Source organism: Arvicanthis niloticus, chromosome 29, assembly GCF_011762505.2.
Source record: "Arvicanthis niloticus isolate mArvNil1 chromosome 29, mArvNil1.pat.X, whole genome shotgun sequence".
In the NCBI taxonomy this organism is placed as follows: domain Eukaryota; kingdom Metazoa; phylum Chordata; class Mammalia; order Rodentia; family Muridae; genus Arvicanthis; species Arvicanthis niloticus.
Window position 1 is genome coordinate 4,368,024 of NC_133437.1, and position 144,179 is coordinate 4,512,202.

Genomic DNA, 144,179 nt, shown 5'->3' on the forward strand with positions numbered 1-144,179 from the left:
CCTGTACACTCAGAACAAACCTGAGACTTCAGTGTGGGTAAACCTGCCGGCCGTGACAATCCAGGCTCAATCAGCAAATATATAAAATTCTTACTTTCTTGGGTTTCGGCTGCTAGGCTGCACTCCCCTCCGGCGGTGGCCTCCTGGAATTATAGGAGTTCTATTTCTTCCCTGGGAGACATTCGAGGGGAGTTTTAGTTGGAAGTTTGTTTCTGCTGAGTTACTTTGGATCCTGGACCAGTGAGTAAGCAGCCAGAACCAAGAGGCTCTGAGTGAAGTGCAGATTGAGACATATCCAGTTTCTTCTAACAGGATCATTTCATGTGGGAGGTTGGACACAAAGTTTGCGCTCGTGACTAGCATTCCAGTGAGAGACGTGCATATTTTAAAACAACAAAGCGGGCTGGATAGAAGGCTCAGGGGAGGGGGAAGCTGGAAAGAAGTTACTAAGTGACAAACATCTGTCAACATGGGATAATTTGTATACTCCAGTGCAAAGCTATCTGGCCAGCTCTGTAAATTTCAAGGAACAGAATGTGGGATAGTATGGTGGAGATACATATTTGTCTCTGGGAGATCTAGTTTTAAAAAACAGACCCCACCCCATAAGTAAAAGGACAATTAAGACTGCACAAGTGAGTATAATTTTACAATTGTGTTTTCCTGAGTTAATATCAAGTTAGAGTCTATGGGACTGTTAAAAAATATACTTTACCTTAAAACAATGGGGAGGGAATATGAAATAATAAGTGAGGTGTCTAGGATAGCAAACGGAGCAGAAGAAAGGAGAGAAACAAAGCGGCCCATGTGCTGGGTCCCAGCAATCTGTAGCCAGCAAACTGTAAAGCTCAGGTTTCCACATGTGTGGGAGCCAAACACATCAATATTCATCCTTCTCCTGGTCAACAAGGAGGAATGGAAAAGCATTTCCAGGAGATTTTCTCTTTCATTTAAACCTGGACTTTAAACAAGGGTGTTACATGTTTAGAGAGAAAAGCAACAACAACAACAAATGGAGTTATTAAAAGCAGACTGAAAGATGTTGAAAATGCTGATAGGCCTCTCTCTCAACACACACACACACACACACTGAAGCTCTTAACAGTCACATAGAAGTTCAGGCTTGAGCTTCTACTGAGAAATCTTTTTCTCTTCCCTCTTCCAGATCTGAAGACAAAAGGAGAAAGGGCCTGGTGGTGAGAGGGACATCTCTGTTAGTTGTCAGCACAGGTCCATGGGTTACGAATGCTAATGAGCCTCTTGGCCAGCTCAAGACTTGGTACTTGCTTTCTCACACACTGATGCTCACACACACTGGGGTCCTGCAAGCTGGCTGACAGGCACACAGACAGAGCATCCTGCCCAACCCTTGTCTCTCTCGCCTTTTTCCTCTGAGCCCAGAGATCGATCGCTGACCCCATCATTAGGCCAAAGCTTTATTTATCTGGCTGTGCAATGATATTATCAGCTTTAAATGTTATATACAGCAAATGTCTTCCTAAATCAACACAATAGGTTAGCTTGCAGAGACTAGCTTGGTCTGTCTTAAAGAAAGCCCTAGATTCACTCTCTCTCTCTCTCTCTCTCTCTCTCTCTCTCTCTCTCTCTCTCACACACACACACACACACACACACTTTCCCTCTTCTCTTTCCTTCTCCACAATTGGAGGTATTTTATAGTCTAGACTTGGGGATTTGATCTCCTGCTTTCAGCTGGTTAGAAGAGACCTTAACAGTTTGGAAGACACATAGACATCATTATTTAGCTATCACTGAGATTCCCATCAGGGGTTCTCTTGTCAGCAGGATCCGACTGCCTAGATCCACTCTATTCTACATGATCCGGATTTCTCAAATTCGGATAGAAGTGAAAGCAAGGGGTGGAGATTCTTATGTGCAACCTTCCACCGTGTTAATTGTTTTCTTTCCTCTCAATTACATTCATAAACCTATTTTCTGCATTGCATGTTAGTTCTTTGTGCTTCAAAATTGAAACCACGTGCAGTCTTTTCCCCTCAACACACACAATAAATGCATTGCCCCCTCCCCCAACCCATCACGCTACTATTTACATCTTGGTTACTGTGCGATCGGCCCCAGAAGAAAAAAAAAAATTGGCCAATTGGAACCAGGTGAGGCTTTGTCAAAGTATCTTTCAAATCCAAATCTCTGGCCCCAATCTCCAAAAAGGATTCCACGTTGTACTCCCTATCCTCCACCTACCTCTGTCCCTTGCTCAGTTTGTTGAAGCTTTCATGGGGAGAGTTAGCAGGGAAAACTTCCCGAAGAGAAAGGCTACCCAGCAACTTTGGGTCTGATCCACCCACTGCCCACTCCACCCCTCACTCTCCAGCCAGTTGGTGTCAGCAGCAGTCACCGCTGTTATTCTCTGGTCCAAGATCTTGGGAACAACAGAACCGGAGCCCCGAGCTGCTGGCTGCTCCCTGGGGAAAGGGTCTTCACAAGCAAAGAAGTCCGACGATAAACAAACAAATAAACAAGCTCCGACTAGGGAGGGGGAGTCGGAAAAATGGATTCCCTGACAAGAAGAGATAATAAATGAGAGGCGCTTTCAGATAGATATCTCAGACGTGAAATCGCGCCCAGCTGGTTGTGTAAGCAAACAAATAGTTTCATGTTAGGAACTCTCAACTTGTGGCTTGATGAATAGAACACGACAGAGGTAAATGGGTCTTTAACTCATTTAGGAATACGACTCTTTGGCTTCCCAAGGAAAAAGCCCAGTGATGCCACGGACCCCGAACAGAGGCCCTTTAACAAGAGTTTTATTGGTTCCCACTTCTGTCCCCCTTCCTCTCTCCACATGCTTCTTGTGATCTTCTATTTGCAGGACAATCAGGTGATTTGTTCTCAGGAACAGGGAGCTGCCCAAATATGAGTCAGACGGTAGGAAATATAAGGGCTGCCCATACAAGAACATTTTCAAAAATAAACTTTTTTGTTCACTACCCTAAAGAGCTTGTGTTGCAGCTCCCCAACGTTCCTAACAGCAAGTCTGGTCAGTGAAGCCTCGGGAACCATACTCGAGACCTTGAGGCTCTGTTAAGGAGGGGCGGAGTTCTAGAGGAGCAAGGTGAACGTGAAAGGACCCACATCTCCGTTTCTGGGTTTTCTTCCACTCAGTCTGGTCCCAAGTTAGAAATGGTGTAGGAAGAATAGAGTGTCAAAGGTCATATCTTCCCATTCTGCCTTGTCCTATGGGCTGTAAAGGCACGGCCTGGTTTCCCTACAGATTTCTCAGAAAGTAACTTTCAGATATTTTCAGCTAAGGTAGTTTAAACCTACTTCAAAGTCACCCAAGTTTTCTGGTGCCCAGTTTGGATTTTAAAAAGAGTGGTGGTAATTTCAATTTCAACAAAGAAATCACTTTACAAGGGTTGCCCAAGTTTCCACTGATTCTGGGGAATCCATGTTTTTCTACACTCTGTTAGGTAGTCTCCATTTTCCCAATTTTTGGAGGTAGGAGCTGGTATTTCTCCAGAATGACCTCCGGACTCACACCCTGCTTCGATGGCTCCCCCTGGCGCCTAGCATGAAAGTATCTCAATATCGTGCGCCCTCCAGCTGGCCACCCAGGCAGAAAAGGTTTCCACCTGCTCCACCTAAGCCTCCTGTTCAGGCCCAGGACCACAGAAATTACCTGAGCCCGAGAAAGCATAAAAAGAACGCAACTTAGAGAATTTGGGTAGTCTGGAGCCGGTTCTCAGCACCGAAAGCCCTTTATGCACCCACTGAGGCCAGGCAGGAAGCCTAGGACGCTTCCCTGTTGTAGGGGGCAGAGGGTGCTTCTCGGTTGTTAGTAGGCTTCACCAACAGCTTAGGGGCTGCACTCTTGGTTCCTCAACATTTCCTCAGGGTGATCGGATTTGTGTGTGAGTGTGTGCAGTTTCTGTGCCCTGTGCTCTGAAATGGAATGTCGGCAGGTTCAAGCAGCTTAGCGTGGGTGCGCACTGACCTGACCCCTAAGTCGCGTGGTGTCCTAGTCTATCTTAGTAAGGAGACCTAGATCTCTGATTCCAGAAATACGAAATTTTCTCGGTGCATATTGCAGGTAGTTGGGGGTGAGAGAATACTGCCCGGAATCCCCAGTGGGCACGCAACTATCCCTGGCTCCTCTTCTACTCATCTCTGGGTTTCCTGGCAGCTGGTAGTGACTCTGGAGAGGCCTGCTTATTTTCACATTTGGATTGGCTGGGAGGTTGGGCCCAACATTACAAAAGTCTCTGGGATTCTCGGATCACAAGCACTCTCCAGACCACAGGCAGCAAAAGTCAAATGATCCCTTACATCCCTGGAAACCTGAGGAAATAAGCGAACCCGTGCTATTTTCTAGAACCCTTTTCTACACTAGGCGGCTTGGGCCTCCATATTGAAATTAATTGAAACACACATTTCAGAACTAAGAAAAATGTTTATCTGTTTTCGTCAAAGGGATCACATTGTAATGAATATATTTTCATCTCATTTCCAGAAGGCAGGACAGATCGGTGAACTCTCCTGGCAGCTCGGCTCCCCTCCCCCCCCCTCCCCCCCCCCCCCCCCCCCCCCCCCGCCCTAGCGGCAGCCCACCCTTGAACTCACACTCTGCCACTGGCCAGTACAAGAGAGTTCCCAATACTTCCTAGGAGGCCTCTGTGTTAAACACGACTACTTCTCTGTCCCCTCTGCCTCCGGTCTCTAGACTGTAGGACAGTGAATTAAGGCTCAGTCTCACTTAAGTGCGCAGTTTACCTAGTCGCCTAGTGGCCTGGTTTGAAGACCATGGACCTGCAGCGGGCATCCCACACCATAGATACCTTGCCTATTCAGATTACTCAAAATGTCAAGCAGGTGGGGCTTGCTTAAGAATTTTGGGAACCTGAAAACTTTCAGACAGCGAAGTGAAAGCGCAAGATTATGGATGGTGCCTAAAAGTGAGCTCTTCCCTCATCTACTCCTGTCTGGGCCAGGGGCTGGAGATGCCTGTGTAAGAGGGGTTTATTTTTAAAGATCTGGCTTTATTAATATGTCAAGGAAAGCTCCCTTGACAGTATGTGTTTTCACAGCTATAGCTCAGATTCTATAAAACATTCATACTCTGAAAGCTGTCGCAGAGCGTGCCCTTCACCTCAACGCATGCCCAGCTAGATGCCTCAAAGAGAGGTATCTGTCTTCCAAGGGCCCCTAGGGCCCATATGGCATTTCAGAGAAGAACCCAATCCAGCTTAGCTTTTTGACACCTAGTCCTAGTTTCTGAGTTCAGCTTCTAAATACCATAAAGAGTGTGTTGGGGGGGCCCTTCTGTTCACCTCCCCAGCTCCAGGTCCTACTGGGAAGCCCCTTGACAAGAGCCTGAGGGGACAAACCAACCACAGGTGGGTAGATCTCCAGGGACTCAGAAGAGAAGCAAAGTCAAAATTCATGGTGCTGATGTCTCAGTTCTTGCCCAGAGGCAGAAAGAAGCAAGACCTAATGCTGACAGCCAGTGGCTGCCCAATCCATCCAGATTCAAAAGCTGTGAGTTGCCCTACTCACCCCACCCCACAAAAGCCTACCATGAATCCTTTGCAAACCCTTTCCAGCTCAGAAACTTTCCCACTGCAGTTAGTCTAGGTGAGCTGACACTGGGTCACTGCAGCAAGTGGTGAGGCCCATGTGCCTGGAAATTGTGCTTCAAAGGCAATCCAGCCTCCCCTACTACCCCCACCCCCACGCCTGCCTCTGACTCAGGGCTGTCCTCAGAGAGAAATTAAAACGACTTCTGTCTGCTAGCAAGACCCAGCCTTCCCCTCCTACCCCATCACGAACACACACACACACACACACACACACACACACACACACACACACAGAGCCTGGCCTTTCCTTCAGGTTTACAAAAGCAATGCAGTGGTTGGCCTAAGAAACAGATGCGGCCAACTTAGTACTGGACCTTAAAAGTCTCCTCTCCCTTTCAACAATCCAGATTCTAACAACACTCAGCCATCTACAAATCACCCAGGAGCTTCGCTTACTCTGAGGGTATAGTCCAAGCAACCAGACACATGGGTTTTGCTAAATTCTTTTATTTTTGTTTAAATTTTCACTTCAATTTTAATTCTTGAAGAACAGCCTCAACAACATATATCGCACTCATTATAAGAAGCAAAGGGTTATATCAAAAATTATTAGTATAGAATCACAGGAAATCTGGTTTGGAACCAGAAAAAAATACAAAACAGATATAGATACATAGACACAGGACAATTTTTTATAATTATTTGGAAAATGTTATTTCCCCCTAATTCTTGTTCATTTTTTGTTTATGCGCATACAATGTTTAAATTTTACAAAAAATGAAAATAAAGACTAGTATTTTACAAAATGAATAACAATGTTCAGTGTGTGTTTCTACATAGGATTCAGTCCACTCCCATATGAGTAGTTTTCTGTACAGAATATATCCACACCCATCCACAATAAATCCTGGTGGTCTCCATCAGAGTCCTTCTATTTTATTAAATTTCTCATGGTCCTCTCTTCCAAATCTTTTTTTTTTTTTTCATTTTCTCACCAGACACGAGATCCTTTTTCTTTCCTTTCCAATGTACTTACAGCTCAGATCCTAAATGGGTCTTTTTTTCCTCCTGGTTTGCAGCTCAGGTTGCATTCCTGCAGAGTGGGCTGCTTCTGTCCCCAGCCCTCCTCCCCTTTGCCTGGCCTGCTTGGTCATCATACCAGCATCCCCAAAGGCTTTTGAGTCCTTGGTCAGGGAGAATCCTCTTAGTCTCTAAGGAGTCAGGGGGCAGGGGCAGGTGGGAAACACCCAAGGTCTAGGAGCACTGGATGGACATGTAAGGCCAGTTGAAACTGCTCCCTGACAGCAACATATCTCGAATGAGAGTTTCGATGGGGGTTTTACCTACCAAACGGACGAAGAAGAGCTGCTCGATGACAGAGGAGGACACTGTGCGAAGAGAGGGTAATCGCAGCAGCAGTTTGCCAAAGCGGCTGGGCTGGTTGGGGTACTGGCTCCTCACATACTCCTCCAGTGCACACTGCGATTTCTCCTGCAGGCTTTCGATGTGGGCAGCATCCGACAGGCCACAAGCATCTGCCAGAGCAGCCACCGGAGGGAGAAATAGGAGAGGGGACAGACTGTTAGGTGAGTGAGCAGTAACAGCATACAAACCATTAATGTTTTGAGGAGAAAAGGAAAAAGAAATAGAAGAAAAGGAAAAGAACCCCTTCCCTCCTTGCCTCTTTGCCATCCTCTTTCCCATCCCCTATACAAATAAGAGTAAATCCAAGCCTCACCATGCCTGGGAGAACAGAAGAGAGACACACATGCACACTGAGGGACAACCTGGCCATAGCTTTGTTTTCCCTCTTTCACCTTTGGATTAAATAATGCATGATGGTGAATCCATGTTTGCTGTGTATTGCAACCTGTTCTCTCCTGCAGGGGAGCATATTTCTGGTTGTGCTCATTAAAAGAAAAGCATTTGCCCCTTTCCCTCCTGATTTTGGAGTGCTTAGAACCCCTGAAGAAGCATACAGCCTTGGAAACAGTTTTTAAAGGCTTCTTGGAGTCAACCCCCCAAACCCAAATGACCCCAACCAGTAAGCTCAAGGAGAACCTAGATTGTGAAGTGAATACACGTGATGGGGGGTAAGGGATCACAGCTAGCAGAACCAAGAATCAGATCAAACCTGTGCTATACCAATATAGGATTTGAGATCAACTATATATGCAGGACAGAGTCCTGCAACAAATCCTCAGTGAGAGTGGACACTTCTATCTTCCTTAGATCAAGTAATTGAAAATTGGTCACATCTCTGTAAGCTGTATAATAAGCAGGAGGAATACGGTTCAGTTACTCCAGGCTGCAGAAAGAAAACATCTTCAGCATCAGACACAAAGCGAGGCTAGAGGCAGTTGATGCTTCTGAACTGGGGTGTATGCAATTAGGAGGGATGTGGGGGAAGAGAGTTTTCCTATAGCAGGGACCAAGGGAGAAGTGGATAAGGCACTTCATACAATGATGGCAACTGAAAACCTTTGTGGTTATTTCAAACCAATCAAAGCTCTTTTGGGTCACCTAAAAATATTTCAAGACAGCAGATTATCCTATATCCACGAACCAGGGCCAAGCAAAGGGAGACGAACGTGGAATCAGAGAAACAGGGACGCTTCCCCCTCATTTCCTATGTTAGTTCTTAATGCAAACAAAACATACTTTAAAAACAGGAAAATCACAGAGGAACCCTTAGCCAGTCAGGAGGTTGGCTAGAGATCAAGGACAGCATTTGCTAATATATAGATCTGGGGAGGAATTTGTGTATGACAACACCTGTAACAGAACACTGTACAATGGGGAAGCGTGACCCTAAGAAAACAACAAATTATTCAAAGCAAAATCCATGTCTGCTCTTTCCATGTTGTGTATCGGTTCAAGAACTAGACTTCACAAAGCACCCTGCCACCTTCATCTACAAGGGTATGGCCTGAAGCAAATATTTAAATAAAACTGGTGATAATTCAAGAACTTCTGAGGCAAGTCTCCTTTGACCTCAGGTCCAGACTGGGTTCCTCTCAGATGTCTAATTACTCCATCCGGCTGGTGCAGTGCATCCATACTAGTCTGAGCTGGGACGCCAGGGAGGTTATTATGGCCAGCAAGGCCAGGACAGAAACACCTTGAGGCTTTAGTGCATAGAGAGGGGACTCTCAGGTCAGCCCTTGGGCCTGCTTTCTAGCATAGCCTTGCTTAATGACCGTCACACAGACTTATGTGCGATGTATTTACATATATCTTGCGTTGCATACACTTTTCGGTCCCTCACGCCATAGGATAGTCTCAGCCACAGACAACACAATATGAGAAAGACCCATTGATACGCCAACAGATTTTCCCTTAAATATCTTTATGACATCTCCTTAAATCAGTAAAACATCAGGGTCCCTGGAGTACAGTCACTTCCTCATTTCCTAAGCAACTCCAAGGAGAAGCTTAGACAGGTACACTTGGGTCCTACACTGGCTACTCTCAGGTCCTTTCACCTTTGAAATGGAATGCTTGGGGGTGAGGCTGCCTGTCTGGTATCAGTGGCCTATACCCAGTGGTCTTTATCATCCCAGTCACCTATTCCCATGGCCTTTATCATAAGTCCTAGTTCAGTCCACCTTCACACACTGCATAATCATTCACCCCTGCAGCAGGATTCTCCCATCTGTAGACAGGCATGAGTGTTTGAATCAATTGGTGGGTTTGTGATGGCAAAGAGAGGTGAGCGAAGGGTGTAATTCAGTACACATTTGCCCCCGTGAATTAAACTCCAGATAAGAAAAGGAAACAGAACATACAAAACCCATGTCTAACTTTTTATATGGTATTGTCAACGTAGGAACCCTTATTATTTCTTCTACAGTATAAGGAAAGAAATTATGTAAATAAATAACCGTTACTGCTCAGGCCCTCCCGGCTTAGCCTTTGTAGTGCAGAGAATGTATTTCATGTTGTGCATTCAGAAGAGTTTAGTGTTCAGGAAATATAGATGTAATCAGCTGCCATAACTAGAAATCAAAGTTATTATTGTGCACAAAATGGATTTATTGTATTTATGTTAACTAGATGGCTCTTTTCAGAGTCAGTCTCATTTATTTGAAGGAATATTTAGGTGTATGAATTAAAGAATTTTTTTCAAAGTAAGTTCAGGTCATGACCTAGTCTCTGGATGCTGTCCAGAATATTAAGGATTAAACACACCATCCGGAGGCCAAATGTGAAAACCACCACGGGGGACCCTCATGCCAGCTTCAAATACTTAGCTAGGGCAAGCCATATTGGACAATATGTCTAAAACTGTCTTTTCCATCACTCAAAGTTTGCTTAAAAGTTGGATGACTTAGGGAAGGCTTCCCATGAATTCCCTTCTTCCCATGAATTCCCTTCTGGCTAGCAATCAAAACAAGTTTAGTCAAAAGTGGAAATGTGCTGTATGAAAGGGGGTGGGTGAAAGGGGGGTGAATTACTACTGACAGGTCCATTTCCATTTTCAGATATTCTGTCTGCTATTTTCCAACAAAATAATGTTATTGTTCATGTCTCAGCATCCCTTGCACCTTGAAGACTTGGTTCAAAAAACTCCTTTGGAAAACTTTTTTTTTTTTTTTTAAATGAAGGGACTTTTCACAGAAATGTTTTAGGATGGAAAGTTTAAAAGTGAAACGTGCATCTAGGGGCATAAGGAAAAAAGAAGAGAGACCTTTGCTGAGAAAACCTCTGTCCAGCTCCACATCACACACTTCTGCTTTAAGACACTTCACTGGGTGAGATTTTACAACCCGAGCTTCTCCATACTGGCTCCCTTCCTGATGGATTTGGCTAAAGGGATGGGTAGGAGAGCGCCAGCCAGTCCTGGGCCTGCCAGAGTCAAAGGATCCTGCTCACTGCTTCCCAGGCTCTTTGTCACTTTTGAAAAACACATTTCCATCAAGAAGACTTATTAAGATAAAATGCATTCAAAGCCAGAGGAAGCTATTCAATAAATCTTCCATTTGTTTTAAGTTTTGCACTTTATCCCCTTGCAAAGAATGACTCCCTCTCACACTAGCAGACCTGCATTTGCACTGAAAGTAAAAGGGAGGGGCAAGTCCAAGGCTCTGGCCACCTTGCATACAAATGAGCTGCTCTTGTCTAAATAAATTATCTACTGTTCAGATCGATATTAATACTACATTTGCTACATTACAATATTGTGCAAATTTTAGAGTCATTTTAAAACAATGTAAATATGCTTCTCCAGGCATGGAAGTCGAGAAATCTTATAGATTATCCCATTGCATACTGTTCAAGAAGGCCTTGGAAAAAAGAGTTTTTCCATCTCTTCTCAAGAGTGGTTTTAACTGGGCTTTTGGAGGGCCTGATTCTAGGATAGATTTATTAAAATGGGTTATTTGTTCTCCGAACCGAGGAGTTAAAAACAATAGTGTCAACAAACGGTGGTAAAAATGCAGCTAACCTTACTTACAGTGGGCAGAGCCCAAGATCCACCTAAGCAGCTTTGCCCAAGCAGAGTTCTTTCTGGCTTTGTTTGTATTTCCCGGTACCTGCTGTCCCTGGTGTGTATATATTTCCCTCTTGTAGGTCCCAATAATAAAAAGCGGATAGTGTTCTCACAGGCTTAGACCAGAGCCCTTCACAGGCAACGTTAATGCACTTTCCTGGAAGTTAATTTGAACCATCTATCATAAGAAAGATTGTTAACATGCATGCTACCACCGCCTACCCTTAATTTGATATTTTTTTAGGCATCCGTTTAAATTTCCAATGTTTGTGTGTTTGCATAGCTATGAAATTTATCTCCCGGCTCAGAGCCCTCTCATGCTTGCGGGTTTTACAGTATTGCTTTTGTTTTTTTATCTTTCTTGTTTAGATCGAATCCGTTTTTTACGACCCTCAATAACCCCAGGAACTGCAAACATGAATGGTTTCCGATAAGGGAAAATCAGGCAGCAATAAAGCGGGATTATTTATGATTTATTTGTGCGTATTCTTCCCTCTGCCGCCTCTGTCTGTGTCTCTCTGTCGGGAAACTCACCCAAGGAGAGTGCCACACAGACTAAGAAGCCACCTTCCCACGTTCTCTTCTTCCTTCCTTATCGTTCCTCCCCCAGAAACACTGAGCTCTTGTACACACACACACACACACACACACACACACACACACACACACACGCACGCACAAGCACCCGCACACACAGATAGCTCACACACAGGAGACAGACGATCCACAGTGCCCTGCCTCCCCAGACACACAGTCGCCTCACTCTCTCCGGGCTCGCTGGGTCCAGGCCATCCACAAGGCCAGACCGCTGGCCTCACCCGCGCCTCCTCCGCTCCAGCACCGCTACGCTTCCAAGATGGCAGCAGCGCGGCCGGCGACATCCGCGTACCCGGGCTGCAGACCCTGGGCAGGCCCAAGGTGGCTCGAGCGCCCAGCCTCACAGCGACAGCCGCGGCGCGGGAGCTGCAGGAAGGCAGGCACCCGCTGCACGGTGCCCGCGCTAGCTTCCCGCACAGCCTGCCCTCCCCGCGATCGCGCATCCTCACCTGACGTGAACAGCACGATGGCTTTGAGGCAGCTGTACTCCGCAGAGTCGACGTGCAGCGCCTTGAGCTTCTCCACCTGTTCCTGAAAGATGCGGATGTGGTCCATGAAGGCCACGACGCGGTCCGCGGACATGGGCGAGGCGTGCAGGCCGGCTGCGGCCAGCAGCGGCGCCACGTGCAGGGGCATGGAGCACTGGGCCGCGTTGAGCACGAACAGCTCGCTCCAGGTGAGGCGTAGCAGGGAGACCTGGTCGGTGATCTGCAGATCCGGGAAGAACGGGATGTTGCGGGCCCACTCGACGGCGCTGAAGAGGAGGCGGGCGGCCAGCTCGCAGATGTTCTCGATGCCCATGATGTTGTTGGGCTGCATGCACTGGCTGCCATAACGAGACGTGGGGTAGGGTTCTGCACGCAGCAGTAGCGAGATGTAGCCGGACAGGTAGCAGTGGCCATTGAGGGGATCCCCGTTTGTGAGTGCGTACTGGCCTGGATTGGGCTGTGTTGGAGGCATTCTTCCTCGCTGAACCGCTGATAAAAAGAAAGAGAGAAAAGAGGCAATGTGCATCCAGGGGGGCTTGTGAACATCGCCGAGCCGCAGCGCGCACCCAACGCAATGTAGTTCTTTCCTGCAGCCACTCGCTCCCGAAGCATCTTCTCCTGTTGGTTCTTACTCACAGATCACACTGCCAGGAGATCTGGGGTGAACTCATGTACCTTCACCGGCTCCATGTGTCCATCCATAGTCTGCATCCCTGGCTATTTCAGCCAGGGAAGAACTAGGCCTGACTGCAAGGCCCTAGCTCAGGATGGCTAAGAAAGTACCACCCAACCTCCCAGCTACTAAGAAGCAACACAGAGATAAATGAAAACCCATTTATCCTTTCAGAATGATATGAATCAAAGTTTTTTTTTTTAAAGTGAAACCCGAGAAAGGCTGTGGTACCAGCCACAAACCTGAGAGCACTCCTCACTTGCAAACAAGCAGCAAGTGTATAAAATGATCCCATAATCTCTAAAGTGCTACAGAATAATCTTTAAAAGAGATACAAGTTACATATCTTACTGACCACTTACAAGTTTGGACCACGAGCAAGCATCACACACACCTCCTCCCATCTTCCCTCCTCCTGATTGCCCCACACAAAGTTCTCACTATTAAGAGTAACAGAAAATTTAAAAAATTTCAAGAAAAAGTTGAACTTACAGTAGCCAAACATTATTGAAAAAAGTAGAAACTCTAATTAATGTCTGTCCTGTTCGATGCCACTGCAACCTGAAGCCAGCTTTGCCCAGTGAATGCACGAGCTTGCAACTGCAAAAACACTGGATTCATTAACCATCTGAATGCAAAACGTAAGCATGCTTTGAGTTCTTAAAGCTGACCAAAGAGGTTTTTTTTTTTTTTATGTGTATGTTTTACTTCAACAGTGCCAGCATTTTCAATTGCCATGTAAACAAAGACAACTCTAGGGAAAGGTAGGGCTACTGAGCTGCCACCCCCCAACAAATTAGTAGATATAGGTCCGTGTCCACAGGACTGGCCTATCTCAGGCTCTGCACTAGTTTCTTAGGTTCTATTTCCAACAAGAGTTCCAGTGCAGTTTATGCTCTTGAAATGCAATGGTTAGAATACTTTTTCTAATTATAGTTTTGAACTTGGCAGTTATTTTTCAATTAAATGAGAGCACAATTCAAAGTTTTTTTGTTTTTTGGTTTTTTTTTTGTTTTTTTAAAGATGCCTGAAGAATCTCCCTGGAGCTAGAAATGAAGTCGTCATATTTGCCTTCTCCTTGAGATCTGAAGGAATTCAATTTCTTTTCTTGTGGTATATAAAATATAATTTTGAAGTCAATTACAAGAAGAAGTAATCTACATTCTTCGAAATTGACTGGTTCACTAATTTGACTATAAGATCTCTTTAATGATTGTCAGGAGATAAACTTTAACTATAAACCGCTGAATATATTTGTAAGGAAAGTGCTCCATCTCATGCCACATGAACATGAAGCATATCCAAATTCAACATCAAAAGTTGTGTTTAATAAAAAAACAAATCCCACACATCGATTAAATGATGCAGAAGCTCATGCCAGCTGCAGCCAAATCAGAAGGATCGGTAAATGCCGTTGTAAATTGTAATTTGTATGCAGTATTTAAGCAGAGGGTGGAGTTTGATGAAGAATTAAAACGAGTATCAAGCTTTAAAAAATGACACTACTATGAAAGCAGGGTTCAGTCACAAACTTTCCTTTCAAAGTATAGGGGTGAAGACAAGGCCACAGCTCGGGAGGAGGCGGCCCTAGATCCCTGAAGAGGAGAGGGAGCCAGTGAACAGGCCAGAAGCCCCCCTTCCTCCCTAATTAGACCTACAAGTGCAATAAATCTCACTCTTCTTTTTCCAAGCTAAGCTTCCTAAAGGATGGTGGCAGCGATGAATCTATGGTTTAGACTCCTCCAGCCCCATTCCTCTCCCACTATAAATAAAAGGTACGACGAGGCGGAGGAGCAAGTGGAATGGGAAAAAGAAAACAAAAAAACAAAAAACAAAAACACACACAGAGAGAAACGGTTTTCTGAGGAAAACCAGCACCCCTCCCAAGTTCATGCCAGTACAGCCCCAAGCATCCTCACACACAAGCGGGAGCGAGACACACACGGAGCACATCCAACAGAGGAAGGGAGGGATTTTTAAGCCACAGCTCACGATCCCAGGGACACAATCTTGAGCAGGCAGCGGGCGGGGTGGAGGAGCCGGGGAGAGGAGCGCAGGCCGGGAGGGGGAGGCAGCGGCAGCGAGCTGGGAGGGGGGGGGACGCTGGGGGAGGAAAGCAGCGAGGATTGGGAAGCCCGGACCGGCTGGGACCACAGGAGCCCCATCCCTCCAGCCACAGACACCCAGGCGAGAGAGAAAGAAAGAGCAGGGGGGCGGGCGAAGCGCAGGGAGAGAAGCAGAGAAGAAATATTCACCTTCCCGCCTCATGCCCACTTTGAGGCACTTCTTGAGGCGGCAGTATTGGCACTGGTTGCGGTGGTGCTGGTCGATGGGACAGTTCCTGTTGGCACGGCATGTGTAAGTTAAGTTCCTGCGGACGCTCCTCTTGAAGAAACTTTTGCAGCCCTCGCAGGTGAATTGGCCGTAGTGCTTGCCGCTCGACTTGTCCCCGCACACCACGCACTCGATGTGCTGCTGGCTCTGGCCCGAACCGGGCGGGCCCTGGCCCTTGTCCCCCGCCGTGCCGGGGGTGGCGGGCGCTCCGGGCTGGCCCGGGGTCTGCGGCGTGTGCGGCGCGCCGGAGCCCGCCTGCTGCTGCTCGCCGCCGCCGCCGCCGCGGGCTGCCTGCGCTGCGGGGTTGGGGCCGCCGGGGTTGCCCCCGGCCACGTCGTCCTGCGGATCTCGCCAGCTGCTAACTACCATTGCCATATCTTTGGGCCCGGGGAGCGCTGGGGGGAGCCGAGCTGCTCGCCGAGGGCCGCGGGGCGCGCGGGCGCGCTGGGAGGGGAAGGGGAAGGGGAAGGGGGGAGGGGGAGGGGGCGGGGGGCCCACCGGGCGCCCCGGGGTCGCCGGAGCCGAGCCCGAGCCGGGCACCGGCCTCTGCCTGCGCCGCCGCCGCCGCCGCCGCCGTTACTGCCTCGGCCGCCCCGCTGCTGCTGCGCGCCCGCCCGCCCTGCTGGCGTTTTGTTGTGGTTCCTGCTGTTTTCTTTCTCTCTTTTTTGCAGCCCCCCCAGGCTCTCAGGCTCCCCCCCCAACACCCCTGCTCCCCTCGCCCGCTCCCCCCCGCGCTCCGTTCCTGGGGGGGCCGCGCTCTCTCTCCCCCCTCCCCACCCCCCGGCGAGCGAGCTCCCTTCTCTCGCTTTTTTCTTCTTCCCCAAGTTGCAAAATCAGAAATGGCACAGGCGGCAGCCGGGAGCGGCGCGGGGCGCAGCGCCGGGGGCGGCGGGCATGGGCCACGGCGCGCGCACACACTCGCCCTCCGCCTCGCCCGCACCCCCGCGCACACACACTCGCACACACACTCGCTCACCCGCGCCGGGCGCCCGCCCGCCCGCCCGCCCGCCGGCCGCTGGGGCTACGCGCAGCGCGCGGGCTGAGCCGACATAGAGGAAGCGGCGAGGGCGGCGGCGGCGGCGGAGGAGGAGGTCGCGGCTGCAGGCGCCGCTGGAGGAGCAGCCTCGGCCGCCGCTGCGAGCGCCGCTGGAGGAGCCGGGGCCCGGGCGGGAGTCCGAGCCGGAGTCGGGGCCGCAGCCCGAGCGCGAGTCGAGGCCGAGGCTGCCCGCGTCGCCGCTGCTGTCCCGGCGGGAGCCCTCGCCCGGATTCAAGAGTGCGGGGAGCTGGGAGAGTCGAGCAGGATGCGGGGCGAAGCTGCCGGCGACGATCAGGGCGCTCGGGTGTCGGGGGGCCAGGTCCAGGGCCGGACGCAGCCAGCCATTCAGGAAGGCAGAGCTGGAGAGCGGGAGGCAGCCGGCGAGGAAGATCACACACTTTGCTCTTTTTGTTGTGCGGGTGGCGCCGGGTTCTCTCTGCCTTCTTCTTTCGGGAGGTGACGGAAGGGGGAGAAAAATACGAGATAATTCACGCCAGCGACGAATTCACAGCGAAATAGGAAAAAAATAAAAATCAGAAGAAAATACTTGAGAAAAAAAGGAAAAAGAGAAAGCGAGAGAGACATCCAAAGTAGGTCGAATAAATAATCCTCTTCTTTTCCCCTTTCTTGCTTCTTCTGCTTCTTCTGCTATAACACACAGAGCTAGTTAAAAAACCCTGGAGATCGCCCAAAAATGTTCTTTTTTTAGTATTTTAAATAAGTGCTCTTCAGCCGGGAACCAACACCCTCCCTCCAAAAAAAAAAAATCATACATATATATATATATATAAAATAACGATAAGAAGAATACTGAGGGGGTGCCTCCTCCTCCTTTTTTTTCAAGTTTAGTCTTCTCTCTTCTAGAGGAAGGGAGTGAAAGAGAAAAGGAGGAGGGAGAGAAAGAGGAAGGGCGACAACTAGTAGAATATGTAAGAAAAAGAAAGGGGAGAGATAGGGCAATAGGAGAGTGGGTGAGAGAAAGGAGAGGAGAGAGAGAGGGGCGAAAGAGAAGAGAGGTGAGGAGGGAGGAGAGAAGAGGAGAGGAGAGGAGAGGAGAGGAGAGGAGAGGAGAGGAGAGGAGAGGAGAGGAGAGGAGAGGAGAGGAGAGGAGAGGAGAGGAGAGGGACCAAAAAATTGAATGCGTTTAAACGGGAGGACACTCAGAGCAATGTTTCCGAAAGGGGGATCTGCGCGAATGTCTGTATATAGTGAACTTTGACACTACTATTGAAACTGACACGTTTCTATGGAGATCGCTGCCTTATATGGAGCTCGTGTCAAGGAGCCAAGAGAAGGGCTGCTGGCAACTGATAATCAAAGGCGACTGACTGGTCAGAGCCCTGAATGGGGGGGAGAGAAAATGGGAGGCTAAGGTTAGCCAAGCCTCCTGCACGCCATTGGTTGGAAAGTCCTTTTCCCCTCCCCCCCAGCTACCTACAGCCTGGGATGTCGAGGGGAGGAGGAGAGAAAGTGAGGGAGGGGTGTGCTTCTGACAAGCGTAATTTACATTGAGATCGCCCTGCGCTGCTATTTACTCTGAGACCTGATTAGTATGGGTCGTGTATGGTCACACACACACACACACACACACACACACACACACGAGGGGGAAGGGATGATGAAGGGAGAACGCTTTGCGATGGAAAAAACGAGGAGAAAGAAATTACTGTATATCTTCTGAAAAGTTTTTAAAATTAGATTTTATGAGCGTAAGGAGTGTCACTGAAAACGTTAAGAAAAAAATTAATGAGGATAAAACTCCACCATTTTAATGATTTGCGAAGTATACTTGGTTTAGAATCTTAGTTCACATTCAATATAATCTTAGTCTGGATCCCGCTCTTTTATATAATTAAGAAAAGCCTCCTCATTTAAAAATCTGAAGTATATCATAGTTTCGGAGGCGTAATTACGACAAAGCACACGCATGAAATTGCAGCTACTGCCACAAATTCGATCCGAATCGATGATTCCTATTCATCCCAAAGATGATCTTAAAATAAACTTTCCAATCAATCCTGTTTTTCCTTCTTCATCATTCTTATCCCCAGGATGCTCCAACTCCAAACAATGCTTCAATAATTATTAATAAAGCATTAGTAACTCCTCATATTGTCGTGGGGCGGCTGTTAGTGCTGACAAGTCAGTCACAGGAAAAGAGCAAACGAACGAGAAGACAGGGAAGAGGGAGAGGGGCGAAGGGGGGGAACGAGAAGTGGGAAAGGGAGGGGGAGGAGGACGGAGGAGGAGTGGGAGGAGGAGGAAGAGACAGTCTCTCGCTCGCTGTGGTGTGTGTGTGTGTGTGTGTGTGTGTGTGTGTTGGGGAGTGTGTGGCTGAGACCCCATTCCCGAAGGTGATTGGTCGCAAAAGGAGGGGCAGGCAGGAGGAGCGGGTCCCGCCGCAGGGCTTACAGGAATCGCTAGGTCCGCCTGCCACCTAGCGGACGGGAGCCGCTCCCAGGCGGCACGCAGCCCAGTGCCTCCTCCCTTCCCCACTGGCAGCCAGAGCTTTTTCTCCAAACGAAGACAGCACTTTGAAAATTCTTTCAATGGATTTTTTTTTCCTTGAAAGATCGTACTGGGGAGAACGATACTTCTATTAGTTACATATTCTCCAATCCCACACTCGCACCCCCCTCGTTTTAAGAATGCTCCCCTAGGCAGGCTCAGGCAGGCACAGAGCGGCAGAGTGACAAAGCCGCGGCTGCCACCACCCGGAGTGGGAGTGGGAGTCCCTCTTACCAGCCCTCGACTAGGGAGAGCGTAAAAGTTTGTCTCTGCTCAAGCGTTCCGAGCGCCCCCAGGTAAAGGTGGAAATGGCCAAGCTGTATAGAAAGAGGTGGGGTTTGGCTTTTAATACTGGTTCCCACTTTAAACCTCACTAGTAAGGGCTTTAGAAAGAGCTGAGTCTTTGGGGCACGCTTTGCGCTTCGTGGTCTCTGGGACCTACCACTTAGTGACCAGTGATATATATATATTTTTTTTAAAGAGCAGAATAAAGACTTTCTTATGTGTGCCTCACAGCCCTTCTATTTGGAATAATGGAGACTACATTCTGCGTGCTGCGGCCCATTGTACGCCGCTGATGGAGAGGCGGGACACGGGGTGGCAGGGGCTCCTGGCCTTAGCCTCTCAGCCCTAATATTCCTGATCAAGTCTCTCGGTTTTTTTAAAGGTGAAATTGATATGATTTTCTTTTAAAGAAAGGAGGAAGGAAGGAAGGAAGGAAGGAAGGAAGGAAGGAAGGAAGGAAGAGGGAGAGAGCGCGCGCGCTGTTTATATAGAAATTCTAAAATTTACTTCCCAAACAATCAGAGACAGGGAGTCGTGAGCAGCGGAACGCAGCAGAGAAAGGAAGGCTAGGGTCGGGAAGAGTAGCAAAACAGTGGGAGAGGAAGCAAAAAGCAAGCGTCCGGGAACCGGAGGCCTACCGGGTGCGAGGTCTGCCCGCTTAGTCTCCCTCGGACTCTGGACTTTACACCGTGGGCACCAGAAGTGAGACTCGGCCAAGCCCTACCATACCAGGCAAGTAACGCAAAGATAATCGTTTCTTTGGAACTTGGGGTCTGTAAGCTTCGATAACGTGGCTAGGCAGAAAGGCAATCTGTTACTCGGCCTCTGCAGCCTAGAAAAGCAGTCAAGGCAGCCCAGGTAGGACCGGAAGAACTTTCGTCCAGGCCTGGTCGGGAACTACCACCGCCCATCCTTGTTGCTGCTTCCTTGGAGGTGAGGATCCCTGCCAGCCCATCAGTCCAAACCTCAAACAGGTCCTCTCACTAACCTCCCCCACCGGGAGCGAGCGGGAAACGCTACGTGGGCAGGGGACCCGAGACTGCATCAAGTTTAGCATCCGCGCGGCCAGCCCGCAGCTTGCGGAGCTGGCGACGCGGTGGAGCCCGCTGGCCTGGGCACCTGTGTCTAGCTGCGCTGCAGACAGGACTTCGCGAGCCAAGCTCTGTCGCCAGCTTAATGTCTCCGCGAGTAAAATAAGGCAATCGATGGCTGCCCGTTTGATGTGGGCGATACTGTCAGCGGATTAAAAGGGACATCAGCAGTTCTCCCAAGCATAGAACCCTCGGTGGCCGCGGAGAGCTGTGAGGTAGTAGAGCCAGATTCCACAAGCTGGGCTAGGCGGGCTGGGGGCGGGGAGGGGGTCGCCTCCCAGGAGTGGGAACCGAGGTTGTGTGTGTGAAAGGAAGAGCTTCAATTAAAACCAACAGGGGCGCTCACGACCCCCCCTCCCCCGCTCCGGGCAGGGGCGCGCGTTTGCGTCAGAGGGCGCGCAGGGCGGGCTCGCTAGGAGTGGGTGGGGGTGGGGAACGGACACCCGGGACCGCGCTCGGGGGCTGGGTGGGCTCTTGAATGAGTCAGCCTTGCCTGGAAGGGCTAGTCGGGGGTCAAGTCCTGCAACAAAGCTTCAGGGCCAGCCGAGACTCAGCGGGAGAGATGGCGCCCATCCATCCTTACTCTGGCCTCTCCTTCCCGCTTTCCTACCCCGCCCCAAGCTTCCAAACTTGCAAAAAGGCCTCTGGGACTTAGATTGACCCCCAGAGTGGAGGAAGTCGGCCTCTCCAGGCCGTGGACGAAGCTGCCGGCTGCTCTGAACAGAGATTGCAATTCTCAGTCTTAGCTCTAGGAGCAGGGACAGGATGCTGTTTGTTGGTGCTGCTCACAGCAGGGGAAGCGTCAGGCTTTCCGAAAGGGGAACTGGTTGAGCTCTTTTGAGTCAAGTGTCCCCAGTCTCTTGTGATGGGGGTAGCATGAAGCAGAGACTTTTTGAAGAGGGCCTTACCCACCTATGGGACTCGGTCTACTCAGGACTCTACCTCCTGGGATTCTGTGCTCCTCAGAGCAATTGCACACCCACATGTGTTCACTGTCCTGCCTCTATCAAAATGGCTTCCCTAGAGGTCCAGAGGTCAGCTTAAGTATTGGGAAGCTCTGGCTTTGTTTCTTAAGGCTGTGGTTTGTCACCAGCTATACTCCCTCCTCGCTGGCCCTACTATCTGTTGTTGGATAGGTCACCTAAGAGAAAACGCTCGGATTTTTTCAAGGGCACCAGAGTTCTCAAGCTGAAATTCCACACACGCTCAGCTGCTGAAATAGAAAAAGCAGTTGCAATTCCCACCCTTTCCTCTTCTGCTCTCTTTTCCGCGTTTCTTCCCTTCTCCCTATCCACTCAGTTGGCCCCACACCAACCAGAGCCCTGGGAAAGTTAAATTGAGTTTGAAAGTGGTTACTGGACCAGACCGGCACCCACTGTGGCCTTTGCCTAGCACTGTATGAGTCTTGCCAGTGCCAGTGGAGAGCAGGGGCATGGTGCTTTGCTTTCTCCAGGGACAGGTAGGTCTGGGGATCCAAAGGGCCCCAGAGAAGACATGGATCTATAGCCTTCTTTTTGTAATTTTCTTCTATTTTCCTAGTTCCCACAGACCTGTTCAACACACGGGGCCCAGTGCAAATAAGAAAGTGCCCTGGGCTTGGGTGGAGGAATTATGCTGTGATTTTACTATATTCCTTTTGAGCGTCCAGCATCATGGTTGGTTGTTAATCACCTTTTTAAAAAGCTTGCCATACAACACTTAATCCCTCAGACAGGCATCTGGTAAATAGCTGGTGGGAGAAGGGAGACTCTGAGGGGAGGGCAGTCTGTGGCTGCCCATATGGTAGAAACTGGTGATCCAAGCCCCAGAGTCTGAATCTAAATGGTCTCTTTACCCCATTTACATAGCTTTTTAATACAATTTTTAACTAGGTAGGAAGGAGGCTAGTATTCTTCACTAATCCTTTGGTCTCTTTCACATTCGTAGTTTGCTTTACAGAAAGACAACAGATCATGCATTTTAGGTTATTGTTAAGTCACACTGAAAAAAAAAGTAGCTTTGTAAAGACATTTCATAGATCTAGTTCAAGAGCCAATGAGACCTACCAATGGCCACATGCATATAGAAAATTCTCTGCTACACCACTTCTGTACCCTTAAGTCGTTCAAACAGTATTATTCTGTTTAGAGAAACCACAGGACAGAAATAACTCCCTTCTCAAGCTCATGTGGAGTGATGAACAAGCTTGCAAACTCTTCGAGAAAGGTCAGTTCTTCTGATCTTGATACAGGCTTTTCCCAGGGAGCTTGTCTTAAAGGTATCAAAACAATTAGTCTCCCTTGGCATGAGATTAAAGCCAGGGAGAATACAGTTAAAGAAGATGTATTTAACATGAGAGTGAACAGATCTTGGAGGGAAACAGTGAAGAGGTACAGGATTGCCAACCTAATGTTTTAACAAAAAAAAAAAAAAGAAAGAAAGAAAGAAAGAAAGGAAGAAAGAAAGAAAGAAAGGAAGGAAGGAAGGAAAAAGAGCCCCAGGCTATATCCTAAATCTCTCCCCAATTCCCAAGATTGAATTCAGTCAGCATGATAGTCACCCAATTGTAAAAAGTGTGACTGTGTCAGCATGAAGGCCAGCGTGGAAAGGCCAGCCTAGGATGTGGGCTTCTGTTGGCCTGAGTAGGCCACCTACCTGCCCATAGGGTTTAATGAGCCCTGGAACTAGCAGGCTTTCATACCCACTGTTACTCTGGTAACAGCTTCCATACCCACTGTTACTTCGGTAGTCTAGGCTTTTCTTCTTTGTCACCTTTGAGTAAAGCAAGCTCAGAGATAAGAACTTCACCTTAGCATTTTTGTTGTCTAACTCACACCAAGAGATTTATAAAACACTTTTTGGAAAAGGTAAGAGAGACACCTCCATTGTTCCTGGGCTTCAAGTTAGAGGGCCCAGGATTAACAACGTTGTGGGGAGGGGGATTTCAGGAGAACAAGGCAAGAGCTGACCTTTAGATACAAACTGAGAGGAAAAGTGACAGCCATTTCAAGTACATCAATGAAGCCAGAGGCAAAAATTTACCTTTTATAAAAAACAAGTCTTGACTATGTAAGATCATTTGCTTAAAAAAAAAAAATAAAAGGTTGCTTTTTTTTAATGTTACAGTCCGTATTCTTTTATTTTTTAAATGCTTGTCTTAACTGAAGAATAACTGCATGGCTATTTTTTGCAGAGAAAATGGGTTGGTTTAGATGAAAAGTTGAAGTTTTGAAATGAGTTTGAAGGTTGTTAGACTCTCCTGACAATATAATCAACTGTGCTATATAATCATTCCCCCTAATACTCACCTGTCAGAGCACCTGCTTCTCTTACTACGTGATTAGCCCATCAGAAGTAAAGCTGAGTTGGACATTTTACTGACTAAAATGCTTGACTATGTTTAAATCTCTAATGCCATTTTCTTCACTGACTATGATACAGACTAGTGAGTAGGGAAAAGCCCAGGAAATCTAGTAACTGCAGTCACATTGCAATTGTATTTACCTACCAGAAAGTGGATCAAAATAGTAAAGCTAGTATTTCCTTCTAAACTGTCAGTAGAAAGACATGTTTATTACAGTGTCCTCCATCTTTGAGGGGGAGGAGGGTTCAGGAAAAGTTTAAATGAAAAGTGATAAATACAGTCCACCTCTGATATAAACCATACAGAAAAGTAAGAAATTTTGCCCTATGTTAGGATATGCATATTTTATTTACCCAGTTCAGAGGTAGAAAATCCATGTGGCCCATCCACAGAGGAGTTAATAAAGTATTCCAAATGCATGACCTAACAAAACTCAGGGTAGTTCTATGTTTTATTGTTAACCCTTTGCATGAAGTCTTCTGCAGCTGAAAGGAGAAAGCAAAGGGCTTTTGTGTTAGTTGATCCTAGGCTATTCTGGGGCTCAGGTTGGTGTGAAAGGGATGAGGAGGTCACTTGAAATCTCCTTTTATCTACTCTTATTTTCTCTCTGGATCAGCAACTTTGAATAGGCGTCATCTAATCGCTCTTAATGGAAAGGAACTATGAGAGCAAGAAAAATGCCTTTGCTCCAGAAGCGAATCCACGCCTGTGGACAGCTAGCTGAGCTCACACAGACCTGCATCTCTGCACATATGAGCTTAGGGTACACGAGGGGCCAAATGCACATTACACGAGAATGTGTCTCATACACTGAGAGGATTCTGCTGCTGTTTGTGTATGTACACACACGCACATTTTCATTAGAGACCACATCCAGTGATACTTTTGGCTGGCCCTCTCTTACGCTTTTTTTTTTTTTTTTTTTTTTTTACTCAATTTCTGGCCACATTTAAGTATTATAAAAACACAAGTCCGTGAGAACTCAATTGTCAGCCTTTTTAAAAAGTCATCTTATTTCCTTTTTGTTTTCAAGCAGAAGTCCTCTGATAGAAGGATTTCTCCTCAGAGTGTGCCTGCTATAACAGCTGGGGTGCAGTGGAAGCAAGCAAGCTTTACTTTCAATTTCTCTTGCTTCAAATCCGATTAGACAAAACACAAGAAATAAGTGGGAAACAGGAGCTCAACTTCAAGTTGTTTAAAACTTTCTTCTCCTTTGCATTTATATCTCTGAATCCTTGAAGCTGATAATTGTTTACAAATTATTTTGAAATTAGACATATTTTAGTAAAACTCAGGCTGACTCAAATAGGACTCAGTGTGTCTTCCCTTTGGTTTGCACACTTATTTTAAAAAGAAATATGAATAGCTATCCAGAAAAGGACATTTGATTTCTAGGACTAAAGCAATGGTCTTTCCCCCTCCTTGGGAAGCACCCCCCTTCATGTTCTTCTAAGCAGAGTTCTAAGCCGGGGACACTGCTATAAATTCCTTTATGGGAAGACTCCGTTACCAGGGCTACAGGTTCTCATGTCAACCTGCCAGCCTCTCTGCTCCCTGATACAGATACCCTCCGCTGTAGAGGCTGGGAGCTCCTGCCGCCCTTCTGCTGCCAGCCTGCTGAGATTGCAGCTCAAAAGTTAGAGGCTGGGGGGGAGGGGGGACAGATTAACCTCTCTTTAACGCCTCTCTTTCCCGCCCAGGATTTTGAGCCCCAACTGATATATTTCCTCGGGTTTTCTGATGAATAGAAGCACAGGAGCAGCCCTGTCCACTAAAGATTAAATGAAGTAGAAGAATCTTAGCGGTGGATACTTGGAAGTACTGGTGGGGTGTCAAACCAGCGTTTAACACATTGTTTCCACTCAATGTGCATACATTCTGACCGATTTGGTTTAACTTTAGAAAAGAAGGAAGAAAAAGATCTAGCAAGAAAAAAGAGTGAAAGGGAAAATGACAAAGAAAAGAAAGTTATAACTTATGAAGAAATCCCACTTTCCAGGAGGAAGTAGCTTTATGCTCAGAGCGGCAGTAGCCAGGCTAGCTGACCTTTCTAGCCCTTTCTTTCCTGGAGTCACGTTGGGAATTAGACGGTGCTTCCTCCTGAGCTCTTCTTGGGTGGGTGTTGTTTGACTTACATTTATCTCTTAGGGACAGTAGGGGTGGTCCTGGGTGGATTCAGAACTCAGTTGCTTCCTCTGCATTTTGATTTAAAAATTTTAATGGAGGTTTTGGTAGCACAGACTGACGGTTTCCTCTTACCACTGCTCTGGAGAAGAAGCAAAGGGTTTTCTCTGTAGGTATTCGGCTTGACGTGACACTGACCTCAAGGTTCCGACTGGATGGGGCACCCCCACACCCTGGCCCCCAAATATCACCTGGTTACTCCCACCTGCTCCTTTACTTCCTGGGTCCAGTCCAGAGGGGGGCAAAAGGCAAGTCCCTTTGTGGCAAAGGCTTGTCCATGCAAATTCAACATTGAATAAATTAACCTCAAATCAGCAAGTTTGGGTGTAGTAGTTTAGCAGGACTAATTGCAGACAATGTAGCTGAAATGACTTTTCCAATTAGCTGCTGGTTGGAGTTTAGTTGGAGGAACTGTCAGCTCCACCGATGGGTAATTGCTTTATTGCTCACAAAACTATCATCTATTTAGAACATATGTGCTAATTACTCTGGATGGGCGTCGACAAAGAGACCATAAATCTAATAGCACTTTAAAAAGTCTATAGTGCTTGTAAGTAACCCTAGTCCCTTCACGCTCTGACCGGGCCTAGGTTAGTGTGGTAGATGATTCCGGAAGGCTCAGGTTGGACTGGAGACACCAACCAGGTGCTCTGGTCAAACTGCATGCGGAGAGCAAGCGTCCTCTGCTTGCACCCCGTGTGAAGGAGATAAATCACTATCATCAAAACCAGACTTCCCGCCCCCTTAACCGCACATCTTTTAAGTTTTTTTTTTTTTTCGTAAAAGATTAGTTTAGAAATCTTTTAATTGGATTATGTTGGGAAATTAATCTCCTTTAGCCTTGGCTTAATTTATTGTGGATGGTGTCAGGAAGGAAACCTTGTAACTGCAGTAAGGGCCAGGTCCCTTTGTTTCTTTCCTTAGCGCTCCAAGGTCTCCCAGCTGCGGGAGACAGTGGTGACTTAAAGTGTCTGGACGGAGAAAGGGTGGAAAGACACATCTGGGTGGAAGGCCACAGGAGTCCCAAGTCTCCTTTATCTTAAACGCACCTTTCTGTTCCGGATTCTGTAGCTCCAAATCCCCAATCCCCACTACACCGCGCTTTGATCTACAAGATATTCGGGGTTTTCGGGGGACCTGCTATCCAGGAAGCAGGTTGGAGATGCTGGAGGAGGGAGCGGAGTAGGAGACTGCCAGGCACACTCGCTCCTTTGCCTTCTCCATCGCAATCTCCTCCTTCTGCATCCCCAGCTGGGAGCCAGCTTTTAACAGACATTCTCCACCTCTCTGAGAAAAATGAAAAAAGAGGGGAGAAAAATAACTTGGTCAGCTAGCTTTCGGCGTCGTCCTCCACTCAACTCCGTAGACACTTCTTGACGAGCACAGACCTTGAAACGGACTAGGATCCATTCCTAGCACCCGTGCATTGTTTAGGCTACGACCTCCGGTTCAGCCTCCTTGCTGAGCTCGGGAAGCCGGGTCCAGCGTGGCTGGGGCGGTAGCGGGAAGCGGAGGTAGAGTAAGGCTGGTCGTGCCTCAGCGGGAGATAACAACATCTGCCTGAAACGGGATACCTACTTTTGCAGCTCAATTTAGCTCTTAATAGCAGTCCTCTGAGGTGTGCTTAATTGATGGGGATAAAGGCGTAATGACTTGACAGGGAGACGCCAATGATCCTTTAATATACTTTTAAAAGAACAACAACCACTCCAAACACCCGCGGGTCCTCGCTCGGTAGGGAGTGTGTGGGAGGGGGAAGGGAGGGTATGAGGCTGGGAAAGTGCGCTGGGGCTGGTCCTACCTGGAAGCGCCGGTGTGCCCCGGCTCTCGGGAGCCAGCCGGCGCTCCGGTCAGCCTGGACTTGTGTTTTCCTGTAGCTGCTGGGAGGGAATGGCAGCCTAGTAAGCCTAGTAAGGTTGTCAAGTGTGGCAGGTTTGACTGGCAGTGAGGAAGGTAGAGATCGGGAGATGCTGTTCCTTGCTAGGCTCTGGATTGTCTCACGTCTGCCCGGCCCTGCAGGTCCGGACATCCTCCGGTCGAATGCCAAAGAAAGGGTCGAGTGTGGATGCTCTGCGGGACCTCACAAAGTTCTGTGGTTCAGAGAACCTTAGGAGGTCTCGGACGCAGGCACCAAGAAGCACGCGCCCTGTGAGAGGGCATGCGCGCGCAAACCGCCCCCAAATGCAGAGTTGGGGCACAGCAGCCCTGAGCACGTGGCAGTGTCTAGGCCCAGGGTGCCCAGAACCCCGAGGCCGGCCACACAAGAGTTTACTTGCTCTGGAGGCAGGTCCCGAAGCCGAGTCAAAGTAAACCTTGAGCAGCTTCGGCTTAGGACCTTGGCTCAACCACTCTCTCCTCCGCAGCTTCCCTTTCTTTGGCCTAATTTCCCTTTGCGTAGTTCTCTAGGGTTAAAGGAATGTTTCCTAGGCTCAGATTGAGTTAGGTTCACACCAGCTCCGTAAGGAAAGGGAGTGGTTAATCGGGTCTCCTTTTCTGTTTGCAAGGGGAACCATCCCAGGATATGGGCAGCATTGACTTTAGCTGGTTTGTGCACGCCTCTTGTTGCACCCGTTGGAGAGGAATAACCTTAATGCTCCAGGGTTCGCTCACTCTGCACGCAGAAGAGGAAATCACTCTGCAATCACTCCTCAAATTGGATTGCTGTAAGAGATCGCAGGTGTTTAGGCCTTAGCTATTGTCTACCTTAAGCACACACAACAGGGACCAAAGAATGTTACGAAACTGATTTTTCCTAAGTCCTCTTGTGGAGGAAGTATATGTTGCGGGGATAGGGAATCTCCAAGGTCAAGAATTTGAAGACCTGCGATTAAGAACTCTAACTTCAGGTGTGTGTTTTCTCGGTGTGGTCGCACTCTGTCCAACGTCACCTAGAGTGGTTCCGCCCTGTGTGGCTCTCAATAAAATCAAGATTCACTGTAGCTTGGCGTTGAGCTTGGGACTCCTCTGCAGCCGCAGGCTTGGAAGTATGGTGAGCTGTTTCCTAGGACCTAGCATGGTCCTTAGGCTCTTGGAGTTCAAGGCCCCAAGCCTAGGTTCATGGTCTGGCTGATGCCTTTTACTTCCCCCGCCCCCCATGAAGCTGAGGAGGGGTGGGTTCTTGCTGAAGAACTGCTCTGACCAGAGTATCCAGGCCTCTCAAAGGCCCAATGTTCTTTGGGAGGCCCTGACCTGCCTGTGAAGCACCTTTGTCCACGGGGGGGGGGGGGGGGGGGGCGGGAGGGGGGAGGCGCGGATGGGGTGGGATTGAAGGAGGTGGAGGCTCCTTCCCATCACAGCCAAGAGTCCTTACTCTCCTGTGTCACCTCATTCCTCAAAAGGCAGGCCCTTGGACCGAATTATTCAGTCTGGGGACTAAGCTTTCCCTTCCAGGCCTGGGGAACTGTTGTCTCAAATTCCGCTTCGCCAAGAGCTGCTTCTGCAAGCGAAGTCCTCATCCCGCCTCTGTCACAGGGTCATCACTCAGCGCTGGGTGCGAGTGCTGCGTCAGGCACAACCGGAGTCCCCTGCCAGAGATCCGCGAGCTAGGATGCCGCGGGGCATTAACAGGCCATAGTCTTGGTGGCACTGAAGGCCACCGACGGGTTAGCCCTTGCAGTGACAAAGTCCACAGCTTGCGCAGAAGTATTGTGGAAGGAACCGTGGGAGGGGGTGGCGCACGGTCCCCAAACCCGGTGAGGGTGCTTGGGTTCCAGCTAAGCGCCTGGGAATGGGCCCCAAGGGAGTGTGAGCTGCCCAGTCTGAGCTCCCTCATATTTAAAGATCCGCCGTAGGCTGAAACTGCTTTTGCGAGTCATTGCCTGTGCGTTGGACAGAGCTTGGGGGCGTCGCAGTTCCTGAGGGCTGCCTGGAGCTGCAACATGCCTGTCTATGGTGTTGGAAGGGAGGAAAAACCGGTATGAGGGCACGGTTGCAGAACCTCAAAGCAGAATTTTTATTTTAAAGAAGATCCTGGGTTTAAGAAGCTGAAGAGCTAGTGGAAGTTAACGATGGCCTTCTATTTTTAATATCGATTCTCTCCCACCCCGCTCTGTGTGTGGTAGTGCGCATGCCTGGATTGTGTAGAGGTCAGAGAACAACTTTCAGAATTCAGTTCTTCTTCCGGGTTCGAACTCAGGTAGACAGGCTTGGTGGCGAATGTCTTTTTGTCAGCCGAACTATCTTGTAAGCTCCTTCTACACATTAAAGCAACTATCTGAAAATTCGAGTCGACATAGACAAAATTGCAGCATAGTTCATAACATACCAAATCTTAAGAGTATTTCCAGAAGTTGCTTTATAATCTCTCAGTTTAGGAAGATAATCTGTACTGGACACCAATACATTGAATAGCGTCTGCCTCCAGACAGGGATGGGATCGAGGAACAACAGAAATACCATCACCTTCCAACCAAAGTGTTGGAAGGCCTGACTGCAGGAGAACTGGTGTTCCAGATGTTGTACTAGAGGGACTGCAAGTGTGAGCAGGTAATATGGAGAGAGTGACATTGTTAACAAAAATCCATCTAATTAACAATGACTTCATTTGATTGGAAGGATGAAGAAGCCTTTTTAAATCAATCCAGATTTACAGGCCTAAGCACAGCCAATTTATGAATATGGAGCCCAACTGGGGTCTGCTTTCTTTCAAAGATGTCATCTCAGAGGTAATAGCATAGGTGAAGTCATTTGGTTACACTGTGAAAACTTTTATAGGGCCTTCCTTGGGAATTTAATTCAGTGCTTCTTCATTTTATTAGGAACAGACCGACTCCATCAACTGGGCTCTCCCTGTTTAGAGGCGAGACTGCTTGAAGCAATTAGGTTTACAATTAGCATACTTTTAGTGACCCCAGCCACAGCATCACCAACGCTCCCTGACATTAGCCATTTCTTCAAAGTCAGGGAAAACCTGGGCCACAATATGCTCCCCAGGCATCCAGGCTGGGGAACTAAGCATACAAACAGGGTATTCATCACCCAGTACCCAAGAGCCCAGGTGTTTGCTTCAGAACCTGGTGGGTTTTGGCCAAGTCTCTGATCCTGACTTTACTTTAAAAACCTTTCCTTTGATTCTATTTTGTCAGAACTGCCTTTAAAAGAAAAATGAATTTTTCCCATTGTGTTCAGTCCTTCGTGTGCTTAGTAGTGTGCTGTAGAAAATGTTAGGACCTAGGGAAGGGAGGGCACTGACTACTTAAAAATTCTGTTAGGTGACAGCATTCAGGTGTGTGTGTGTGTGTGTGTGTGTGTGTCTTAAAACAGATTCAGGAGAGTGATTTAGGAGGATCAAGAGTTTGGAGTCAGCTTTGGTCCATAGTGAGTTCAAGGCCAGACTGGACAGCTCTGTTAGGAAGACAAAACCCAACAGTATGAGGAGAGGCTAGAAGGTAAGAGTGGGCCAATTCTTCCCCTCAGTTTTAAAGGGACCTCTGCCACATCACATTGCAGCTTTCACTGCCAGGCCTGTCAGTTGGGAGGTAGCATGTTTAGGAACATAAACTATCCGGAGTTCGAAGCAGCTGGAAAAGAACCGTTTTGGCTTTTGCCACTGCCACGAGTGGTTAGACACAGGTGCACATTGCTCCCTTCCCCGCTCGCCCATCCCTTACCACACATCTCTCTGTAAGATTTCACTAGATTAAATTGTTGACAGTTCATCAGTATCAGCAACAATGCAATTCCCCTAACCTTATTAAATCAATAAATACTAGATTCATGCATTGAATTAAAAATGCATCAGCATGGCCAGGAATTGTGATCATATGGCTACAGACCTTGGGATTGAAGATGCCACTCAAAAACGGAATGGGAGTTAACCTTTATTTAATCTGATGAAGTATTTCAGCATCCTAGGAGCCTTAGAGATGTTTAAATTTATTTTTATTTCTTTAGTTCCTTGAAATCCCACTAACTCTTCATGCATAACCTCAGAAATTATGACTGCCTGAAACAGCAGTACTGTTCCGTGATGTCATTACTTCTCTTTAGGACACATTAGCTAAGTAATACTCTAGCGCATAGATTTATACATAAAACATGTAATCTTAGATCATATGTTTTTGTTTGTTTGTTTTGGGGTGCTGCATATCAAATTTAAGGTTTCATGCATACTAATCTAGCAGTCTGACACCAAGTATATCCCCAGTGCATGCTTTTTGTATAACTAAATATACGGAGTGTGAATGTATCAGTATACACTGACTGTAACAATTTTGTTTAAAAAAGCCACATTTATCTATCAGCACTGTTGATGATTATAAACAAAATAATTATATATCACTTTAAAATGCTATTTATTTACACAATATGGTTTGCCTGGTGAAATCCATACTATAAAGAAGTGATTAAAAATTTCAACTCTTTAAACTTTACATAGCACTTAAAAATTACATATAACCTTAACATTGCATCTGATGCATAAAGAAACACCTCACATGGGTTTACTGGGAAGTATTATATAAGTTGTACATTTGCATGTAGATTTACAGTTAAACCCAACTAAGAATAGGATACTTCTAACATGTGGAAGCTAGATGGAAAAGACAAGATTACCTGTCAGATACTCTACCATACTAATTAACAAGGCAAATGATTAAAACATGTATTCCCTTCAGTGTAGGCTAGAATATTTGGTACCAAATTCTAAAGATATAGTCATGACTCAGGTTCATCACACTGTGGAAGAAAAATATTTATTTGACAAAACAGGCAATCACCTGAAATCTATCCTCTTTAAGTAAACTGATTCTCAGTGTTTTCCCAGTGTTGGTGTAGTTGTTGTCTGTGATGTCCCCGAGGGCTCTTTCTGCTGCTCTCTGATTTGGTATAGAAAGCAGCTCTGAATGATGGATTACTGTGTCATTGCAGCCAGCAAAGGATTAATTTGTTTCATTGATTTCTCTTTAGGCAGATTGCCAGAATTTGCTGCTTCCCACCTTTCCTCAAGACTTGTAGAAGTAATAGACAGTAATAGTCTAAGACAAATCAGCTCCTTCTTGTAAAATAGAACAAGGAAACCAAGATCCTAAGAAAGCTGTGGAAAATATTTTTATTGGCATAGAGAGAAGAGCAATTAATAAGATACTTTATTGGCTTTAGAAATACTTTTAATTGGAAAAATTCTGGAACTGATGGCATCTAAAAGAACATGTATATTGTAAGTAAACACTTATGTTTATTCTAGAAATATTTTATAATTTGTAGTTCACCTGTTTAGCTAAGGGAAGGATGTATATTACCTATGTGATTGGCAATTGCTTTTCTTTCTCTGCCAGATTTAGAAATTAAGAAAACATATTACATAATTTTTTTCATAGGACGTTTTGGGTAGAGTTATTTGATCCAAAAATATTTTGGAAACTTTGGACATTGACAGCTGTATTAGAACACAGAAATACAATATTTAAAGAAAAAACATTTTCTGATTTAAAAGGTAGTATCTCCTCATAAAAGAATTTGTAAAAATTAAAATGACATTTTTGTGTGTTTTTCTAACCTACTTTCCTCCAAGAATTTAAATATGATTAAATTATTATTAAAGTCATTTATATTGACTTGCTGTTTTAACACATGCACTGCAATTAATTGTTGCTTTACTTTTGGAGAAATGGAATTTCTAATTTTTTATTACACAGTTGAGAATTTAAAACAAATCTTTATTCACATAAAGATTTATTCATATAAATCTTTATTTCCACACAATATATTATCAGAGAAAAGTAACAATTCACACTGAAGGTTCAGACTGTAAACCTTTGGCACTGATTGCCATGTAATTTTCCAGAAAAGTTCTCCCCATTATACCAGCACCCTGAAAAGAAGGTCTCTGTAAATGCAGCTTTCTAGTTTATGAGCCAAGATGGCAGGACAACTTCCTTTTCCTTGTGTTCTGAAAGCAGTGGTAGCTAGTGTTTTGCATACACTTAGTGTCTCAGAAGTACTTTTCCATTTGCAAATGTGAAATAGGGAGGCTGGTTATACAAATCTATTTATTTTCTTTCTGTATTGCTGAAAATCATATTGATTTAGTGATCTCAAGTTATACTTTTATGCGATTAGTTGTATAGTAAAAACTAATATTGTCATGCGCTAATGTCTTTCCCCCTCAATTGTGCTGAGGTGGTAGCTCACGCTGCACCAGCAAGTTTACACTTTCCTGTGTGCTGCTGAGAGGAAAAGGGAACATCTGTTTCCATTCCATATCTGCATCATAATGACAATTAAGGAGCCATTATGGTAGTATACAGTCAATATATTCTGTTGAATGATCTATACTTTCTTGTTTGAAAATTTCAGCTATATCAGAGGCACTTGGGTTTTACAGGTAGGTTCCAGGTAGAAGCTTACAGGACCTGTGCTTTCTTTAAGGTAAATCATTGCAGTTGTGACCTTCTTTAATAAAAACAACTGACATAAGACTTTCAGATGTGACCCTCACATGTTTCTCAGGCATTTGTTTAGAGTACAAATCACTGGGTATCATCTGTCTCACTATTCTTATGGATTTATCAAGCTAGCTCTATAGCTTATTTTGCCTTTTGTCCTTTTGAAAGCTTTTTGTTTTTACTATAATGGAAGAACAGAGATTAATAAAGCATATTTTATACTCAGGGAACATGATAATAACTACACCAAAAATGTAATACTAAAGGCAGAACCCACGTTCTTGCACACGCTGGGCACGTGCTTAGTGAACATCTCTACCCACAATATTTACCTTTTAAGCTCAACAGGAGAATGCTTGAAACCACACATAACTATTTCCATTGGTCTTTAAAACTCCAGAGAAATGTTTTCATTTATTTTAGGTTTTGGTTACAGATGCTTTGGTGGTTACATGAAAGATGATTAAAAAGTATTTCATAAAAAATGATTGACTGTACATGTATGATTACAGGTGTGTATATTCATTTACTTTAAAGTTGCTTGAAAAATAAAACATTTCCAATAAAATTGAAGCCCTCTGGAATATGTTTTCATATGTCTCCTATTGACATGATTTTTGTCTTAGGTTTGGTGATTATTATCTATTTGCCTTAAAAATTATAGTCTAAAATGTGACATCAGTGATTTGTACTTAAATAAGTAAATTAAAAATGTTGGATGTGTGACTGCTATTAGAATGTCTAATCACCTCTGACCAGACATTTTTCTGCTTTACCATCTTTCTCCAGGAGGTTGGTTTCTGATATTATTGTAGCCATATGTAAAAACCAGAAATAGTCATATGTCCTCCATATTAAGCAAAGTGAAAAAAAAAAAAAGTAAAGATAGAGCCTAGTGAGGTTAGCTAGCTTGACTAGGAACATATATACAGTAAGTCAAAGCAAGAGCCAAGCTCAGGAACCCATTTCCGACTCTGTGGTATGATGGTAACATGCTTCTCAAGGAGAAGGAAGGTATAGAAAGAGAGGCATGTCAGGGGCCAGAGTAGAAAGTTTTTTTCCTCAATTATTTAATACATCTGTAGGGAAAAAAAAAAAACAGTGAGATTATGTCAGCCTAAAAGCTTCATAAAGAAGGAAAAGACTGGCCGCCTTTAATCCCAGCACTTGGGAGGCAGAGACAGGCGGATTTCTGGGTTCGGGGCCAGCCTGGTCCAGCCAAAGGCTATACAGAGAAACCCTGTCTCGAAAAACCAAAAAAAAAAAAAAAAAAAAAAAAGGAAAAGACTGTGTGTCTCCCAGAGCCTTTTGTATTTTTCAGAAAACTTTCCTGGAAAGATTGATAGTTTACATACTAAGATAGTTTCTGCTACTCTCTTCACTCTCAATTAATCTTCTGACTTCTTTAATGTAATTCCACCAGGAAAACAGGGACTGTTGCAACTATCTTTCCACATGTGTATCTAGTTTTTGATACATTCTTTCAGTCAGGGCTCTAATTACTTTGTTTTTTTTTTTTTTTTTTAGAGCTTGTTCTATGTTTTACCTTAGAAATGTCTTTTTTTTTTTTTTTTTTTTTTTTTTTTTTTTTTTTTTTAAAGAGCTTTTGGTTTTTCTTATTTAGTGCAAAAGCAGGAGAGTGGAAACAGCACACATGAAGTAGTTTGCAGATGCTATTAATGCCTCTGGACAAAATGTAGCCAGGTAGATCCACATGTACAGAGGTTCTCTTTTAGACTTTTACTCTAGCAAATTCAGATCATCCTTAGTTGAGAAGACTAAGCCTGATTCATGATGTTCACACAGGGCCATGCTCCTCTTGTGAACAAAACAACACTTAAACTCACCTTTTCTCAGCTCTGTTTCTTTAAGATCAAATATATGGCTCAATAAACTGTTTGCTTCCTTCTGTATGGACATATACTTGGAAACTTATAAAACTATTAATAATACTCTTTAAAAATAATGTTTTTATTTATTCCTGGAGAATTCTTTTGCTTCATCAGGTTGTCATTACACATTTTTACAGAAATACATGAGTTACAATAAAAGTTGGGTATGATTTCCCACTCTTAATTAATTAATTAAAATTTAAAAATTTAAAATTAATTAATTAATTTACAATCCAGCCCTTGCACCCTTCCAGGTTCCCCCTCCCACAATTCCCCACCCCATTCCTCCTACCCCCTGCACCCTCTTCACGGGAGAGGATTCTCCATCACCACCAGGCCTTTCCCACCCTGGGGCCTCAAGTCTCTCAAGGACTCCGAGTATCTTTTCCCACTGAGGCCAGACCAGGCAGTCCTATTTGTAATAGAAGTTGGAAACAACCCAGATATCACACAACAGAAAAATGGATACAGAAAGTGTGGTACTTCTCCATGTACTACTCAGCTATTAAAAATGACTTCATGAATTTTGCAGGCAAATGGATGGAACTAGAAAATATCATCCTGAGTGAGGTAACCCAGACCCAAAACGTACATGGTGTGTATTTGCAAATAAATGAATATTAGCCAAAAAGTACAGAATACCTAGAATACAGCCCACAGAATTTAAGAACTTTAACAAGCAGATAGGCCAAATGAGATGCTTCAATCCCACTTAGTAGGGGGAAGAAAATAATCATGGGAGGCAGAGGGAGGGAGGGATTTGGATAGCAGACAGAAGAGGGGAGAAGGGGGACAGGATCAGGTGCAGGGTTGGGGATAGTGGGAACAGGAGAGAAGCCCAGAGGGCCAGCAGAAAGAATGGAAATATGCAGCATCAGAAGGTGGGAGGTAGGGAGACCTTCTAGAAAGTATCAGAGACCTGGGAGGTGACTCTCAGGACTCGGGGTGATCTTAGATGAAGTGTCCAGCAGGGGAGAAGGGAAACGTGAAGAGTCCACCTCCAGTAGACAGACCCAGAAGTGTTTCTGTCTAAAAGAACTGCAGGGACAAAAATGGAGAAGAGACCAAAGGAAAGGCTGTCCAGTGACTGGCCCAACTACTGATCCATTTCATGAGGAGTGGGGCACGAAGGCCTGACACAATTACTGATGTTAGGGTGTGCTTACAGACAGGAGCCTAGCATGGCTGTCCTGAGAGGCCCAACTAGCAGCTGACTGAGACATATGCATTGGACTGCAGTTAGCAAACTCCTATGGTTGAATTAGGGGAAGGATAGAAGAAGCAGATAAGGGGGATGACCAGGAGTCATCACTAGTCTCACCCAGACCTCTGGGAACTCCAGACACTGAGCCACCAACCAGGCAGCATACACAAACTAGTCTGAGGCCCTCAACACACATATTTTGTGGGTGGTTTAGTGTCCCAGTCCCAGCACTGGGAGCCTTGCCTGGTTACAGAAGACGGGCTGCCTCAGGTTACATATCCCCCATTACCAGGAGTCCCTTGGCTAGGGTCACTCTTACAGATTCCAGAAAGTTTCCACACTAATATCCACATCACCTCTGAAATGCCCTCCAGTTCCGTCGTTTCTCCCTACACTCTGTATCCTCCTCTGTATCTGACTACTGCGGGCCTGCCTTGGAGTGTAAGTGGTAGACTTTGTAAGTGGTAGACTTTTTTTTTTCTTTCCCAGAAGTTATGCAAATAGCTTCTTGGTTGGGGGTGGGATTTTGTGCACACCTCTTCTCTACATGTGCTAGTCTTATGCAGCCTATCATGGTCTCTGTGGGTTCATATGTTCATATGTGCTCTGTCTTATCTGGAAAACCATGTTTGTTTGTTTCTTTCTTTTCTTTCTTTTTTTCTTTCTTTTTTTTTGGTTTTTCGAGACAGGGTTTCTCTGTAGCCCTGGCTGTCCTGGAGCTCACTCTGTAGACCAGGCTAGCCTCGAACTCAGAAATCCACCTGCCTCTGCCTCCCAAGTGCTGGGATTAAAGGTGTGCGCCACCACCGCCCGGCTGAAAACCATGTTTCTTTGGAGCCGTATATCACCTCTGGCTCTTAAACTCCCCCCACCCTCTCATGCGCGTAGACCCCTTACCTTGAGGACAGAGGTGTGGTATAGACGTTTCATTTATGGCTGAATATTCCAGTGCCTTCTTCTCCGCACCTTTTCCAGTTGTGAGTTCCCGTGTTAATTACCATCTGCCAAAAGAAGAAGCTTCTACGATAAGAGTTGGGGAACGCAGTGACCTTTAGGTACAACAATATGTCTTTAAGATCCATGTTATTGCTGTTAGCAGGATAAGTGTATGTTTTCCCCATTAATTGTGTTCTTTAGGGTGCTATAAGTATTTTCATAAAGTAAATAAAAATTTCAAATTTTTTATTTACTTGTTTGTTTAATCTTTCTTTTGAAGCATTATCTCAGTTAGAAGTGGAGTCTGGCCTTTCCTGCCTCACCCTCCAAGAGTTGGGATTATAGGCGGGGGCCACAGTGTCTGGCATATGATAAATATATTATGATAATCAAACTAGGCAGCATACCTATCTTTGAATATATTAGATCAAATCATCTTTTCAGGGTGGGGCTGAAGAGATGGTTCAGTGATTAAGAGTACTGTCTGCTCTCCCAGAAGATTGCATCCTCACTGCCCACAAAATGCCACACAACTGGCATAACTCCAGTTCCAGGGGACCTGGTTCTGTCTTCTGACCTTTGGACCACACATACATATGCTGCACAAATATACTTGCAGGCGAAAATCCGCAACATGAGATAAGAATAAATCTTAAAACATTATTTTATAGGTTCAGTAGATTCTGGTAGAAAAAAAACCCTCATATTAGGCTGGGGAGTTGGACTCTCAGAGTTTATGGTCTTTCTATCTAGGCACGCCCTTGGTCAAGGTTACTATATACATTTTATCTCATCTGCAAAGACTTTGGGGGGGTTATATAATTGAGAAAATTTTTAAAAATTAAAAAAAATCTAACTGCAATTTTTTGTGAATATTTGTAATGTAAGAAAATTTATATACTGGTTTAATTTTCCTTATGTTGTTCCAAAGGGTAGAAAAACCTCAAAAACTGTGGTACTCTTTGCCACATGTATTTTTTTTTTCTTTTCAGGATTTCTTAACACTTCTATGATATTTTTTATTTTATTAACTCCTATAATCTCAACAGCATATTTGTGTACACCTTATATTTATTTCTTAGTGACTTAATTTTTGTCCAAGTTGAAATGTATTTTCAATTTAGATATATATTTTTCTATTGATCCAGTCTGTGGGTAAAATGGTTAGAATTTTATTCAATAAATGCTAGATTTGTATATTGTAAAATTTTCTGTATGTTTTGATTTGAATTTTTACTCTCTTTAGGATCTTCTTTGATATTTAGAATATTAATTTTTAGCTTACTATTTTTGAGGTATAATTATCAATACATTTATATTTTGTTTTAATTAAAGTATACTGAGTTGATAAAAACATAGTTCTTACCCCCCAGAAAAGTAGTAATGATCCTGCATTTTACCCAAAATTTAATAGATTATTTTTTTTATTAAAATGTTCAAATGGTTTTATTAATATTACTATATTAACAAAAAAGTACATTTCATTTTCTTTCTGTTTCAGGTTTTTTTGTTTTTTCTTTTTTTTAAAATGGTATGGGCTGTAATCTCCCTAGGTCATTGAGGATGACTTGAACATTTGAACAGCCTGCCTGATACCATTAACTAGGTCAAGACTTCATGAATAGATAGGTCATAGGTCTTATGGGAGAATCAAATGCTATTATTTTGTTAAATGCAAGTAGTACTGAATGGAGTCCCAGTGACTTGTCATACCGATGGGTATGACACTGCATCTCTCAACAGTTAATGGAGCAGGCTCTCTTGGCAGTAGATGTGGTGAGTAGACCCACAGCCAGTCAACATGCAGAGGGTAAGAGAGCATGGAGCGGTGAGGTCTGCATGGAATATTCACACCCCTCCCTGTCCAGAAGGCTAAGCGGTTATCTCAGAGCTGGTAGTTACCTACATACAAGAGCTCACAGTGGCTGGGACTGCATGTACGAAACTTGCACAAGATTAAGCCAGTTAAAATCCCAGTGTGGATGATGGAGGGACTCGTGGAGTCCACCCTTAGCTGTGGAGGTATTGGCATTGGATATCCAATTGAAGAAGAATCAGTTTCCTTCGAGGATATAGACTCTGAAAGGCTGCTCATATTTCAGTACCCATGAAGGCAGCACTAAATCAGTGGGTAATAAAAATAAAATGAGCATTTGACACTGAAAGTGGAGAGTAGGGAGAGCAGGATGAGGAGGGGATTGGAGGCAGGATGTGATCCAAATGCAGTGCATGTATGCGTGAATACTAAATAAACATTTTTGTAAAGGATTGCAATCATATGCCATTATATCTACCTTGATGTGTACCTAAAAAAATTAGATTACAGTTTGGGGACAATGAAAATCATAGCATTCATACAATGAATCCTCAGTATATATATGACATTTGCTGTCTTCATATTAGCTTTACATTTTTCTCAACATTAAAATATTTTGTTCACGTCAGTTTAATTATTTTTGATAAATAAAAATGTTATGTAATGGTAATTTTCTGAAAAGAGGCCCTCGTGTTGTTTAGGTTAGTAAAAAATTGGTTCCCGTTTTTCTAAAGTGTGATAACAGCTTATTTAATTTAAAGTTAGGGCACACTAAGTACAAAGTACGACTGGCATTTACAAATATTTAGAAAATCACTCCGTCTGATTTTAAACACACGTGAGCCTTGAGACTCATGTGAAACTTTTATAGATTTATTTTTTTAGCTAATTTAGTTTTTTAAAATAATATTTTAAAATAATTAATATTTAGCTATCTTGAAAGAATTGGGCTTTTCACCAGCCAAGGAGCATACATGGGCTGGTCCGTGGCCCCAGGGAACATGTGGAGCAGGGGACTGATTCAGTTAATCCTGTGAAAACATGATATCCCAGGAAGATGCTGCAGAGGGTGAGGTGGGGGTGTGTGGACCGGTGGAGGAGCACCCTCTCAGAGGCAGATAGGGGAGATGGGGTGAAGAACTCTAGAAGGGAGGACCAGGAAGAGGGGCAACTTTTGGAATGTAAATAAATGAAATGATTTAATAATAATAAAAAAATGGCTAGGATGTGGAGAAAAAGGAACACTTCTCCATTGTGGTGAAACTGCAAGCTGGTACAGCCACTCTGGAAATCAGTCTGGGTGGTTCCTCAGAAAATTGGAACTAGTTTTACCTAAAGACTCAGTTATACCACTCCTGGGCATATACCCAAAAGATGCTCCAACATATAACAAGGACACATGCTCACTATGTTCATAGCAGCCTTGTTTATAATAGCCAGAAGTTGGAAACAACCCAGATGTTACTCAACAGAAGAATGGATACAGAAAATGTGGTACATTTACACAAAGGAGTACTACTCAGCTATTAAAAACAATAACTTCATAAATTTTGCAGGCAAATGGATGGAACTTGAAAATATTATACTGAGTGAGGTAACCCAAACACAAAATAGCACACATAGTATGTACTCACTGATAAGTGGATATTAGCCCAGAAGCTCAGAATACCCAAGATTCAACTCACAGACCATATGAAGCTCAAGAAGAAGGAAGACCAAAGTGTGGATGCTTCTACTTAGAAGGAGATGTTCTACTTAGGAGGAGGAACAAAATAATCATGGGAGATAGAGGGAGGGAGAGACCTAGGAGAGAGAAAGGAGGGGGAAGGAAAAGGGGGACAGGATCAGGTATTGGAAGGGATAGGAGAGAAGGACAGAAGGTCAGGAAATGGAACAGAAATATGTAGCAATAGGGGATGGAGAACTGGAGGTAGCCACTAGAAAGTCCCAGATGCCAGGGAAGCAAGAGGCTCCCAGGACCCAGCTAGAATGACATCAGCTGAAATACCCAACAAAGGGGAGAGAGAACCTGTAGAGACCATCTACAGTAGATAGGCAGGGCCCCCAGTTGAGGGCTGGGGCACCCAATCAACTAAAAAAATTTTAACCCAGGATTTTTCATATCTAAAGAAAATGCAGGGACAAAAAATGGAGCGGAGGCCATTCAGAGACTACCCCACCTAGGGATCCAACTCATAGGCAGACACCAAACCCAGACACTATTGCTGATGCCAAGAAGTGCTTGCTGACAAGAGCCTGGTATAGTAGTCATCCCCTGAGAGGATCTGCCAGCACCTGACTAAAACAGATGCAGATACTCAACAGCCAACCGTTGGACTAAGCCCAAGAACCCCAATGGAAGAGTTAGGGAAGGACTGAAGGAGATGAAGGGGACTGCAACCTCATAGGAAGAACAACAAAATCAACTAACTAGACCACCCAGAATTCCCAGGGACTAAACCACCAACCAAAGAGCACACAGAAAGGGACCCATGGCTTCAGCTGCATATGTAGCAGAGGATGGCCTTGTCGGACATCAATGGGAGGAGAGGCCCTTGGTCCTATGGAGGCTCGATGCCCCAGTGTAAGGGAATGCTAGGGAAATGAGGCAGGATGGGTGGGTGGAGGAGCACCCTCATAGAAGCAGAGAGTGGATGGGATGAGAGTTTTCGGAGGGGAAACTGGGAAGGGGAACAACATTTGAAATGTAAATAAATAAAATAACCAAAAAAAAAAAAAAAAAAAACCGACATCAAAAGAAAAGAATTGGGCTTTTGTTTCACTTTCCATTAAATTTATCTAAGTGTACATAGCTGTCTTAGATTTTAAAGGGCTGACAAAAAGGACAACACTATCCCTGTAACAATTGCAGCCTTTCTCAGCCGGTGTTATTTTTCTTTTTGAAAACTGTAGATAAATGAATATAGTGGAACATCATTAGGAATTCTTTCACTGAATCTTTTTGAAAGGCCTCCTCCAGCAGCAGATGGGAATGGATGCAACGACTCACAGCCAGACACGATGTGGAAAAAGTCTAAACTGGAGGTCTCCATTGGGTTCCTTTGCTCAGAGCCTGGTGCACCCAGTGTAAGAGGGGGAAGAAAGGTTGTAAGAGTGAGAGGGATGGAGGGCACCTGGAGACCAAGGCTTACTGGCTCATATACGTGCACAGAGACTGAGAAGGCAAGTGTGTAGCCCTCGTAGGTCTACATAAGGTCCTCTGCATATGTGCTATGGTTGTTAGCTTGGTGCTTTTTGTGAGACTCCTAACAGTGGAGCAGGCCTATCTCTGACTCTTTTGCCTGATTTCTAGAATCTTTCCCTCCTACTGGGTTGCCTTGTCCAGCCTCCACATGAGGCTTTGTCTTGTTTTATTGTATCTTGTTTTTTTCCAGGAAGCCTTGTTGTGAGGCTATGTTGTTGAAGTGGTTTTTAAAAAACTAGTTCTCACTATGTAGCCCACCATGGCCTTGGGTTCGACAATCCTCCTGCCACAGACTACAGATTTCTTAGATTATAGATATGAATATATATATAGTATCGTTTGTTTGTTGTCTCCTGGAGACTTACTCTTTTCTGAAGGGAAACAGGAAGAGTGAATCTCATGGAAAGGGGAGGTAGGGAGCTGGAAATTGCAGAGGGAGGGGAAATGTGTGGTAGAGCTGTATTGTATGAGAGAACAGTCTATTTTCAGTAGAAAAGAAAAATCAGACAAAATGTAAGATATAGATATCTTTCAAAGTTTTGTGATTTGCTGTAGAAGAATAAAAATTTGTGTTTTGACAAGTGTACTTTTATGACATCACAAGATTTACTTGGATTTGACTATTTTTTTGTGGGTTTTTTTTTTGAGTATTTCTAAAACTAAAATTTTGATTTGTCTTTTTATGTACATTGGTGTTTTGCTTGCCTGCATGTTTGTATGAGGGTGTTGAATCCCTGGAACAGGTGTTACAGACAGTTACAAGATGCCTTGTGCATGCTGGGGATTGAACCTGGGTCCACTGGAACAGCAGCCAGTACTCTTACCTGATGAGTTATCTTGCCAGGCCCCTGAATTGTCTTTTAAGATTAGCTATTATTGTTGTTGTTGCAGTGTTGTAGACCCACTGCACATAGTGTGTGTGGGGGGCTGTGTATACTAGTTAAGTACCCTGCCATTTTGAGCTATAATTACAATCATTGTTGGTTTTTGAGACATATATATATATATATATATATATATATATATATATATATATATATTTAAGACTCATGTTTATAGAGACACATGGACACATCAGTATATCTGGTAGATGTTTACAGTTTATTTAACCGTATTACATGTTCTGGTGCCATTTTGATTTGTAAAGGTAGCAGATTGATCTGGCTAACCTTGGTGATCTGGTAGAATAGAAATGGTATGTGAAGCTCTGAAAGCAATATCAAACAATGCATGTGATAAAGCAATATCAAACAATGCGTGTGATAAAGCCCGAAGTCACTAAGTGATTCTGTTTCAGTTTTAAGATTAAACTTGATGTGTTTTGGGAAATAATTTAAAAATTGTGAAAACCTTGTATAGTTTTACTGAGGAACTAGACAAAGACAATATTTTTATATTGTATGCACTATCAATACTACATATATGTTTCTATAATCTCAGGAATCTGGAGTCTGAGGCAGGAGGATTATTGAAGCCAAGGCATGGTGTGTTACATAGTGAGAACTAGTTTAACAAAAAACTTCGACGACATAGTCTCACAACAGGGCTTCCTGGTAGGCTTATCTACATCCCTGGGTTTGATTCACAAAACCACAAAACCCACTACCAGTTCCCTCCACCTTAATTTATTAATTTTCCTGTTCTATAAATAAAGCACTGTTGTATAATCATTGTCCAATCATTTCACGTCAGGCATATTTCATATACTCTTTAATTCATTTTAATGTAAAATTCCTATTTTACTGGTAAAACATTTAAACTTGGGGGAGAAGGGTGGCTGAGATTGAGAGCATGAACCCCTCTTGCAGAGGAACAGAGTTTGGTTTTCAGTGTTCACAAAGGGTGCTTGACAACCACCTGTAACTTAAACTCTAGGGAATCCAATGTCCTTTCCTGTCACCCATAGGCACCTGCCCTCAAGCACATCCTCCCTCATATACACTTAATTAAAAATAAATCTTAGAAAAAGAAGCTGAGGCTTAGACATTAATCTGCTATGTTGAAGACATAGCAATTGATAGAAAAAGGATATCGGATAAACTATGAATCAGTGTGGAGCCTCTTTCTGATGTCAAGTACTTTATTATGTTACCTTTTAATAATGCACAAATCTACATAACTACTTGTATGAAGCAAAGGAGAGTCTATATAACGTAACATTCCTCGTCTATTGGGATAGAATTGGTCTATAGTATAATATTATTCTCTAACATTTGATTAAGTGACATTATCTGTATAAGAGGTACTATATAGCATAGAAGCGAAATTATGTAAAGATATAGAGCATTTGTCAGCAAGCTGGCTTAGATATTAAACAGTGTTTACTGTTAGACTGAGTGGAAAAATAAGTTTTTTTATTTTAAAAACAATATTATTATATTAATATTATTTTATAGTATTATTTTTATAATTTATTTACCTTCGTCTCCCCCCAACACAATATTTTTTATTAATGACTTGGAGATTTAAAACAATGTACTCTAATCAAACTTGCTTCCTATTCTTCCCAGGTTCATTGTCCCACCAATGTACCCCACCCTCACAAAAAAAAAAAAAGACAAAAAAAAAAGAAGAAAATCTGCATTAAATCTAATTTGTGTTGGCAATATATCCATTGGAGCATGGTCAAACTTCCTTGGCCAGCCGTTTAAAGAAAACTGAGTCTCTCCCCCCCCCCGCCCCCCGTCCCTCCCCCACCTGTACAACAGAAGCCATCGACTGTGGAGAGTTACACTTCAGCATCTTCACAACAACTCTTCAGGACTCTGTTCAATAGCTTCATGTCCTTTTTGTTTTATTGTTTTTAGGTTTGTTTCTTCTTTTAAAAAATTAATCATTTTTTTAATATTCTAAATGATATCTCCCTTCCAAGTTTCCCCTCCACAACACCCCCATTCTATGCCCCTCCCCTTTGCCTCTCCGAGGGTGCTTCTCTACCTACTCACCCTCTCCTGCCTCACTGCTCTAGTGTCCCCTTATGCTGTGTCATCAAGCCTGCACAGGACCAAGAACTGTGAGAACAAAATTTGAAAGCAGCATTGTAACAATAACAAAAATTCATGGTCAGCAAAGACCACCAACAATTTGTTAAATATAGTCATAATAAAAATATTAAGCCCCTGCAGGGGCAGGGTGACAAAAAATAAAGGCATACAAGGGCATGCCCAGACAAGTCCAAACAAGCCCAAGTGAGTAATGGGCTATCTGGTGTTTACTTTTCTCTCCCTCCCTTTTCTGGGAGGTCCGAGTTTCTGCAAGTTCTGCCAGTTCTGCAAGTTGCTGATGTTTGAAATATCCAATCATATGTAACCACGCCAAATTTTCCTGCTCTCCCCAACCCCTACCGATAAATATCCCAAGTTCCCTGGGTCCAGGGCGCGCGGAACCTCTATCTCCTGTGTGAGATATGTTCCAGCCCGAGGGCCCTCGTCATTAAACCTCCTCTGCAATTGCATCAAGAAGGTCTCTCGTGTGTCCTTGGGGCGTGCAGGTCCGGACTTGGGTGAGGGTCCCCTTGCGGGGGTGTCTTACAGAGGGTCCCCTTGCGGGGGGGTCTTACAGAACCTCTGCTCCCATTGATGCCAGATAAGGCCATCCTCTGCTACATATGTATCGGGAATCCTGGTGTAGAGTGAAAAATTATAAAGGCCATTTTATGAAATATGTGTAGATTTTTCGCCTTACAGAACTCGGAACTGAAAATAAGATTTCAGGCCCTCACATTCCAGGTGAAGGACACTTGCTGGATTACATTCCCCAAGCCTCGCCCAAGGCAGGAAGGCATTCCTGACTACAGATAAAGATGCTGCCACCTAGGTGGGTCTATAGCCGGAAGATAGTTCATCTGAAATAGTTGGTAAATGGCAGGATAGGACACAATAGCATGGCAAAAACCACATTTTTGAGAAGAATGAGTGTGCAGAACGATTTCCACATGACTCTAGATCATTTGGGCTAGATTCTCTGAAATGTTCCACTGTTCTTGGTTACCCCTCCCTTGGTCTTCCCAGTGCTATGTTCAAAATTTGTAAAACAACCAATCATGTGTAAGTGCGCGAAAATGCCTTCCTTCCCACACCTCATGCTATAAAAGACCCTTTAACCCACCACTCGGGGCCAAAACCCTGCTCTTGGAGCTAAAGAGCTTGTCGTTTTGACTGCCGGCTCTTTCCCTAATAAACCTCTGCTGATTGCATCCAGGTATGGTTTCTTGTGATCTTTGGGTGGTCACGATTTCCGGAGGCTTGAGGAAGGTCTCCCGAGTATGGGGGTCTTCATTGGCTCCCTCCATGTGTACTCTTTGGTTGGTGGTTTAGTCTCTGGGAGCTCTGGGTGGTCCAGTTAGTCGATATTACTCTTCCTATGGGGTTGCAATCCCCTTCGGCTCCTTAGGCCTTACTTCTTCCACTGGGATCCCCGCTCAGTCTAATGGTTGGCTGTATCTCCACCTGTTTTAGTCAGGTGCTGGAAAAGCCTCTCAGCCATACCAGGATCCTGTCAGCATAGCTTCATGTCTTGACTGTTTCTTTTGTGGGGGGCGGGGGTAGGGTGGCTGAGGGGGGGTGGGGGGTTGGCACAGAAGTCTTCAATGTCTCTCATTCTTAGTTATGAGTCTGCAGACATTCTTAATCCCTGCAAATTTCTTCCCTCCCCATAGCAGCTGGTGGTAGCCCAGGTCATAGACATCAACATGGGTTCCTTCTACAGATCATGGTAGTCTTTTCAGGAGACTTAATCCAGAAAATGTGAATCATTCTTTATCTTGGATACCTGTTGTTGCTCAGAGTCGGTGGTTGTGTGGTTTGGCCGCATTTCCAGGGGGCAGGGCTTGTGCAAGCTCCAGGCTGCTACACAGTACCCTGCACAGTACCTTGCCAGTGGTGCTGGCCGTCCTGCTGGGCACAAGACCATGAGACCATCTCCTGTGGTGTGTTTGTAGCCCACAGACAAGCCTACAACAATACCCCGATCCCCTACCGGGTTCTAACAATGCAAACAGCTGCAGCTGGGCCTGCGGGGACAGGGGACAAGGTAATCCTGGTGGTGGCTCAAGCCTCCAGGCAGCCAAGGGACGGCCCTATTTACAAGGTCCTTGTACCTGTTGCATCCACTGGCCCTTTCCCTCTGCTCCTCTCTGCCACCAGCCCCACTCAGTTGCACCGCTTGTTTTTTAATCCTAAGGTTTTAATTTTTTCCTATAACTTGACCTTCAGGGAGTAAAAGAATAGTTTTTCCTGAAACGTATATTATGTTTCTCATGCTGCTAAAGTCACACATACCAGATGACCTAAACAACAGAGATAATTTTTGTTCTCTGTTCTGAAGGCTAGCAGCACAGTCAGGGTGTCAGCAGGTCGGCCCATGCTCAGGCTGTGAGGGAGAACCTGTTCTTTGATGTGTTCCTTCCTGGAGGCTGTTTGGCAATCTTTGGTGTGCTACTTTGGTCTCTGCCTTCATCTTCATATGCTTTCTCTTTATGCACATTTGTTTCTGTGTCCATGTTTCCTTGTTTATAAGCATGTAAGCTATATTGGGCCAGAATCTATTCTAATGACTTCATTTGATTTTGATTATTTGTAAAAACTCTGTTTTCAGATAAGGTCACATTCACAGGAACTAGTGGCTAGGACATCACCTGTGAGGATAAAATGTAGCCCAGTAACAATAGATAATATTTCTGAGGTAGTATATCTGGAAGTTCTTTAATAGTGGTTTTATATATAAGTTTGAAGTTTATCAAAATGTTGGGGCAATTATGAGTGTATGTCAATAGATGAGTCATGTATAAATATTTGTTTTTGAGACAGGACTTGTTTATTTTTACAAAAGATATACATAGTTTAAAGGAAGATTTTCCATCTGGACTGACAATTCTTCCAAGAGCCATAGACTCACCAAAGCCCTAACACCAGGTATGAGAATTCATTTTTGAATTCTTGGCTACTGTTGTCCAAGAGACTTCCAAAACATTTTGGGTTATTTCTGTTGTCCTTGGTTAACCCCAAAGGCAGAAAGTAAGTCCCCATTGCTGAAGACATCAAGCATTTCAGACACAGGACCAGAGGATTCAAGTTGTATGCAACCTGAAATTCTCTTTCCTGAGGACTAGCTTGAGTAGTATCAGAAGGTGCCAAACATGCTTCCAAAGGAGGGAAGAACCAACAGTCCTGTCCAGACCCAGCGGTGCGTCCTGTGCACTATGACCATAATGGCACGAACACCCTAAGTGTACAGTAGTGATACACAAACTATAACAATGACCATAATGGCACGAATCCCCTAAGGGTGCAGTAGTGACACACATACCTTCTTGGTGAGCAGCAGCTCTCTGATTGGATTTAAGACCCACTCAGCAAGAGGGAAACCTAAGCAGCTATCCAGAGCTAGTGAAGTCATGGGTCTGGGAGGAGAATCCTCAACTGCCATTTTACTAAACCAGCATTATCACTAACTGCTTTATAAATATTTGTCCTTTTACCACAGATAAGTGTAGGTCTCAGCCCTCATCAAGGAAATGAATGTCTCTTTGTGACAGATGGAGATCATTACAGAAAGCACAAGTAATCAAAATACAGAGTTGTGGCACTTAGGTCCAGTGGGTACATCTACCATACAACTCCTGCATTTCTTATTTCCACTATATTCTAACCAGCAAAGCACGGCACAGCTCTAATACTCAGAGTTAGGCATTATTAGTATTTCTGAATCATCATATAATACTGGTTAAGTTCTTGACATATTTTTCATTGACGATTATGTCACACACAGTTTTCTAAAATAAGTGAGATTCCATAGTATTCTAAATACATATCTGAATATGAGATCCATTGGGTAATTAGCTCGATGGTCACTGGGGATGAGTTGGGTTACTGTATTTGCAAGCATCAGTTGGCAGAATCAGCCTTGTCTTGTGTGACTGAAGCCTTTGTCACCACTCTAGTCCCTCCTATGTTCAGGCTCTTGCCGAGATGTTTTTAATGCTCACATTGCTCTCCTGGCTTAACTTCTTGATGAGGAAAGCATTCTAGCTTTTTAGTCTGTTGAGCATTTCTGCAATCCTCATGTCTTTCTCATCCCATCTTCTACATTCCACAAAGCTACCTGATGTTTTCAGAACACTGTGTAGTCCTTTCACTGCTTCACCTTCACCCATTCCTTCACCAAGAAGGCCTTTTGTCTTACTTATTTCTCTTTCCAGCTAGTTTGTCCTTCCTTCCTTCCTTCCTTCCTTCCTCCCTCCCTTCCTCCCTCCCTCCCACCCTCTCTCTTTCCTACCCTCCTTCCCTCCCTCACTTCCTCTCTTCCTTTGTTCCTTCTTTCCTCCCTCACTTCCCTCCCTCCCTCCCTCCCTCCTTCCCTCCCTCCCTTCCTTTGTTCCTTCCTTCCTCCCTCACTTCCCTCCCTTCCTTCCTTCCTTCCTTCCTTCCTTCCTTTCAACTTTTTATTGGTTCTTCATGAATTTCACATCATGCATCCCAGTTCTGCTCATCTCCCCTTCCTGTACCTGCCCTCTATCTACCCTTAAAACCTGTCCACCAACAGAGAAAAGAAATCTTGTTGTGGAAGCTGTAGTGTGTCACCCTTTTGCCTGGACTTCTTTGTTTGCAAATGCTCATTGCAATGACTCCTTGGTCTGGTATGAGGTCTCTGGCGTCTGCCATCAACACTGGAACCTCACTGGGACTCTTCTTGCATTCCCTGTTGTTGCCCTGTGTCATAGAGATTCTGTAGTTTAGGATCTGTAGGACCATCCTGTTCACAGCTCCAGAAGTTCACTGATGCGGTAGATGTTGGGGTGGGCCAATTCAAAGCCCTGGATTTGGGTTTGAGAGGTAGCTAAGCTTGTTAGCCTGCCAGCTGTCTTGAACATACCACACCAAGGTGAGCTCTCCTGCCGTATCCTGGCTGGCCTACTCAATGTTGCAGTCAACAAGGGGCAGTGCTAGCTCTTCAGCTTTCATGCACTCAGGGTTAGCTCATCTACACCCACACTGTCAGGGCCAGCTCTATGTGCTGCTTAGGTGAGGTGCTGGGCCTGTTCTTCCAAGTGCTGTCGCAGGCTCGGCTCACCTTTAACCCTGGCAATAAGGGCTAACTCTATCTTGTTGCCCAGGTAAGATGCAGGACCTGTTCTCCTGCTCTCATGATCCCAGGACCAGCTCTCCTGCTTGCTGTACGTGGCAAGGGGTGAGGGTTGTGGAGGGCATCTCTCCTTCACCCATGCCACTACATGACAGACAAGTTGTGGGGCTCATTCTCCAGACTGCTACAGTAGGTGAGGGGCAGGGCCAGCTCTCCTGCCTGCTGTAGGTGGCAAGGGGCATGAGGGGAAGATATCTCCCTTGCCCATGTCACTGCATAGCAGACAACTGGTGGAGCCAGCTTTCTTGCTCTCCTCACACCAGGGTCAGCTCTACTGTGCTATCCAGGCAAGGTTCAGGACCTGCGCTCCTGCGTGTCAACAAGATCTTTCTTAATATTCATCTCAAATAATATTCTTCTCCTGAAGCATTTATCATAAACCAGACTTCTTTCTTTTAGTGTCTGTAGTATGATATATAAAACATATTTTAGAACTGATTGTAGGATAATATAGAGGCCAGTTTTTATATTTTTCATTTCTCCTAGACTTTCATTTTACCACACTAAAAAATAACATGTTTAATTTATCATTAAAGAATTTCATACATACATGTATATAATGTATTTTGATAATATAGACTTTTGTTCAGTGCTCAGACAGATATTGTAGAAATTGGAAATCAAAATGAAAAACCATCTTCAGAGTTTGTAGCCTTATAGAGAAGGCGCAGTTTCCGTGATTTGAAGGATGATGGAGGGGCATTATGAAGACTTTGTTGATAAACAGAATATGCCCAAAATACGTTTAAACATGCAATTATGACTGACAATGTTTTTACAGTATGTTAAAGCTAACAGAGTTTATTTGTTTCCAGGTGGCCATGGAATGGCGTCACAGGTTGCTGCAGATGGTTTCAATAGTCCTGTTGGATGCTCTTCATCTGTGCCTGCAAGAGGAACCCCAGGCTTTATATATGGCCATGCTATGATCTAGTGTGATGCTCTGCCTTCCCACTGCACTCTACTTGCTCTAGCTGAGGAGCTTGGCTACAGCTTAGCCTTTAATTTTTGTAAGTAGCTACACATAGCTGCGAGAAAATTATTTCGATGTCTAAAAAACAATTTTACTGATTTCTAGCCATTTTAAAAGAGTTGTAGGCTCTCCTAAGGGTCACAGGCTTTTTTTGATCAAAGGTTTGTCTTTCTAATGTTCTCCTACGTGATTACATTATAAAGTACATAGAATTATACTGGCTCACTACAAATGCCAACTATTTCAAACGTTTCAGAACATATACATTCAGTCCCCATGACAGCATATTCTACTTCATTAGTGACTAATGGCAGAAATTTGGGATTTGTTCATCTGATCTTTAAAATTTTTTTTCTGAAAGAATTGTTTCAATAATATTGATGCCGCTACTGTCATGAAACTGCATAGCTTAGGCACCACTGTGCTCCCAGGACTGTTATTTTGAGTTATATTTGTTAGCTGCTTCTGAAGAATTTCTAACGGTTTCACTTAAATATATTATTCGTTTTATAATACAGAGGCATGACACTAATTCTACTCATAATGTTTTTTAGTAATGTCTACTTCTCTCCTCAACCCTCATGAACTAGAAAGCAGAAAAATTCTATTTCAAGAATTGGTAGAAGCACTTTATTACACAACTTCTCTACTAGGGGGAAGTACAGTAGATGACAATTAAAGTATTTTTTTTCTGCATGAAAAGTGGAAATATTTTCCAGAATTCTGGGAAATGTCAAAGTAATTTTGGCTGTAGTCATATTGCATTTAATGCTATTGAGAATATTGCTAACATTAACAAAAATATTCTGTAATTTCCCCAGTTACTGCTACTGGTGACGAGGAATGTGAAGTTGGCATGTGTCCATGCTTTGAGCGTCACCATTAGACACATCTGATTCTTACGTGTCAGAAACAATCTTTCCTTTCAAGACAGCTGAGAAAATTTTCAGTTGGGGTTAGAGGCTAGGGTTGATTATTCTATATTTGCATCAGTGATATCTTAGAGTATAACAAAGGTACCAGAGTAAACACAAGTGTAAAATTTCATGTACAAGACAATTTTTAAACATTTCTGTGATTTTTTAAAAAAGTTTATCAGGATATAGTGGTTTGGAATCAAAGGCAAGTTTTATTCCATATTAATCATTTTATGTTTTTTTTTTTTCCTGTGACATTGGCAACATTCACTTTGCAGATGTTAAGCTGTTGTTGAGGAAGGAGCTTTGGCGATAGAAGTAACGAAGCAGCAGGTCCATTTCCACTGTTGAAGGCAGCTGGAAACTCATCTCTATGGATAGTAAGTGTCATCTCATGAATGGGAGATGCTATGAAGACCACGCTGTTCAATGGGACCCTATTGGGATGTTGAAGTATAATGCTTCATTGGTTGAGTGTAAGCAATCAAAATAAGAGTGAAAAAAAAAAAAGACCCGGGGGGGTGGGCAGATGCTCACTATTTGTGGCATAAACTTGAAGACCCCACAGGAAAGTCAGATGTAGTCATGTGCCTCTGACAACAATTCTGATATTGATTGGGGGCTTACTCGTCAGTGACTAGCCAAAATCGTGGGCTTCGTGTGCTGAGAGAATCACCTATCTCAAAAAATAAGGTGAAAGGGGCTGGAGAGGTGGTAAAGTAGTTAAGAGCACGAAGCTCTCAGAGGAGAACATGGGTTCAACTCCCAGCACCCACATAACAGCCAACAACAGTCAGTAACTCCAGTCTCAGTGGATCTAATGCCTTCTTATGCCCTCAGTGAACACTGCACATATATTGTGCATAGACAAGCAAACAATGAGACACATAAAATAATGAAATCTCAAAATATTTAAAAAAGATAATGTGGAGGGTGATTGTAGCCTGATATTAATTTTTAGACTTTGCAAAATGAGTTACACACACACACACACACACACACTCACACACACACTATACATACACAAGCACACACATTTGAAAAAATGCTATTGTTTAAAATTTTTTAGATAACTTGTCTCAGTATTTTTATTACTGATTTTATTATAATATTTATGTTGAGTCTACAGTAAATCTTTATGCTGGAACTAGACTTCAGGATTATTATAAGATAAATTTAATCTATAAATATGAGTTCATAGTAATTAGAATAATTCTTTTATGGCTATGGTAATAAACTATCATTATCTTCTTAGGTCTAATGTAAGATTCAAACTCTGACCCACCACCTCCAAGTTCCTTCTTAAAAGTGCTGTATTAAACTGCATGAAGTTATTTTCTTTCTTTCTTTCTTTCTTTCTTTCTTTCTTTCTTTCTTTCTTTCTTTCTTTCTGTCAAATTTTTTTTTGTACAGTTTTGGTTGTCCTGGAACTTGTTCTGTAGACCAGGCTGGCCTTGAACTCAGAGACCCACCTGCTTTTGCTTGGATTAAAAGTGTGCCACCAATGACTAGCTTACAGTAACCTTTTATGTAAACAAAGTGGGACAGTTTCTGTCCTGAAGCCCAGTCTAAACAGTCAAAATGATTGACTTTACCATCAAAAGCTTTCTAGCCAAAACTTTTGCTTTTGTGACTTTATATGGATGTAGCTTCTGATGTTCTCTTAGCACATTAGATTCTATATTTAGAGTTTTACTTTTATACAGTCATGTGAATAAATCTCATGAATCTACATATAAATCTCATGAATATCTATATACTACCTAAATAGGAGCTGAATATATATGCATGTATATACATTTACTTTATTGTATATTATATATAAATAAATAAGTTTGTGCTTGCTCAGGCTGCTCTCCAATTCAGGATCCTCTGCTTCAATCTGTATACCACAGAAATTATGGGCATATATCACTAAATCCTTTTTTTTTAAATTTTCTTTTGTTTTTCTAAGATTATAATATTTTCATAATTTCTCCCTTCTCAACACTCCTGTATAACCATTCTTCTTACTTTTCTAATTCATGGTCTCTTTTTCTATTAATTGTTGTTTTACACAGACACAGAATAGACACATACACACATGTATGAATGAGTGTATAAACATATATATATGTATACATATATACATGTATACATACATACACATATATACACACATATATGTATACACAAACACACACACACACACACACACACACACATATATATATATATATATATATATATATATATATATATATATATAGAGAGAGAGAGAGAGAGAGAGAGAGAGAGAGGAGAGAAAGAGACAGAGCTTCTTTATATAGCTCTCGCTGTCCTGGACTCACTCTATAGTCTAGGCTGACTTCAAACTCACAGATATGTCTGCATCTGCCTCCCAAGTGCTGGGATTAGAAGTGTGTGCCACCACTGCCTAGCTATCCATATTCTCCAATACATAAATACAACCAGCTCAGTCTGTATAGTGTTATTTGTGTGTATATTTTTATTGCTGACCATGAAATGACAATGGTAATAGATAACCAGCTGGTGTCCTCTCCATGCCCCTGTGGTTTTCTCTCTTCTATTTAGCACATGTACTGTTGTTTTATTCAGCTCATATTTAGGTATTCATGTTGATGAGATTTTATGAGTATTGATTCTGACATCACTAGGAGATACAATCACACAGCAAACTTCCTGATCTTCTGACACTTTAGACTCTCTCTTCCACAATGATCCCTGAGCCTTAGGTGGGGAACTGTTCTGTAGATGTATTCACTGAGACTGGATTTTACAGCTCTGCATTTGATTCATTGTGGGTTTCTGTAGTGATCTTCATCTGTTGAAAAGAGAGGCTTCCTTGATGAGGGGCGAGGACTACACTTATCTGTGGGTATAAAAAATATTTAAATGTAAGTAGAGATTATGCTGGTGAAGTAAAGTGGTAATTGTAAGTCCTCCTCCAGAACCCATGACTTCACTAGCTGTGGGTAGTTGGCTAAGTTTCAAGTATCAGGCATGGTTTCCTTTGTGGTGAGTGGGTTTTAAAGTCCAGTTAAAAAGCTGTTGGTTACCAACAATGTCTGCATGGCATTACTGCATCCATAGGGTTATTGTTTCATGCTGATTATTTTTGTGGCGCATAGCCATCAAAGCTGGATATGGAGAAGACTGTTGTTTTCAGGTTAGTTTCTGCCTGGAATTCGTGAAGTAGAGTCTTTATGGTACTTCCTTGGAATATTTAGGAATATCTTGAATGTCTGTCCTATTCTTTAAAGAGTAGAACTGGTAATTCTCAAGTTTTCTACAGGCTGACACTAGGCTTCTGAAAAATATATTTAAGTATTAGACAAGTCATCTAAAATAGTAGTTAATTGTTGTCAGGCAGATATATCATGAAATATAAAATTTTTGACCATTATCTTAGTTAAGGTTACTATTTTCCTGATGAAACACCATGACCAAAAGCAACTTAGGGAGGGAAGGTTATATTTGGCTTACAATTTCAAACCCATAATCTATCACTGAAGAAATCTCGTACAGGAACTCAAACAGGGTAGGAATCTGGAGGCAGGAGTTGATGCAGAAGCCATGGAGGGATGCTGCTTATTGGCTTGCTCCCCCTGGCTTTCTCAGTCTACTTTTTTATAGATCTTAGAATCACCACCAGTACAAGGGTGGCCCCACCCACAATGAGCTGAACTTTTCCACATCAATCACTAACTAAGAAAATGCTCTACAGACTTGTCTATAGCCCAGTCATGGAAGTAGTTCTCAGTTGGGATTTCTTCCTCTCAGATAACTCTAGTCTGTGTCAAGTGACATAAAATTAGCCAGCATAATCATTGTCAATGAAAAATTGGAAACCTGTGTTTCTGTAAGATTTATTTTATTTTTTATTTTATTTTATTTGTGGCTGTAAAGATTGACTCCTGGGACTTGCACATGATAGGATAGTGTTCTACCTGAGATATGGCCTCAGATGTCTGTGATTTAATGGCATTAACCAAAATACCCAACAGTGGGGAGATAGAACCTGAAGAGACTACCTCCAGTAGATAAACACAGCTTTCAGTGGAGGAATGGTTCTACTCATTCATCTCAACAATTTTAATCCAGAATTGTTCTTGTCTAAAAAAAATGCAGGGACAAAAAAATAGAGTAGAGAATGAAGGAAAAGTCATCCAGGGACCATCCCACCTTGGGATCTATCCTACCTGCAGATGCCAAACATTATTGCTGATGCCAAGAAGTGCTTGCAGATAGGAGCCTGGTATGGCTGTCCTCTGAGGGGATCTGCCAGCACCTGACTAAGGCAGATGCAGATACTCACAGTCAACCGCTGGACTGAGTCCGGCGACCCCAATGGAAGAGTTAGGGAAAGGACTGAAGAAGCTGAAGGGGACTGCAACCCCATGGAAGAACAATATCAACTAACTGGACCCCTCAGAGCTCCCACTTAGGTTTAGGTGGGCCTAAACCACCAACCAAAGTGTATACATCAGTGGGTCCTTGGTCTCCCACTACATGTGTAGCAGAGGAGTGCCTTATCTGGCATCAATGAGAAGGGAGGCGCTTGGTCCTTTGGAGGCTTGTTGCCCCAGAGAAGGAGAATGCTGGAAGAGTAAGGCAAGAGTAGAAGGGTTGGGGAGCACCCTCTTAGAGGCAAAGGGGAGAAGGGATGGGGTGGGAGATTTGTAGAGGGGAGACTGGGAGGGAGGACATTTGAAGTGTAAATAAATAAAATAATTTAAAAAATAGTTTTATGGCCTTTATTGTTCATAAAATTTATAGATTTCATCCCTTGTAGTCTTTAGTGGTCTTCTGTTATCAGGGCACTGCAAATTGCTCCAGTCTCGCTCGTGACGGCCTTTTCTTTTCTCATCCAAGGCATGGGTAGTCCTTGCATTCTTAGCGAACTCACTGGCTCTTGGTCATGTGACAATGGCCATCTATTTTGCACTCTTGTTTTCAGTCATATTTTTGTTTTGACCATGTGATAGTTCACTTGGCTCATCTTGTAAGTAGCAGCTTTCCACGTGAGATCCAATTTCCTTGGTGAATAGCTTCTATCACTGAGTTTTTCCACTTCAGGGCTATGTTGTAGAAATCGTAACTTATTGTTCTTAGTTGTTTGCCTCTTGGTTGCTATATTAGACTTTTTAAAAGGGTAAGTACAAAAGTTACCTGTTTGATGGCATTTCCAGTTTTGGTGTGATCCATGACACAGGCTGTCTAACAGATACTGAATTAAAGGATGGTTATTCTTTCTAAGAAAGAGAAGGCAACCTCTCAGTTGCTGTGATAAAGGCTGTACATGACGTTCGATGTGAAATGGGAATGTACTTTTCAGTGAGTATTTAGTTGCGCCAAAAGTTGTGCTTGAACCTCAAAAGGCCACCAAGGAACTAACTATGATGTAATTGCATTAGGGTCTTTTTATTACAAGCTCGAGCTTGGGCTCTCTTCCAACCCTGACACAGCAGGACAGTAAGATGGAGCAGCCCCCGAGCCCTCATCAGGATAAGGTTTTATAGGGAATGCCAAGCAAACAAGGGGGTTTAAGATAACAGGTGGGTGCTTTGAAGCAAAACCATGAACAATCACAAACTATCTGAAAGTACCTCTGAAACAATCAGACTAGTCTTTGATTGACTTGCTAGAATGTAGCTAGGGAGTAACTCTGGGGTATGGGCCAAGGAGAGGTCATGGGGTCTTTCCTGGTACTTGTGTGCAGCCTGGGTTCAGCTATAGGTCAAGTTTCTTTTAAGATTGAGGCTGGTCCCAAGATGGAGTAGGTTTGGCCTCTCAGTCCCTCCTTTATCTGATAACTAGAAGGCCCAATCATGGGACTTCCTGAAGCTCATAGGCTTTATTATAGAGGGACTGGCAGTGGCTTTTCATTATCATAAACTGAATAGTCTCAAGTCTGTATATATTAGCATCTATTGTTTGTCTCAGTCTATCATAATGTTTGCTTTGTGATGTCAGGGAGGTTATCTCAGTATCAGGGCTAACTATATTTAATCTCATGAAAAAAGCTAGTAACAGGGCTATGTCTTTATGACTCAGTTAATTTAGGCCTGGATGTATTGGTGACCTGGAAGGACTGGACCATCATATTTTACACGGGGGCAGGGTTGTCATCACTAAAGTCCCCATGACATCTCTGGGGCTTCGGTAGGGGCCTCATCAATGGGAAACAGGAGGGAGCCATGAGGCTAGGCTTCTCCCTGATGGTCTGGGTCGTCTTCAACTACAAATGAGTCTGTGATTCGAGTGTTTGTGTGGTGGATCTACAATGCAATCTTGTTGATGTTTAGGGAGGTGGGCGTGGTCAAGATGATGACATAGGGACCATTGTAACAAGGCTCTAATGATCTCTGGCAGTGTCTCCCTATTAGAATCCAGTCTCGGGGCCAGCAATTCTGGAGGGGCACCTGTTTGACAGAGAGTATGAAGTTTAGACCAAACATGTTCCTGCAATTGGTGGTCCTCAAACTCAGCGATGACCTCTACCTGTATGTTAAGAACAATGGGGGTAGGGTGGGATAGTATCCCGAACATGATTTAAAAGGGGTGAGTCCCGTTTGGTAAGGGCAGTTTCATATCCGGTAGAGAGCAAGGGGAAGGAGAGTTACCCAGTCATGACCAGTCTCTTAAGTCAATTTAGTTAAGGACTCTTCTAGGGTTTTCTTTATCATTTAACCTGTCCTGAACTCTGGGGTCCATATGTACAATAAAGTTTTTAATTAATCTCTAGAATATTGGCTAGTCTCTGACTTACCTGGGACACAAAAGCTGGTCCATTGTCTGACCCTACCATCTGGGAAAGTTCATACCTTGGCAGTGTGTCCTCTAAGAGCTTCTTTGTCACAGTGGATATAGTTTCATGCTTGGTGGGAAAAGCTGCAGTCCAACCTGAGAAAGTATCTATAAATACCACGTTTTCCAAGGTCTCACTACAATCCTATTTTGGAGAGTCGCTCCATAGAATTTATAATTTTGAACAACTATTTGTGATAGAAAAATGACCTACAAAATCAAGTAGTTAATTTTACAACAGATTTTAGATTTTTAAAGTTCATAGACCTTAATACTATTATTTTCCTGAAGAAGGTCTCCACATGCTTGGGTGTTAGCAGTTCAAATTTAGAAAGGATATTTCTGCTTGGAAATTATGAAAACAGAAATTAAAGTATGTCCCATTTGTTATATGAAAATTTTTACTTGCTTTAAAGGTATCATCCTGATGTCATGAAGTCTTGATTAAAATTATTATTATGTCTAAAACTACTAAACTGATACATTTTACATGATTCAATAGGCTTACATTTAAAAATACCCATTTATCATATTACTTTGTTAGTAATATGTAAAGATTTCCATTGGTTTTGTACTTTGTTTTATTATTGCACAAATGTATATCAAAAATGGTTAAATATTCTTTTTGGCATATGGTTATATCATACTTTTGACTGAAAAAAGAATGTTCAGTAAATATATTAACTTGATGCAATAGGAAGCTTAAGGCCTCTGATATAAACTTTATTTTACTGACTGACTTATTTATTTTAGGATATACAGAAACAACTTATCAGATATACAGAATTGAAATAGACTTGTCTGAATTGCCCATCAACTAAATAATTTAAAATAAATGGGGAAATGTTTTGGAAATACAATTTTCCTTGTTTGAGCAATGATCACTATGACTTAATTTTATAGGAAAATATTATATACTTTGGCCATTCAAATTGTGTATCATTTTGCCTAATAAATAATGAAAAACTTCTGAATAAATATGTGTGATCTAATTTGTGCTGCTAAGAAACAGTGATCAAAAATGGCAATAAAAGACATAATGAAATACAATACTAAAAGGAAAATTCTGAGGTGCCTGCTTGGCTCATTATTCATTCAATTTCTGGCAACCTTTGTGATTACAAATCACTTGACTGACTAACTAGACATTCTCAATGTGAATTATGAATCAGATTAATTTTTCCTGGTTGATTGTTGACACATGCTATAACTTCTATTTTATGATGTATCAAATTTTCAAACATAAGTTATACCATCAAATCTTTAAGAAAAAATAAACTGACTTCAAAAAATGAAGCTCACTTTTGAAAATTTTAACAACAGTATAATTTCTGCTTCTGTATTGTAAAGTTGATTCATGGTGATGAATTTATATTTTTCATATTTGAAAAATATGTGTTTGCAATTTCTATAAACTGATATTAGTTTTATATGCACTAGGGCATTTGCCTGTATTCAGGCTATAAATATAAATTGTTTTCCTTTCTATAATCAAAGAAAATACTCAGAGAGAAACTGGGCTTTAAAAAAAGAGTTTTGCTAAGGGAAGTGTAGTTTCTCTAAATGTAGTTGCATAATTTGCAAAGAGGCCACGACACTGCGGTGTTAAGGGGAGGTAATATTTTGGTGGTGGTTGACAGGAACACTTTCTGAATAGAGCAAAGATGCCCAGGGATCTGAATCTTGAGTTTTTCTATTTGTAAAACTGATAAGAGTCAAATCCACTTTCAAGTACATCTGTATTAATGTGACTATTAACAGTTCTTTATGCTTAAGTATGTTGGCAGGTGAGTGTCAGAAATGTTCTTGACAGCTATTGCATCTTGTTTAATTCCATCCATCCAAACAATCAAACAGAAATAGTTCATGAGCTCTTTCTAGTTGAGCAAAAATGTATTTAGGGATGAGGATGTAATTCAGTCAGAGGGTACTTCCTTACAATGAGTGAAGCCATGGATTCAGAACATGATTTTGGTGTTATGCATAGCTATAGAGATAGATTAATCATCCATTTTATGTTTATGTTATTTTCTTTATAGTGTGAGCCAGAGAATGGGTATCATCTTCTCACGTGTGGATCCAGTTTTTCCTTTTAACCATTTTTTATTGGATATTTTATTATTTATTCTTTTTTGCATTTTAAATGTTATCCTCTTTCCGGGTTTCCCCTCGGGAACCTCCCATCCCATCCCTCCTCCTCCTGCTTCTATGAGGGTGCTCACCCACCCTCCTACCCAATCCCACCTCCCCACCCTGACATTCCCCTATAATGGGGCATTGAGCCTTCCAAGGACCAAGGGCCTCTCCTCCCATTGATGTCCAACAAGGCTATCCTCTGCAACATATGCCGCTGAAGGCATGGGTCCCTCTATGTGTACTCTTTGGTGATTACATTCCTGGGAGCTCTGGGGGAGGGGGTCTGGTTGTTGATATTGTTGTTCTTCCTATGGGTTACGAACCCCTTCAGCTCCTTCAGTCCTTTCTCTAACTCCTTCATTGGGGACCCCGTGCTCAGTCCAGGTTGGCTGCAAGTATCTGTCTCTGTATTTGTCAGGCTCTGGCAGAGCCTCTAGAAGACAGCTATATCAGGCTCCTGTCAGCAAGCACTTCTTGGCATCCACAATAGTGTCTGGGTTTGGTGTCTGTATATGGGATGGATCTCCAAGTGTGACAATCTTTGGAAGGCTTTCCCTTCAGTCTCTACTTCACATTTGTTTCCGTATTTCTTCCTTTTGAGTATTTTGTTCCCCCTTCTAAGAGGCACTGAAGCACCCACACTTTGGTCTTCTTTCTTCTTGAGCTTCATGTGGTCTGTAAATTGTATTTTGGGTATTCTGAGCTTTTGGGCTAATATCCACTTATCAGTGAGTACATACCATGTGTATTCTTTTGTGACTGGGTTACCTCACTCAGGTTGATATTTTCTAATTCTATCCATTTGCCTAAGAATTTCATGAAGTCTTTTTTTTTTTTTTTAAATAGCTGAATAGTACTCCATTGTGTACCACATTTTTGTATCCATTCTTCTGTTGAAGGACATCTGGGTTCTATCCAGCTTCTGGCTATTATAAATAAGGCTGCTATGAACATAGTGGAACAGGTGACCTTGTTATATGTTGGAGCATTTTTTGGTTATATGCCCAGGAGTGGTACAGCTGGGTCCTCAGGTAATGCTATGTCCAATTTTCTGAGGAACTGCCAGACTGATTTTCAGAGTGGTTGTACCAGCTTGCAATCCCACCAACAATAGAGGAGTGTTTCTCTTTCTCCACATCCTCACCAGCATTTTCTATTACCTGAGTTTTTGATCTTAGCCGTTCTGACTTGTGTGAGGTGGAATCTCAGGGCTGTTTTGATTTGGATTACTCTGATGACTAAGGATGTTGAACATTTTTTTAGGTGCTTTTCAACCATTTGAGTTTCCTCAGTTGATAATTCTTTGTTTAGCTCTGTACCCCATTTTTAAAGAGGGTTATTTGGTTGTCTGGAGTGTATTTTCTTGAGTTCTTTGCATTGGATATTAGCCCTCTATCAGATGTAGGATTGGTAAAGATCTTTTCCCAATCTGTTGGTTGCCATTTTGTCCTATTGACAGTGTCCTTTGCCTTACAGAAGCCTTGCAATTTTATGAGGCCCCATTTGTTAATTCTTGATCTTAGAGCATGAGCCATTGGTGTTCTGCTCAGGAACTTTCCCCCTGTGCCCATGTGTTCGAGGCTCTTTCCTAGTTTCTCTTCTATTAGTTTTAGTGTGAAGGGTGTCATTTTCCTAATTTCTTTCTCAGACTGTTTATCCTTTGAGTAGAGGAAGGCTACTGATTTGTTTGAGTTGATTTTATATCTTACCACTTTGCTGAAGTTGTTTATCAGGTTTAGGTGTTCTCTGGTGGAAGTTTTGGCATCACTTAAGTATAGTATCATATCATCTTCAAATAGTGAAATTTTGACTTCTCTTTTTCCAATTTGTATCCCTTTGACCTCATTTTGTTGCCTAATTGCTCTGGCTAGGACTTCCAGTACGATATTGAATAGGTAGGGTGAGAGTGGGCAGCCTTGTCTAGTCCCTGATTTTAGTGAAATTGCTTCAAGTTTCTCTCCATTTAGTTTGATGTTGGCTACTAGTTTGATGTATATTGCTTTTACTATGTTTAGGTATGGGCCTTGAATTCCTGATCTTTCCAAGACTTTTACCATGAAGAGTTGTTGAATTTTGTCAAATGCTTTCTCAGCATCTAATGAGATGATCATGTAGTTTTTTGCTTTGAGTTTGTTTATATATTGGATTACATTAATGGGTTTCTGTATATTGAACTGTCCCTGCATTCCTGGGATAAAGCATACTTGATCATGATTTTTTGATGTATTCTTTTTTTTAAATTTATTTTTATATTTTATTTACATTTCAGATGTCATCCCCTTTCCCCATTTCCCCTCCCTAGAAAACCCATATCCCATGCCCCCTTTTTCTTTTTGCTTTTATACATTTTTAAAAATGTTAATCAAAGGCTTTATAAGTTTGGCAATGCTCAATCAGAAGTGTAACCCAATACCCAACCTAGATATATAAACTATCTTTGACTGGTGGAGATATGTGAACATCTGCCTCTATGCCCCCCCTTCTCTTTCTCTCTCTTTCTCTCATCACCTAGCTTCACCCTTCCTGTTAAAATAAATTTTTTTCTCTCAAAATGCAATTAGAGCATAATTATTCCTAATTGTACCAGTGAGGTACAAGATAGTCCTACCAAATGTTGGAACATCAATCTTCAGCCTTCTGGCCCAGAATCATCTGACAGACCTTAGTGATGCAGAATTATTAAGGGCTGATTACTCTGTCTAGGCAGATATAATCAGTCGACTATTCTGCAAGTGTGTCCTTTTCTGGACAGTAATTTGTCTGTAGATGGAAAGAGGCAATTCTTGCCTAGTGGCTGTCACTGCACAACTGGAGTAACTCCAAGGATGCTCAATTTCTTCTTAGAATCCATGACAGGAAGCTGTCAGGAGCAGACAGGTCTCTAATCAAAATGAACATTAATATAGAAATATTTGTAGCGTCAATTTTATGGACTTCTGATGTTTTGAAAACCAACTATCCATGTCAGGTAACCTGGACTGTTGTCTGTTAACTCCTCTCAGCTATTTCTAAATAAAATATGGAAAACACCCTAACAATAAACTCAAAGCCCTGAATTTGCTAAAGTCCCTTAACTCATAGGTTAACTTTCCCAAATCAGTTAAAAAAGTTAAAGAAGGACTGGGTCTAAGCCTTCTATTCCTAAATGTGTTATACAGGCACTTGATGTGTTCTTGAACACATCATTCTAGTTTGCTAGAATTTTAATTGAGTATTTTTGCATCGATATTCATAAGAAAGATTGGTCTGAACTTCTCTTTCTTTGTTGGCTCTTTGTGTGGTTTAGGTATAAGCGTAATTGTGGCTTCATGGAACAAATTGGGTAGTGTTCCTTCTGTTTCTATTTTGTGGAATAACTTGAAGAGAATTAGTATTGAGTCTTCTTTGAAGGTCAGATAGAATTCTGCACCAAAATCATCTGGTCCTGGGCTTTTCTTGGTGGGGAGACTTTTAATGACTGCTGCTATTTCTTTATGGGTTATAGGATTGTTTAGATGGTTTATCTGATCCTGATTTAACTTTGGTACCTGGTATCTGTCTAGAAAATTGTTTATTTCATCCAGATTTTTCAGTTTTGTTGAGTATAGGCTTTTGTAGTAGGAACTAATGAGTTTTTTTAAATTTCTGTTGTTATGTCTTTCTTTTCAGTTCTAGTTTTATTAATTTGGATACTGTCTCTGTGCCCTCTGGTTAGTCTGGTTAAGGGTTTATCTATCTTGTTGATTTTCTTAAAGAACTAGGATTTGCTTTTGTTTATTCTTTGTATAGTTCTTTTTGTTTCTACTTGGTTGATTTCAGCCCTGAGTTTGATTATTTCCTGCTCTCTACTCCTCTTGGGTGTATTTGCTTTCTTTTCTAGAGATTTCAGGTGTGTTGCCAAGGTGCTAGTGTATGCCCTCTCCAGTTTCATTTTTGTAGGCACTTAGAGCTGTGAGTTTTCCTCTTAGCACTGCTTTCATTGTGTATCATAAGTTTTGGTATGATATGCCTTTATTTTCATTAAATTATAAGAAGTCTTTAATTTCTTTCTTTATTTCTTCCCTGACCAAGTTATCACTGAGTAGAGTGTTTTTTAGTTCCCACCTGTATGTGGGCTTTTCAGTCTTTTTGTTGTTCTTGAAGACCAGGCTTAGTTCCTGGTGATCTGATAGGATGCATGGGATTATTTCAATCTTCTTGTAACTGTTGAAGTCTATTTTGTGACCACTTATATGTTCAGTTTTGGAGAAGGTACCAAGAGGTGCTCAGAAGGAGTTATATTCTTTTGTTTTAGGATAAAATGTTCTATAGATATCTGTTAAATCCATTTGGTTTATAACTTCTTTTAGTTTCACTGTGCCTCTGTTTATTTTCTGTTTCCATGATCTGGCCATTGCTGAGAGTGGGATGTTGATGTCTCCCACCATTATTGTGTGAGGTGCAATGTGTCCTTTGAGCTTTAGTAAAGTTTCTTTTTTAAAAAAATAGTTTTTAAAAGATTTTATTTATTTTATATATATGGTGAGTACACTGTAGCTGTCTTCAGACACTCCAGAAGAGGTCTTGAGAATGGCATTGGAACCCATTACAGATTGTTGTGAGCCACCATGTGGTTGCTGGGAATTGAACTCAGGACCTTCAGAAGAGCAGTCAGTGCTCTTAATTGCTGAGCCATCTTTCCAGCCCCTTTAGTAAAGTTTCTTTTACAAATGTGGGTACGCTTGCGTTTGGAGCATAGATGTTCAGAATTGAGAGTTCATTTTGGTTGATATTTTCCTTTGATGAGTATGAAGTGTTCTTTCTCATCTTTTTTGATAACTTTGGGTTGAAAGTCAATTTTATTCAATATTAGAATGGTTACTTCAGCTTGTTTCTTGGGACAATTTTTTTGGAAAATTGTTTTTCATTCTTTTACTCTAAGGTAGTGTCTGTCTTTGTCACTGAGGTGCATTTCTTGTATGCAGCTAAATGCTTTGTCCTGTTTATCCTATACATTAGTCTATGTATTTTTATTGGGTAATTGAGTCTATTGATGTTGAGATATTAAGGAAATATGATTGTTGCTTCCTGTTATTTTTATTGTTAGAGGTGGAATTATGCTTGTGAGGCTATCTTTTTTTGTGTTTGTTGAAAGAAAACTACTTTGATTTTTCTAAGGTATAATTTCCCTCCTTGTGTTGGAGTTTTCCCTCTATTATTTTTTGTAGGACTGGATTTGTGGAAAGATATCATGTACATTTGGTTTTGTCATGGAATATCTTGGTTTCTCCATCTATGGTAATTGAGATTTTTTGCTGGGTATAGTAGTCTGGGCTGGCATTTGTGTTCTCTTAGGGTTGGTATTACATCTGTCCAGGATCTTTAGGCTTTTAGAGTCTCTGATGTGAAGTCTGGTGCAATTCTGATAGGTCTGCCTTTATATATTCCTTGATCTTTTCCCCTTACTGCTCTTAATATTCTTTCCTTGTTTTGTGCATTTGGTGTTTTGATTATTATGTGACAGGAGGAATTTCTTTTCTGGTTCAGTCTATTTGGAGTTTTGTAGGCTTCTTTTATGTTCATGGCATCTCTTTCTTTAGGTTAGTGGAGTTTCCTTCTATATAATCTTATTGAAGATGTTTATTGGCCCTTTAGTTTGGGAATCTTTTCTCTCTTCTATACCTATTATCCTTAGATTTGGTCTTTGGTCCTAGATTTCTTGGATGTTTTGCATTAGGAGAATTTTGCATTTTGCATTTTCTTTGACAGTTGTGTCAAAATTTTCTATGGTATCTTCTGCACCTGAGATTCTCTCTTCTATCTCTTGTAGTCTGTTGGTGATGCTTGCATCTATGACTCCTGATCTCTTTCCTAGGTTTTCTATCTCCAGGGTTGTCTCCCTTTGTGGTTTCTTTATTGTTTTTATTTCCCTTTTTAGATCCTAGATGTGAGTCTGTGGTCTTAAGTCAGCACTCCTAGGGAGACTAGCTTTCTCCTGAGTGGGATTTGGGTGGGGAGGGCTTTGGGATAGCCTTAGCTCTTGGGTGAAGATGGAGACCAGAATGATCCTGTCCCCAGCTGCTCTGCTGTTCCTGTGCCCTCTGTGTTCTTAGAGGGTCCTGCTTTGGACAGTTCTTGGAGCAAAAGTGGTGTTCTCACCTCTGGACTTAGGAGTAGTGCACTCCTGGGTGACCAGTTCTCTCCTGGCAGGATTTGGGTGTGGAGGGCCTTAGGTCTGGAACAGCCTTAGGTTCAGGGTGCAGATTAAGACTGGAATCCTTTTTAACCATTTGAAGGCTGTCCTTTCCCAGTGAAATTCTCAGCGCATTTGTTGACTATAAATGTAACAATTTATTTCTGTGCTTTCAAGTCTGCTTCAATGATTTATATGTGTCTTCCTGCCAATATTGCATTATGTTAATAGCTAAAGTTTATAATAGGATCATTTAATTTTTTTTTTGATAGGGTCTCATTGTGTAGGAGTGGCTGGCTTGGAGTTGTTCTTCTGCTCCTCCTTCTTTTCATCTTTCTCTTCCTCCTCCTCCTCCTCTTCTTCCTTCTCCTCCTCCTCTTCCTCCTTTTCCTCTTCTTGTTTCTTCTTTCTAATGTTGGACTCAAATGCAGGGCCTCGGGCTATTGAATGGTGCCCTGAATTGTTTCCTATGCATTCTACTTACTTTGAAATCTGTGTTTTTTACTGATAGTTAACTTTTCCTCAATTTTGCTGCTTGATGTAAACAAAAAAGTATAGTGTAGCTTTAAGATACTTACATTTGGGCCCTGTAGATATTTGTTGTCTGTTCATGAGAATGTAACCACTTTATTGTGGTGTTTATTTCAATTTTGAATGTTTGCTTCTGTAAGGTCAGTATAGGTGTCGCTCTACATACACTTTAAAACAATAGTTAATTTTTTGTGTATGTGTCTGTGTTTGAGTGTGTATGTGTGTACCATGTGTATGCAGTTTTAGAGGATGTCAGAGAGTATTTAATTTCCTGGAACTGGTGTTACAGAAGATTTTGAGCTACGATATTTGTGCTGGGAATCAACCTGGTCATCAGTAAGAGCAGTGACACTCTTAACACTTGAGCCATCTCTCCAGCCGCTCTAGATACATTTTAAACAAATTTTCTTGGCTATAATAGCACAATAGAATGAATCTGTACACCTTTAGTCCTACCATTCAGGAGGCAGAGAGAGGAGGATTTCTGAGTTAAAGGCAGCCTAGTCTACATAGCAAACTCCAAGAGAACCAGGGTTACTTACATAGAAAGACTCTATTCCAAAACCACCACCACCACCACCACCACCACCACCACCACCACCACCACCACCGCCAAGTAATCTTGGCTTCCTTTTGCCCCGTCCCCTTCTTTTGCTGTTTTGTTCTCTTCTGCTTCCATTAGATAGATGACCATAGCAAGAAGGTCCTTGTCCAATGCAGGTCTCCACCTAATTTGTCCCAACTCCACACTTGTAAGAAATAAGCTTCTTTTCTTTAAAAATTACCCAGTCTGTGATGTTCTATTTTTTTTTTTTACGACATGAAAGGGTCTAAAACAATCATTTTCCTGTCCTGATACACAATTCTGAAAGTCCTTTCAACAACAAACCGAATTTCTTTATTTATTGACAGACAGTACATCAGCTGATGTGACAGCAACATGAACAGCACAACTATGACAAGACTCCTTCAGGGCCAGAAGTCAATGAAGAAGATTCACCCAGATTCTAGGTGAATCTTGATTCAAAGATGGTTAAGAAGTCTGTACGTTACCATTGGTAATGGATGTGGATTTGAATACTTCTTCCTGTACCCTTTCTGGAACTGAGAAGCCCTGTACATTAGATTTTCTCACCCTTCTCTGCTTGATGGTCTTGGACTGTTTATTGCAGAGTTTGACTGCATAATTCTTCACTTCATTTATTCTATCTCTGGGTTAAATCTGCTGCTAAAGAAAAATGTTGACTTCTAAAATTTCAGAGATTGTATTTTTCATGTCTAGAAATTTCATTTGGATCATTTTCAAATTGCCTTCTCACTTTTATAGTTTTCTGTCCTTGTGCAGCATTTAAAATGATAGTAAGCATCACTTTATATGATAATGCTAATATTTTTGTCTCTTTTGATTGTTTTTCATATATGACAGTTTTTAATCCCTGCTGCTCTGTGTCTTTGGAAGCCTACCCCTCATAGCCCTTGCAACAATATCTGATGAGTTTTGAAGGCTGATAGTAAAGATGCCTGGTTTTGGAAAGGTTTTTACTGGCACTTGGATTAGCCAGCATCCTAGCTTAGCATTCTCTGGTCACTTTGATGATGAGAACCTGGCCAGCAAATTCCCATAAGTGGGAAGACAAACGTCACTTTCCTTGCCCTCTCTCTCTTAAACATTTCTTCTGTTTGTGTACATCAGAATAGCCTTTATTAAAACTTATGGGAGTCTCTTTCTCTCGGGCCCGTGGCGCCGGCAAGTGTCGTGGTCTTCGTACTGCCCGGAAGCTCCGCAGTCACCGACAGGACCAGAAGTGGCATGACAAACAGTACAAGAAAGCTCACTTGGGCACAGCCCTCAAGGCCAATCCATTTGGGGTTGCCTCTCATGCAAAGGGAATTGTGCTAGAAAAAGTAGGGGTTGAAGCCAAGCAGCCAAATTCTGCCACCAGGAAGTGCGTCAGGGTGCAGCTCATTAAGAACGTCAAGAAGATCACAGCATCCGTGCCCAATGATGGCTGCTTGAACGTCATGGAGGAAAATGATGAAGTTCTGGTTGCTGGATTTGGTCGCAAAGGTCATGCTGTAGGTGACATTCCTGGAGTCCGCTTTAAGGTGGTTAAAGTAGCCATTGTGTCTCTTTTGGCTCTATACAAAGGCAAGAAGGAAAGACCAAGATCATAAAATTTGACAATGGAAACACAGTAATAAATATTCATATTCAAAAAAAAACCCCTAAACCCCCAAAAGCCTTATGGGAATAGGTATAGGGTGTGGGACAGGCTTCAGGCTAGTTCTAAGGCTTAAATTTCATCTATTAGTTACTATTATTATAATTTGCACATGAATATATCTATATCTATATCTATATCTATATCTATATCTATATCTATATCTATATCTATATCTATATCTATATCTATATCTATATCTATATCGATATCGATATCGATATCGATATCGATATCGATATCTATATCTATCTATCTATCTATCTATCTATATGGGGGGATAAAGGCAGGCACACAACAGTGCATGTGCGTACAATAGTGTGTGCACGCACATGCAGTCAGAAGACCATCTTGTGGGATTGTTTCTTTCGTTCCATTTTTTACCTCAGAAATCAGAGTGGAACCCGTTTCCTCATCTGTTATTTGGCCTTTTTAAGTCCAGCTTAATTCAACGAGTATTTCCTTTTTGATTTTTTTCATTTTAGGTGAGCGTTGATTTCTAAAGCCCTGTACTCCCTGTGTCAGGATTGAGGCTTAAAGTTGCCAATGGGTAAATGAATTTAAGGAAAAAACAAGGTCTATATATTTGGTGTTCTGTTTATTAGAGAAGTGAAGAATTTGTTGTTGTTGTTTTTACCTTCCTGTGTCTGCTTCTTACCTTTGGGGGATGGGGGTGGGGGATAGGGGATGGGTGGTCAGGCCTATTGCTCCCTGGGCAGGGCTGGAGGGAAGAAACATTAGCTAGAACCAGTTTCACCCCTACTCTGGAGAGGTAAGGGTTGGGGGCATAGGTCTAGGAAGGGAGCTAAGATATGCAGTCCCAGGGCAGGAGGGGATCCTGTGAATCTCAGGATGAGATTTCTGGGGTTTGGACTGGACTGGACTGGCCTGGACCCAACTCTTGCTCCAGGACTGCTCCTCCTAGTCCCTCAGCTCCCCAGCCTCACAGGTTTTGTTGTTTCACCAAGAATTTTAATCACAGTTGCTCATTTTCTTGAAAGTTCACTTCTTTAAGTGATTATATTTTAAAGAAATTGTTCATTTTCAGATATCAGGGCGTGTGCTTGTCTGATATACTAAAGGTTCTACCTCCATCACCATACAAATGAAATTAGCATGGTTTTAGGAGAATAGATGCAAACTAGTGAGTTTACACTTCTCCAGGGGCATTTGATAATGTCTAAAAAACTTTCTAGACGTTAGAACTGGGGTGAGAAATCCACTGTTATTTAGTTGGGAAAAGACTAATTACACCAACCATGCTCTGCACTCAGTTATCCACAGTGAAACAATTATTTACCTCCGAATCTTAATCATGTCCAGGTCTAAGTAAGCCAAGCTCCATTTCAAACATAACAGTTTAGAAAGAGAGCTTATAATTTCAAAATTTGGAAGGGTTAATGAATTATCACACTTTTACAAATTTTATTTTATGCTAAGTAATTTAAATTAAAATACTTTATTCACACTACAGAAGATTTCCTAAGCAATTTTTTTTTTTGTCTTCATGAACATTACTAATAAGGTCACATTTTTTTCCATGTAATATGTTTTATTCTGATGCTTATTAGCAGAGCTAGGGTGAGAGGAGTGACATGTTAGGTTTATGCGCCAAATTTATAGTGAACAAATGTCAAAATTTTAAGCATAGACAAAATTACAAACATGCTTTGCTATGTGAGAACCTGAGGCAAAGAGAAATCTCAGTAATATTGCTTATTTAAAGTTTTAATATTTTAATACATCATAGATTTTGCCTTGATTTTGACTGACTAAAATACCACAATAAAATATTTATGTGTGAACTGAGTGTGGTGGCTCTAACCTTAGACCTTGGGAGGCTGAGGCATGAGGGTTGCTGTGAGTTCAAGGCTCACCTGGAATCCAGAGTGTGGTCCTATCTGAAAAGCCCCACCAGTGTTTGGGTGTGATGGTTGCTGTTTGTGTTTCTGTTGCTATGATAAGCTCAGTGACCAGAGCAACTTGGGGAAGAAAAGAGGTTCATTTCAGCTTAGAGGTTACAGTTCATCATGAAGGGAGGTCAGGGCAAGGACTCAAGGAATGAGCTTGGAGCAGAGGCATGGAAGAGTGCTGCTTACTGGCTCGATCCTCATGGCTTGCACATCTTGCATTTTTGTACAAAGTAGGACCACCTGCCTAGTGGTGGCACTACTCTCAGTGGGCTGGACACTCTCACTTCAATCATTCCTCAGGAAAACATCTTACAAAATTTCCTATAAGGAATCTGGTGGGAAAATATTCTTAAGTGAGGTTCCCTCTTCCAAGATGACTCTAGCATTAGTCAAGCTGACAAGACAAAACCCCACCAGGATACATGGCAACCTTTATAGGTTTACTGTGAGGTGAAAGTCTTATTTCTCTCATTGCAGTCCTGGCCCTGCTTCTGAGTGAGCTTTTCTGTTAGAGTAGTTCAGATAGGATGAGGAGATTAGGGAAGACCCAAGAATTATTTCTAGTGGAGAATAGGTGCTAGACCTAGTATCTTATTATAGGGTTAGAGAAAAGTTTGAGAGACAATCGTGTTCAAGTTTAATTACATTTAGTTTGAGTACAAATCCTTGTTCAGGGGGCCCAAGGTAAACTGAGAAGGCCTCAATAGGAAACTATCCATATCAATAAAAAAACTCTGTTGGCAATTCTAGCTGGAGAGGGCAAGGTATGTATAAAACAATCAACCAGTGTCATTAGAGAAGAAACATTGCCACCAGGATTAAGACCATTTATATCAGGATCAGAGTTATGATTTTCATTGACAAAGAACAAAAAATCATGGCTTTACTCATGCCGTGGAGGAGAAAAGGGTTATGAGAACGCCTTCGTTTTGACTGAGGTGCATAAACAGCAAGGGAAACCTCAGAAACCTCTTGGAAGCTTTTTGTCTCTCAGGAGGGGTGGGGCTTAGGAGGCAGGAAAGATACTGATGAGCGTTTATCATCCGCATCTCTCAAGTTCCTTCACATCAGCACTCTGAGTAAGTAAACACAGCTGAGCATGCACTGAGGTAGTTTTGGTATTTCCTACCTGGAATGCTCCCTTTGAAGATGGACTCCGGAACCCAGTTACAAAGGTAGGGCAGATCCTGGAGGAGGAGGGTAAAGACATTGCTGGGCTCTCATGTGGGGCAAAGGAAACCCAAGAGAGGGAGTGAAACAAATGCTAATGTTAGAACATATTTTCAATTTCTATTGGTCTAGAAGTATGAGTGTCATCAAGAGTACCCATGTGTGCAACGCAGAGTAGAAGCTCTTCCTGTGCGGTGTTCCCAGATGGTTTCTGCTTCAGAATCTCTCAGTTCTAATAGACTCATAACATTTTTATTATAATTTTCATTGAGCAAAAAAAAAAAAGGTATGTTTTCTTAAGTCTAAATTTTTTTGAAAGAAAACAATTCTTTTGGTTTGCATATTTCTAGAATAAGTTTGTGTTTTAGACTCTAGCACTTTACTGAAATTATAAAAGGTCACTTTTGAAGTAAGGCTGAAAAAATTGTATTAAAACTACCACTATGTGCACTATGAAGAAACACCAAGAGATTCAAAGTAATTTTTTAGTGTCGGAATGTGAAAGAAGTAAGTAGATACTGGCAACCAGATAGTATTTCATGAGAAGCCGCCCCCTCGAGTCTTTGGTGAAACATTAGAGCCACCGTAGAGTATGAGTGTCTTTGCAATGTGCTCTGGAAATGCAAAGAAAGAAATGAAAAGATCCATATGCAACGTAATGGAGAACAGGCTTCCGCACTCCTCTGGAGGTGATGCTCCCTTTGTCTGAGACATGAGTGTGATTGCTTCCTCAGGACACCTGCACCCCATAATCACAAACATTATTCTTGCATAGTCATTACACAAGAGACTGTGCCAGTATAGTTTTAAAACATTCAGAATAAACTGGACACGTAGAAATTTATTGTTACTGACCTCCTTGAATGCATTTATTATGAAGCATGTCCTAGGAACCAGTGATCTTGTTTATTTATTTATTTATTCTATTCATGACAGCCTTGCTAAAAAAAAACTCACAGGTTTTATGGTCTGCCTATGAATATGTTGCTTTATTTTGTATCTGTATCCTTTTATTCTTTTTTGTCAAGGAGGATTTATCCTATTGTATAATAATATTGTTTTAAAGTTTCAGATTGTCATGGTTATTACAGATTATTAAATATTCTCTGTTAATCTATTATAAAAAGGAGATTTTTCTTAGCATCTTTCTCTCTTTTAATTTTTTGTTTAAACTATTTTTGTGAAAATAAAGTTTTTTATACAGTATATTTTGATCACAGTTTCTCTTCTCTCATCTCCTCCCAGACCCGTCCTTGTTTTTCAACAGTTTAGTGCCACATCTTCTTTCTTTGTCTCTTAATAAAATGAACAAATGAGTGAAAAGACAAGCAAGAGTAAAACAAACCAACAGAACAAAGAATTTGTGAAACACACACACATATATACATAGACTCATACACACATGTCTGCATGCATACACATACATACACACACACTCAGACATAAGCAAACAGACTCACACATAGATACAGATACACACATACATAGATACATATACACACAGACTCACACATAGACTGACAATGAGAGAGACACATACACCATAAAAATACAAAATCAGAAAACGTATTATGCAAGTAAAAATCCAGTAAAGTAAAAAATGGCCAATCTCTAAAAGTATTGTTGAGTTGGCCATCTTCTTTTGGGCATGGGATCTGCCCTTAACTGTGGTGTATACCTATTAAGACTCCACAGAGAAAACGGATTTTTTTTTCTTTGTGAGTGGTTGTTAACTGGGAATACTTTCTGAGTTAGGGATGGGGTCTTATGCTTAGCTCCCTTCTCAGCACTTGTATCTCATCTAGTTTGGACTTCTGCAGGTCCTGGGAATGCTGCCGCAAGTCTCTTGTGAGTTTGTATGTGCTTTGGTCCTATTGAGTCTGTAGGGCATTTCTTTGGTGTCTTCCATCCACGCTGGCTCTTAAGATCTTTTTCCCTCTTCCTTGAGCTCTGAGGGGAGGGGTTTGATAAAGGCATCCCATTTAGGACTAAGTGTTGCAAGGTCTCTCATTCCCTGCACATTGTCCATTTGTGAATCTCTATATTAGTTCTCATCCACTGCCACAGGAAGATTCTCCAATGATGGGCAAATGAGATGCTGACCTATGGGCATAGCAGACTATCATTAGGGGTCATTTTATTGATAAGCCTGTTTAGCAGAACAATAGCATTTTATTTTTCCCTAGATTCATGACTATCTAATCTCAGGTTGTTGGCCACTTGAGAAGTGTCAGACATGGGTTCATATCAATCTCATGGAGTGGCCTTAGTCCCAACCAGACAGTGGTGGCTTACTACCACAACATTCGTGCCACTATTGCACCAGAATATCATGAAGATGAGTCACCATTGTAGATCCAAAGGTTCATAGCTGGGTTGATGTTTACCTTTGTCTTCTGGTAGTTTGCAGAGTAGCTTTCAGTACCAAATACAGTAGTGAGCAGGGGTGAAGGCTCTAGGTAGGTACCAGCTCAACTTTTCCATGTTTACTGAGATTTGTAAGTGAGTTAATTGAAAAAAAAAAAAGCTGTAATTAGATTTAGCATATGTTAACAAGACTGAGGCTCATATAAACTCACAGGGATGTTGACAGAATGCACAAGACCTGTAGAAATTCTAGCCAGACAAAACCATACCATGCAGATGTTAAAGTCCCATTCCTAACAAAGATGCTATTTGCAAGGAAAACCTGCTGCCGAGGGAATATGTGTTTTCTCCAATCAAATGACACTGGGCATATTAATTACATTCTATGCTCACGAGTAATTGGCCAACACAAAGTGGATTTAATTTGTATGTGTGTTTTCTGTTGTTGTTTGTTATTTTTAAATTTCTGTTTCTGTTTTGTTTTGTTTTCTGAGATAAGGAAAGCACAGGAAGTTGCATTGGTAGTGAGAAAGTGGAAGATCTGGAAGGAGTTAGGGATGGGAAAGAATACTATTAAAATATATTGTATGGAAAAAGCCAATAAGAAAGAAAAATATCTTACAATAAAAATGTTTATAAAGTAAAAACAATTTCTCTCTGTGTGTGTGCATGTGTGAGTACATGTATGTGTAAATAAATAAATACATACTGTATTTGTCTTTTTGGGTCTGGGTTACCTCGCTCAGGTTGTTTTTTTTGTTTTGTTTTGTTTTGTTTTTTTTCTAGCTCTATCCTTTTACCTGCAAATATCATGATTTTTAGAAAACAGCTGAGTAATATTTCATTGTGTAAATGTACCACATTTCCATTATCCACTCATTTGTTGGTGGGTATCTAGGCTTTCCAATCTCTGGTTATTATGAATAGAGCAGCAATTAGCAAGGTCAAGTGAGTATCACTGTAGTAAGCCATGTATTTTGTTGTCTTGATGTGGAGATTTTTTTGAGTTCTTTACATATTTTAGATAGTAGCCCTCTATTGGATGTGGAGTTGGTAAAGACCTTTTTCTATTCTGTAGTCCGCTGCTTTTTCTGAATTTTGGTGTCTTTTATCATAAAGTAGATTATCAGCTTTATGAGGTTCTATTTATTATTAATTGTTCTTAGTGCCTATGTTATCAGAGTTCTGTTCAGAAAGTCTTTACTTGCATTAATGAGTTCAAGGTCATTAATGAGTTCAAGGTCATTAATGAGTTCAAGGTCATTAATGAGTTCAAGGTCATTCCCTACTTTCTTTTCTGGCAGATTCAGTGTATCTGACCTTATGCTAAGGTCTTTGATGCATTTGGAGTTGAGTTGAGTAGGTTGATAGTTAGGAACTTATTTGCCTTCTTCTACATTCATGCACTCACTTTGACCAGCACAATTTGTGGAAGGTGCTGTCTTTTATTTTTCTAGTGTAAATTTCTGGCTTCTTTGTCTACAATTAGCTGTCCATATTGTATGAACTTATATCTTGGACTTCATTTGAATTCCATTGATCAAAGGGTCTGTTTTTTTTTTTTTTAATGCCAACACCATGCTGTTTTTATTTTTATTATTTTTATTATTTTATGTATATGAATACTGTAGCTGCCTTCAGACACACCAGAAGAGGGCATCAGATTCCATTACAGATGGTTGTGAGCCACCATGTGGCTGCTGGGAATTGAATTCAGAGCCTCTAGAAGAGCAGTTAGTGCTCTTAAAAGCTGAACCATATCTCCAGCCCCACACTATTTTTGCTGTTTTTAATTACTATAGCTCTGTAGTATAGTTTGAGATTGGTCATGGGATACCTTCAGTAGTTCCATTTTAATTCAGAATCATTTTATCTATTCTGGGTTTTTCACACACGTACTTTAAAAAAAAAAAAAAACCTTACCTAATGTATTTATAGTTACATCCATCTCTTTCTTTCTTGATTCCTTTTTAAAGTAATGGTTGTAACAATTCTACAGCTATGGCCAAGAAAAGGTATAATAAACAAAGAAAATCTAGAAAGTTCTGTAGGGAAGGGAGGAAAGAAAAGCCTTAAGCCTTCAATCTATCTCTAAGAAATTCTAAGTTTTAGGAAGGCTTTCTAAAATTCCTTGTTCTAGGAACACAAGTTAACTTTCCAACTTTATTTTCTTCTCTGTAGATGTCATATCAAGGCTTTGCTTCCTAACATTGCATACATTCCCTCTAGAGGAGCTGAATTCTAGGAAACATAACTGGTTTGGTAGTACTGACAACAGAGGATTAATAGTAAGGAGTGATTCTCTAGTGAAGAAGGACTCCCCTTACTATTTATTTATTATGTTTATGTGTATGAGTGCTCTATCTGTATGTACACCTGCATTTCAGAAGAAGACATCAGATCCCGTTAAAGACGATTATGAGCCACCATGTGATTGCTGGGAATTGAACTCAGGACAACTGGAAGAGCAGCTAGTGTTCTTAACCACTGAGCCATCACTCCAGCTGTTCTTCTCTTCCCTTCCCTTCCCTTCCCTTCCCTTCCCTTCCCTTCCCTTCCCTTCCCTTCCCTTCCCTTCCCTTCCCTTCCCTTCCCTTCCCTTCCCTTCCCTCCCCTCCCCTCCCCTCCCCTCCCCTCCCCTCCCCTCCCCTCCCCTCCTCTCCTCTCCTCTCCTCTTCTTTTTTCCCTTCCTTCCTTCCTTCCTTCCTTCCTTCCTTCCTTCCTTCCTTCCTTCCTTCCTTCCTCCTCCTCCTCTTCTTCTTCCTTTCTTTTTCTTTCTTTCTTTCTTTCTTTCTTTCTTTCTTTCTTTCTTTCTTTCGAGATGGAACATTTTAATCTACCAGTGACACTTAACAAGGCATAGGGAGTCACACCTCCCAGACGTTTGTTCAAGGTCAAAGGAAGCAAATACTGATAGAGTGACTGATCCCTTGACTGTAAGTACATGAATAACTTGAGAGGAATCAAGGTACCTTCAGGTCAGCTCTTGTAATTCACCAGCTCCTCAGACTGAAACCACAGGCTGATTTCCTTCTCTACACTCTCCACAGAATCTGAATGCTGCTCTGAATGGCATTCCTGCCTACTGGGATGTAAAAGTCTCCTTGGATGGGCCCAGGCTGTGGAGTTGGTTTCTCCAAGCATCACACAGTCTGTCTTCACAACACTCAGTCCCTCCCAGACCATAAAAGCCACTGGTCCTGAATACATGTATTTCACCAGAACAGTAAAGAAAGGACAATCCTTCATGTTGATGTAGTGCTCAAGAAAGTCCTCTAAAGCTTGTATGAATTTCAAACCAGCAAAGAGTTCCTTCTGTTTAAAATGCTGGATAATTCTCTCACGATTGATCTCCTGCTGGACCCTGTCAGACTTGATAGTAATGAAGGTTTGCTCATTGTTACTTATGGTCCACTTCAGAAGTCAGGTCTTTAACTCAAACGCCTTTCAGTTAGCTTCTGATATATTTAGGAGACTCTCTGATCCTTTTGCTCTTACTGTTTTCCTGCTTCCTCTCCTACAATGTGAATGTGCCCTGAGCCTTAGGTACAAACGTTTTTGGTCAAAATGTCCATTGGAACTTGGCTCCACAACTCTAAATTTTGTTTGGCTGTGTCTTTTTGGAATGGTCTCTGTCATCTGCAGAGAGAAGTTTTCTTAATTGGGTGAGAACTAAAATGATTTGTGGGTATAAGGACAAATGTTAAGATTGTTTTTAGGTGGAGTCTCAGGGGATACACAAACCTTACTCAAGGTTAGGCCTCATGCCCAGCATTAGAGCCCAACACAAACAAACTCAATGGTAGTTTTTGAAAACACACACAAACACACACACACACACACATCCATATATATAGTCTAAATGTATTTGTATATGTATATATATATATTCATGTACATATAGGTATATTGTATATATATATATCAAAATGGTTTGTCTGGTCATGTTTTTATGGTTTTTTTTTTTTTTTTGGCTTGTTTATCTGATGGTTGGTTTGTTCTGTCCTATTTAGGCATCGTTCATTTTATTTTATCTTATTTTATTATTATTGTTTTCTTCATTTATCTTTTTTCGATACCTATTTTTTTAAATGAGAGATACCAAGCAAAGATATGGATTTGGGTGGGTTGGGAGCTGGGACAGATCTGGGACGAGTTAGAGGAGGGGAAACAATAATCAGAATCTATTGTTTGATTGTTTTTAAATTGAAAATAGATTATTCTTTCACACAACCTGTCCTGAGCACAGTTCCCCACATGGACTCATCCTACCTCCCTCCCTCCCCACTTCCAACCATCTCTGTCTTCTTTCAGAAGAGCAAAACTCCAAGAGATGTCAACCAAACATGACAAAACACAATACAATAAGACAAGGCAAAATCCCTTACACTGAGGCTGCACAAGACAAACAGGAGAAAAAGAGTCCCAAGAGCAGGTAAAAGAGTAAAGAACACACTTGTTCCCACAGTTATGAGTTTGACAAAACCACCAAGTTAACAGCTGTAACACGGAAGGCCTAGTCTTCCTAGGCCACATGCTTGTCTGCAAGACTGTATGAGCCCTGCATAGCTGATTCAGTTGCCCATGTTCCTCTGGTGTCCTCCATCTCCTCTGACTCCCACAATATTTCTTTCTTCTCTTCGATGTGATTCAACAAGCTCTGAGAGGAGAAACCTGGTGAAGACCTCCAATTTTGACTTTCCGTCCACATGTTCGTCTGTGGGTCTCTGCATCTGCCTCCATCTGCTGGAGGAAGCCTCTCTAATGAAGATTGGCCAAGGCATTGACCTATGACTATAGCAGAATGCCATTAAGAATCTTCAAGAAGGGTTGGGTATAGGATCTCTCTTGTGGAGTGAGTCTCAAGTTAAATCATACATTGATTTGACATGCCCACAAGTTCTGTGCTACCACTGCTCCAGCAAATCTTTCAAGGGGCTCATTTTTTGGTTCATAGGTACCATAGATTGGTAGGCTTGCTGATTGCTTCCATCTTTTGGAGCTTGCATGGCTTCTTCTGGTGTCAGAAAAAGAAGTCCTCAAGGAGGAGGCATTCAGGTAGTTCCAGCAGAGTGGCCTCTGGGCCCTGTTAGGGACTCACCTTCCACCTTTTACTTGGTAGATAGTTCGGATAAGTTGTGTGTATGTACTACTTTGGTAAAATTTGATATCTTATGTTCAATGAGGAAATTAAGATAATAAATCCATTTACTTATTATTTATCCTTATTACTCAGTAAATAACTCTGAAATGTGACCACTCAGTGTTTTATTCATTGTATGTATTGGTGTTTGTGTGGGTAGTATATGTACATGTTTGTGTGTGTGTAAGTGCTTATGTAAGTGTGTGTGCATGAAGATGAAGTGCTCATGCATGTGTGTGTGCACAAAGGTGAAGGCCAGAGAAACATTGATTTCTTCCTCAATCTCTTTCTACCAAGTCTTCTTGACATAGGATCTCTCACTGAACTTAAAGGTCACAAATTCAGTTAGGCCAGTGAGATCCAGGGATTCTCCTGTCTGTTTCTCTAGTTCTCTACCATGCTTGGCTATTGATGTGGGTCTTGGAAACCTGAACACAGGTTTTCATACTTGTATAACAAGCATTTTACTGGCTGGCTGTCTAGGAAGCACCTGCTTTATTTATGCTTAAACTTTTCACATGGTAAAAGGGAAATCTGGTTATATTTGTGGCTTATTAATACTCTGTGGGAATTAATTAATTAACCAATCTGTTTAAAAAGAATCAACAAAATGATCAAGGCTGCAGCCTTGAGAAGTCAGAGTTCAGAGTTCAGACATGCTGGAATTTTTCCAGGTAAATACATAACACATAGTTTAACTAAAAGATCAGAATTTGAAAATGTAACTAGCTATAACATTGTATGATTTTTGCTGTGTAATAATGACTTAAGATGTAGGGCAATGTAGGAGTTGAGATTGACTTTTCAATTTTATTTGTTTTTATTTTATGTGCATGAGTGGTTTGCTTCCATGTATGTATGTTCACCATGTGTATACCTGGTGCTCTTGGAGGCTAGAAAAGACTGTCATTTGATCCCCTGGGCCTGGACTCACAGTTGTGAGCAGCTGTGACTGTACAAAGAAGTGAACTCAGATGCTCCACAAAGGCAGCAAACTCTTGTCAGCACTGTGCCAACTCTTTAGTCCTGAGATCAATTTTCAATACTCAGGTTGAAAATAGTTGCTTTTCCCCTCTTCCATGTCAGAAGCCATAACCTCACCATTTGGCAGTCAACTGATCGCTGTCATATTTTTTGTGTTAATGCTCGTGTGGACTATACAGAAAATTAAATGATTGATAATTGCCTCATAATCCAAGGGTGAGTTCAACCAGTCAAAAATGTTGAAGCTTTGGCTCAATTGTTTATTTTTATTTTTTCTTGGATATTTTATTTACATTTCAGATGTTATTCCCTTACCCCATTCCCCCCACCCTGCTCAGGAACACCATAATCCATCCCTCTCCTGCTTCTATGAGGATATGCCGCCACCTACTCCGACCACTCCAACCTCCCACCCTCAAATTCCCCCCTACTGGGCATCCAGCCTTCATGGGACCAAGGATCTCCTTTCCCATCTATGTGAACAAGGCCATCCTCCCCTACATATACAGCTAGAGCCATGAGTCCCTCCCTGTATGCTCCCAGGATGGTGGTCTAGATCCTGGAAGCTCTGGTTGGTTGGTATTGTTGCTCTCCCCATGAGGCCACAAACCCTTTCAGCTCCTTCAGTCTTCTCTCTCACTCCTCCATTGGGAACCGCTTGATCAGTTCAATTGTTAGCTGTGAGCATCTGCCTCTGTATATGTTAGACTCTGGCAGACCTCTAAGGACACAACTATATCAGGCTCCTGTCAGCATGCACTTCCTGACATCCACATCAGTGTCTACCTTTGGTGACTGCACATGGGATGGATTCCCAGGTGGAATGGTCTCAAGATGGCCCCTCTTTCAGTTTCTGTCCCACACTTTGTCTCCATATTTGCTCCCTTGAGTATTTTGTTACTCCTTCTAAGAAAGACCTAAGCACCCACACTTGGTCTTCCTTCTTCATAAACTTCATGTGGTCTGTGAGTTGAATCTTGGGTATTTCAAACTTCTGGGCTAATATCCAATTGTCAATGAGTGAATACCATGTGTGTTCTTTTGTGATTGAGTTACCTCACCCAGGATAATTTTTAGTTTCATCCATTTACCTAAGAATTTCTGAAATTCATTGTTTTTAATAGATGAGTAATAATCCATTGTGTAAATGTACAACATTTTTGTATCCATTTCTCTGTTGAAGGACATCTGGGTTCTTTCCAGCTTCTGGCTATTATAAATAAGGCTGCTATAAACATAGTGGAGCAAATGTCCTTGTGATATGTTGGAGCATCTTCTGGGTATATGCCCAGGAGTGGTATAGCTGGGTTCTCAGGTAATGCTATGTCCAATTTTCTGAGGAACTGCCAGACTGATTTCCAGAGTGGTTGCACCATCTTGCAATCTTACCAACAATGGAGCAGTGTTCCTCTTTCTCTACATCCTTACCAGCATCTACTATCACCTAAGTTTTTGATCTTAGCCATTCTTACTGGTGTGAGGTAGAATCTTAGGGTTGTTTTGATTTGCATTTCTCTGATGACTAAGGATGTTGAACATTTCTTTACGTGCTTCTCGGCCATTTGAGTTTCCTCAGTTGAGAATTCTTTGTTTAACTCTGTACCCCATTTTTAATAGGGTTATTTGGTTGTCTGGAGTCTAATTTCTTTAGTTTTTTGTATATATTGAATATTAGCCCTCTATCGGATGTGGGATTGGTAAGAATCTTTCCCCAATTTGTTGGTTGCTGCTTTGTCCTATTGACAGTGTCTTTTGTCTTTCAGAAACTTTGCAATTTTATGAGGTCCTATTTGTCAATTCTTGATCTTAGAGCATAAGCCATTGGTGTTCTGTTCAGGAACTTTTTTCCCTGTGCCCAAGTATTCAAGGTTCCTCCCCACCTTCTTTTCTATTAGTTTCAGTGTATCTGGTTTTATGTGGTGGTCCAGGATCCACTTGGACTTGAGCTTTGTTTAAGGAGATAAGAATGGGTCAATTTGCATTCTTCTACATGTTGTCCTCCAGTTGAACCAGCACCATTTGTTGAAAACGCTATCCTTTTTCCAATGGACAGTTTTAGAGCCTTTGTCAAAGATCAAGTGACCATAGGTGTGTGGTTTCATTTCTGGGTCTTCAGTTCTATTTCATTGATCTTCTTGCCTGTCTCTGTACCAACACCATGCAGTTTTTTTTTTTTTTTTTGTTTTGTTTTGTTTTTTTATCACTATTGCTCTGTAGTACAGCATGAGGTCAGAGATGCTGATTCCCCCAGAAGTTCTTTTATTGTTGAGAATAGTTTTCACTATCCTGGGTTTTTTGTTATTCCAAATGAATTTGCAAATTGCTTTTTCTAACTCTGTGAAGAATTGAGCTGGGATTTTAATGGGGATTGAATTGAATCTATAGATTGCTTTTGGCAAAATGGCCATTTTTACTATGTTAATAATGCCAATCCATGAGCATGGAAGATATTTCCATCTTCACAAATCTTTTTTGATTTCTTTCTTCAGAGACTTGAAGTTCTTATTATATAGATCTTTCACTTGCTTGGATGGATTCACATGAAGGTATTTTATATTATTTGTGACTATTGTGAAGGGTGCCATTTTCCTAATTTCTTTCTCAGCCTGTTTATTTTTTGAGTAGAGGAAGGTTAGTGATTTGTTTGAGTTGATTTTATAACCAGCCAGTTTGTTGAAGTTTTTTTGTTTTTAATCAGATTTTTGGAGTTTTCTGGTGGAAGTTTTGTTTACTTAAGTATACTATCATATCATCTGCAAATAGTGAAATTTTGACTTCTTCCTTTCCTATTTGTATTTTTTTAAATTTCTTTTTGTTGTCTAATTGCTCTAGCTAGGACTTCCAGTACTATACTGAATAGGTAGGGAGAGAGTGGTCAGCCTTGTCTAGTCCCCGATCTTAGTGGGATTGCTTCAAGTTTCTCTCCATTTAGTTTGATGTTGGCTACTGGTTTGCTGTATATTGCTTTTACTATTTTTAGTTATGGTCCTTGAATTCCTGATCTTTCCAAGACTTTTACCATGAAGAGATGTTGAATTTTGTCAAATGCTTTCTCAGCATCTAGTGAAATGATCATGTGGCTTTTTTCTTTGAATTTGTTTATATAGTGGATTACATTGATGTATTTCTGAATATTGAACCAACCCTGCATTCCTGGGATAAAGCCTACTTGATCATGATGGATGATTGTTTTGATGTGTTGTTGGATTTGGTTTGCAAGAATTTTATTGAGTAGTTTTGCATTGATATTCATAAAGGAGATTGTTCTGAAGTTCTCTTTCTTTGTTGGGTCTTTGTGAGGTTTAGGTATGAGTGTGATTGTAGCTTCATAGAATGAATTGGGTAGTGTTCCTTCTGTTTCTATTTTGTGGAATAGTTTGAAGAGAATTGGTATTAAGTCTTCCTTGAAGGTCTGATAGAATTCTGCACTAAAACCATCTTGTCCTGGGCTTTTTTTTTTTTTTTTTTTTTTCTTTTGTAGGGAATCTTTTAATAACTGCTGCTATTTCTTTTAGATTGTTTATCTGATCTTGATTTAACTTTGGTACCTGGTATCTGTCTAGAAAATTGTCCGTTTAATTCAGATTTTCCAGTTTTGTTGAGTATAAACCTGTGCTGTAGGATCTGATAATTTTTTTTAAATTTTCTCAGTTTCTGCTGTTATGTCTCTTTTTTTCAGTTCTGATTTTATTAATTTGGATACTGTCTCTGTGCCCTCTGGTTAGTCTGGCTAAGAGTTTATCTATCTTGTTGATTTTCTCAAAGAACCAGCTCCTGGTTTTGTTGATATTTTGTATAGTTATTTTGGTTTCCACTTGGTTGATTATTTTCTAGTCTGTACTCCTCTTGGTGCTTCTTTTTGTTCTAGAGCTTTCAGGTGTGCTGTCAAGGTGCTAGTGTATGCTCTCCCCAGTTGCTTTTTTGTAGGCACTTAGAGCTGTGAGTTTTCCTCTTAGCACTCTTTTCCTGGAGCCACACAAGTGTTTGTATGATGTTTCCTCATTTTGATTAGATTCTAAAAAGTCTTTAATTTCTTTCTTCATTTTTTTTCTTTGACCAAGTTATCACTGAGTGGAATGTTTTTCAGTTTTCTTTTTTTTTGTCATTATTAAAAACCAGTCTTAGTCTGTGGTGATCTGATAGGATTCAAGAAATTATTTCAGTCTTTTTGTATTTGTTGAGGCCTGTTTTGTGACCAATTATATGGTCTATTGTTGAGAGGGTATCATGAGGTACTAATAAAAAGGTATATTCTTTTGATTTAGGATGAAATGTTCTACAGATATCTGTTAAATCCAGTTGATTCATAACTTCTGTTAATTTCATTATGTCTCTGTTTAGTTTCTGTTTCCATGATCTGTCCATTGCTGAGAGTGGGGTGTTGAAATCCCCACTATTATTGTGTGAGGTGCAATTTGTGCTTTGAGCTTTAGTAAAGTTTCTTTTATGTATGTGATTGCCCTTGCATTTGGAGCATAAATGTCTAGAATTGAGAGTTTATGTTGGTATATTTTTTCTTTGATAAGTATGAAGTGTCCTTCCTTATTGTTTTTGATTACTTTTGGTTGAAAGTCCATTTTATTTGATATTAGAATCACTCCTCCAGCTTGTTTCTTGGGACCATTTGCTTGGAAAATTGTTTTCCATCCTTTTGCTCTGAGGTAGTGTCTGTCTTTGTCACTGAGATATGTTTCTTGTATGCAGCAGAATTCTGGGTCCTGCTTATATATCCAGTCTGACAGTCTATGTCTTTTTATTAGAGAGTTGAGTCCATTGATGTTAAGAGATATTAAGGAAAAATGATTGTTGCTTCCTGTTATTTTTGTTATTAGAGGTGGAATTATATTTGTGTAGCTATCTTCTTTTGGGGTTGTTGGAAGATTACTTCCTTGCTTTTTCTACATTGTAGTTTCCTTCCTTGTGTTAGAATTTTTCATCAATTATCCTTTGAAGTGCTCTATTTGTGGGAAGATATTGTGTAAATTTGGTTTTGTCATGGAATATCTTGGTTTCTCCATCTAGAGTGATTGAGAGTTTTGCTAGGTATAGTAGTCTGGGCTGGTATTTGTGTTCTCTTAGGGTCCGTATAATATCAGTCCAGGATCTTCTGGCTTTTATAGTCTCTGGTGAGAAATCTGGTGTAATTCTTATAGGTCTGTCATTATATGTTACTTTACCTTTTTCCCTTACTGCTTTTAGTATTTTTTCTTTGTTTTGTGTACTTGATGTTTTGATTATTATGGGATGGGAGGAATTTCTTTTCTGGTCTAGTCTATTTGGAGTTCTGTAGGTTTCTTGTGTGTTCATGGACATCTCTTTCTTTAGGTTAGGGAAGTTTTCCTCTATAATTTTGTTGAAGATATTCACTGGCCCTTTAAGTTGGGAATCTTCACTCTCATCTATACCTATTATCCTTAGGTTTGGTCTTCTCATTGTGTCCTGGATTTCCTGGATGTTTTGGGTTAGGAGCTTTCTGCATTTTTTCATTTTCTTTGACAGTTGTGTAAATGTTTTCCATGGTATCTTCTGCATATGAGATTCTCTCTTCTGTCTCTTGTATTCTGTTGGTGATGTCTGCATCTATGACTCCTGATCTTTTTCCTAGGTTTTCTATCTCCAGGGTAGTCTCCCTTTGAGATTTCTTTATTGTTTCTACTTCCATTTGTAGATCCTAGATGGTTTTGTTTAATTTCTTCACCTGTTTGGTTGTGTTTTCTTGCAATTCTTTAAGGGATTTTTGTGTCTCCTCTTTAAGGGCTTCTACCTGTTTGCCTGTGTTCTCCTGTACTTCTTTAAGGGAGTTGTTTATGTCCTCTGAAAGTCCTCTATCATCATCATGAGAAGTGATTTTAATTCTGAATCCTGCTTTTCCGATGTGATGAGAGTGTCCAGGGCTTGCGATGGTGGGAGAACTGAGTTCGGATGATGCCAAGTAACTTTGGTTTCTGTTGCTTATGTTCTTGTGCTTGCCTTTTGCCATCTGGTTAACTCTAGTGCTACCTGCACTCCGTTGTCTCTGAATGAAGCTTGTTTTCTTTCTTGTGTCAGAACTCCTCAAAGTCCAGATGTCTCTGTGATCCTGTGATCCTCTGATCCTGAGCTGCTGGGTGGAAGAACTCCTGGGACTCAGGCTGCCTCTGGGATCCTGAAATCCTGCTGCTGTGAGTGCAGTGGTTCCTCTAGGATGGGTCAGGATATGGTATCTTCATGGGAGCAGACCAGCTAGGTTTTCACTGCTCTGAGTGGAGTGGTTCCTCTAGAATGGCTCAGGATATGGTGTCTTCACAGGAGGAGACCAGCTAGGTGTCTGCCCCAGCCAAAAGGACCAAGAGAGTGACGGCAGGGGAGTGGTATTCCGGAGGGGCAGGGTTTGGGTGGCTAATGGGTCCTCAGTGCCCCAGGCTCCCAGTTGTAGCTCTGGGGCATAGGGTAGTGGGAGTGGGTTCTTAGCCATTGTTCTGAGTGTAGTGGCTCCTCAAGGATGTCTTAGGATATGTTGTCTTCATGGGAGCAGACCAGTTAGGTGTCTGCCCCAGCCAAAAGGACCAAGAGAGGGGCGGAAGGTGCTTTGGCTTAATTGTAAGAAAAGTCTGTGGCCCATGGTTTCTGTGACAACTCATGGTCACATGACTTGGGTATGTCTTGTCAAGCTGCTCCTGAGAAATAAGTACACTATTTGTAAACATAATTAGTAAACCTTTATTCACAAGATTATTCTGCGCCCCTTCCGAGTCCCCTTCACCTGCGAAAGAGACACGGGAGGCAGTGTTCCGGTAGTTACTACAGTGAGGCTTTATTCTTGTATCAGCTGAAGCGGAAAGACCCCAAGCCCGGGAAAGGCACTGCTATATGTACCCTAGAGTGGTGTGTTCACTTCTGATTGGCTGTTCACTCATCACCCCATATTACGCCCCAGGATGGGCAGTGACTTTGGCGCGCTTTTGCCTTTTGCACCTGTGCAGTTAGTTGTTTACTTGTGGGAGCACAGGATGCCCACACCATCTTGTAATGGCGAATGCTGTCACGCTCACCGTGGCTCCTAACATCTACCCCTTTCAATTTTATTAAGATGGAACAGCCTTTTGCCTATCAAGCACGGCACTAACTCAGTGAGGGAAAGCAGAGGCCTGACCCCCTCTGCAAAATGAGATATTGTAATGGGTTTCTTCTCTTGTCATCATGCAATAATACTTCCCATACCCATCTCGATGCCTTTTGTCGGGGAAAGGAAGCCTCCACTCTGGAGCGCCTGGTGGCCTTCTGTGTGCGGAGAGGAGGTTTTGGCATCAAACCTTTGTGCAATCAGGCATACTTTCGGGAAATCTATCCACACTCGTGGAACATTCCCTGTCGAGTACCCACTCGCAAACACCTCTAAATATTCAGGTACCACAGTTATTCAGGCAAGGGCTGGCTGGACTTAGACCTCTCATCGACCCAGTGCAATGGGCTGAGCCCTTGGGGTGCATTGACTGAGGGTCTCAGTCATCAGTTACTTTCTTAGCATAGATAGCCAAATTTCAGGGGAAGATCCTTGCTCAAGGCTACGAGTGCTTGGGCGATAGCGACCTTGTCACGTTTTTGTTGGGCTCTGAGCTTGCAGACCAACCATAACATGAACACTAATCCACAACGTAGGGCTGCACCAAACAGGCCTATCCCCACCCTTTAAGAGAGAAAGAAAAGGCAGAGGTAAGCCAAGAAGTAAAATTGCCAGGGGTAACAGGGTCCACTCGTGTTCCATTAAGGCTCAAAATCCAGATCTGCAATTGCTGCTGCATCTGGTCCAGCTCCCTAGTCCAATTCCCTTGTAAATAAGCAGAAAGATTATGGCTTTGAATAAATGTATCATTCATAAATCTCAGAGGTGTAATAGATAGATGCGGGGTTGCTGACATGCAGCTCATTTGAACCACATCTGTGAGTTGTTCTACATGGGCTTGGAGCAAATCAACTCTCTGATTGACCAACAGAATGTCTGATGCCAAGTGTGCATCCACTTTCTGTAGAGTGGTCAAAGCCTCAGAAGTCTTTTCTGAAATTTGATTAACAACAGTAGCTGCTGTAACTTGATTAGCCAAGGCTATGCTGGCTGTCACAGCTGCAGCTGCAGAGATGGTAATAGCAGTGATAATGGCTGCAGTTATATCAAAATCTCTCTTCTGTCGAAATAAAGTCAAGGTCCCAGACGTCTGAATGGGGATAGGGATCCATAGTGGTATACTGGCTATTAGGGCCTGCTTATAGACAAGAGCAGACCAGCACTGGGACATAAAGCAAGTTACATTGGTACTAGTATTAAAGGAGTGGTTGGATAAGATGAAAAGAAATGGAGGATACACACAAACTGGAGTGAGGCATTATAGTTAAGGGTATAGGAGAAATTCTGTTTAGCAGAAGCAGCGCCTTTTAAGAAGGCAAGGGCATAGGTTTTGGAAAAGCAGATAGGATAGCCATCTAAATTCACTATATATACTAGGAACCCAATTTAGGAGAGTCCAAATGAGAACTGAGAGCGTCTGCAGATGAATCCTTCGGGGGGTCATTTTCAGGAACCGCGAGTCGCCGCGTCAGTTGCTCTGGCAGCCAAAATGGGTTGTCTTCTTCCTGTGGAAAAACACAAACCGCTCCCCTGGATCTTATTAAAATAGGATCCGGGCCTTTCCATTGACCAGTCAAAACATCTTTCCATTTTATCATTTCTTTTGGCCTAGTTGGTTCCAGGCAATGGCAATCAGCCACTGTGTTGCCCTGACTGTCCAAATTCAAAAAATTAAGAGTAAAAAGTGCCAGAGAGACAATAACCCGTGGCACCGTGGGCAAAGCTTCCTCAACTTCTCCTTTTTGTTTTATCAAATAAGTTTTAAGGGTACGATGAGCACGCTCAATGATGCCCTGTCCCTGAGGGTTGTAAGGAAGACCCGTCAGGTGTGTCACCTTCATTTGGCGACAAAATTGTTGAAATTTTTGAGAAGTGTAGGCTGGTCCATTGTCAGTTTTAAGGATTTTAGGCTTTCCCCAGGCACTCCAAGCCTCGAGACAATGTTGAATAACATGGGCTGCCTTTTCTCTGGTCAATGGAGAGGCAAACATAACTCCAGAACAGGTATCAATGGAGACATGCAAATATTGTAATTTGCCAAAGGATGGGATGTGGGTAACATACATTTGCCAGATCTGTAATGGCCTAATTCCCTGAGGGTTAATGGGAAACAGGTAGGAATTGACAGCAGTTTTGGCATTGAGTCACGATATCTCTAGCCTCTTTTCTAGTGATGTTAAATCAGCATTGTCGCGTCTCAGCTGTCACATGAAACCTTTTATGAAAGGCTTTAGCCAAATCCAATTTTGGCGAAAGGGCAATTGCAATCAACTTTGTGGCTCCATCTGCCAGGTCATTTCTACGGGACATAGGTCCCGGTAAGCCTGTGTGAGCCCTAATATGAGTTATAAAGACAGGGAATCTTCGCTTAGCCAGGGTAAGCTGAATCTTTTGAAAAACTTCTACAAGTCTGCTAGATGTCTTAATTAACCCAGCAACTTCTAATGCTTTCACTGCATTAACCACATAGAAGGAATCTGAAACAATATTTAAGGGACCTGGAAAGATTTCCAGAACCTCTGACACCACTAGGCATTCCACAATTTGAGGTGAGGTTTCATTGGTATTGTTTGGATGTAACCTTATCATTAACCACATAGGCACCCACTCCTGTTTTTGACCAGTCCATCTGGTATAAACTACCATTCCATCTGGGAGTGGCTCCTGAGACACAATATGTGGAAATATGATAGCTTGAGTTAAGGCAAATTGTAAGATGGGATGCTTAGGATAATGATTATCTATTTGACCATTGAAGGAAGTAACCAGCACTGCCCAAACATCAGAGTTTGCCGTTAATATTTGGACTTGATGGGCAGTATAAGGCACTATCAAAACCTTAGGCTCCCTTCCAAAATGGGTAATGGCTGCTTTTAGTCCACAAAGGGCAGGTTGAGCAACTGCATCTGGATACCATTCAATGGTCTTTGCAGGAGAAGCATTGGGATGGATCCATAACAAGGGCCCCTCCCGCCATAACACAGCAGTTTAATAAATAAAATAATGCTTCTACAGATTCCAAGTTCATTTTAAAAAACATGATTTTTTTATGTCTTTAATAAAAGAATAATGAAAATTAGCAAAGAAGTGCTTGAAAGTGTCACGATAGTCAGGTGGGGTGATAATACTTACAAACATTTTCTATTTTGTATTTTCTAATTACCCAATAACCAGGGAATGACTCAATAGTATGATTTTTCAATATTGCATACTGCTTCCTCATAAAATTATAGGGTAGCTATATCTAACTTATTATAATAAAATACAAACAATGATAAAAATAAAAATTACGAAGGACAATTCTTATTATTGGTTGAATGTAGTTCAAAATAGAAAGCAATGGAAAAGAAAACATACTGTGTGTGTATGTATGTGTGTGTGTGTGTGTGTTTATACATTCTGTATAGCTTGGATTTGTAAGGCTAAAGCTGTTGTTAATACTACTGGATGAAATACAAAGAAAGATACAAAATTTCCTGAAACAGTACTATAGTAAAGGCATTAAAATTACTGGTACTGATGTTGCCACTGTACTGAGACCAAATTCTATCTTCCATAAGCTAGAAGAAAGTAAAGATTTCTTGACCTGCATCTTGAAGTTCTACCGACCCCCATCTGGCTCCTATCATTCGGGCTGTAACTAGGATACAGTTTCCAGCCTCAGCAGCTTAGTCGTCGCCTCTCACTAAAGGCCACAAAAACAAGATCAATCAACAACATGACAAATTTCACAAGGAAGTGGAGAAAATGAGAACCCAGTCTGCTAAGGACATGCAGTGCTGTGTCCCTCTAAACTGCATTCGTGACCGTTTCATCCTTCACGGTACCAATTCACTTCTTCACAACCCTTACTGAATAAGAAGTGTTAACAGGGTTGAAGTGGATTAAAAAGTAATAAAGTGTTTAGACTACAGTGAGAAATTTTATTGGTTTAGGAAAAGGGCGGTAGGAGGTTCTCTTCTCAGGTTTATGACCTTTTAGCCACACAGAGGCTGGGTTTACAGTCCCCGCATGAAGTCCTTCCTGTGAGTAGGCTGTAAGTCCCATTGAACAGCTGTAGTTATTCTCCAAGATAAAGTTTCGATACTGCGGCACTGTGGATATTGCCAGCACACATCGTTGTGGTTCACAGGTTTTACATCTGGGTAAAAGTGGTTGCCTCTCTCCCTTGGCAGCTTGTATAGCACCTTCCCACACTAGGAGAGCCAGTCATTAGGGAGGTCGTTCCCAGCCTGATTACTTCCAGCTTGATTCCTTGCAGTCTTGCGGCCAGTGTGGTGTCTTCAGCAACGGGGTTTTACTTTCTGAGGCAACAAGGGGAGCAGCAATAGCCTATAATGTTTTTCAAATCTGTTGGACAACCCTTACCAACAACTCAAAGCCAAGTTTCCCATGCCGAAAACTGGGGTTTTGTTAGAGAGCCTATGGCTTTGGTGGGGGAGCGTTATCACCCTAAGTGGCATTACTTCATTTAAATTGTTTATGCATTCACATATGCTTGTATGCATATATTTATTTTTAAGTAAATACAAAATAATGTTTCCTTGGCTTTCCAACCACTGCTGATGTTCTTTCCCTCACCTCCCTTCTTCTTCCTCCTTAGGGTTTCCTTTCCCCACAAAAGAGTTACTCCCGTTTTTGTCAACCCCTTTCTGATTGCGCCTGCGTCCTACTAGCCTCTTCTCTGTCCCCGACCCCGAACCACAGTTCCTCTTTAATAGTTTCTCCAGATACTCCAAGTTATACACTCAGATCTGAAGTTTGGCGCTAAGAACTACAAATGAGCGAGAACACATGACATGTGTCTTTCACAGCCTGAGCCTTTGCACTTAATACAGTATTTTCTAATTCTGTCTTTTTGAATGCAGATACAGTACCTGTGCACATAGTTGAGGAAGTACCTGTGGAGTAGGGTACTGGTCCTTTGGACACACATTAAGGTGTGTTTATAGCTTGGTCATATGGTATTTTTTTTCTTTTTCTTTTTCTTTTTTTTTTTTGGAGTTTTGAGAATTCTCTATTCTGATTTTCAGAGTGTCTAGTCCAGTATGAAATATCAGCAATAGTGAATGAGGGTCCCTTTTCCACATACTTGATATATATCTTATGACTTTTATTTGAATGGTTTATACAATACTATCATATCATACATTTACTTTACTTAAACATCTATACACATATTCGTTCAACAAGAAAAGCAAAACAATAAAAGTAAATGTGTGTTCTGAAGTTCACATGGAGTGTGACTCTGTTGCCCCTCTTAGTTAGTCCCTTTGCATGTCTGGTCACAGGATATAAAGATATGGGTTTATTTCCATGTTTTTGCTGGTTCTTGTCATTTAGCCTATGCCCTCAAGATTGATAGACAAGCATCTTGCCACTGCAATACATCCCCAGCCCTCAAACTGTATTTTAAAAATAGGATATAAAATAGAAGATGAATTAATACATCTGCTATGTAACCAAAGGAAAGCAATATGCAAGTATGACAGAAAGCATATCTATTTTCAACATGCTATTGTCTAGTTTTACTTATGTTCTGACTCTATCATCTATGTATCTATGTATCTATCTATGTATTTATCTATGTATCTATGTATCTAGCTATGTATCTATGTATGTATGTATGTATGTATGTATGTATCTATCTATCTATCTATCTATCTATCTATCTATCTATCTATCTATCATCTATCTATCTCCTCTGGATTGAATTAAAAACACCATACAAGTTCAGCTAACACCCTACTATTGAGTCATGCTTGCTCAATTCTCATTTTCTGACTTTAGTTCCTAATTTCCGGAAAATAGGCCACATAGTTGTAGTGATTTTTGTTTTTTTACTATCTAAATCACTGTTTTATAGGGTTTTAGAGATACCATGATCACAGAAATTCTTTTATTATTATTATTTTATTTATTTACATTTCAAATATTGTTCCTCTTCCTGGTCTCCCCTCTGCACCTCCCCACTCCATCCCTCCAACCCATTTCTTCTAAGAGGGTGCTCCCCCAACCATACACCCATGTCCACATGATACTCCCAGCATTCCCCTTCCCTGAAGCAACAAGGTTTCACTGGACTAAACACCTCTGTTCCCCCTGATGCCAGATAAGGGAGTTCTCTGCTATGTATGTGCAGGAGCCATGGGCCTCTCTCTGGTTGGTAGTTTAATCCCTGGGAGCTCTGAGGGGTCCAGTTAGTTGATATTGTTGTAGTTCTTATGGGGTTGAAATTCCCTTCAGCTCCTTCAGTCTTTCCCCTGACTCATCTATTGGGATCCTCATGTTAGGAGCTGCGGTGAGCGTGACAGCATTCGCCATTACAAGATGGGGCAGGCATTCTGTGCTCCCACAAGTAAACAACTAACTATGCAGGTACAAAAGGCAAAAGCGTGCCAAAGTCACTGCCCATCCCGGGGCGTAATATGGGGTGATGAGTGAACAGCCAATCAGAAGTGAACACACCACTCTAGGGTACATATAGCAGTGCCTTTCCTGGGCTTGGGGTCTTTCCACTTCTGCTGATACAAGAATAAAGCCTTGCTGTGGTAACTACCTGAACACTGCCTCCCGTGTCTCTTTCGAGGGCGAAGGGGACTCGGAAGGGGCGCGGAACAATCTGGTGCTGAAAACCCGGGAATTTCAAGGTGCTGCGGAGACCCCCCCCCCGAGATTCGGGGCGGGTTAAAAGACTACAGGATCGAGGTACGTCTCTGAGAGATATGTTTGGGGTGGAAGCCTTCGTTGCGAGCGGATTGTCACCCATTGTCGCCGCTGCACTAGTTGGCCTCTTGCTTGTGTTGTTTTTGCTTTTAGCTTATTTGTGTTGTGGGGATCCAGCTCGCAGCACAGCTAGTAGTGCAGGTCAAGAGGTTTCAGGAGAGGTCCACTCCAGGGTATCAGAAACAGAGTGTGTTAGCCGGCATGAGGCCAAGGAGCCTGGGGAAAAAGACAAGGCCAAGGAGCCTGGAAAGGAGAAGCAGGAAAAAAAAGCCTGGGCAACAGAGACAGACAGGCCAAGGAGCCTGGTCAAAGAAAAGAGTACTCAAAAGGAACAGGGGCCACTGCAGGGCCTGTTAAGGTTAAGGACCCTTCACCAGCTGGTGAAGAGAGAGTGAAGGTCAAAAGGACCCCCTTTTACCCCATTAAGGAGCTTGCCGCCATAGACCTTAGCAGCTCTGAGGAAGACCTAACGCAAGGAGAGGAAGAGAGCCTAGAGCAGGAGGCAGCCGCCTATGCAAAAAATAACCGTCCTGAGATAAGACTAAGAAAGACCTTGAGTCCCTCGGCCCCACCCTTGCCTCCGACCTATGCCCCTGGCAGCGTCTCTAATTCATTTCTCAGCCCAGGAGATCGGAGACAGCTACAGCTGGCATTTCCGGTCTTTGAAGGGGCAGAAGGTGTCTGTGTTCATGCCCCAGTAGAGTATAGGCAGGTCAAAGAATTAGCTGAGGCAGTACACGCATATGGAATTGTGGCTAATTTTACTGTATCCCAAGTGGAGAGATTAAGTACAGCTGCTATGATGCCAGGAGACTGGCAGGACACGGTGAAGGCGGTACTTAACAATATGGGCCAATACCTAGAGTGGAAGGTCTTGTGGCACGAGGCACTGCAAGCACAAGCCAGGACTGAGGGACAGCAATTATGGACTTTTGACATGCTGGCTGGAGTTGGCGTACACTCGAACAACCAGACCACTCATCCCGGGCACGTCTACGCACAGATAGCATCAGCTGCAATAAAGGCATGGAAGTCTCTCCCTAGGAAGGAAGGCAGTAATCTTTATTTGTCCAAAATAACTCAGGGGACCAGTGAGTCCTTCTCTGACTTTGTGGCCCTGAGGCAGCTGACAGAATCTTTGGGGAACCAGAGCAGGCAATGCCATTGATAGAACAAATGGTCTTTGAAAATGCTACAGCGGAATGCCGCACAGTCATTGCCCCTCGTAGGAACAGAGGGTTACAAGACTGGTTAAGAATCTGTCGTGGCTTGGGAGGTCCCCTCACTAATGCAGGACTTGCGGCAGCAAATTTAGAGATGACTGCTATTCCATCTTAATAAAATTGATAGGGGGAGATGTTAGGAGCCGCGGTGAGTGTGACAACATTCTCCATTACAAGATGGCACAGGCATCCTGTGCTCCCACAAGTAAACAACTAACTGCACAGGTACAAAAGGCAAAAGCGCGCCAAAGTCACTGCCCATCCTGGGGCGTAATATGGGGTGATGAGTGAACAGCCAATCAGAAGTGAACATGCCACTCTAGGGTACATATAGCAGTGCCTTTCCCGGGCTTGGGGTCTTTCTGCTTCTGCTGATACAAGAATAAACCCTTGTTGTAGTAACTACCCGAACACTGCCTCCCGTGTCTCTTTCGCGGGCAAAGGGGACTCGGAAGGGGCGCGGAACATCCTCAGGCTCAGCCCAATGGTTAGCCGTGAGTATTTGCATTAGTCTTAGATGCTGGCAAACCCTCTCAGAGGATAGCTACACCAGGTTCCTGTCTGAAAGCATTTCTTGGCATCGGCAATAGTGTCAGGGTTTGGTGTCTGTGGATGGGATGGATCCCAAGATGGGGTGGTCTCTGGTATGGCCTTTCTTTCAGGCTCTGCTCTATTTTTTGTCCCTGTGTTTCTTTAGACAAGAACAATTCTGGGTTAAAACTTCTGAGATGGGTAGGTGGCACCATCCCTCAACTGGTGGCATGTCTGTCTATGGGAGGTGGTCTCTTCAGGTTCTATCTCTGTACTATTGGATATTTCAGCTAATGTCACCCCCACTGGATCCTGGGAGCTTCTTGAATCCCTGGTGTCTGGGACTTTTTTAGTGGCTTACCCTTCACACTGCTATATATTTCTATTCATTCTCCTGGCCCTCTGGACTTCTGTCTCTTCCCATACCTGATCCTGACCAATTTTTCCCTCTCCCTCCCCTTTTCCACCCAGGTCACTCCCTCCCTCTGTCTCCTGTATTTATTTTGTTCCCCCATTCTACGTGGTATTGAAGGATCCACACTTTGGTCTTCATTCTTGTTAAGCTTCTTATAGTCTGTGAGTGGAATCATGGATATTATGTTGCCTGGTTGATGGTTCAGTGTTTGAGAGATATTGGGAGTCCAAGTTAATTGAGACTGCTGGTCCTTCTACAGCTTCTTCCAGCTTTTCCCTAATTCAACCACAGGGGTCAGCAGCTTCTGTCCATTGGTTGGGTGCAAATATCTGCATCTGTCTCTTTCAGCTGCTTGTTGGGTCTTTCAGAGGGCAGTCATGATAGGCTCCTTTTTTTTTTTTTTTTTTTTTTTTTGAGCTCTCCATAGACTCAGTAATAGTCTCAAGCTTTCAGAGTTCCCATTGAGCTGAATCCCACCTTGAGTCTGTTGCTGGACTTTCTTTTCCTCAGGCTCCTTTCTGTTTGCATCCCTGTAGTTCTTTCAAACAGGAACAATTATGGGTCAGAATTTTGACTGCGGGATGGCAATCACCTCCTTCACTTGATGCCCTGTCTTTCTGCTGGAGGTGGGCTCTATAAGTTTCCTTTATCTACTGTCAGGCATTTCATAAGGTCCCTCCCTTTGAGTCCTGAGAGTCTCTCATTTCCCAGGTCTCTGGTGCATTCTGGAGGGTACTCTGCAATCTCTTACCTTCTGAGGTTGCCTGTTTCCATTCTTTCTGCTGGCCCTCAGGACTTTGGTTGTTTTCCTTCACCCAACACCAGATCAGGTTCCTCTTTCCTCCCCACCCCCATCAACTTTCTCTCCCAGATCCCGCCATCCCCCTCCACTTGTGATTGCTTTCTTCTCCCTCCCAAATGGGACTGAAGCATTCTCACTTGGGCCCTTCGGCTTCTTGATCTTTTTGAGTTCTGTGGTCTGCATCTTGGATATACTGTACTTTTCTTTCCTGTCTAATATCTACTTATTGGTGAGTACATATCATGCATGTCCTTTTGGGTCTGGGTTACCTCACTCAGGATGATATTTTCTAGTTCCATCCATTTGCCTGAAAAACTCAGGATGTCCTCATTCTTAATAGCTGAATAGTATTCCATTGTGTAAATGAACATTTTCTGTATCCATTCTTCTGTTGTGGGACATCTGGGTTATTTTCAGCTTCTGGCTATCAGAAAGAAGGCTGCCATGGTGATCTGATAGTATGCATGGGATTATTTCAGTCTTCTTGTATTTGTTGAGTGTTGTTTTTTGACCGATTATATGGTTGATTTTGGAGAAGGTACTGTGAGGTGCTGAAAAGTTGTATTCTTTTGTTTTAAGATGAAATGTTTTGTAGCTATCTGTTAAGTCCATTTGGTTCATAACCTCTATTAGTCTCACTGTGACTCTGCTTAGTTTCTGTTTCAATGACATTTCTGAGAGTGGGGTGTTGAAGTCTCCCACTATTATTGTGTAGAGTTCAATGTGTGTTTTGAGCTCTACTAAAGTTGCTTTTATGAATGTGGGTGCCCTTGCATTTGAGGTATAGATGTTCAGAATCGGGACTTTCTCTTGGTGGATTTTCCCTTTGATGAATGAGTGTCCTTCCTCATCACACTTGATATCTTTTGGTTGAAAGTCTATTTTATTAGATATTAAGATGGCACCTCCAGCTTCTTTCCTGGGATTATTTGCTTGGAAGACATATTTCCATTTTTTTACTATAAGATAGTGTCTGTCTTTGTTATTGAAGTATGTTTCTTATATGCCGCAAAATGCTGGATCTTATTTGTGAATTCAGTCTGTTAGCTTATGTCTTTTTATAGGTGAGTTGAGTCCATTACTATCGAGAGATATTAAAGACAGATGATTGTTGGTTCCTGATATGTTTGGGTATTTTTTTAGGTGGCTTTATGTGCTTGGGGTTCTCTTTTTTTGGCTTTATTATGAGATGTGTAATATCTTGTCTTTTCTTTGGTATAGGTACTTTGCTTGTGTTGGAGTTTTCCTTCTAGGATCCTTTGAAGGGCTGGATTGTTAGATAAATACTGTTTAAATTTGCTTTTGTCCTGGAATATTTTGTTTTCTCCTTCTAGGTTGATTGAGAGTCTTGCTAGATATAGCGCCCTGAGTTGGCATTTGTGTTCTTTTAGAGTCTGTATGACTTCTGACCAGGCTCTTCTGGTTTTCATATTCTCTCTTGAGAAGTCTGGTGTAATTCTGATAGATCTACCTTTGTATGTTACTTGGCCCTTTTCCCTTGCAGCTTTTAATATTGCTTCTTTGTTCTGTGCATTTAGTGTTTGAATTATTGTGTGATGAGGGGATTTTCTTTACTGGTCCTATTTATTTGGTGTTCTATTGGCTTCTTGTACCTTTATGGCCATCTCTTTCTTTAGCTTGGGGAAGTTTTCTTCTATGATTTTGTTGAAGACATTTTCGGGTCCTTTGAACTGGGAAGCTTTGTTCTCCTCTATTCCAATTACTCTTAGATTTGGTATATTTCATTGTGTCCTGAATTTTCTGGATGCTTTGGGTCAGGAGTTTTTTTTTTTTTTTTTTTTTTTTTTTTTTTTTTTGATAGGGTTTCCCTGTGTAGCCCTGGCTGTCCTGGAACTCACTCTGTAGATCAGGCTGGCCCTCAAACTCAGAAATCCACCTGCCTCTGCCTCCTAAGTGCTGTGATTAAAGGCGTGTGCCACCACTGCCTGGCTGGGTTAGGAGTTTTTTTATGTTTTAAATTTTGTCAGTTGTGTCAATCTCTTCTATGGTATCTTTTACACCTGAGATTCTTTCTTCTATCTCTTGAATTCTGTTGGTGATACTTCTGTAATTTTCGACCTCTTTTCTAGGTTTTTCATTTCCAGGTTTGCCTCCATTTGTGTTTTCTTTATTGTTTCTACTTCCACTTTTAGGTATTGGGCTGGTTCATTTAATTCCTTCACCCTTTGGATTGTGTTTTCCTGTATTTCTTTAAGGGATTTATTTGTTTCCTCTTTAAGGGCTTCTATCTATTCACCAGTGTTTTTCTGTTTTTTTTTTTTTTTCCAATGAGTATATTTATACCCTTCTTAAAGGACTTTATTATCTTCATGAGATAAGCTTTTAGGTCAGCTTCCTGATTTTCAGGTGTGTTGGTGTATTCAGGGCTTGCTATGGTGGGAGAACTGGGTTCTGATGATGTCCGTGTAAATTGGCTTCTGTTGTTTATGGTCTTGCACTTGCCTCTTGCCATCTGGTTATCCCTGGTGTTTGCTGGCCTGGGGGACTCTGTCTTTTGTTCCTCATTTGCTTCAGGTCTCCTGGTAGGCCTGCAGCCCTGGCTGTAGCAGACCACTCATGGGGCCTTTCAACTGAAGGCTCTTCAGAGGGGTAGAGATCTGTTACCTTGGCTGCAGTTGATCTCCAGGGAGGCCTACACACTGATGGATCTTCAGAGGAGCAGTCAAGCTGTTGTCCTGTGTGAGAATGTTCTCCAGGAGGCCTATGAACTGTGGTTTCTATTTTTCTGTATGCAGTAGAACTCCAGGGAGGCTTTCAGTCTGTTGGGTCACTTTTCCTGCATGCTACAAAGCCCCCAGGAGGTCTTCAGACTGTGTTGTCTGTTGCCCAGTGCCTTGTGTACAGAGGAACTCCTGGGATTCCTTGAAGCTGTGGTATCTTTGGGGGAGCAGACAAGCTGGTGATCAGTTGCTCAGTTGCCCTGTGTACAGTGGATCTCCTGTGATGCCTCAGGCTGTGGTGTCAGTTGCCTGACTGCTCTGAGTGCAGGGAATCCTCTAGGATGGCTCAGGATATAGTATCTTCAAGGGAGCAGACTAGCTAGCAGTCTGCCCCAGCAGAAAGGACTGGGCAGAAGAGTTTTTGTTTTTTTCTTTTTTTCTTTTTTTTCTATTTGGTTGATTCAGCCCTAAGTTTGGTTGTTTTCTGCCCTTGACTTCACTTGGGTGTTTTGTTTTTTTTCTTTTTCTAGAGCTTTGAAATGTGCTGTTAAGTTGCTAGTGTAGGATCTTTCTTATTTCCTTTTTTAATTTTACTTTTTTATTCGATATTTTATTTATTTAAATTTCAGATGTTATTCTCTTTCCCCATTCTCCCTCCATTAATCCCCTATCCCATCCCTCCTCCTCCTTTTTTTGCTTTTATACCATTTATATTACATGCAAATATTAAGGTAAGTTCTAGGTTGAGGAACTAGCAATATAATAGATGCAAATAGTCAAGGAACAAGCAAGACAATAAACCCAGATAGTCAACGGACAAACAGGACAATAAGCATAGTCCCATGATTACTCCTATGATTACTTATATCTAAGGGCTTATCAGGATGACAAAAATATTTGAGCCTATTTCCCTGTCATAGCTCAAAGTCATTTTTATGCCTGAAGTCTACTTCTTTGTTCTAGCTCAAGATTACATTCCTGTCTGTAATTACTTCTTTGTTCTAGCCTAACATTTAGATTCATGCCTGAAATTACTTCTTTTTCTAGCCTAGGATTTAGATTTCTCCCTGAAATTACTTCTTTGTTCTAGCCTAATGTCAGATTCCTGCCTGCAGTCCATTTCCTTGTCCTTGTCCTATGTTAGATTCCTTCCAAGCAGCCCATTTACTTGTTTTTGGCCAATGTCAGATTCCTGCCAGGCAGCTCCAAAAATCTCCACATCTCTCCCTTTGTTATTTCATTAACAAGATTGAGCTTGTCTTAGGTCGTTCTGACAAGAATGCCTTCCTTACCTGTCATAGAATATGCATTGTCAAAATTAATGCACTTCTGTCTTAAGTTGGTAAGGCTCTGGATCAAGGACCTCCACATAAAACCAGATGCATTGAAACTAATATAAGAGAAAATGGGGAAAACCTCAAACACATGGGCACAGGGGAAAAGTTCCTGAACAGAACACCAATGACTTATGCTCTAAGATCAAGAATTGACATACTGGACCTCATAAAATTGAAAAGCTTCTGTAAGGCAAGGGACACTGTCAATAGAACAAAGTGGCAACCAACAGATTGGGAAAAGATCTTTACCAATCTTACATCTGATAGAAGGCTAATAGCCAATGTATACAAAGAATTGAAATTAGACTCTAGACAATCAAATAACCTGATTTAAAAATGGGGTACAGGGCTAAACAAAAAATTCTCAGCCAAGGAAATGCAAATGGCCGAAAAACACCTAAAGAAGTGTTCAACATTTTTAGTCATAAGGGAATTGCAAATCAAAACAACCCTGAGATTCTACCAGTCAGAAAGGCTAAGATCAAAAACTCAGGTGATAGCAGATGCTGGTGAGGATGTGGAGAAAGAGGAACACTCCTCCATTGTTGGTGGGATTGTAAGCTGGTACAGCCACTATGGAAATGAGTCTGGTGGTTCCTCAGAAAATTGAACATAGTATTACTTGGATCCCTGAGGATCCAGCTATACTACTCCTGGGCATATACCCAAAAGATGCTCCAACATGTAATATGGACACATGCTCCACTATGTTCATAGCAGCCTTATTTATAATAGCCAGAAGCTAGAAAGAGCCCAGATGTCCTTCAATAGAAGAATGGATACAGAAAGTGTGGTACATTTACTCAATGGAGTACTACTTAGCTATTAAAACAATGGATTCATGAGATTCTTAGGCAAATGGATGGAACTGGAAGATATCATCCTGAGTAAGGCAACCCAATCACAAAAGGACACACATGCTATGCACTCATTGTTAAGTGGATATTAGCCCCAAAACTCACAATACGTAAGATGCAACTCATAGACCACATGAAGCTCAAGAAGAAGAAGGAAGACCAAAGTGTGGGTGCTTTGTTCCTTCTTCTGAAGTCTCTCATTATTATTGTATGAGGTTCAATGCATTTGTTGAGCATTAGGAATGTGTGTTTTACAAATATGATGCACATTTATGGTGTAGACATTTAGAATTGAGAGGTCATTTTAGTGGTTTCTTTTCTTTGATGAGTATAAAGTGTCTTTCCCCATCTCTTCTGATAACTTTTGGTTGAAAGTCTATTTTATTGGAAGTTAAAATAGCTACTAGCTTGTTCCTTGGGACTGTTTGCTTGGACAAGTTTTACCTTTTACTCTGAGGTAGTGTCTGTCTTTGTTACTGAGGTGTGTTTCCTGTATGCAGCAAAATGCTTAGTCCTGTTTGCATATCCTTTCTGTTAGCCTATGTCTTTTTATTGGGCATTGAGTTCATTGATGTTGGGAGATATTAAAGACCAATGATTTTTGGTTCTTATTATTTTTGATCTTAGAGGTGGGACTATGTTTGTTTAGTTGTCTTCTTTGGAGTTTGTTGTGAGATGATTAAGTTCTTGGTTTTTCTTAGGTTTAATTTTCCTCCTTGTGTTGGAGTTTTCCTTCTATTATTTTCTCTAGGGTTGTATTGGTAGAGAGATATTGCTTAAATTTGGTTTTGTTTTGTAATATGTTGGTTTCTCCATCTGTGGTGATTGAGAGTTTTGTTGGGCATAGTAGCCTGGGCTGGCCTTTGTGTTCTTTTAGGGTCTTTATACATCTGTCCTAGGTCTTCTGGATTTTAGAGTGTCTTTTGGGAAGTCCTATGTAATTCTGATAGGTCTGCCTTTATATGTTACTTGGCCCTTTTTCCTACCACTTTTTAATATTCTTTCTCTGTTCTGTGCATCTAGTATTTTGATTATTATGTGATGAGAGGGTTTTTTCTTCTGGTCCAATCTATTTGGTATTCTGTAAGCTTCTTGTATATTTATGGCCATCCCTTTCTTTATGTTAGGGAAGTTTTCCTTTATGATTTTGCTGAAGATGTTTTCTGGCCCTTTGAATTGGAAATCTTTACTCTCTTTTATTACCATTCTTAGGTTTGGTCTTTTCATTATGTCCTGAATTTTCTGGATGTTTTGTGTTAGCTTTTTGTACTGTTTTTCTTTTTCTTTTCTTTTCTTTTTTTTTTTTTATCATTTTCAGGTGCCTGTTTGTCTTCTAATGAGAAGGAGAAAGGAAAGGTGTAGATTTGGGTTGGAGGGGAAGTAGGGAGGATCTGCAAGGAATTGGAAGAGGGGGACTGATAGTCAGAGCATATTCATGAAAAAAATCCATTTAAAAAATTTAGCAAGGAGAGAGTGAGGGATTATTTCAGTTTAGAACTCTAACTATGTTGTTTTTTTAAAGAAAAATCTTCCAGAATACTGCTAACTTCTTAATGGAAAATTTTGAAGATGGATGAGCCTGGAATACCATTATTGTAGTTTTTTTAATCTCTTTGCTCACTTCTGTGAAAACACTGTGTGCCTATGTGTGCATACATGCCTGTGTGCAGTAAGTATGCATGTGATTACAAGTTTTGTTTTACTGTAGGAAAATATGGCAACAGGCATGTAAAGGTCTTGGAGAGAACCTCACACACCCATTCTTTTGGTATAGAAATTTTTACCAGCATCAATTTTAATTTTCTCTGTTCAAATATTTGAGCACATTAAATCTAACGATGTAGCTGTCAGCTTAGTAAATACACACTTTTAAATTTTTCTCATACTATGTATTTGTTTGGATCATCTTTGAAATTTTCATTTTAGTTTATAACCTTAAAATTAACATCAGATTAAAGGGATAAACATGTCACACAAAGAGATAAAAGTATATGTCTTTCCATTGGGAGAAGCAAAATGTATACATTGTGCTATATGTTTTAATTGTTTCATCTATTTTTTTCAACATAAAAACAGATTTCTTAGCGTAACTCTTTATTGCATGTTTAATACTTAGTATGGCATATTCAGTATTGGATATCACTAGAAATACCAACTAAAATATAGTTTTCATATTGATTATTTAGAGTACCAGGGACCAGATATGTTTTAATATTATGAATTCTTTCAAATTTCAAATATTTGAATTTAATGAGAAATCCTGGGAATGGAACCTAAGCCTAGACATGAAATTTATTCATTTCATATCTACTTTATGAAGATAGCTACTTATGCAATATTTTTGGTGTACCTGAGTTTTGTTTGCCATGCTCTGGTTCAGACAGACAGGAAGGTAGCAACTACTATAAGTTTCCATTTCTTCACCTTTTGTTCTATTTGAGCCCTAAGTGGGCTACATTGGGCTTTGCTGAGTCTCCCAATGCTACTCATCTTCTCTAGAGATGCACCCCCAGGTATAACCAGAATCAAGGGTTAGTTTGTACTTCCTGGGGCCCAGTCAACTTGACACATAATATTAGTCATTAATTTGAAGTTTGTGTATATTTTATGAAAGCACAGGGAAGTCTGGGATGTTTTAATAATTTTTTGCCAAGAAAGTAAGAGATAACTACTGTCATTTCTTGCTCTTTGTACTATTATTGAAAATAATTTACTTCAAAGTCAGTTGGAACAGATTATAAACAACTGTGTTTTCCTCCTCTTATGTGGACATTTTGTCATGTAAATCCATGCATCTAAAAATTGTATAAATAAGTAGACAACATTCTTTCACAGTCTTTGGTACTGTGATAACCTGGAGGAGACTAGTAAATAAACAGATAGGGGAGAGGGAGGGGAGAGGAGGGGAGAAAAGGGGGAGGGGAAGAGAGCAGTGAATAGAAGGTGTGAGTAGTGTATTTGCCACTGATTCTTGCCCAGATCACCTATATTTTTACAAAGTGAATTGTAAATATTTATAGGAAGTGTGTGTAAGTTTTAGGTTTTGTAAATCAGAGCGTTTATGCAAGTAAACATGCAACTTGTCTGGAGCATCAGTTTCCTGTTGGGTTTCTTGGGATATCTATCAGAAAACACTTTGATGGTTTGGAATACTGACTCTGTGCCAGAAACTTTCTTCCTTTGAAAAACAGGTCTGGGTCATTGAATAATTGCATCAACTCTCTTCTCTCTCTCTCTCTCTCTCTCTCTCTCTCTCTCTCTCTCTCTCTCTCTCTCTCTCTCTCATCTCTTTTCTAGACATCTACAATGAAGCATTATGTGATAGGAAAGGAAATTTGGTTTTCTAGTGTGCTGAGTTTTAACACTTTGACACAAAAGAATGATTACTTTTTGTACCTACAATTGAAAGATGAAACAAAACTCATTATAAGTTCTCAACTTAAAACTAATTGGCAATGAACTCGAAGATCCTACAGTTCATCTTGTCTACCCGAGGAAACTCTGTGTAAACAAAACAAAACAACCAAATAAAGCATTAATATAAACTGGTATCAGTGTAGGCAAGATGGCTCAGTGGTTAAAAGGTATTTGTTGCCAGTCCTGACCAGCCGATTTCCATTTTTGGGACACACATAATGGAAGGAGATAACTAACTCCTCTAAGCTGTCCTCTGATTTCCACATATAGCTGCAGCATGTGTGTGGCCTCTCACCTACTAAAAAACAAATAAATGGGAAAAATTAAAAGATAAACTGGCATCAGACAGGTTAAACTGCACTTCACAGTCCAGTGCTAGATTCAGTGTCCTAAGATTCTTTTAATAGCTCCGAGTTATCTGCAAGGTACATTCATGCTTGTCTGTTTTGTTTGGATCTTAACAATGACACATTTTGGAAATATCTTCCTTAAAGTTTTGAAGGGTAGTTGTGGAACTCCCATAAGTTAAGAATTCTGGAAGCTTCTGTTCCACAGTTGGGTTTTCTGTCTGCTTTCCTGGTGGTATTAGGTATTTATTAAGACCATTCACAGGATGGGTAAACCTCTGGTCATTACAGGAAAGTGAGCCAAGATCTACCGAGTTTAAAGCACTTTACTTAAAGATTCAAGGCCTTTTCATTTTTGAAAAGTTACTTAAACATTGAAATGGGAGAAATAATTAAAGTGAAAGATTTAATTTAAATATTTAATTTCTAATTAATATTAGAAAAATTAAAGAGGAATATATTGCAAACATTAGAAAGGAAAGATTAACAAATATTAGCAACATTAGCATTTGAATCTTTAGATTTATGTGCACTTTTGTCGTCGTCAGGGGATACAAGCCCCTCCACATTCTGTTCTTGGCTGCTTCATTCGCTTCTCCAGAACTGCACATCACTGAAAATCACCTCATGTGCTCATTCTCCAAATCCATAGACTGCTGTACCTGTTCTGTCAGAATGTAATCTGCTAACCACATGTGGCCACTTATTTGTGGCTCAATTAAAATGAAGTGTATTTTATTCCTGGGAGCTGTGCCATACAGTAAAGGCTCTATATCTGTGTGCAGCTGGTAGACAAGTCAGGTGAGGTGCTGGGCACCTGCACCACTGCAGAAGTTCTGACATATTTTTTGCTCTGTATAGATTGTATCTACATTGTATCTACTGTATTGTATCCTACAGTACATGCTACGGAGCTTTCTGCTTCACCCAGCATTATGCTTTTTCAGATTTGGTTACACCAATTCATGTTTATCCTTCCCTCAACACTCCAGTGTCTAAATATCACCACAGCACATCTAGTCATTGAATCAGGGACATCCAATTCATTTTTAGTGGTAGACAGTGAGCACTTTTAAGTGTGAAATAGTATTTAGAGTATATGTTCCTTGGTTGTAATTACTATCAGGTATAAAAGAGTTGACCAACTGTTTCCCCAAAGTAGCAGTGCTGCTTTGAGCTTTCATCACCAGTGCACAAAACTCCCTCTTCTTTCCATGTTTGCTGATACTTAATATAATTAGAATACAGCGTGAAGTTTTATTTATTTATTTATTTATTTATTTTTCTTTGAAAAATTTATTTTATTTTATATTTTATTTACATTTAAGATGCCATCCCCTTTCCCCATTTCCCCTCCCTAGAAAACACCTGTCCCATGCCCCCCCTTTCCTTTTTGCTTTTATACAATTTTTAAAAAATGTTAATCAAAGGAAGTTTTATTTATTTTTAAAAGAATTTAAGTAAAAGTGAGAGCACATTCCTTGTGTTTACTTGGATTTCCTTTGTGAATTGCCCATTGCTTAATCATATTCTTATAAAAATTGCATTTACCCCCATCATGCTCCCCAAGTCGGTGTGTGTGTGTGTGTACACACATGTGCATGTGTGTGTGTTTAGGTTATCAAGCTTGCCAACAGTGTCTTCACCCATAGAACCATCTCTTTAGTACTAACTTTTAAATTGCTTGTTCTTTTTAAAATATTTTAATAGTTTATTTTTTAGTTAACTTTATCTCATTTCGTGGTTGTTTTTTCAAAAAAATGGATCTTGCATGTGTAATGCATACAAGTTTAAACTTTTATCCTGTAAATACTCATTTTTGCAGGCTTGGTGTTTTTGTGGGGTCTGGTTTAAGAATGCATTTTCCATTTTGATGGCAGATTGTTGATTTTCTCCTTTTCTTCTAGAATCATTGTTTCCTAGATTTAATTTTTTGAAACGTATTTTTCATAAATATCTTAGTCATATTTTTGTTAGATACATCCTTAGGTACATTAGAACTATTTTTCTACTGAAAATGAGATCTTTATGTCTTTACTGAAACATTGCTGGTTTATAAGCATGGTGTTAGTTTTCTGCATTGTGATCTTACATTCAGGAATATTGTAAAATTGTTTCACTGTTGACAATTTTTGTTGTTTTTGGATGCTTTGTGTAATTGCATTTTTGTGAGTGTATCATGAAATACATAAAAAACTCATACATTTTAAATCCTGACAGTGTTGAAATATTGGTTAGAATTTTTATACTATGTTGAGTAGTTGTAATCACAAACAGCTATTTTGTATTTGATTAAAAATACTTTGAAGTTTTGCCATTAAATATCAGAGTTAGAATATACATTCTTAGTTTACTGAGTACTTTTTAATAATATACATGTATGGTGTTGAATATTTTTTTCACCATCTTTGGAATGGGCTTATGAAATATTCCTTTAATATGTTAATATGAAAAATTAGTAGATTTTAAAAATGATCATCTATCTTGTGTGGGGCGGTTAGCTCGCTGGTGGGGGCGGGTGTGGGTTCTATTGGGCGGAGTTGTGGTTCCCACATGTCTTCTGCCATGGGTGGCTCAGGGAGGTGCGGCTCTGGGGAGCAGAAGCATGGGAATTTCCCTCCAAGTGGTGCTGGTTGAATGCTGTGGGGCTCTGCCAGGGCGTGGGGAGATCTCACTCAGTCTGAGTTCCCTTGGGGGTAGGAGTTCTGAGAGAGGGTCTCTGGGCTGAGAGCTGTGGAAGAACAGAGACGTGGGGGCTTACAGGGTGAACTGCCCGCCAAGAGGAACGAGAGAGAGGGAAGCCCTGGCAGTGCCCCGTGGGTCTTGGTATGGCACTCACTTGGTTGGATCAAGGCTTGGCTAGCTTGATTGAATTGGCGGCCTCCACGGTGGGAACATAGAGAAATCCTCAGGCCCGAGATTAGTCAGTGGCTTGGTAGTTCTAAGGTTCCCTCCCCTCCATGGTTCCCCATGGCAGGCCCTAAAGACAGGAGGAAGTCCATGGTTTTAAAGGGTTTATTGTCATGGTGGAAAGTAGATGAATCTGGCTCCATTCCGCCCCCCCCCCCCAAACTCAGGGCAGACCTGAGTTAAATAGGGAAGGAGAAGGAAGGAGGGTCTGGGAAGAAATACTTAATTGGCTATACTCTCTGGCCTTCGGGTATCTCATTAATATGGAAATCTCTTGAGGCTGAGGCCTATAGTCATGCCCTCTACCTGTGCTGGGGCTGGTAGGGGCATTGCCCTATGTGGCTGAAAGGCGCTGATCAATGGAGGGCTTAGACTGATGTCAAGAGCCTGGAGTCTGGGAGCATGGTGAAATGTATTCCGTCCCTTGCAGGGTCTCTGGCCATCTCTAGCCAGTGCTCCACCAGAAACCAAGCTATCCTTTTCACAGTCCCACAACCTTGCCTCAATTTTCTGGGATTATTTTGCTCTGTTTATATGTACATACATGTAAATATAAGTAGAAACATAGATGATGCAGAAAAATGGGCACTTTCCATGACTATTTACTCAAATTCAAATATTTTTCATTTATGCTAACATATGAAACTGGCCTTTAGTCTTTTTTGTTGTGTGTAATAATTAAAAAATGCAATTTCTAATAACATGTAAATTATTTAATACTACAAATATTAATATTAAGACTATAAATGCCATTAGTAACAATATGGCTATCAGATACAATTGAAAATTCTATTGAGTTATTTGCATTCTTTTTGAGAATTTATTATTAAATTACACATTTGAAATAATTGTTCTCTACGTGTTTAAGCCAGAAACTTGGTATGGAGAATAGGTTATTTCATATAACTTTCTTGTTTATTAGCTTATATCATGTCAGGTTATAAACACAATGTATTTCTGTTGTTTGTTTCCCTCACCTGTCCCTGCCCCTTCCTTGACTTGAGCCTCCCACAGCTGACAGTCCATCTGCCACATCAATGTCACATGCTTCATTTTGAGTAACCTCCCCATCTACCTTGTTTTTTCCTCATAGATCACATAACTTCCAAATTTAGGGGATAACTTAAAATTATCAAATCAATTTTATTTTATAATTATCATAAATCCTTATATAGTTTCAAAAGAAGAAAATGAGACAAACTTAGGAAGTCTTGCTTCAGATCTTTTTTTTTTTTTTACCCATACATTTTCTTTCTGCAGGAAGGAATTTAATTAGCTTTCAATTTCTCATTTTATTTTTTTATAATGAGACCAAATTTATATATTTTTTTCTCTTAGAAAATAAAAACATTTTTCATATTGTTCAGCACCTGTTTGTTTTTTTTTTTTTTTGTCTCTTAAGAAATTAATAGTATTTCCTGGGGGATACCACTGTAGTCTATAAAAGTTTCTAATTATTATGTTTGTTATTGGCCATGGACTTAAGGTACTGCACAGGTAAAAGACACTTGGATGAGAAATCTGTCCATAGGATTCTTTCTTTCATGGAAATGTTTTCTTAACCCAGAACACTTTTGGTAAAAAGCTTTCAGCTTTCTTGCTGTCTTCCTGGAGGGTGATTGCACTTATTCCCCCACCCACCAACCCCCATAAGTAGAATCAATCTTGAAAACATTCTGTGGGTCTCAGGTGTGTCATTGTGACTGCTACTGTGTGGTCCCAAACCATATATTCTGTCCCTATATATAGATCTTCATTTATCAGTGACAGGGCCCCTAAGTCAGCTTTTTCTTTATATTTCCTTATATTCTTGGAGCTGTAACTTATATTCATATAACTCTGTCCTTCTAAACTCTCTCTCTTATTCTCTCTCTCTCTCTCTCTCTCTCTCTCTCTCTCTTTCTGTCTCTCTCTCTCTCTCTCTCTCTGTGTATGTTCATTTTGTATTTTGTTGGGCATTTATGTCTGTTGATGCCAAAAGTAGATTTATGTTTATTCCTGACATCCACATTGTACCCTCTCTGTAAGTAATTTGCTGAAAAGAGACATGGGTACCCACATGTGTACACATATGCATTCACGCACACACACATGCACATACACACTTGTGGATATAAAACAATTTTATTAGATGTGATTTAGGATTAAACTGAAATTTTCCTATTGTACCAACTCTTGTTTCTTTTATCTGAGTGGTAAGTCATCTTCTATAACCATTATTTTAAGAAGTTTTTCATCACATTTTTAAGTTCTCCACATTATTCTCCTCTTACATTTCTGTAAATGTAGGAAAAAAAGTCAAAGAGAAAAAGTTCAAGGATGTCAGATGACCCAAGTTTAGTATTTGTTTCAGAAAGGCAATAAATAATCAAGTCACAAGGCTTTTAGACAACAGTATAGAGAATTGAAATTATTTTTTAGTTAAATAGATAAAGTTACTGAATTATAATTAGGTCACTTAGTGAACATGGCTACAGACTGTATTCTGAATAATCCCGTGATTTCCTGAGAAGCAGGCAACCCAATAGTGAAGCTTCCTGCCTGGGGCCATGTTTCTTTCACTCCTCCTCTGACTGGTCTCTATGCATAGCTTTCTTTCAGTCTGTATTTTATCCTCAGTGTTTCATTAAAACTGCCTTCAGTATAAGCATGCCATATAGAGAAACTTTTGTATTTAATGTATTTTGACTGGATATTTTGCTCCATTTTCTGGACTTTTAAATATAACTGAGGCAAAATTGACAAAGAGTCAACTAACTTAGAAGTATACAAATCAAAGTCAAGGTTTCATATGTCTTAAAAAGATTTATAGTATTGAAAAAATATTCTCTATTGTCATGAGAAAATAACATATTTATTTGGAAGTTTGAGCTGAGGTAAGAATATTGCAAGAGCATAAGAAAATTTATACAACTAATTTTGAGTGTCAGCGATAAAAGTAGGTCTTTGATTTACTTAACAAAAAACTTACACAGAATATTTAGCTTGTGGACAAACAATAGCAGAAGCCTTGTTCAATCTGTTCTTAGAGTACTTTAAGTAGTTCCTAGGAAAGTTACTTTGGGGGATAATATCTTTGAGAAAGTTTAGCTATTTTCTTTGAAGGCCAGGGGAAAGGTAGATGCAGAATGCAGAAGTTTAAAGTCATATTGACCTACAAGACACCTTGTCTTAATAAAAATAACACCAACCATTAAAAAATTAAACCATTAAAAAATTAAACCATTAAAAAATTTAACCATTAAAAAATTAAAAAGAAAAGAAAAACACTGGGGTAATAATGGCAACATGCTACCCAGTGCTATGAGTTTTTTAAAATTAATTATTTTACTTATTTACATTCCAAATGTCCCCCTTCCCAATCCTCCTTACAGCGTTCTTCCCCTATCCCTCACCTTTTTATTCCTGAGGATGGCCTCCCATATTCCCCTGCCCTGGGGTATCAAGTCTGAACAGAATTAGGCACATCTTCTTCCACTGAGGCCAGACAATGCAGTCCTCTGCTACATATGGGCTGCTGGTGGTGGTGGGGGGCTTTGACCAGCTGGTAGATGCTTTTTAGTTTGTGGGAGCTTCAGGAGTCTAGGTTAGTTGACATTGTTCGTCTTTTTATGGGTTGGCATCTCCTTCAATTCCTTCAATCCTTCCCCTAACTCTTCAATAGGGGTCCTCAACCCCTCTCCAATACTTGACTGTTGGTATCTGCATCTGTCTCAGTCAGCTGTTGGGTAGAGCCTCTCAGAGGACAGCCATGCTATACTCCTGCCTGCAAGCACAACATAACATCAGTAAGTGTGAGATATTGATGCCCTCACTTGGGATGGATGCCAAATTGGGCCGGTTCAGTGGGACATTCCTTCAATCTCTGCTCCACTTTGTCCCTGCATTTCTTTTAGACAGGAGCAATTTTGTGTCTTAGGTTTTGTAGGTGAGTTGTGATGACTGATCAGCGACTTGAGTGAGGTGTTTTCAGTGTCCCTTGATTCAATCTTGGTGAGCCAATGCTGTTCATATTCACATGTATTTAAAATATACATGTGGGATGTGAGAAAACCATGGAGGGTCTTAGTGGACTTTCCTGATATTTGGGCTATGAAATCTGCCATAAGATTTTGTTGTTTATTTAGTCTGTCATTTCTGCTTTCCAAAGTTGCACCAATTGACTTTTATGCATAGTAAATATGTTCTGCACAAAGCACTCACATTGAAGTACAAACTTCCAAGTGGGACCCATGCCATGCCCAAGGTAACAGCGCTCTGTTGGGAAACTCTCCTAGAGCCTGTAGTTGCCACTATTCTACAGCAAAGGGCGATTAAGACAGAAAGCTTAATTCTCCATCCAGTTGAATTTGCAAAAGCTGGATCTTTGAAACCTGTGCATCAATTAGGTTTTCTACTGCTGGGAGAAAATACAATGACTAAAAGCAATGTGGGGAGTGACTATTTGGATTATGTATTGAGAGTCCTAGTCCCTTGAGAGAAGGGAAGCCAAGGCACAACTTCAAGCTGGGGAGAAACCTGGAGACAAGAACTGATGCAGAAGCCACTGAGGAGTGGTACTTACTGACGTGCTCCTATAGCTTGCCTAGTCTGCTTTCTTATAGTCTTCTGGACCACCAACAGAGAGTGGAACCACCCACAACAGGCTGTGCCCTCCCCCATCAATCACTAATTAAGAAAAATGCCTAACAGTCTCGCCTACAGCATTGTCTCAATGGAGATTCCCTCCTGTGAGATGACTATAATTTGTGTCAAGTTGGCATAAAATTAGCCAGCACAAGTCTTTTCTCAGATTCTAGAAACTCACCAGGTGAGGGACTGACAATCGAGTGAAGAGTGTTGAGATATCTATCTATCTATCTATCTATCTATCTATCTATCTATCTATCTATCTATCTATCTATCCATTCATCTATCTATCTATCTATCTATCTATCTATCTATCTATCTATCTATCTATCTATCTATCTATCTATCCATTCATCTATCTATCTATCCATTCATCTATCTATCCATTCATCTATCTATCTATCTATCTATCTATCTATCTATCTATCTATCTATCTATCTATCTATCCATTCATCTATCTATCTATCTATCTATCTATCTATCTATCTATCTATCTATCTATCTATCTATCCATTCATCTATCTATCTATCCATTCATCTATCTATCCATTCATCTATCTATCCATTCATCTATCTATCTATCTATCTATCTATCTATCTATCTATCTATCTATCTATCTATCTATCCATTCATCTATCTATCTATCTATCTATTCCAAACTTTCAAATTTACCAATGAAGACTCAGGAGCCAGATGCTGGGGTGAAAGTAGTATAAGGTGGTGTATGTATACTGTCTCTTTATTTTATGTGTGTTTACCCATTTCTCTCTGTACTATTTGTCAATTTCTATGCTTATTGAATGTTCTGTTCATGTTTGTTGAACATCAGTTGGCCGGACTGGGGATAGACAGATCAGTGGTTAGCAGCTCTTGTTATTCTTGTGGAGGACCGGGGTTCAATTCCCAGTACCCAAGTGACGGCTTATAAGCACCTGTAACTCCAGTTAAAGGGGATCTCAAGCCCTCTTCTGTATACTCTCCACAGGCACCAAGCAGGCATGTGGTGCGCAGAGGTGCATCCAGAAAAAAAAAATGCTCATACGTGAAAAATAAAATAAACAAATATAGAAAGAAAAAAAGAAAACCAATTGACCAGTAAGTTCAGATCTGTTATTTCTATGCCCTGTCATTTGTTGTTTGTGTTATTCTAAGTTTGTTGCAAGGTTTGCAGTTAAGTAGTGTGAATACTCCAACTCTTTTTTTGTACCCTTAAAATATTGTTTGGATGATTTGAGTACTCTAAAATTCCATATGAATTCAAGGAACTGTGTTTTGTTTCAAGGAAAATTAATTTTCCTCTTAACATTAGAGATTCCAGTTTAGAAACACAAATGTGCTACAATTTATCTTGGACTTCTTTAATTGCTTTCCACAAGGCTTTATGGAGTGTCTATGTCTTTCACCTTCATGGTTTAGTTTATAGATATTTTGTTCTTTTGAGCACTTTTGTAAGTAGAACTGTTTTCTTACTTTTCTTTCCACTTTTTTTGCTACTATATAGAAATACAATTCAACTGTTTGTTGACCTCCAATTTTCATCTTCATTTAATTGATTTAACATTTAATTGATTTAACATTTAATTTATTTAATTTAACATTTATTTAATTTATTTATTTTTTTATTTTTTATTTATTTTATTTAATTTAACATTTAATTGATTTAACAGGATCTTTGAATTTGCCTCTCAAAAATCTACATGGTTTTGTAAATATAGAACCATGTTATGTGTAAATAGATGTAGTTTTTTTTTCTCCATACATGGTATCATTAATTTGAATGTCTTTTATTTCTTTTTTCTTATGTAATTGTTTTGGCTCAAACTTCCTATTAAGTGTTAAGTAGCGGTTATCTAGTTCCTAGTCTTAGAAAAAAAAAAAAAACTTTCATTCTTTCGTCATTGAACATGATGTTAAGTGTGAGCTTTCATAAATTCCATTTTAGGTTAAGGGTCGTCTTAGATTTACTGTTGCTGGGTTGAAACACCATGATCAAAGCAATTGGACCAAAGCAAGCAAACCATTTAGTCTATCATTGAAGGATGCCAAAACCAGGGACTCAAACAGGGCGAAAAAACTGGAGGCAAGAGCAGACACACAGGCCATGGAGGTGTGCTGCTACTGACTCATTCCTCATGGCTTACTCTGCATGTTTCTTATAGAACTCAGGACCACCAGCTCAGGAACAACTCCACCCACAAGAAGCTGGGCTTTTCTCCTTCATGAATCACCAAGAAAATGCCCTACTGATTTCCCTAAATCCCAATCTTATGGAAGCATTTTCTCTATTGAGGCTCCCTCCTCTCTGCTGACTCTAGCTTCTGTCAAGCTGACCTAATACGTAACCAGGACAGGGGTATAGCTGACTAGAAGAGCACTTCTATTATGTATGCAAGGCCCCAGCATCACTATGCGGTCGGTCACAAAGTTCACCCTAGTGCATTATTCGGACATTCATGTAAGTTTACATTGTTGAGTGTATTTTTAAAAATTAAGCTGAAAATAAGAAGAGGTATTACTGTCCACATAGGATAAGGCTCCGTGAGACTTTCCCCAGCCACATTGGTGTGCCAGCTTATCAGTTCTTATTTAGGCAACGATATTGTTGAGATTTTATAGATACAGCTTCCAAGTTCTACATAGAAGACAGAAGGCCACAGCACATTTCTTGCTTCTCTGGTTCCTACAGTCCTTCTGCTTTCTCTTACACAGTATCTCCTGTTGGTATCAATTAAAGTTGGGTATACAAACAAACAACCCTAAATGAACTCAGAAGGTTATATATGTATATTTATTTGCTTATGTATGCAACAATAATAATTAAAGAAAAAGAAGCCATGAATTTGAGAGGAGACATTTGGGGGGGCTAGCATGAGAGACGTTGGAGGTGAGGAAATGACATAAATACAGCATACATATTTGAAGCAAAAAAAAAAATAAACCTAATAAAATTAATAAAATTAAAAACTAAGCGCTACATATCAAAACACACAACAGGATGCTTATGTAACTATCTTAAAAGTTGTTTTATTTCTTTGTATTGTTTTAGTTTGTTTGGTGTCTCTAGGTCTTGTTCAGGTGGAAGAACCTCCCTTCTGCAACTCTGGCTGACTAGGTTACTAACAATGAATTCTCTTAGATTTTGTCATATTGGAATACCTCAGTTTCATTTCTGAAAGACTGGTTTGCTAGATGAAATACGTGACTGACATGTTTTCTCCCTTCTATATTTTACATAGTATATCCTATTTCCTTTTGTTCCTCTAGAATTTCTGATGAGACAGTCCATTAATTTACTGAGGGTCACAAGCACATGATGAACAGGGGTTTATTTCTGCTTGTTCCAGAACTTTTTTCTTTGTCTTTTTATTTCTTCTTCATTACTTTTAATTTATTTATTCCTTTTATATCCTGATCATGACCCACCCCTCGCAGCCCCACCTCCAGTCCCCTTCTTCTATTTCCCCATCCCACTCTCCTCAGAGAAGGGGAGGCCCTCCTCCTGGGTACCAATCTGCCTTGGCACATCGAGTCACAGCAGACCTAAGCTCGTCTCCCACTGAAGCCCAGCTAGAGGAAAGGGATCCAAAGAGAGGTAACAGAGTCTGAGTCAGAGACAGTCTCTGCTCCAATTGTTAGGAGACCTATGTGAACATGAAGCTGTACATCTGCTATATATGTGTAGGGGGCCTTGGTCTGGTCACGCATGTTCTTTGGTTGGTGGTTCAGTCTCTGTGAAGCCCCCATGGATCTCGGGTTAGTTGGCTTTGTAGGTCTTCCTGTGATGTCTTGGGCCCCTCCTGCTCTCCTTTTCTTCAGTAAGACTTTCTGAGCACCACCTGATTTTTGGCTGTGGGTCTCTGTATCTGTTTCTATCTGCTGCTAGGTGAAGCCTCTCAGATGACAGTTATGCTAGGCTCCTGTCGGCAAGCATAGCAGAGTATCAGTAATAGTGTCCCAAGGGGTAAGTCTTAAGTTGGTCCAGTCATTGGCTGGTCAGTCCCTCAATCTCTGCTCCATCTTTATGCCTGCACATCTTGTAGGTAGGACAGATTTGGGGTTGAAGGTTTTGTGGATGGGTTGGTATTGCCCTCCTTCCTCTAGAAGTCCTACCTGGCTATAGGAAGTGGCCACTTCAGGCTTCATATCCTCTGCTGTTAGGAGTCTCAGCTTGGGTCATGGCCATATCCTCCTAGGAGCCTCCCTCATCCCAGGTCTCTGGCACATTCTAGAAATTGTTTCTCTTCCCCCATGGATTTCCCTTCTTTCTCCCAGCCCTCCCATCCCCCACCCCTGCTCTCCCCACACTTGATCCCCTTACCCACTTACTACCGCACCTCCTTTCCGACCCAGTTTTTTCTTTCCATTCACTTCCAATGTCTATTTTATTTACCCTTCTAATTGAGATTCAAGGATCCTCCCTTAGGTCCTCCTTGTTACTTAGCTTCTTTGGGTCTGTGGATTGTAATATGGTTATCTTGTGCTTTGTGTCTAATATCCACTTATAGGTGAGTATTTACCATGTGTATCTTTCTGGGTTTGGGTAACCTCAATCAGTTTGATATTTTCTAGTTCCATGCATGTGCCTTAAAATTTCATGATGTCCTTGTTTTAAATAGCTGAGTAGTACTGTATTATTTAAATAAACCACATTTTCTTTATCCATTCAGTTGAGGGACATCTGGGTTGTTTCCAGTTTCTGGCTATTATGATAACAGCTGCTATGAATATAGTTGAGCAAGTGTCCTTGTGATATGGTGGAACATCTTTTGGGTATATGCCCAGAAGTGGTATAGCTGGGTATTTAGGTAGATCTATTTGCAATTTTCTGAGAAACTGCCAAATTGATTTCCAGAGTGGTTGTCCAAGTTTGCACTCACACTAGCAATGGAGGAGTGTAGCCCTTGCTCCACATCCTCACCAGCATGTGCTATCATCTGAGTTTTTGATCTTAGCCATTATGATAGGTGTAAGGTTGAATCTCAGGATTATTTTGATTTGCATTTCCCTGATGACTAAGGATGTTGAACATTTTAAAAAGTGTTCCTAAGCCATTAGAGATTCTTCTATTGAGAGTTCTGTTTAGCTCTGTACCACATTTTTAAATTGAGTTATTTGGTTTGTTGGTGTCTAATTTCTTGAATTTTTAATATATTTTAAATATTAGTTCTCTGTTGGATGTAGGGTTGGTGAAGACATTTTCCCATTCTATAGGCTGCCATTTTGTCCTATTGATGGTGTCCTTTGCCTTAAAAAAGCTTTTTGGTCTCAAGAGGTTTGGATATCCTGTAGCTTCCTGTTTTACCTTATTCCATGACTGTTCCACGCCCCTTTTCGAGTTCCCTTCGCCCGTGAAAGAGACACGTGAGGCAGTGTTCGGGCAGTTACTACAGCGAGGCTTTATTCTTGTATCAGCAGAAGCGGAAGACCCCAGGCCCGGGAAAGGCACTGCTATATGTACCCTAGAGTGGTGTGTTCACTTCTGATTGGCTGTTCACTCATCACCCCATATTACGCCCCGGGATGGGCAGTGGCTTGGCGCACTTTTGCCTCTTGCACCTGCGCAGTTTAGTTGTTTACTTGTGGGAGCACCGGATGCCAGCGCCATCTTGTAATGGCGAATGTTGTCACCACTCGCAGCGGCTCCCTAGACATGACCTTTCTTCCTTTTATGCTCACTCATTCTTGCAAGTGTTCTTATTTGAGCAATCAGTTATTTAATTGCCTATTTGCAACCAAATGATAGGATCAAGAGACAGAGATGAAGTCACATTCTAATAAGAAAATATAAGCTATAGGGATCACCAACACACACTTATCAACTGTTGTAAGAGGATGCCACAGGTGAATGCTTCTGGACTTTCAAAATTTCATTTTAGTATAGATCCTGCGTTTCAGAAGTGTTTGCACCAGCGCAGTACAACAATAGTGGAGAGCCTTTGTCAGGAGGATTGGCGGTTCCTGGTGATTGGCATCGTGAGTTTAGAAACATGGCACTGTAGAATGTAAACATAGAGGTGGGGTCTGTAGAACTGCCTCACAGCTTCTTGCTGACATGGGCGCCATATTGCCAATACTTCCACTTGCTTCCCTTTCCAAATCTGTGGGTGGGTCATAAACAATTGCTTCATGGCTGTGTACAGTCTGCATTGCTCTGTAATTGGGTAGAAAGGTTGTTGCACTGGCTTCTTCCCATTTCAAAAGGATGAGTACATGTTGTTACCACAGCATTTCTGGTCCATGCCAGCTCAACAAGCAAGCACCTAGGATTGGAAATCCAACTAGGGACTGTGCATGTTGGTAACTGAATCTGCATTTCTATTGCTGGGACTGATCCCAGCTACAGTTGTAAGGAGGCATCTTTCTGAGAGTGGATTAATATGTATTTACTCGTGCTAGACACTCACTAGACATCAGCTGCTTTTAGAGTCCCACACAAGATGACTTTCATTAAAGTTTTGGTAATTACTCAGAAAAGAGTAATAGAACACATTTGGGGAGAATGGTTTCAATGAAAGATCTTGGGATGCGTGGCTGGCAGGCAGCCTCTCTCTGTCTCTCCCACTCCTACCCAGAATGTTGCAAGTAATCTTTTAACGATATAAGTTAAAAATAGCAGAAGTGACTTACCTGTTGTAATTGATGTGTATTAGACACAAATAAAGTCGTTTTGATAGAAACAAAATAATGTCTTATTTGCTTAAGTGGCTATATTTTATGGTTTAACTTTAAACCCTGGAGAACAGGAAGTGGAGATGAAATGTCTGTCAAAATAATATCTATGACAAATGAAACAACCGCATATAGTGTCTTCCAAAAACTTTCTCTTACAGTCTTTGAAAATTGCAATGAAAGTATTTAAATCATAATCACACTAAGAAACAAATAGTTTTTAATCTTTTGCACATCTTTCCACGTGACAGTGACATTGTTTTCATTCATGCTGATGTTTCAGGTCAATATGACTTTCACTAGAACTAAAGTTGCTAACACCTCGATTTTGATAGTGTCTACGTGAATATCTAATTATGTTGCTATAAACAGCTGTAATGCTACATTTTCATCGACTATGATGTACCTTCTGTTAGTGTTGGCATTTAAGCAACCTTGCTTTCTGTTTTCCTGTTATATATACAGTGTAAATTATTCCCACCTGAGCTTTTCCCAAAGTTTCATTTGGTAAACAGAACATGATTTGAAAGATGTTTTTGTTTTATGTTGCCCAAATCAAGCTTTGCTTTGAATCAAGCCAAATGATGAAAACATAGTCCAGCCTTCTCCCCAGAAGAATGCAATTACCTCTAAGGCCTATAGTAAAAAGACAAACTAATTGAGAACACTTGTATTTGTTTCCAGTTAGCAAAGATTCTTATTAAGAATGTCCATTTTTTAAAAAAATTCATCAAGTCGTGTTTATGCTTAGCGAATGCAAAAGTAGGAGTTCTGAAAGACAAGTGTGCTGGTTATCTACTCCTTGTGGGGCTCTACCACTGTAGCTCTTGCATGAGGTAATAATGAGGGACCATAAGCAAACAGTAGATGATTCATGTCAGATGCTTCTCCAATAATGCGAGTGGGGAGCAGCAGCTGATGTATGGGATATTGAAGGCAGATTAAGTTGTTAATGTATATTAGTATATTCTTAATTTCCTTTTAATTGAAAAAGACATATTGACTTTAATTAGAACCATTTCACAGGAACTGTCAATTAGCACATGTCAAACTAGTTAATTCAGAACAGAATTCTTTTAATTAGGGTCTGCTTTCCTTTAACTATGGGACCAATGAAATCAGCCTCTCCTTATCTAGATTTTAAATGTCTCTGAGACATATAATACAAATGTAGACTCTTATCTATTATTAGAAGCCCATATGGATAACATTAAAATGATGATGCTGGCATTGTTCAGGCTGCACAAATCAGAGTCCCTTTATGACTGCTTGAAAAAAATGGCTTTGAACAAAGACCACTTTAAATACCAGATTTATCCTACTTTAAAGAGACTACAAAATTTATGACATTCATGTTCACATTTAAAGTATTATTTAATACGTCTGCTCAAATAAATGGGCCTATTCAAACGTTTTGTGTGTTCTATCAGCCGAAGACACATAAAGCATTGTCAAACCATGCAGCAACGTTTTTCCCTTAAATGAACTGTAATCAAAAAGGGAAAACAGACTGGATGATTTTTTTGGCATAACATAAAAATAGCATTGTTAACTTTCATTGCATCTAAAGATTTAATACCAACAGTTAATACAGTGACTTAAAGCACTCACGGTGAGCTGATGCCGTCTTTGTTTCTTAGTGTAAAACCTGAAGCTTGGCTATTACTTAATGTAATGATGTGGAATTACAGCATTTCAGTTACAGTTGGCATAAGGTGCATGGACGGGCTTGGTGGGACAGGGCTGGGCAATGTTCACCTACAGTAAAAACCCTCAACATTAAGAGAGGAGAACTAAGTGGTACAGGAAAGAGACATTTATGTGAAATTCAGTTTTATGTATCACCTGAGGTTTAGCAACTGTTTTACTGAGATGCAGTGAGTGAAGATTCCAGAGAATAATGAAAGGAATATTTAATAATCTAACCTCTGGATTCTAAAGAGAATTATCTACCGGACACTAGCTTGTCCGGTAGCGTTGATTTAACTGAATGCTGGCAGTAAGTAGGGTTTATTGTGATTCTGTCAGTGGTCGCTCTTCTAGTCAAACTGAATGAGAGCTACCCAAGTTTGTTTAGCACAGGCAAGACAATGAAGCCAACGAATGAGCAGCAGAAAAGCTTTTCTTGAATGTCCTTTGTTTGCTTCTGATGTTGACCCCGTTTTCTGAACTGTTTTAGGGTGCACAGCCTATGCCACAGCCTATGTCACAGCCTATGTCACAGCCTGTCACAGCCTGCTATAGCCTATGTCACAGTCTATGTCACAGTCTATGTCACAGCTTGTCACAGCCTATGTCACAGCCGGTCACAGCCTATGTCACAGCCCATGTCATAGCCCATGTCACAGCCGATGTCACACCCCATGTCACAGCCTGTGATATCCCATGTCACAGCCTATGTCACAGCCTATGTCACAGCCCATGTCACAGCCTATGTCACAGCCTATGTCACAGCCTGTCACAGCCTGCTATAGCCTATGTCACAGTCTATGTCACAGCCCATGCCACAGTCTATGTCACAGCTTGTCACAGCTTATGTCACAGCCGGTCACAGCCTATGTCACACCCCATGTCACAGCCCATGTCATACCCCATGTCACAGCCTGTGATATCCCATGTCACAGCCTATGTCACAGCTTGTCACAGCCTATGTCACAGCCGGTCACAGCCTATGTCACAACCCATGTCACAGCCCATGTCATACCCCATGTCACAGCCTGTGATATCCCATGTCACAGCCTATGTCACAGCTTATGTCACAGCCCATGTCACAGCCTATGTCACAGCCTGTCACAGCCTGTCACAGCCTATGTCACAGCCTGTCATAGCCTATGTCACAGCCTATGTCACAGCCTGTCACAGCCTATGTCACAGCCTATGTCACAGCCCATGTCACAGCCTATGTCACAGCCCAGGTCACAGCCTATGTCACAGTCTATGTTACAGTCTATGTCACAGCCTGTCACAGCCCATCACAGCCTGTCACAGCCTATGTTATAGCCTATGTCACAGTGTATGTCACAGCCCATGTCACAGCCTACGTCACACCCTATGTCACAGTCTATGTCATAGCCCGTCACAGCCTATGTCACAGCCTATTTCACAGTCTATGTCACAGTCTATGTCACGGCCTATGTCACAGCCTGTGACACCCCATGTCACAGCCTATGTCACATCCTATGTCCCAGCCTACGTCACAGCCTGTCATAGCCTATGTCCCAGTCTATGTCCCAGGCTGTCACAGCCTATGTCACAGTCTATGTCACAGTCTGTCACAGCCCATGTCACAGCCTATGTCATAGCGTATGTCACAGCCCATGTCACAGAGTATGTCACAGCCTATGTCACACTATATGCCTACTGCCTGAGGAAGTCAAAGAGGGCATTGGATTCCCTGGAACTGAAGGGTTGTGAGCCATCATGTGAGTACGGAAATTAAATCTAAGTACTTTGCAAGAACAAGTGCTCTTAACCACTGAGCTATCTCTCCAGAACCTTTTGGGCATTAACTATAACACACTAGTTAAGACACTTGCTTTTCACTTGATTTCATTTTAAGAAAACTGTTAAAAACTATTAATAGTAAATAAATTAGTGATTAAAATTAATCAGAATGTTATTAGTTGATAAATTTCAAACCACTTATCTCATGCAATCTGAATAATCCATCATTATAATTTTTAATTTGAGGCTTTGCCTACAGAAACTCTGCATAAAATTACAAAAAATTATTTATATGCTTTGTGATCTTAGAAAAATTCCCTAATGTCTCTGAGTTGCTGTTCTAGCCTCTCATGAGGGTGGAGGTAGGAAGTGGACTTGTGCACACTGTGGAGGGGTTGCAGTCACTATGAAAATCAGTGTAGAGTCCTCAAAGGGGTAAAAGCAGAGCTACCACATTGTCCAGCCATGCCACTCCTGAGCATGTGTGCAAAGGCATCAGAGTCAATGCACTACAGAGGCATCCATACATCTGTAGGTTTTTGCTTGTTTTTGTTTTGTGACATTATTAACAAGAGCCAAATTATAGAATCCACCTAAATGAACATCAACAGATGAATAAACTGAAGAATGTGGTATGTAAACATAATAAGGTTTTATTCAGTCACAGAGCAAAATTGCGTCATTTGCTAGAAAGTGGAAGTATATTAAAGATCATCATACTAAGTGTAATAATTCAAATCAAGAAAGATCAATATCACATAATTCCTCTCCTATGTGGAACCTAGGTTTTATGTGTACACAAACATTAGTATATATGAGTATATACATACACATGTATGACATGAAGTAGGGAGGGAGTTATTGGAAAGAAGAATCGGGCTCATTGAAGTGAGAACAATTATGGGGAATGAATATAATCAAACTTTATGGTAAATTTGAATAAAATGTCATTATGACAGTCACCACTTTATAAAATGAATGCATACTGATAAAACTTCTTTAAAAAGTAGTTTAATGGAGGAAATTTAAATATTCTGTTTCATGCCTAAAATATAAAAGAGACATTAAATGTTTGTGAAAAAATAGGTACTAGGTATTTTGATACATTTTATACAATATATGGTGAAAATTTGATTATACCTCTACATATTATTTATATTGATTTAAATGATTACAGAATATTTATTTACATATTATTTGTATATTTTAGAAGCTAAGCTTTTTTCTAAAGCCAAGAAAAAAGCCAAGTTCAGAACTAAGTCTTTTAGTTATGAGAGATAACAGAGGTTCTGTTTAGTCAACAAAATGATGGACTGGGAGTTAAGTCTTATCTTGCACTTTACTGACACAAATTGGTATAGTTATGCTCTAATTGTATTTTGACAGAAAAGTTTTATTTTAATAGGAAGGGTGATATGTAGGAGGAGCTAAGGTAGGAGGAGTATGGGGGGGAAGAGGAGAAGGAGAGGAAGAGCAAGGTGATGAGACAGAGAAAGGGGGGGGGGCATGGAGGCGATGCTCACATGTCTCTACCAGTCAATGATAGTTGATATATCTAGGTTGGGTATTAGGTTACACTTCTGATTGATACTGAGCATTACCAAACTTATAAAGCCTTTGGTTAACATTAAAAATTTTTATAAAAGCAAAAAGGAGAAGGGGGAATGGGGTAGGGGTTTTCTAGGGAGGGGAAATGGGGAAAGGGGATGGCATCTGAAATGTAAATAAAATATCCAATAAAAAATAAATAAAACAAATAATATGGGAAAAATGATTTGCTTGAAGACTGAGATTCAAATCCCATTTGAACATTCTGCTAGTTGTTGAACCTGAGTCTGTAAAAGGGAAATATTTATACCATACTAAACCATATATATTAATTCATTTAATTTTGGGGAAGATTTTCCAAATATTCACCTAACACATTCCCAATATGTGCAATGTATTATATTCCCAGTCTATGCCATATTTCTGTGCTTAGTGCTGGACATTTTTATAAACTACTTTAAGATGATCCATCTCTCAGAATACTAAACTTTGTGCCTTAGGGAGAATGTCAAAATACATTTTAAGGTTGCTATAAGTTTGTTTCATTTCTTTTTTAATGCAAAATTAAATATTGTAATGTAACCTGAAAAATAAAAAGTATGTACAATTGTATTCCATAGACCAGAAATGAAAAGCTATTTTCTAAGATCAAAAAAAAAAAAAAGAAAAAGAAAAAAAGAAAAATGAAGCTAAGCTTTGGAATTAAAATTGAAAATTTATTCTTCTTTATTATGCCCTCTGTTTTTTTGTCTGTTTGTTTGTTTTTTCCATATTAGCAGCATGTGTTAAAAGCTAAGCCTTTTGATGTTTGGAAAGCTTTGCATTTCTGACTTTATCTATTATCTATCTATCTATCTATCTATCTATCTATCTATCTATCTATCTATCTATCTATTCATCCATCTATGTATCATTCATCCATCACCCACTCACCCACCCATCATCTATCTATCTATCTATCTATCTATCTATCTATCTATCTATCCATCTATCCATCCATCTATCCATCCATCCATCCATCCATCCATCCATCCATCCACCCACTCACCTACTCACCTACTCACCCATCATACACCTTTCTTTCTTTCTTTCTTTCTTTCTTTCTTTCTTTCTTTCTCTCTCTCTCTCTCTCTCTCTCTCTCTCTCTCTCTCTCTCTCTCTCTTTCTTTCTCTCTTTCTCTCTCTCTCTTTCTTTCTTCTTTCTTTCTTTCTTTCTTTCTTTCTTTCTTTCTTTCTTTCTTTCATCTATCTATCTATCATCTGATCTGTGAGACAGGTTATCATTCAGCCCATGCTAACCTTGAACTCACTGTGTATCTAAGAGTGACCTTGACCTGCTTATCTTCCTTCTACATTCTCTCAAGTACTAAGATAATAAGTGTTCACCATGATGTCTGGCTCAAATATAATTCTTAAGTACAGAATCACTGGGCCAAAACCAAGCACAGGCTTTGTAGACAACACTGTCACCTCTAGCTTCTAGCTACCCACAATAAATCTGAGTTCTTTGTTATTACTGTTGAGACAAGCCATTGAGAGGTATCTCCTTTAAGATGTTTGAGCACAATATTCTTAATAGAGTTCCTGCTTTCACAGAATTATTTCAGAATTCATGTGCCAAGGTGTATTTCATATACCATCATGAAACTACCCACAATTCCGTTTACAGGGGGACATTTAACAATAAGAACATCATCCTGAAACGTACTCTCCTGTCATCTTGTTAATGGCAAATGGTGAACCAAATACAAATGGTTGCCATTTTCCTCTTCATTGCTGATGCCAAGTGCCTGAATGGCAAAACTTGTGTTTTTTAGGAAGGTAACAAATGACACAAGCATTGTAGACATCCGGAAGTGTCTAGAGCAGCAAAGAGGCCCTCCACGCTGGCTGTGGACAACCCTATCACATTTGATTTGCATGTATCTTGACCACCAAGCCTTTCTCTCTGTAACTTAAGAGAATATCCTTCAAGTCTGTTTAAGGTGCCCTCTAGCCTTTGTGTTCCCATTGTGTTCTTTGGGTTTCAGGTTTTCCTTAGTCATTTACAAGCCTAGTTTATCTGTAGAGTTAAGTTTACTGCTATGAATAAAAACTAAACAACAAGAGTTAAGCCAGGCATGGTGCATACCTTTAATAATAGCTTCATTTTTGGAGGCAAAGACAGGAGAGTCTCTCTCTCTCTCTCTCTCTCTCTCTCTCTCTCTCTCTCTCTCTCTCTCTCTGTTATTTTATTTATTTACATTTTAGTTGTTGCCCCATCTCCATGACCTGACCAACAGTTTCCCATCCCATTTCTCATCCCCCTTACCTCTGAAAGGGTGGTGCTCCCCCCACCCCCACTAGGCCTCCCCTATCTCTGGGGCCTTACATCTCTTGAGGATTAAGTGCTTTTTCTCCCACTGCTGCCAGACCAGACAGATCTCTGCTAGGTAAGTACCAGGGATCTCAGACCTGCCTGTATGCTCCATGGTTGGTGGCTCAGAGCCTGGGAGCTCTCTGGCGTCTGGGATAGTTGAGTCTGCTGGTCTTCCTATGGTGTCACTCGCCCTTTCAGCTTCTTCAATCCTTTCCCTAACTCAACCTTAGGGCTCCCCAACCTCAGTCCAATGGTTGGGTGTAAACATCTGCATCTGTTTGAGTCAGATGCTGGTAGGATCTCTCAGAGGCAGCCATGCCAGTCTATAAGCATATGAGAGCATCAGTAATAGTGTCAGGCCTTGGATTCCCCCACCCCCACTTTTGACTTAGATCCCATGTTGGACCGGTTATTAGACTGCCTTTCCTTCAGTCTCTTCTCCATTTTTGTCCCTGCAGTTCTTTTAGACAGGAACAATTGTGGGTCAGAAATTTTGACTGTGGGTTAGTAACACTGTCCCTCCACTTGAGGCCTTGTCTTTCTACTGGAGGTGGACTCTTTGAGTTCCTTCTCCCCATTGTTGCACAGTTAGGCTAAAGTCACCCTCACTGAGTCTTGAGAGACTCTCACATTCTGGGTCCCTGGTACTTTCTAGAGGATCCCCCTCCCTCCCTCCCTCCCGAGGAGGCTGCATATTTCCATTTATTCTCTTGGCCATCTGGGCTTCTCTCCTGTTCTCCTTTCCCCATATCTGATCCTGTTTCCCTTTCCCCAAACTCCTCTCCTCTCCCATCTAGGTCCCACCCTTCATATATTCTCTCATGATTATTTCCTTCCCCCTTCTAAGTGAGATTAAAGCCTTCTCACTTTCTGCTTGTTACACTTCTTATGGTCTGTAAGTTGTATCCTAGGTATTCTGTACATTTTGGCTAATATCCACTTATCAGTGAATACATACTATGCATGTACTTTTGTGTCTCACTCAGAATGATATTTTCTAGTTCCACCCACTTGCCTGCAAAATTCATGATGTCCTTGTTTTTAATAGCTGAATAGTATCCCATTGTGTAAATGAACCACATTTTCAGTATTCTTCTGTTGAGGGACATCTGGGTTGTTTCCAGCTGCTGGCTATTACAAATGGACCTGCTATGAACATGGAGGAGCATGTGTTTTTGTAGTATGGTGGCGTATCTTTTGGGTATATGCCCAAGAATGGTATAGCTGGGTGGGTCTTCAGGCAAAACTATTTTCAATTTTCTGAGGAACCACCAGATTATTTTCCAGAGTGCTTGCACCAGTTTGCAATCTCACCAGCAATGGAAGACTGTTCTTTCTCCACATCCTTGCCAGCATGTGATGTTACTTGACTTTTCAATCTTAGCCATTTTGATTGATGTAAGGTGGAATCTCAGGGACATTTTGACTTGCATTTTCTGATGACTAAAGACTTTGAACATAGCTTTAAGTGCTTCTCGGCCATTTGATATTCTTCTATTGTGAATTCTCTGTTTAGTTCTGTACCCTATTTTTAATTAGGTTATTTGGTTTTTTTGGAGGTTAACTTTTTGAGTTCTTTACATATTTTCGATATCAGCTCTTTGTCATATGTAGGGTTAGTGAAGAATTTTTTTCTAATCTGTAGGTTGCCAATTAGCTTTATTGACTGTGTCTTCTGCCTTACAGAAGGTTTTAAGTTTCATAAGATCCTATTAAGCCTGAGCCATGGGTATTCTGTCCTGGAAATTTTCCACTGTGCCAATGAGTTTGAGGCTCTTTCCCACTGTTTCTTTTATTAGATTTAGTGTATCTGGTTTTACGTTGAAATCTTTGATCCACTTGGACTTGAGCTTTGTGCAAAGTGATAAAAGTGGATCTATTTTTATTCTCCTACATATAGACCAACAGTTAGACTAGAACCATTTATTGAAGATGATTTCTGTTTTCCTGTATATGTTTTTGGCTTTTTTGTCAAAGATTCATAGGTGCCCATAGGTATATGCATTTACTTCTGGGCCTTTGATTCTATTCCATTGATCTATCTGTCTGTCTTTCTACAAATACCATTTTTAAAATCACTATTAGTATAGCTTGAGATCAGGGATGGTGATTCCTGCAGAAGATCTTTTATTGTTGAGAATTGTTTTTTCTATCCTGTTTTTGTTGTTGTTGTTGTTTTTCCATATCAAGTTGAGAATTTCTCCTTCCATGTCTGTGAAGAATTGTGTTGGAAGTTTGATGGGGACTGCATTGGATCTGTAGATTGCTTTTGGTAAGATGCCCATTTTCACTATGTTAATCCTGCTACTGCATAGGTGTGGGAAATCTTTCCATCTTTATGGTCGTCTTTGATTTCTTTCTTAAGGGATTTGAAGTTTTTGTCATATAGACCTTTCACTTGCTTGGTAAGAGCTACACCAAGATATTTTATACTATTTGTAGCTATTGTGAAGGGTGTTGTTTCCCTAAATTTTCTCAGTCTGTTTATCATTTATATGAAGAAAGGCTACTGATTTGTTTGAGTTAATTTTATATCCCACCACTTTGCTGAAGTTGTTTATTAGCTGTAATAGTTCTCTGGTGGAATTTTGGGGGTCAACTATGTCTACTATCATCTTCAAATAGTAATACCTTGACTTTTTTCCTTTCCAATTTGTATCCCCTGGGTCTCCTTTTGTTGTTTAATTGCTCTAGCTAGAACTTTAAGCACTATATTGAATAGATAGGAGGAGAGTGAGCAACCTTGTCTTGAACCTGATTTTAGTGGGAATGCTTCTAGGTTATTTCCATTTAATTTGATGTTGTCTGTTGGTTTGCTGTATATTACTCTTATTATGTTGAGTTATGTGTCATGAATTACTGATCTTTCCATGACTTTTAAAATGAAGGGGTGTTGTATTTTGTTGAAGGCCTTTTCAACATCTAATGAGATGATCATGTGTTTTTTCCCTTGAGTTTGTTTATATGGTTTATTATGTTGATGGATTTCCATGTATTGAACCATTGGTGTAAGCACTCCAGTCCTTAGAACTAGTACTGCTTGACAAGCAACAATGGAAATGGTGTGTGAATGTAGAAGTTGGAAAGCAGAAATAGGATAAGATAAAAGGTTAATTCTTTAGACCTATTCTCAAGAATTCACATATTCAACATATATTTTTTGAGAATTAATTCTGTGCAAGGTATTATGCTATCTGCTGTAGAGGATGCATATGATCCAGGTGTTGGCCTAAGAAAACTTATACACGAAGGCTTCCCCAACACTGTGTTCTGCAGTACTGTGATTGCTGAGATCCATTGTTCCCCTGAGAATGGGAAAATACTCTCCTGAGTATTATTTGCTCTGTGAAATAATTTAGGGATTGCCAAAAAATGAGCCACTCCCAAATATTCTGATATGTTAACTAGTGAGTTAACATATCCCTCTTAAATTCTTTGCATTAAAAACTATTCATTGGGGCTGGAGAGTGCTGTCCTAGAGCATCCAGGTTCAGTTTCTAGCGAACATGTGGTAGCTCAAAATCCTCGACAATACCAGTTACAGACATCTTCTGGTATGCATGGGCTCCAGGCATGCATGTGGTGTACAGACACACAACAGGCAGACACCATGCACATAAAAGCTATTCATTGATTAAATATACTTTAGTTGATATTGAGATTGATTTTAACAGTGAAATTCAAAGATAGAAATTGAAGATGCTCCTTGTGTCTTAAATGTTCATTCCAAGTACTTGGAAGAAGGAAAAAGAAAACAGAGATGAAAGTGGAAGCCCTAGGACTTCCTGATGGAGGGAGTGAAAAGGAATCATTCATGATTCTCGGCTCAGTGCTCACCCTTGCTGGCAGTGTTGCCAGTGGTGCTACTGGTGGTACCCTCATTGATGTAATAATTACTCTTCTCATTTATTTCCATCCCCAGGTAGTCTAGTTTCTCATGACTCCCACAATTTCCAGTGATACCTTCCTTCCTCATTCTATGGGTCCTAGGATTTCCTTGAATAACCAATTCCTCCCCAAGAGTTAGGTCAACAGAATATGTACTTAATGTGTTCTTGCAGAATGCATAGTTTCAGCTGTAGGGAGAGAATGTTTTCCTGAACTTTACCTCACAGCAGATAAAGAAACACACATTTGATTCATTGTGAAAAGGTGGATTAAGAAGAGAGAGAATAACCGACTATGCTATTTTAACCAGATTCTGAACAAAATGAGGGAATAAGATACAGGCTTTCAGTTACATTTGACAGTGGTTACCTGGTAGGAAGATTAACCATTCACAAAGCTTTATGTTTGGTTTGTCCTGGGCTCAGCAAGTAGCTTGGTGGGTGGAAGATAAAGTAGCAGGAAATGCAGCTAGGAATTAGAGGCAGATCAAGAAAATGTTGATAAGCCACAGTAAAGTACTGGGATCTTGTTCTAAGTGTGACAGCAAGTCTTCAGGGTTAGGAGTTGAGATCAGGGATGTACAGCAGTCTCATTTCACTCTAGGAATATTTTATCAGATTAAAGCAAAGCTGTAAGGTATTAGGAGAATGCTTAGGCACTCACACAGTTGCATTTATTTACATACCTATTGCAGTAGGGAAGCAGTACAGTTGCTCTGGGACAGCTTATACTAGAGGACACTTCTGAAGGTCTGTTTTACCCCTGGGAGAGTGCTACAGAACCATGACCAATCACACACACACACACACACACACACACACACACACACACACCCCTTTTGTGACTCTTTATTTTTTGTTAATGTGTGCAAAACATAAACTCTATGATTCAGGTAGTATTTCTATTGTATTCATTTACATGGCTACATGATAAATGAGTTTTTGCTGTTTGATACTGTCAACTATTTGGATGTGTAGTTTATTATTAGCTAATGAGTTTGGAAGACCTGGAGAATCTATGTAATAACTATCTAGTAAGATAATACTATAGAAGCCATTTGAAGAGCCACACTCTGTTCCTCACTAAGTTGAAAGTACTCAAAGTTTCATGACCAGGTAGTTTATGTATAGTCAACATTATATAATCCAAAATTAATTTAGCATAGTTAACCTAAAACAGCTAAAACCTAGTCCTGTACTCTTTAGATAATCTCCTCATTTTGGGGATAAAAAAAACTGGTTGACTTTATACCCTCTGATGTTCAATGAACTCTCTTCTCTTCTCTTCTCTTCTCTTCTCTTCTCTTCTCTTCTCTTCTCTTCTCTTCTCTTCTCTTTTCTCTCTCTCTCTCTCTCTCTCTCTCTCTCTCTCTCTCTCTCTCTCCCTCTGTCTCCCTCTTGGTTTTTCTTTTTTTTTATATTTTTTATTGGATATTTTATTTACACTTCAGATGCCATCTCCTTTCCCCATTCTCTCCCCCCCCAGAAATCCCCTATCCCATGCTTCCTTTTCCTTTTTGCATTTATACACTTTTTTAAAAAATGTTAATCTAAGGCTTTATAAGTTTGGTATTGTTCAATCAGAGGTGTAACCCACTACCCAACCTAGATATATCAACTATCTTTGACTGGTAGAGATACATGAACATCTGCCTCCCTGTCTCCCCCCTTTCTCTCTTTCATCACCTAGCTTCTCCTCTCCTTCTTCTCCTCCTCTTCTTACTCCTTCTCTTCTTCTCAGTACTCCCACCTTAGCTCCTCCTACATATCACCCTTCCTGTTAAAATGAAACTTTTCTCTCAAAATACAATTAGAGCATAATTATGCCAATTTGTACCAGTGAGGTACAAGATAGTCCTAATACCCAGTCCATCATTTTGTTGACTAACCAGCACCTCTGTCATCTCTCCTAACTAAAACACTTAGTTCTGAACCTGGCTTTTTCCTTGGCTTTAGAATGAATGTCAGCTGAAAACCATCCACTCAAATCTTTTCTCTCAAGGTAAATAGCCAGGATTGGCTATGAGGCTATAAGTTTTCAACCCCATCAGAAATCCAGAATGACTGAGTTAACTATAATTGTGGGAAGCACAAAGCATAGCTTCTAAACCTTAGCCAATTTATAGAGACCTCTAAACATCTGGACACTCCCTCTACTACAAAACATTGGAGCATCTGATCGTCAGCCTTCTGGCCTAGGATCATCTGACAGACCTTAGTGCTGCAGAATTATTAAGGGCTGATTACTCTGTCTAGGTAGATATAATCAGTCGACTATTCTGCAAGTGTGTCCTTTTCTGGACAGTGATTTGTCTGTAGATGGAAAGAGGCAATTCTTGTCTCGTGGCTGTCTCACCACAACTGGAGTAACTCCAAAGATGCTCAATTTCTTCTTAGAATTCAATACAGGAAGCTGTCCGGAGCAGACAGGTCTCTAATCAAAATGAACATTAATACAGAAATGTTTGTCACGTCAATTCTGTGGACTTCTGACGTTTTGAAAACCAACTATCCATGTAAGGTAATCTGGACTGTTGCCTGTTAACTCCACTCAGCTATTTCTAAATAAAACATAAAAAACACCCTAACAATAAACTCCAAGCCATGAATTTGCTATAGTCCCTTAACTCACAGGCTAACCATCTCAAATCTGTTGAAAAAGTTAAAGAAGGACTGGGTCTAAGCCTTGTATTCCTAAATGTGTTATACTCGTACAATGCCTATGAGAGTAACAATATTCATCTCACTTTTATATCAATAATAAGCTTGTACCAATGAAAACCTTAAAATTTGTAATCAAAGTAAATTGGTGCCATTTAAGAAATTATATCTTCATCTTGATAATAATTGTACAGATTTCTACCAATAGGTTATGGCTATGCAATAAATCCTAGCTAATCCTCTCTATTCCCACAAAACCACTACTTTTCCCTAGAAAGACAGCCCAACATTTACCACCTTAGTCCCCAAGCCCAGGGAATAGGGGCGCTGACTCTTCATTAGCTTCTTCAAGCTGATTATGGGCATTGAGATATTAGAAGAGGAGTGGGGGGAAGAGTAAATTGATAAGCCTCTGATGCTGTGTTTTCACTGCATCCAGATGGAATTTCAGGACCTCAGAGGTTTGAGCAGGTCTTCCCAGCTTGCTTGATGAGTAGATACACCAAGGCTGATTATTCTGCAATATACAATTCTCAAAACAAATTTTAGTATCAAGATAATTTTTTAAAAGAGGGCTGACATTTTATTAAGAATGTTGGTTCTAACCGCTTTTCTTTCCCCCCCTCTTTTATTGGATATAATATTTACATTTCAAATTTTATCCCCTTACCACATTCCCCCCACCACCCAGGAACCCCTTATACCATCCTCCCTCCTCCTGCTTCTATGAGGGTGTGCACCCACCTACCCCCTCCCACTCCCCACCCTCAGATTCCCCACCTCCACTCAGTGTTCAGCCTTCATGGGACCAAAGATCTCCTCTCCCACCTATGCCCAACAAGGCCATCCTCCCCTACATATACAGCTGGAGTCATGTGTCCCTCCATATGTGCTCCTAGGCTGGTGGTTTAGACCCTGGGGAGCTCTGGCTGGTTGGTATTGTTACTCTCCTCATGGGGCCAGCAACCCTTTAGGCTCCTTCAGTTTACTCTCTAACTTCTCCATTGGGAACCTTTGATCAGATAAAATGGTTAGCTGGGAGTATCTGCCTCTGGGTATGTCAGACTCTGGGGGACCTTTAAGGAGACAGCCTTATCAGGCTGCTGTCAGCTTTCCCTTCCTGTCATCCATATCAGCCCTCTTGGTTTTTCTAGACAGGGTTTCTCTGTGTAGCCCTGGCTGTCCTGGAACTCACTCTGTAGACCAGGCTGGCCTTGAACTCAGAAATCTGCCTGCCTTTGCTTCCCAAGTACTGGGATTAAAGGTGTGCACCACCACTGCCTGGCTCTCTCTCTCTCTCTTTCAAGCATATATTTTACTTTAAATTCCTATTCTGCCCAGATGGCTGGAATTTGAATGTCATTTTGGCGTCTGACAATTTCGCTGGAGCTCTACTAGTTCTTGGGTGGGATGGGGAGGTTAAGGCTGGTCTATCCTTTTGTTTTTACACTTGTTAATACCAATTGATACTTACTGTCTCTGCCTTCATCACACTCCCAAGTTTTAACCTGAAAAAGAAATCCATTCTCCAACTTTCATGCTGTTGAAGTTTCCCTGAAGCCTAGAAATTACAACGAGCTGCGGAGATTTTGTCTAGGTTTCCCTTACGTTATGTGCAATGTAGAAAGCCTTATGAGGTTGGTGTCATATTTGATTCACAATTACCATGTAATGGTATTGTGTATTTCTCCCTTGTTATGTCTATACTTAGGAAATGGGAATTAAATTCTTTCAACTTCTTCCAAAAACCAGGTAATTATGATACATTGCTCATTTTTATTGAGGTTTTTTTTTTTTTTTTTTTTTTTTTTTTTTTTTTTTTTTTTTTTTGGAGTATTCTGTGCTTCTTTTTGCTTTATTTTGTGAAGAATGCTATTGGATTTTTTCTTTTCTTTTTTTTCTTTTTTCTTTTTGTTACTTATCTTTCTGAAAATTTCAAAGGCAAATGGTATTGGTCAATCTGGGTAGCTGCATGTAGAAAAAGAAAATAGATCTATATTTATCAGCCTATATGAAACTCAATTCCAAGTGTATGAAGAACTTCAACATAAGATAGATACTGTGAATCACATGGAAGAGAAAATAGGTTTAAGTTTGAATGTAGAAAATGACTTTCTGAACAGGACATTGATAACATAGGCGTTAAGACCAATTGATAATAAATTGGTTAATAAATTGTTCAGAGAGGAAAGAGAGACAACAGCAGGTTCCTAGCTACAGAGCTGGGGATGGGACTGGTGGATTGGATCTAAGGACCAGTAGTAGAGTGGGGGGGGGGTCTGCCTTCAGCCTACTTGTTGCTCTGAGAGAAACAGCTCTTGGTTAGCAGGGGTGCCTGGTGGTGTTGGGTCTGGCACAAAGTAACAAGTGGGGTAGGGAAGTTAGACCAGAATGATTTGTACGATGTACAGGAGATGTATGAATTGAGGGAAGGCTGCAGCTGATGTCCAGATGCAGCTTGTGGGACAAGACTGAAAGAGAGAGAGAGAGAGAGAGAGAGAGAGAGAGAGAGAGAGAGACTGACTGCAGGTAGATACCTGGTTCTCTGGCAGGTGTGGCCCCTTTGGTGCAGATGGCTGCTACAGTGCAAGGACAGTGTGGGTTGTCAAGGTTAGGAGGTGATTTGTAGGATCCAAAGGAGACGTGGGGGAGGGGAGAGGGAGAGGGAAGTGTGCAGGTGGTGGTTTGTTTCAGTGATAAAAATAATATTAGGGAATTGGGTCTGAGGGAAGAGGGAGCCAAACTTTATCTTAAAATCAGAGAGCATTTTCCTCTAACATTTTTCAAAATATTTAAAGAAAAATTTAAAAAATATTTAGAAATTTTAGCTGCATGCAATGTTTTGTGTTAGTACAAATTTGTAAATGTTGCAGTTTTCTCTTAACCAGGCTAGCTCCCAAATACTTCAGATAAGACCTATTTTATTTATTTAACAACTTTAAGGCACAACAGTTGAGCAGTATTAATCTATTTTAATCCTCTAAACTAATATGGCTACTTCCCAGCCAAAATCCCTGAAATAATTGCACGTAAGGCTTTCTCTGTTTCAGCTGTTTTCTTACTATGTCTCATGGACCCTCTCCTTATGGGTGAATCTTCACTCTCTTCTTCTTCCTCTTCTGGCTGGGATGAAGTTCAGCCATATTCTTCCCCTACTCAGTCTTTAGCTCATCAGCTCTTTATTGATCAATCAGGGAATAACGGGGAACAATGTTTACACAACATGGAGACTGGAGATTCTTAGAATAAGAATTACAACCAAATATGGGGACACAAAAATTAGCATTTAAATAATACAAGGATAATCATTATAGAATGCACAATAACATTATAACTACATGTCTGCATTTTTTTCACATGAACTTTACAAAATTCTATGAAAGTCTCACTAAGATTTTGAATGAAACTATTGAAGATATCAACCAATTTGAGAATTGACATCTTTTTTTTTAATGTATTTTTTTATTAGATATTTTATTTACACTTCAGATGCCATCCCCTTTCCCCATTCCCCCCCCATCCCCCTTAGAAAACCCCTATCACATGCCCCCTTTTCCTTTTTGCATTTATACATTTTTTAAAATAATGTTAATCATAAGCGTTATAAGTTTGGAATTGTTCAATCAGAGGTGTAACCCACTGACCGACCTAGATATAACAACTATCTTTGACTGGTGGAGATACATGAATATCTGCCTCCCTGTCTCCCCCCTCTTTCTCTCTTTCATCACCTAGCTTCTCCTATCCTTCTTCTCCTCCTCTTCTTACTCCTTTTCTTGCTCTCAGTACTCCTCCTACCTTAGCTCCTCTTACACATCACCCTTCCTGTTAAAATGAAACTTTTCTCTCAAAATACAATTAGAGCATAATTATGCCAATTTGTACCAGTGAGGTACAAGATAGTCCTAATACCCAGTCCATCATTTTGTTGACTAACCAGCACCTCTGTCATCTATCCTAACTGAAACATTTAGTTCTGAACCTGGCTTTAGGATGAATGTCAGCTGACTACCATCCACTCAAATCTTTTCTCTTACGGTAAATAGCTATAAGTTTTCAACCCCGTCAGAAATCCAGAATGACTGAGTTAACTATAATTGTGGGAAGCACAAAGCATAGCTTCTAAACCTTAGCCAATTTATAGAGACCTCTGAACACCTGAAAAGCCCCTATACTACCAAACGTTGGAGCATCAAATCTTCAGCCTTCTGGCCCAGAATCATCTGACAGACCTTGGTGATGCAGGATTATTAAGGACTGATTACTCTGTCTAGGCAGATATAATCAGTCGACTATTCTGCATGTGTGTCCTTTTCTGGACAGTAATTTGTCTGTAGATGGAGAGAGGCAATTCTTGCCTAGTGGCTGTTACCATACAACTGGAGTAACTCCAAGGATGCTCAATTTCTTCTTAGAATCCACGACAGGAAGCTGTCAGGAGCAGACAGGTCTCTAATCAATATGAACATTAATATATAAATATTTGTAGCATCAGTTCTATGGACTTCTGATGTTTTGAAAACCAACTATCCATGTAAGGTAACCTGGACTGTTTTCTGTTAACTCCTCTCAGCTATTTCTAAGTAAAATATGGAAAGCACCCTAACAATAAACTCAAAAATATGAATTTGCTATAGTCCCTTAACTCATAGGTTAACCGTCCCAAATCAGTTAAAAAAGTTAAAAAAGGGCTGGGTCTAGGCATTGTATTCCTAAATGTGTTATACAGGCACAATGCCCATGAGTGTATCAATATTCATCTCATTTTTATATTAATAAGAGGCTCGTACCAATGAAAACCTTAAATTTGAGATCAAAGTAAATTTTGTACCATTTAAGAATTTATAACTTCATCTTGATAATAAGTATATAGATTTCTACCAGTAGGTTATGGCTATGCAGTAAGTCCTAGCTAATCCCCCCTGTTCCAACAAAACCACTACTTGTCCCTAGAAAGACAGACCATTATTAACCACATTAGTCCCCAAGCTCAGGGAATAGGGGCGCTGACTCTTCTTTAACTTCTTCAAGCTGATTAAGGGCGTTGAGATTTTAGAAGAGGGGTGGGGGGGAGAGTAAGTTGATAAGCCTCTGATGCTGTGTCTTCACTGAATCCAGATGGAATTCCAGGACATCAGAGGTTTGGGCAGGTCTGCTCAGTTTGCTTGATGAGTAGATACACCAAGGCTGTGTATTCTGCAATATACAATTCTCAGAACAAGTTTTAGTATCAAGAAAAAAGAAAAAAAAATTTCCACCCCCAGGGGGCTGACATTTTTTTTTTTAAAGATGTTGGTTCTGAAGACTTTTTTTTTCCCCCCGCTTCTTAAAATTGGTTGTAGTATTTACATTTCAGATTTTATCCCCTTAGCCTACTTCCTCCCACCACCCAGAAACCTATCCCATCCCCCTCCTCATGCTCCTATGAGGCAGTGACCACACCTACCCCCCTCACTATCCCCTCCCTGCCCTCACATCCCCCCCCGTGTGTTCATTCATTAATTTTTCATTCATTTTTTTTTATGGGACCAAGAAACTCCTCTCCCACCTATGTCCGACGGGGCCATCCTCCCCTACATATACCTCTGGAGTCTTGGGTCCCTCCCTATGTGTTCCCAGGCTGGTGGTTTAGACCCTGGGGGGGGGGGGCTCTGGTTGTTTGGTATTGTTGCTTTCCACCTGGGGTCAATAACCCTTTCTGCTCCTTCAGTCCTCTCACTAAGTTCTCCATTGGGAAACCCCTGATCATATCAGTGGTTAATTGTGAACATTGTCCTCTGAGTGTTTTAGTCTTTGGCTGACCTCTAAGGAGACAGCTATATCATGTTCCTCACATTATGCACTTCCAGCCATCCACAACAGTGTTTAGATTAGGTGGCTGTACATGGGGTGAATACCCAGGTGGAAAGGTCTCCTGATGGCCCCTCCTTCAGTTTCTGTTCCATGTTTTGTTTCCCTATTTGCTCCCTTGAGCATTTTTATTTCTCGTTCTAAGTAGAACTGAGGCATCCCCTCTTGGTCGTCCTTCTTCATGAGCTTCATGTGGTCTGTGGGTTGAGTCTTCTTCGATAATCCAAGCTTTTGGGCTAACATCCGTGGAGATATGTTTGTGTAACTCTCTTCTTTTGGGGTTTTTGGAAGATTACTTTCTTGCTTTTTCTAGGTTGTAGTTTCCCTCCTTGTGTTGGAGTTTTCCACCAATTATTCTTTGAAGTGCTGGATTTGTGTTGAGATACTGTGTAAATTTGGATTTGTCATGGAATATTTTGGTTTCTCCATCAATAATGATTGACAGTTTTGCTGGGTATAGTAGTCTGGGCTGGCATTTGTGTTCTCTTAGGGTCTGAATGATATCGGTCCAGGATCTTCTGGCTTTTATGGTCTCTGGTGAGAAGTCTGGTGTAATTCTTATAGGTCTGCCTTTATATGTTACTTTGCCTTTTTCCCTTACTGCTTTTAGTATTTTTTCTTTGTTTTGTACATTTGATGTTTTGACTATTATATGGCGGGAAGTATTTCTTTTCTGGTCTAAACTATTTGGAGTTCTGTAAGCTTCTTGTATATTTATGGACATCTCTTTCTTTAGGTTAGGGAAGTTTTCCTCTATAATTTTGTTGAGGATATTTACTGGTCCTTTTAGTTGGGAGTCTTCCCCCTCATCTATACCTATTATCCTTAGGTTTGGCCTTCTCATTGTGTCTTGGATTTCTTGTATATTTTGGGTTAGTAGCTTTTTGTATTTTGCATTTTCTTTGACAGTTGTGTCAATGTTTTCCATGGTATCTTCTGCACATGAGATTCTCTCTTCCATCTCTTGTATTCTGTTGGTGATACTTGTGTCTATGACTCCTGATCGTTTTTTTAGGTTTTCTATCTCCAGGGTATTGTCCCTTTGTGATTTCTTTATTGTTTCTACTTCCATTTTTAGATCCTGGATGGTTTTGTTTAATTCCTTCACCTGTTTGGTTGCATTTTCTTGCAATTCCTTAAGAGATTTTTGTGTTTCCTCTTTAAGGGTTTCTATCTGTCTACCAGTGCTCTCCTTAAGTTCTTTGAGAGTGTTATTTATGTCTTTCTTAAAGCCCTCTATCATCATCATGAGAAGTGATTTTAATTCTGATTCCTGCTTTTCTGGTGTGATGGGGTGTTCAGGGCTTGCTCTGATGGGGGAGCTGGGTTCTGATGATGCCATGTAACTTTGGTTTCTGTTGCTTACATTCTTGCTCTTGCCTTTTGCCATCTGGTTAACTCTAGTGCTGCCTGTACTTGCTGTCTCTGACTGAAGCCTGTCTTTCTAGTTATCTAGCTTGTGTCTGATCTCCTAGGGGTCCAGATGTCTCTGTGATCTTTTCCAGCTGCACTGATTACAGTGGTACCTCTAGGATGCCTCAGGATATGGTGCCTCCAAGGTAGTAGTCCAGCTAGGTGTCTGCTGTTCTGGGTGCAGTGTCTCCTCTAGAATATCTCAGGATATGTTGTCTGAAGCTCTGAGTTCATTTGTTCCTCTGTGGATCTGGATTGAGTGGACCTTCCAGTATGTCTCAGGTGGAATCCGGGGTCCACACAACAGCAGACCTGGCAGAGGTCTGATCTAGGCCTCAGATCTGAGAACTAGTTTCTAAGACACTGTCCAAGTTAGAGCGCCTGGGATCCCTGCTTCCTCTGGGTTCTTGGATGTTGGGGGCAGAGCTGCCACCCAAGATCCGCTCAGTCGAGAATTGACATCTTAAAAATATATAATACTTGACCTATCTTTCATAACAAATACTTACATATAAACACAAAAAGACAAAATAAACCACATTGATGGATGTTTTTGAAAAAAATATTTTTCCTGTAATGTTTGGAAGTGTATGTGTGTGTGTGTGTGTGCCAGTGTGTGTGTTCCTGTGTGTGTACCTGGATACGCATATGTGGAAGTATGTTTCTCACCACAGATATTTAAGTTAAAAGAGACTAAGTTTTAAATATCTATCTATTGATCTATCTATCTATCTATCTATCTATCTATCTATCTATCTATCTATCTATCTGTGGTCTGTGTCAGGGTATGTGCATGAGAATGCAGATGCCCATGGAGGCCAGAAGCTAGCACTGGATTCCTTGGAGCTGGAGTTAAAACAGGTGTGATATTCCAGATGTGGGTGT

The 144,179-nt window shown here is 41.2% G+C and overlaps 1 protein-coding gene and 2 pseudogenes across 5 annotated transcripts; 1 reads left to right on the top strand and 2 right to left on the bottom strand.

The window, feature by feature from the left end:
- Positions 1 to 6,152: 6,152 nt before the first annotated feature.
- Nr2f1 (nuclear receptor subfamily 2 group F member 1) lies at positions 6,153 to 15,597 on the bottom strand. Of its 2 annotated transcripts, none has more exons than XM_076927070.1 (3): positions 15,063 to 15,597; positions 12,096 to 12,623; positions 6,153 to 7,093 (listed from the first exon to the last, which is right to left on the bottom strand). In XM_076927070.1, the coding sequence occupies exons 1-3, from the start codon at positions 15,514 to 15,516 to the stop codon at positions 6,813 to 6,815; spliced, it is 1,263 nt and encodes a 420-aa protein (XP_076783185.1). In that variant the 5' UTR covers positions 15,517 to 15,597; the 3' UTR covers positions 6,153 to 6,812. The 2 variants fall into 2 exon arrangements, with proteins under 2 accessions (XP_076783185.1, XP_076783186.1); XM_076927071.1 differs by lacking the exon at positions 15,063 to 15,597 and adding an exon at positions 13,300 to 14,852.
- A 2,845-nt stretch (positions 15,598 to 18,442) lies between these two features.
- LOC143440347 (small ribosomal subunit protein uS12 pseudogene) lies at positions 18,443 to 71,566 on the top strand (annotated as a pseudogene). 3 transcript variants are annotated; one of them, XR_013108082.1, is made up of 5 exons: positions 18,443 to 18,981; positions 19,493 to 19,702; positions 51,983 to 52,177; positions 53,336 to 53,437; positions 69,598 to 70,399. The product of XR_013108082.1 is annotated as a small ribosomal subunit protein uS12 pseudogene, transcript variant X3 (transcript). The 3 variants fall into 3 exon arrangements; XR_013108080.1 differs by having other exon boundaries at positions 18,444 to 19,702; positions 69,598 to 71,566; XR_013108081.1 differs by having other exon boundaries at positions 18,444 to 19,702; positions 53,344 to 53,437; positions 69,598 to 71,566.
- A 7,770-nt stretch (positions 71,567 to 79,336) lies between these two features.
- On the bottom strand, positions 79,337 to 82,838 carry LOC143440236 (nucleoside diphosphate kinase A pseudogene; annotated as a pseudogene).
- Between the last annotated feature and the right edge of the window lie 61,341 nt (positions 82,839 to 144,179).

Bases quoted from the DNA above. Each gene is read 5' to 3' on its own strand.
- Nr2f1 (XM_076927070.1), bottom strand. From the start codon at position 15,516: ATGGCAATGGTAGTTAGCAGCTGGCGAGATCCGCAGGACGACGTGGCC. The intron at 12,624-15,062 runs GTGAATATTTCT...TCTTTTTATCAG, and splicing joins AGTGGGCATGAGGCGGGAAG to CGGTTCAGCGAGGAAGAATG. The intron at 7,094-12,095 runs GTGAGGATGCGC...CTGCTCTGGCAG, and splicing joins CATCGTGCTGTTCACGTCAG to ATGCTTGTGGCCTGTCGGAT.